At 38.5% G+C, this 121,896-nt stretch overlaps 3 protein-coding genes across 4 annotated transcripts; 2 read left to right on the plus strand and 1 right to left on the minus strand.

Moving 5' to 3' along the window:
* Positions 1–21,408: 21,408 nt before the first annotated feature.
* On the plus strand, positions 21,409–22,062 carry LOC311152679 (claudin-22-like; the record flags this gene model as incomplete). Its single annotated transcript, XM_084203979.1, has 1 exon — positions 21,409–22,062. The coding sequence occupies one exon, from the start codon at positions 21,409–21,411 to the stop codon at positions 22,060–22,062; it is 654 nt and encodes a 217-aa protein (XP_084060105.1).
* A 4,713-nt stretch (positions 22,063–26,775) lies between these two features.
* Positions 26,776–120,596, minus strand: WWC2 (WW and C2 domain containing 2). Of its 2 annotated transcripts, XM_084204650.1 has the most exons (23): positions 120,240–120,596; positions 85,312–85,421; positions 72,845–73,048; positions 71,765–71,841; positions 67,143–67,222; positions 64,327–64,456; positions 63,502–63,648; positions 62,387–62,460; positions 58,945–59,187; positions 54,279–54,368; positions 52,756–53,363; positions 49,219–49,342; positions 48,321–48,401; positions 48,151–48,237; positions 44,890–45,082; positions 43,148–43,318; positions 42,252–42,364; positions 41,069–41,267; positions 38,938–39,102; positions 36,343–36,435; positions 35,001–35,243; positions 29,393–29,520; positions 26,776–27,419 (listed from the first exon to the last, which is right to left on the minus strand). In XM_084204650.1, the coding sequence occupies exons 1-23, from the start codon at positions 120,368–120,370 to the stop codon at positions 27,353–27,355; spliced, it is 3,558 nt and encodes a 1,185-aa protein (XP_084060776.1). In that variant the 5' UTR covers positions 120,371–120,596; the 3' UTR covers positions 26,776–27,352. The 2 variants fall into 2 exon arrangements, with proteins under 2 accessions (XP_084060776.1, XP_084060777.1); XM_084204651.1 differs by lacking the exons at positions 71,765–71,841; positions 72,845–73,048; positions 85,312–85,421; positions 120,240–120,596 and adding an exon at positions 70,009–70,066.
* A 40-nt stretch (positions 120,597–120,636) lies between these two features.
* Positions 120,637–121,659, plus strand: LOC311152702 (uncharacterized protein; the record flags this gene model as incomplete). Its single annotated transcript, XM_084204006.1, has 2 exons — positions 120,637–121,252; positions 121,412–121,659. 2 exons carry the CDS (start codon positions 120,637–120,639, stop codon positions 121,486–121,488), a joined length of 693 nt encoding a protein of 230 aa, XP_084060132.1. The 3' UTR covers positions 121,489–121,659.
* Between the last annotated feature and the right edge of the window lie 237 nt (positions 121,660–121,896).

Consider the following 121,896-nt stretch of genomic DNA (forward strand, 5'->3'; position numbering starts at 1 on the left):
TTCCCAACTTCCTCCAAATCAAACAATATTCTGTGTAATTTAGATTAGGTTTAATTCAAATGAGAAAATGACAGATAACTTAGGGTTTTCTTTATTTTTCATGTTGGTTTTTCCCTTTTCAACTTGTTTCTTTAGTGTAGCTTAGTTAATTTTCCTGGTTATTCTATTTTCTTCTGCACATGCAGTATCTGGTTATCTGTCTCATGCAACAATCCATGTTTCTCTCTCACATCTTCTTGATGCTTTTTCTTTACTATCTTCCTATACCTCTATGTGATGCCTTGTTAGTTTTCCTCATTTCTCTATTTTTTTTCTCTTAATTTCTCTGCATTTCTCTTTCTTGTTTATCAAACCAACCAAAAGCATTCTCTAATGCATTTTTCTAATGTTATTTAAAACTGCAATTCCAGTGTGACGTTAACTTCTCATTTTCTATCTCAGAATCACATACTGAGTCTTCTCTCACATTATTAGGAAGCAGGTCCTTCAGTTTCCTTCCCTCTTCACTCAGCATAGCCATGATTTTAGTTTTCTAGATCAAGACTTCTGTGGGCTTTTTCCTCAGTTATTTTTCTTTCAGCTTCAACTTTGCCCCTAGGAGGAAGAACAAGATAGTAGTTTTGCCTCTTGAATAGCATTCCTCTCTATATGAGGAAGGTTATTTCTGTTCTTGGTGGTGTTTAGGCATTAACAGACAGTTTGCCTTGCAAATATTTGTCAATAATTTGGTTAAATAGTAACAAAAAGTAAACTGTATGATTGCAAATCGAAAATTCCTTCTCCTGCAGTGGTTCAAGTGGTTTAAGCCATACATAAAAGGGAACTTCAGGTTACAGAGTAAAATATTTATAAAAGGGCTTTTTAGCATGAACATGTGTATATGCTGCAAGAACAATCACAAAAAAATTATTCCTATTCGGAACTATGTATAAAAACTAGAAGATAAAAGTTACAAGTTATCTTATTAATACTTAAAATATATTAAAATAACCTGAGAGAATGCACACATTAAACTTTAGACAGTACAAAGCTTATTTTTCCCCAGAGAAAGAGAAATCATGGCCAGAGTACAAGAGTAGAGATAATTAGAGATTTGTTTCTTTTCTACCTCCCAAGGTAAAGCTTAATCCTACAGTAATCTCTTTATTGAGAGCCAAGTGTTAGTCAAGGAGCCTGCTGCACAGATTTGAAACTAGCATTTAGTTAGATGTTTTCACTATCTGGGAAGCAGCTATCCTATGAATTTATAGTCTGCATTGTTTTTTATTTTGTCCTGCACTGTAATGCACTGGCATGGATTCATTCCAGATTTGCGTGCTTATATCGTGATATAGAGTGAGACTTCCAGTCATGAGCAGTAAACCTCCAGAGACCTGCTGTCCTTTATCACAGGCAGGGAATTTGTGCTGGGCACACAATGATTGGAACACTCTGGCAATGAGCATAAACTGATTAGCTCAGAACAATTCTGCCTTTGAACATTTCAGCCTTGTGCTGCCCCATTGTCAAGCTTGCTTTAAAGAAAAATGCCAAGGAAATTTGGGATTCATTCCAGTGGGGTAGATATTAAGCAAATTCGTCTTCTGTCTTTTTGATTTCTAAACTTTGGTTTGCAGCCCTGTTGTAAATTTGTTGGCTCTTTTAATTCCCAGGTGAGATGGGAAAGAGAAACATAGCAAAAAGAGAAATATACATACTGAGGTTAAGTTTTGGGGTTTTTGTTAGAGGCCCAAAGGTTAGAGCTACCAATGGATTTGAGTGGAATTTATGTATGTGATGTTAAAATTTGCACTCAACTGAAATTTTGCACTGAAGGATCAGTAACCCAGAGGTGCTGCTTCTCTGATAATAAAGTTCCAACAGACCAGGTGCCATGCCCTTTGGTGTGTCAGACTTGGTGGTGCTGGAGATCTCTCATCTATATAGGTCCCAATGATGTTCAACAATGAGATAACTCCTTCATAACTGGAAATTAATGCTGTCACCATTCTGGACTTAATGAGCTCAGGGTTCATGTACAACACAGTAGCTCAGGAACAGTGGTACTTTTTAATGAAGGAAATATGGAGCAAGGGGTACTCTATAGGCTTGGGAGAACAGCCACAATACTTAATAAACCAGTGTGTGGGTATCTGATTCATACTTGACTGAGTAATTTTGTTACCAGTCTAGAAAGAGAAGTGGGTGGTCTAAAGACAAGTGTCTCTGGAAGGGATGGATGTTCAGAGGGTGTAGATATCCAGGTGACCCTATGTGACACAGACATATTCCTACACAGTGGTCTGAAGGATCAGGTAGAGAAAGGGTAGAAAAAATATTTTTGCTGCTTGCTGGGTTGACTTGCTTCACATATTTTTTTGTTTGTGTTTAAAATGAAGTCGACATAGAAAAATTTTATTTATTAGAGTAGCGAAAATGGAAGAGTGGCCTGTACCCTCTCCTTGTTTATCCAAGGGCTTAATGATTAGAGCATTAATGCGCACAGTAGGTGCACAAAGTCCATTTAATTTACTGCCTGCAGGAATTCCAAACGCAACACCTTAATTGTGAGACTATAAAATGTTCAAGTATTCTGCTTACTGAATTCCCTTTGCTGAAGTTTTGCATGAAATGATTAAATATGCTTTTGATCAGGAAGAGTGAGTGTGTCACTTGCTGGTGAGGGGACTCCCAAAGAAAAGGGAAGGTGAGGGAGCTTGGTTCTTCCTAATACTTGACATTGGATAGTTGCCAAAATAAGGACTGAAATTCATGTGCCCCCCCCCCCCCCCCCCCCCCGCCTTGAGCAGATCTAACCACCAGGCTGTAGAGGTTACTTTCTTTACATACAGAAATTAAGAACTGGGCCATTGAATTGTGTACTTCCATACTGGATTGAGGAGCAGCCCTTCACTGCTGTTCCTGCACTTGGTGATATGTGATGGCAAGAGTATTTTGTCTTCAGTTTTGCAGTATTTAAGACAAAAATCTTATGTTTTATTGGGGAGGGAAGTGGTTTTGTTTGCTGTTGGGAGGGCTAGTATGGTAACTCAGTTTGCACAAGAACATACCTGTTCACTGGAAACTTCTCCAGTGTAAATGGCATTCCTAGTCAAAAGTGAGTACATGTAATGTATGTAAGCATAGAGAAACAACTGGGACACTCATTTGAAATCGAAGGGACAGAGATCAAAATCAGTTTGAATAGAGTCTCTTTGATCTCAGCTGAACAGCCAAAACTATTTATTCTTCTGGAAGGAATGTGTCTATCTGATTTTATTCCTGTAGAGTTTTAAAGCATAAGGGTCCATCTCAAAGCAAAAAACCTTGTATTTCTGAAACCACTGCAAATCTTTGCAATGACAGAAAGCAGTCTGTTTCCTGCCTTCTTCCACATAAAATGTAACCTAAAAATTCTTTAATGTCTTCTGTACACAATACAGAAGTCTGCCCTCTTTTCACAATAGGAATGGGAAATTGTTGTGGGATTGGCTCACTGCAGAGGTATAACCCTTAATTAGCAGGAGGGAAGCTTAATGGAGCCTGAGGACCTAGTTAGCTCTCAGCTGTGTCTGGGGGTTGGAGGAACCTGTGGAGGGAGCTGAGAAGGTAGGAAGGAAAGACCTATGGTAGAAGAAAACTCATGAGTTGGTCATAGTGCTTGGCTGCAAGAAAATCACAGTCCATGTGAACTGAGAGGAAACAGGGAGCTGGAGGAACCAAACTGAGAGCTGGAATTTTGCAGTTTGTGCTTTGAGTAAGGAAAGGCTGGGCTCAAATGGGAGGTCTGCAGAGAACTGTGTAATGAGAGGGGCAGACCTACTTGATCTGCAGTGGTGTTTGCCACGGGATGTGAGAGTTGAGAAGTGTCTGCTCCCCTGTGAGAAGCATTGCAGCAAGGCCTTAGTGGGCACCCAGAAGGAGGCTCACTTTTTTTTTGCAATGCTTGTACTTAAATCCTGACTGAGGCTCCAGTTTGCACAGTCCAGCAGGATTTGTATGGCAGCACCGGTGTGGAAAGTTGTTGTTTGCACACAGAGATTAGATTGAACAAAGGGAAAAGTTCAGTGGTTTCTTGGAAAGAGGTTGATGCCTTTGATCATTTGCCCCACAAACAGCATTAAGCTTTTTTCCTTCCTGGAAAAAAAGATGTAGCAAGGTCTATGCATGCCTATGGTGGGGCAGTGGATGCTACATAGCTTTGGTATTCATGTTTCTAAGATAGGTTTTTTTTGCTTTTTTCTTGGCATTCATAAGCAGTGTCTTCTCTGTCCCCACACAGGTATGTGGAATGAGTGCTTATGGATTTCTTTCTAATACCTGACATAAAAGCTTTTGAGACTCTGCTTTCCAGAAGAGATACAAGAAGCAGAGTTGACAGACTGGTCAAGACCACTGGGAACTTTTGACTTGTTTGCTTCATAGGCCTAACTAAACCTGGAATTTGTGACTTGAAAGATCTGTTGATATATTCCCCAGACAGTGCAAGTAAGGGAGCTGGGTTTTTCTTTGTCCACACACTTCTAACTAGCTTCAACTCTCAAAAAGAGGCAAAAATTATGTAAGATTTTCTCTTCTCAGCTAATTAATTGCTTCTATAATAGCATTGTGAGGAAGTCTGTTGGTTACCTGGGGCCTTTCTGTAGCTGTAGAGTTTATTGCCCATGACACAGAGCATGTCTTTCATCATACTTTTGTGGTGTAAGAGCTGAACCTTTTCACAAAACTCCTCCATGGGACTGTTCTAAATTTAGGCAGTGTAGGTAATTGCAGCAGCAACTGTTTTGAGCTTACACGTTATCAGGTGGAACTTTGCCAGATTGTTCTGGTTCCATTTAGAAATAACTTAAAAAGGAGGCATTTGATTTACTTAGAGAAGATCTATTCCATTCTTGACTAGAACAATTATCTCTTTTGCAAAAACAAAATGGTCTCCCTTATAGCTAGGATTCATGTTTTGTCTTACTGTATAAGGTTATTCAGCTGCTTTTTCCCTAATAATTTATAGATGGGAATTTTCTTCTTTCTTCACTCTCAATGCTTTTAAGTGGCATATATTAGAGAATATGCTTGATTTCTCTCACGGAACATAGCTGAACAAAGAATCATTGCTGTTTGTCTTCTAACCATTTGTCTTCTACCATGGCATATACTGAAATATTAGCTTCTGCTAATTTGCAGAACTGACATATTCTAATAAGGAATCCTAATAAAACTGGCTCATTACTTCTATTCCTTTTAAACATTAAATTTAAATTACATGCTGGAAACAATTGTATTAGAAACACTTTTATAATTAAGAAGTTATTAAGAGTTCCTAAAATCCTCCTTATACTTACTTGTGTCATCTTATACTTTTATCTGTGTGTCTTAAGGCTCTAATGGCACTAGAAATAATATCTCACAATGCATCTCTCTGTAATTCCCACTGGTATGCTGAAAGATAGTATTAAGAAGATCATTAAGAGCATAGTCTCTTTATGTTCCCATAAGCTTTCCATTAATTTGCATTTAGCTGTCTAAACTACAGCAAAGTTAATATTTACAGCAAGTTAATACCTTGCTAATAGAAATGTGAAGCACACTTATTCCTCCTGGTTATTAATACTCCTGCCTGGGCACAGATGTGTTTTCATAGGATGTGTTGGGTTGCTAGATATGTGCTGATGACAAGTGCACCCAGAATCTTGCTGGGCACACTCAATTCATAAGAGCATTCTGTCCTAAAAGCTTGATTGTACACCAAGCTGTGAAGCCCTTCTATGTTTCCAAATGCCCCTGTAGAATGGTGTTGGGAGCAATAGCAAACAGGCTTTACTGCAGATAAACAAAATGTATGGATTGAAAAGCAACAGTGTTGGTTGAGCCCCTGGGATGTGTACAGCTCCATTTTGGAAGGCGTACATGTTCTGTGGGTCTAGCAGTGGGCCTGAAGTTACAACCCAGGCACAGAGAAGAGATATGTGTTTGTTAAAGCAATCAAATTAGGCTTTCTGCACGTTTGGGCATGCATTGCTGTGTTTGGTGATCAAAAACTGGAAGCACAGATTTGGATGAAATTGCAGGATTCTATAAGTTGGTACTCCAGGCATGAATCTTCTCTGCCTGTACTACCAGGCTGCTGCTTTTATTTGCTGGTAAGGAACAGAACAATGCTATAATCTTTCCAGATGTGATGAAACAAATATTTTGCTAGAACTAAACATATTTGCATCTATTTGCTACAGTCTGAAGAGATGTGTTTTCTTCCATCAGATGGCAAGGCAGTAAATTTCATTGATTCAACTTGTTTCTCACTGCCAGCAGCCTTCTGTGCCTTACAGATCTGTTTTTGCTAAGATCATTTCTAATGTTCAAAAGTTGGAAGCAGTTTTAATCTGCTTGTTTAAAAGCTGTCAAAAAGCTGACGAGAATGAATGTTTTCTTTAAGTAGCCCCAGGCTTCCCATCTGATCGTGGGCTGTGTTCCTGGTAGGGGTACCCGGCTTAAGACCAGAGAAAGTTGAGGCAAATATTGTTACTTAGCACAACCTCTACTTTTATTGTGCACTGGTTGGAGTCCTAGTGAACTTTGGCAAGAATTTTAAATGTGGCTTTTTCATCAGGCCCTCAGGGAAACACTTACAGATTTTAATCTTTTCTTTTTGATAGTCCTGAGGATCAGGCACTAACACTTTGTAGGTTGTCATAGCATGTCTCAAAGCACTGCTGCATTTGTGTGAAGGATCACTGAGCAGTCGTATCCTGAAAGGGAAAACAAACTCTCAATTGCTTTTGGTTGTGCCAACTGCACTAAGGTATTTGTTTAAATGAAAGCTTTTAGCATAAATAGCTATGCATACAGAAACTAATTCAAGTTTTGAGAGTTCTACCTAAAATTTCTGTTTGCTTCCACAACAGCTGTAAGGATGAAATAAATGGAATAGTCTGACAGGAGCCATATGCCCCTTCTCATGTTAGAGCTATAACCATCAGCTTGTGGCACACTATTGCACTAGCAGTAAAATGTTTGTAAACTACGTAATAAAGGTGTTCAAATGTTGGTCTCACATGCTGAAGAAGTCAAGCTGCATTTAATTGAAAATCTTTGAGAACACTCAGCTCAGGTCATGACATAAGAGAAATTGTAGTGTAGGAGAAGTAAGTATAGCGTTAATATCAGTTGTAACTTTCTCTGAGGCATGTAACCATTTGGTTTTGTTTATGAATACACATAAACTGTAGCTGGAAGTAACCTCCTAACTGTCACTTATTTAAATGGAGAGGAAACTTATTTGTAGGCAAACCGCCTGGAATGGTTGTTCATCACTTTACTACCGATTGATCATGGTTATGCAGAAATATGCCTTTACACTTAGCTTATTCAAATAGGTAGCAACAGAGGACATTGTGTATGTGAATGATGTTTTTTACGTGATTTGTTTAAAAGAACAAGCTCTACTTGAGAAGAAGTAAATCTGGCAAGTCAGAGCTAGTTCATGGTATAGTAAATTATTCCAGTCTTCCTGAAAATGAATATCTGGATATGAAAACAGCATTAGCATAAACCCCCAGCACTACAGTTATAATAAGCTCAAAGATGTTACCAGAACCCTTTACAACACAAACCTTCTATTTTTGAGCTTCTAACATAATTTACATAGCTGTCAGGTCTGACTTTTAGGAATTTAGGTAGTGACAGGTATAACAAATTCTAACTTCCATTGCTATATATGTAAGCAGAACAGGGTTCTACCACAGTTTTACAGAAATAAGAACAAATAGAAACTTAGCAGGAGGTGGTTTAATTTTGCTTCACTTACATCTAGTTCTTCAGGCTTATGTTTCTCATTTTATCGAGTTTCTGAGTTATGCCTGACATTGTAGCATAAAGAAGGTTTATACAATTCTCAGAGCTTGTTTCCAAGTAATCTTTTAGAGACGTGGATTTTCTTAATTGATTTTTTTTTCCACAATCCTTTTAGGATAATAAAATGAAGGCAGATATTCTTTACCTGAAGATATATCAACCTAGTGGCATTTGTCCTCAGATTAGGAATATAAAGTAGCAGGAGATTGATTAAAGCAAAATTTTGTATCCTTGCAAATGTTACCACTGTCATGTCCTAAGTTCTGGTTTATGTTGATATTGACCTTGGGTGCTTCAGTGGTACCTGAGTCAGAAAGAAAGATGGCTGTTATTACTATTAATCAACACCTACAGAGGAGCATCTGGGACCAATTATGATGTATTCTAAAGGGACAATCAGGACTATCTGGAATAGAATATATTAGCAATATTACTTTGTGGGAAGGAAGGAAGCACAGAGTGCTTAGCCTTCTATATCTAGTTGAGATGTTGCTGCTGTAAGAGGAGATCCTGAAGTTGTTATTTTTTTCTTTATTTTCCTTTTTTATCCCCTACCTGGAGGTCTTGTCTACAGAGAGTGATGTTTGATAGCAGGGTTACAGCTGAAGTTGACACCAAAAGGTGTAATTTCATTCAGAATTGCTTATTTTGGCACAAAAATAAAATAAATATAGCTAATGCAATTTTAAAAAATCTTTAGGATTCAAAGATAGGGGATAGGTAACAATGACTGATTATGGGGCTTGAGATTCATAGCTCACTTGTTATTTACTCTCTAGGATGCTAGTGGGATCCCAGAGCTATGTATTATTGGAATTTATGGGCAAATGGCTATGTAGCAACATGCTGAGTTGTTGGAAATGTACATATTTGCAGTGTTTTGATGGAAGACTCTGTGGAAATTAATTTTCTAATTTGGTTTGGATTCTTTGATGCACGCAAATTCCTTGTGAGGTTATGCAAAATAATTTTGTAGTTCCTGTTAGAAAGTACAGAATGGCTAGGTATGTTGTAATGTAAGAGTTTAGTATTTTTAATCTTCTGTATGTGAAACTAAACACAGCATGAGGGGAAAATGAGTTGTCCTTAGAGGTGTGTTCACCAGAGATTCTAGAAATCCAGTCCTATTATGCAGCATGTTCTTTTTGAGACTTAGGAGCAATAAAGCAATGCATTTTTCTACAAAATAAAGGTATATCCCCTTTTTGGATGAATCCTGTTGAATCATGTTCTTGAAATTCATGCCCAACGTAGTTTTGATTTATTAATAGGCATTGGATACCTATCTGAGCTGCCAGTGCTCGGTCAGAGATGAGTGAAAAAGATATAAAAAACAAAACACATACCCCTTGTTTTTCCTTTTTGTATTTGCCTCACCTGGAATCCTGAAAAAAAAAAAACAACTGGCATCAATAGGTGATAAAAAAAATTAGACCATTGTATGTCTGTTAAAGAAAATATTGGAGCTGCTGTGTACTTTTCATCTATTCACTCTCACAGTTACAGCAGGGGCACTGTTTAGATCCATCTTGGTTTATACCCCAGATAACTTAATTTGGTAGGGTTAAGTAGTGAATTATATGCTGCCTAAATTACTGATACTTGCTATCCTTGTGTGGGTTTGATTTTTATTCATTACTGGATTGTACTTTTGGCATGTTCTTACTCTTTCCTGATTTATAATGGATCTCTTTATTGAATTATTGAGCAAAACTTTTAAATAAAACATCAAAGAATTCTCTTCTACTATCAGTTCTCCTATAGTCATTAGATGTATCTACCCTTAGGACCACTTTCCTCACCAGAATACTGACACTGCTAGACTTATTGCCAAATGTACTGTGCACAAAAAAGGTTCATCCAATAAACCCTTTTTTTTTTTTTGAAAGTGAAACTATTTGCCTTATAAATATGCATAATTAGTTTGCTTGTTGCAGAAGTGTTTTCCACAGTAATTGTTTTGTTTTTTTTGGCCACCTTAAATGTGGAATAGTTTTTATAGGTGAAGGAAAACAAAGTACTCACAGAAAATGTAGTTAAATTGCCTCTTAAAAGTATGTCTGTTATCAGAATTAAGAAAAAGGCTGGAGTTTGTCTTCCAGCCACTGGTCATCTTCTATGTTCTGTGTGTCACATGTTGCTTTCCTTGGTCTGTAGAGCCACTGAATCCAGACTGTGAACTGTGATGATTTCTTAGTGGTCCAGTTTGTGTGGAGGTCCAAACTTAAGCTCAGGATTTCTCATTGCCAATTATATAAACTCTACTTGTTCATTTATTTATTTATATATTTACCTATATATATTTTTATATTTTTTCCCATGGATTAAGTCTGACTTGACTTTATGGTTCTGATTTCTATTATACAATAACTTTAGGCTATCTTTGAGTTTCTTGTCACTTCGACAGAAGCAGTAAGTCTCTTTTGCCTGGAGGGGGATTAGTGTTTATTTTCCACATAACAAAACAAAGAGAAGGCACAAAGCACTGTTCAAAACACCAAGAAATAGTTTGTAGTGTAAGTTATAAGCTTCAAGGATAGATGAGGCAAGTGGAAACAGCATTCAGTTTCTGAAAGTAAAGCAGATAACTGGATTCACAAAAAAAAAAAAAAAAAAGGAAATTTTGAACAGCTTTGTTTTTTTTTTTTTTGATGAAATACCAGAAGGAATATGCATGTTTACATCGAAATGTTTAATTTCTATGGGCATTATTTAAATATATATTTCTGTTATCTGGCTGGTTTTGTGAAAACTTGAATAGTCTTGCTAGGATATCTGAACTAAAAAGCCCTCCTATTGTGTCTTGTTGTCTAATATATTTTAGTCCCTCAAAGGGAAATAAGCAGAAAAACTTATTTAGGTGCTGATTTTAAAAGAGGGGGAAGAGACCATCTTTCACCATTAGCTAGCACTTCTACAGGCAAGAGTTTTTTGTAGTGTTGGCCTGAGAAGTTTTTTTGTAGTTAAACATAATTTCAGTAAGTGCTTGGACAATTGATGAGCAAGCCATTAAATGCAAAGACAGAACCTCTAGACTTAAGAAGCCCCTGACCTGCATTTGTGTGAAAGCTGGAAAAAGTATTGAGGGTACGATATAGCATTATCTCCTTACCCTGTTGTTCTGCCAGTCCCTGACAGAAATAGGATGTAGGCTAAGCAGTGCTTTGGTGTATGGCTGTAATGTGTGCTCTTAATGCTCCTTCTTGGATTTGGCCCCACCTGAGTGTGTCTGGGTAACAGAAGACTTCTCTTAATGCTTGAGGATGTCGGTATGTTTTCAGTTGAAATCTTTGAGCTCTTGGTTCTCCAACCCCACACCCTTGGCCCCCATTTAAAACCAAAGTAAAGCAAGGTAGTCAAAGGCAGTTCAAGATGTATGTAGATACAAACTGCATTATGAATCCTGTGACAACCCCCTTCCTTAACTGCTTCTCATACCAAATTCTAACACCAGTGTTTCTTTGCTTTATGATCTAAATTATTTTATTTTTTGCCTCCAGGGCCCTAGATATGTCTCTATAAATTAGGTTTTTATCTGTTTCAGATGCTCATGGCATTGCAGAGTCTGAAGTTTTCTGTATTAATTGTCTAATGCTTCATATACATAGCATTTCAAAGATGTTTTTTATGCTTTAGTTTGCAGCATTTCTGTGAGGCACATTCCCAAAGACAGTTTTGTGTCCCAGTTTGCCCAGCTGACTGTAAATCTTCCTTTACTGATGAAATGTTAGGCTGCTCTCAGCAGCCCTTAGCTTTCTATCAGTTATTGCTTCTTCCCCGAGCAGTTGGGAACTCCCAAATTATGCATTTGTCGCTTCTGTTTCATTTGCAAGAGTCATTCATTTCTGCCTTTAATTCCTGTTCCAACTGGCAGTGGGGATTGTGGCAGTCCCAGGCTGTGCTGCAGTACCTGGCACTGTCGATCCATCTACTGAAACTTGAGTACCTTCAATCACACTCAAAGATCTTTTTCTGTTACTGGTTGTTTAGGTCACTTAGCAGGCTCTATCAGTGTATTTTCAGTCCTGCTGTTCTCTGATAGAAAGCTAAATCATATGAAAGACAAAGGAGACATTTGTTTTTGTTATCTTTTTGCCATGGGAACATGAAAACTTTTCCATGGCTTGCTTCTGGTCTTGCACAAAACATGTAGCTTTGTAGTCAGCAGTGTGTCAGAAGATCCTGTTGCCTGTTACATTGGAAGTTCAGGACTGTGTCCAGCACAATTGCTGTACTCTGATAAAAGCTGTTTCCTCCTCTGACTAGTTTCATTGCAGCTGCTCTCCTCAGCCCTGTGAGGATTGCTGGCTTTGCAGCTTGGGCTGCCCCAGATCAGCTGGAGGTAAAGCCATGTTTTCTTGTACAAACCTGAGAAGTCTATTTGCTGTATTTTGTGGAACACAATGTGTTACATCAAAGGTAAATGTTCTGTGTGGTACCTGGGAGATCATTTGAGCACATTAAGATTTTGCGTGCTCTAGAAAATAATCAGAGATGTGACTGCTCTTTTATTAAGTGGGGAAAAGTGCCACAGCTACATGCTGACACATCTTTTCTTCACATATCCACTATGCCTCACATGGGCACAGTATTTAGGAACTCAACTCCAGATCTTTAATCAGATGTTCCCAGGCTATATCTTTTCCCAGCCCTTTCCTCAACCCACCTCATTCCCAGCTTTTCACAACTTGGACATAGTTTAATTCTGATTCAGAAATCTCAAAAAGGCTGGCATCTGTGGAGAGGAAATAAGAGTTCAACAGGGAGCTCAGTGAACATTTCTACAAGCAGGACCGCTTGCAGAGGTGAGAGACAAAGGCATTTCTGTCATGATGCATGTAGGGATACTAGCAGGGAGTAAAGGAAGGGTAATGATTCAGTCCCCATCTTCCATACATCTGCTAGGAGCTGGGAAAGGGCTTTGTCTTACCAACATCATCAGAGGATGCATGTGTGCTGCAAAAAATGTGAATATTAGACCAGAATTTAAAATTACAGCCAATCATAAACTGGATATGATTTAATGATGACAGCAACCAAAAAACACTACTTCCTTTAAGGGATTGCAACAAGAGGAAAGTTGTTTGTAAGAGAGCAGAGAGTGCCCATCCCTCTGATTCTAAGTGTTGCTTATTAGGGGAGGACCAACTGTGAGAACATAAACATGGGCTTAGGAAATACAATCCATAATCCAGTGCTTCATTAGAACAGGTTTATTAGTAATGCTGTGTTTATTCTGTCAGCTGAGATTTTTTTTTGAAAGTAAAGCTAAGTAACTGTCTGTTAGTTGTCATTTGCTTTGTTTTGTCTTGTAAGACAAAGATGGACCAAAGTGACTTTTACTAATTCTTTGAATTTGTATGGAAGCTAGATGTGATTTAATTTACCTTTTTGGGGAAACTCCCCTGGTTAGAAACATTTCAGCAACCTGCTGCCAGTCCTGTTCCTCTAGGTTACAGTCTGTATAACTGGACGTATGAGTCAGATAATGAAGATCACTTACACTCTTGGAGGGATATAATGCCCCATTTTTCCATTTACCACAATAGCAGAAATTCTGTGATCATTGTCCTGTGGAGAAGTGATAATTAGATAAAGAGAAGCATGATAATATGCTGTAGTATAAAGGGGTTTTAAATGAGTACAGATGTATTGCTCCTAACCACTGAACCTGTACTTTATGAAAATCATCACACACTTGATGCAAGGAGCACTTTTCTCATCTCATGCCATCTGTGCATCTGGCAGAATATTACTGGAAACTCATTTGTACATTCACTGGAGAGTGTATCCTTCTCATTAAGAAAAAAAAAAACAAACAAGTGATTTTTTAGATCATATCTTACAGTGAAAGATCCTAGATTTCAAGCAGACCATTGTTGAGATGATTCACTTTTTTCCATTTTATTTCTAGGGCTAGAGTCTTGTTGCCAAAATGTAGATGCCAAAATGCAGACTCTAAAATGCCAATATACCAACAAGATGGTGTTGTTCACAGTATTTTCAACTTCAGGGAAGATGTAAACAAAACTTCTGTCCTAAAGTTAGATTTAAATTCCAGACTCAGAGATCTTTACACTGGAGGATGGAGACAACAGCAATTTATCCTTACCATGTTTTTATATTCTTTTCCTGCTGAGCTGGATAAAGTTTTGGCTTGTCCTTGCATACTACTGCTGTTCCTGTATGAGTGAATGTAGCTTTGCAGGTGTATACCAAGCTCAGTAACATGTCTTTGTACAGTCCTTTAACTCATGCAGCTACTTCCTTTTTCTACATGCAATTTTGTACAAATAATACAAAAACTTGAGTATATTTCAAAATAGTCACTTAGTATCTCTTCCTGGGTACCATGTAAATTAAAAGTAGCCTCTTGTGATAGGCCAAAGAATCAAAAGCAATGCCTGCTCAAGTGAACACAGGTTATCATCATATTGGGGAATACCAATTTTAGTCACCTTCATAATTGTATTCCTGCAGTTGGAACCTGAGTTCCTTCATGGACTTTCATTTAGGATGGAGCGTTTTCTGTTTAAATGTTTGAGTCCCTGGATGGAAGTAGCCTTCACCTCTATGCAAACATGTTTGGAAAATGTGTGATACTTTGCAGCAGATGCTTAGTACCTTTCCAAGTCATCAGTCATCATCAGTTAGTTTAAGTAGAAATAACTGTCCCATAACCATTGCAGAGTCATGATGTTAGAAGTTTCCAGGATTTCTTTCTCTCTGGGCTGATATGAAACATGGGCAGACATTGTCTCAATCTCCCTAACAGCATTCACTGGAACTCTTGCACTCTTGCTTGTCTCAGCTATACCAAGTTTTGCAGTACATGGGGCATTACATGTGCATCACCCCTTTCACCTCTGTGTGCAGTGTTTGACTCCGAGGGTGCTGTTGGGTGGCTGCAATTGGTGAAGTAAAGGGAGAAAACTGCTGTCCTGCCTTCCCTCCTTCTATGTATCCATTATTTCCACCAGAGCAGCCATGGGCTCCTCAGCTTGACTCCCTCCTCTCTGCTCTGTTGAAGGAACCTGAAGAGATGGTGGCCTTTCAGCTTTTCTTGATGTAAAATAGGGAAGGTGGGAGGGAGTAGAGAGAAGGGGGTGAGGATGAATGTGGGACAGGAAAACACTAAAGTGTATATTTAAGCTTTAATTAATACTGAAAATGTTAGCACTTTAATTTGTTAATGACAGGATGTCATGAACTCTTTAAACAATAGGTTTGCTTAGATAGATTTCATTACTGAGGGGATACTTAAATTCTAACAAAATCCTGTGAGGGAAGAAAGGGAAGAAAAGCTGGTTTGGGGTTTTTGTGGTTTTTTTCTGAGTTTGGTTTTTTTTTTTTTGGTTGGTTATGTTTTTTGGTGTTACTTGTTTTTTGGTGTTCTTTTTAATTGAAAAGATACTGTAGTGTGAGAAAGAACAATTGCTTTCTAAGAAAGATCTTCCCTTTTTGCATTTCCAAGCTCTCCGAACCTTGACAGGTAGAGGGCAAAACCAATTTAATCCAATAGAATCTAAGGAATAATCATATTTCAAACAATCATAAATTTGTTCAGGTTCTTTCCTCCCTTTCCCTCAAATCTCAATATGGCAGAAAAGCAAAATGCCATATGTGCCCCACACTTCCTTGACTTGCAGTTTATGTTACATTCTGGCTAGATTGCTGTTAAAAGGTGTGTGCAGTCTTTTAATTTATGGTTAGCAAGTCTGTATCACCTTTGTAATCCCAACTGTCATGCAATAACAATTCCTATGTAGGTTCAACTGGCAACTATAAGTAATTTCTCATAAGTTTACTGATAATAAGGAACATATCTTAAAGAATGAGAGAAAGCTTATTATAATAATTGTCTGCAGATGTGAAATGGAAAGCATTATAGAAATATATATCTGTAACACTCTATTAAACCAGAATCTCCCTATGAGGGATGTACAGGGATAAATAAGCCCATACATTTCACAGCTCAGAAATTAGTTTCTTAGACTTCCATCATTCAAGGAAATCACATTCCAATCACTGCTCAACTCACATGAGTTTTCATACTTACAGTAATCTCCTGTATTGACAGTATATCAAAAATAATTCCCTGAAAAATAAGGCTAATTTTCTAACCCAGTCAACCCTCACTTTGAAGTCTGGATTGGGATGGTGATGGAAAAGTTTTGCAAAGGTTGAAGTACTGAGCCTTAAAGCATTCTTTATTCTTCCAGTGTAATGATGGCAAATCTACCTTCTCTCATTTCAATGTTTTGAACAAGTCCCTAAAGCAGAAATCAGCAGTTTCATGTTGCTGTGCTTGACTCTTTCAGTGCCTTTCCCTTCTAGATTTTGTGCAACTACCATTAGTTCTACATGACATCCTATTTCAAGCTTTTGATTGATCTTGCAGAAGTGAAACTGTTAGCAAGGTCTTTCACTCACAGGAGTACATTTCTTTTGCATGTGTAATAGGCTCTTGCTAAAGTTGCTTAATGAATTACAACCAGTGTTTGAAGAGGGAGGGTGTGCAAGCTTGGGAAGTCCCTACAATACTGAAAAGCAGGTAATATGCCCTTTTGAAAACAGGACAGCGATGGCTGTACCTTTTTCCCACTTGAGAGGGTTCTGCAGACCCTTCCTGGCTCTCCTGAAGGTGGTAAATCCTCACCTTTTCCTGCTGTCCTCAGACCAGCCCTGCCCAGCTATATCTGTGCTGGCCCTAGCAGTGCTGGCCCTGACCATCTGCAGGGGCTGCGCTGCTGGGGTATCCTCACTGCCTACCCTGGGAGGAGGATGGATCAGAAGAGATGTTGTGGCTTTTGTGATGATTTTCTATGTCTCTGCTGGACTGTCCCATTCTGCTCTAAATTCTCCACAAAATATTCAGTTGTTTGGGTTTATGACTTTGCTCTAGCAGTGTCCTAGCATTCACTGAGTGGCAGTGTCTTCAGATGTAATACAGAAACAAATAATGTGGTCTTATAAATCATCACCTCTAAATATTGAGTTCAGTTTTTAGTGAAAGTGTAATGACACCGTGAGCTGTGTGTGTTTAAAGTTACTCTCTTTTCCCTTTTCAAGATGGAAATTGTCATTATCTTCATAACTGGCATATCCCTCTCTATATTGCCTCTTACCTGCTTTCACAATGGCTTCTAAGTGCCCATAATTAAAGGCTGCTGTTGTGGATTGCACTAGGGTTCAAGAAGAAGTATAACAAGTGCCACTCATGCACTGGAGTGGGGAATACTAGTGGACATTGTGTTGCTTTGATTCACTGAACTTCTCACATTACTACATTTACCCTTCCAGCTCTATGTGAGGCTGTGTCTAACCTGGTACTGTAATTCCAATGAGGGAAACAGAGGAACTCAAACAGAAGAACTACCATACTAACTTCAGGAATAAATAAATAAAATTTAGATTAGTCCACATCATTAGGAGGTCAAAAGATACCTGCTGTCACACTCTTGTGAAGTTTATGACTCTCAAGATTTAGAGACGCACAGATACTCTGGGAGAAGTCGACTTCTGTACTGTGATGCTCTCTGAAACACCCTCAAACCTTAAGCTCTACCAATACAAATAATAATTTTTGTCAAATCTCACTTAAATACAGACTAGAGTAAGTCAATATGGATAGCAGTATGGGTTGTGTTATTTGCTTGATGTTTCTGTGGTTTCACTGAAGAGCACATTGGCTGTGCAAACCCAAAAGAATACTCCAGCTTCACAAAGAAATGGATTCCTAGTTGGGTAGGGAAATGTTAACTCTCATGACTTCCAGTTCAAGCAACAAGGTGAAAAGCAAAGGACTGCCAAGCTGAATCAATTAAGTCACTCACAGTAACATGCTGAACACACTACCTCGCCAGCTTCTGCTGTAACTGAGATTCTGCCATAGAAAATCTATACACTAGCTCTTATTTCCATATTTTGCACATATAAGATGGGAATCTAAAATTGAAAGACCTGTGAATGATTCATGAAAATACTTGATATTTAAATGAGCAACAACCACAAAAAGTTAGGGAACTCCAGGACTATCTTCAAATTAGCAAAACAACAGCAGTGTCTGGGCAATGGTGCTGGGGACAATCGTACTTCAGATGAACACACTTTTTGGACCACAGGAGGAGAATAAACAAGCTCACAACGTGAACATGCTTTGCAAAGGAACTGAAAGTGTAGGAAAGAGCCAGTCTCATAATTCTGCTTTTGGGGGCTTAAATTGCCTAATCAGATTACAAAGGGGTAAACTCTGTATTTCTTTTCACTTACACTGACTATTAAACATTTGGAGAATTGTGTGGGCTCCAGAGCTATGTAAAGACAACAGTTCTCTACTTCTCTTTGCAGGGGATAAAGTATCTATCCTTGGTCATGGAGGTTCTCAGAAGGATTAGTGTTACTTTTAAAGAGAATATGTATCACTTGCAGTGAGATTCAGAATCCTTGTGTTCAGCCTGAAATGGTTTTATGGGGAGTAAAAATTTAATGCAGTTAACTACATGCACACTGCATGCACATGTGATATGCACACTGACCACTCTGATTCTGCTTTAGTCTAGTCAAAATCAATTTGCAAAATGATGCTTGAATGAATGATGTGATCTCCAGTACTTGAAAAGTATTACTGAACCTGTATGAACTTGATCATGACCTGTGGTGTATTCTTCAAAGAATATTATTTTACTTGCATAGACCTCTGTAGGCTGGTATCCCTGTATGTTACATACCTCAGACTTTAAAGTCTATACAGAAAAAGGAATGGGGAATAAATGCTCTAAACCAAATCAAAACTCCCTCTAAATCTCTCCTCACCTTCCTTACCTGAAAGCACACTGGTCAGTGATAGCTGAACCTGTTCTTCCTTTTCTTGTTGACAAGCCTGTGTTGCACAAGCACAGTGCTTGCTGCAGAGGCTGACAAGGGGAGCAGGGGCAGAACTGTCCTGGAGCAGCTCTCTTGTGCATGGGCCCCTTGCCACTGGCTGCAGAAGTTCCTGGCAGGCACCTTCCCTGCCCTACTGGCCTGGGAGCCATCTTTCAGTGGCCATCTCCACTGAAACCCCCTGAGATGATCTGTTGTTTCAGGCTGTGCAGATGTTGGCAGATGTTTGTTGTCATGGCAGTATAACAGTAAATCCTGGGCTTATGTTTCCAATTGCTCTGAGCCATAGGACAGAAACTGATGGGACCCCAGTTCTAGCCCTTCTAGGCTTTGTAGTAACTCTGACGCATCTGTGTAGGAGCAAGACCTAGTGGGGAGGAAAAGTGTGAAAGAAGAACAAGGGAGATAAGACTAAGGCAGTGACTGACCTAAGAATATACATAGTCCAGCTGTGGTTTTTCGTAAAATCAGTAAGTTCCAAGTAAAGGTATTTCAGACCTTGTTACAATCCTAGTGCCCAGGCAAGTGTTGCCTTCTCCTCCTCTCCAAAAGAACAAGAATTGCATAAAATCTTATCCAGAATAGTGTAAGAAAGCTTTTCTTGCTCAAAGTTAGTGCATTGTTAATAGTAAGTTGCAGAACTAATTGGCAGATCCTACTAATGCAGCAGTTCCAGTGCTTCTGGTGACTATAATTTAAAGACTGGTGTAATGTGCTTGTATGTTGCTGCAAATGTTGTAGTCAACATTTGCAAGATGGATGGACTTCACAGACTGGATGCTGTTCTCAGACTATATTGACTGTTGGAATTAAGAGCAGAGAAGAAAATATTAAATGTTCACAGTCAAGAGAAGTGCAGGCTTCCATAATAGTCTTTCAGTAACTGTGATTTTAAAGTCAGATAAGCATGTAGCCCCTGAAGGAGCAGAATCACTCCTAAATCATGGTTGTTTATCTTAAAAATTATTTAAATGGTGTTATGGAGGTTCTTGTTGAAAGTCACAAGGATTTTCAGATCTAGCATTCCTTCTCTGAATAGAGAAAGGGGACAGAAACAACTCTGCCAAATATGAAAGTACAGTCTGGAGAATGAATGAGTGAATGAATGAATGAATACGGGATTGATCTGTCTTATTTTTATTTTGCCCTGTGGATAGCCAAAGTTACAGGCTAGCTTGCAACACTTTGTTCCCAGTGTTGTCAGTTATATCCTTGGTGATTTCTGGTCTTGTGCATAGTAATTTTTTGATCAAGTATAAGCTGTCAAACTAATGGGTTGGTACAAAAGAGAGGGAGATAGATCATCTTTCTGGGGGGTTTTTCTTGGTTCTTCACAGCTTGTGATCGGAAAAAACCAAGGGTTTGAATTTAAAGCTCTGTAAAATGAGGAAGAAGAAATCATCTCACAGTGGCAGTTCTTAATGATACCCATGATAATGATTCAGGATTTTGGAAACCTTCAAAATCAGTGTTATGTTTTCCCATCACATAACCCATTTTGAGCAACCGAGAATTAAAATATACAGATAAATTATCACATCTAGGAAATGAAATAAAGAAAGACTGGAAAATATCTCTAGGTCATACTCTTGTAGATGTGTTCATGCTGCTCAGCTTCTTCCCAGACAGGCTGTGCTGTTACATGTGGGAAGGGAAACAGCAAACAGATGTTCTCCTTCTGACCCTGCAGACAAGCTGACATGAGAGAAGGAAAAAGCAGGGTTTCCTATGGGGTAATGGCATAATGGTATCTTCCTTTGATCAGAAAGGTGTGCTAGGCATTCCTGGCCCTGGGAGCATTGAGTGCCAAATGTTGTTAGATGCTAAGTGAATACTCTGTGTGCCATCTGGGACATGGGCTTTAGGAAAGGGGACACTGAGCGGGTGTAAGCTGCTACTGTGGTCCTGCTGAAGTCCTGGGGCAGGTAGAGTTTACGCTGGCTGATGATCTGCCCGGGCTCATTATGGTGGAGGGCATGTCTAGGATTTCATTTTCTATGGTACTTTCACCATACCCGTCTCCTTTTCCCCTTAAGAGTCTGTCAAAACAAAGCCCATTTTAAAAGAAATGAATGTAGAAAATGTGAAACATAAGGATCTTTTACAAAGTGTCTTTTACAGTGCTGGGTACATAAAACAGGGCAGTGGAAGATAAGCCATTATGTATGTTGAGGAAGCCTAAGAATAAAGATTATAGGCAAACAGTCTACCTTTCTTTACAAGGCCTTGATTTACATCCCTGAAATCTCAAATTTAGCTATTACAATGAAGTCCTGTTGCACACAGAGCTGCCTTTTTATCACCACTTAAAATCTAATTAATCCGTATCGAAGCACAAAGATATCTGTTGTGTTTTAGGGTGAGGGGTCATAGAGCCCTCTTTGTTCATCCTCAGGCTTGTAATCATCAGGCATTGGGATATAATTTTACCAAGCAAATTGGAAGGTAACAGATCAAATCCTTATCGGAAAGCCTAACTCATGGTTTAGTGAAGTCCTTCGTCCTTTATGTGAAACTTTATATTCATGAAGAACAAAAACGTGTTTCAGAGCTTGCAAAGGGTTAACAGCAAGGGCTTATATTTGGGGCAGCAGAGACCTAAAATCATCACAGCTTCCACCATCACTCAAGGTAGCAGTGGATACAGAACTGCTGGGGAGACCTTTCTCCTCGAGCTTTCAGGACTTGGCTCTTACAATGGCCTTAGTCTATCAACCTGTGATGCAATTAAGTGGCATATTGGTCTCTCTGTTGGGATGGGTCCTGTCCTGTCTCACCACCTATCTACCCCAGTGGAAAAACCTTAACTTGGAACTAAATGAACTGGAGATCTGGACCATGGGACTTTGGCAAGCTTGTGTTGTCCAGGAAGAAGGCGGAATGCAATGCAAGGACTTTGATTCTTTCCTAGCTTTGCCTCCAGAGCTCAGGATTTCTAGGATTTTGATGTTTTTTTCCAATGGATCAGGGCTTTTGGGCCTTTTGCTCTCAGGATTTGGGTTGGACTGTTTGAAAATTGGTGAAAGACAACAGGAACAAAAGAAACGGTTGTTGCTGTTTGGAGGAATGCTCTTCTGGACATCGGGGATTACAGCTATTGTCCCAGTTTCCTGGGTTGCCCATGCCACAGTCCAGGAATTTTGGGATGAGAATATACCAGATATTGTTCCCAGGTGGGATTTTGGGGAAGCATTGTTTGTTGGCTGGCTTGCTGGATTTTGTCTTATATTAGGAGGATCCCTACTTAATTGCACAATCTGTTCTACTGAAGTCCATCCGTCTTCAGTTCATTATGCAGTAGCAGAACAGCAGGATCAGTGTCAATGCTTGGAAACTGAAACAAGGCCTTAAAATGGGAGGTTTTAAGCAGTACAGCAACACTGCCCTATCTTTTCCAAACCCTAGTGCAAGCCAGAAACTTGTTCCGGTAGTAATTCAAAGGACTCTTTGTTATCCAGCTGATTTCCTGAATTTATATCTGTTTTCTCCATAAACTGGTATTGGAAGGTGGTGTGTTTTCTCACTTGTGGAGCTGCTTAAAACTGTTTCACAGCAAAATGCTGAGGTGTTCACAGACTGCACAGAAAAGGTGCTTTTGCTTTCTTCACTGCAGTGTAAAATCCTGAAAATGAATATGCATGTTCTCTTACAGCTTGGATTTTAACCAAAATGTGCTTCCTTTTTTATGTAACCAGTGAAAAAAGCCCCAAAGTTTTACTCCCTGTTGCAGTTTTCCACTCGACTGATGCAGTGACATAGAAACTTAGAGATCCTAAACAGTCTGAATACCTGCATTGTGTCAAATGGTTTTTCTCTGTATTTGGGAATAGTAGGTTTCTGAAATTGTAGCAAGCTTTGCAACTGTCTTTTTGTGCTTGGGGTGTGATGGTGTGAGTGCTTAGATCCAACAAGCTGTGTTTTTCCAGTCTGCCACATTAAACTGCCCATACAAGTTATTCTAAGTGTTTCTGGCACCTGCATACTTTATGCACCAAAAATAGGCTGAGAAATGCTGCATTAAAAACCATTGTAGCTATCTTCCTCTGACACAGGTCTTGAGTCATTATGCATCCTATCCAAGGTTCCTTAAGTTCCATTCACTCGTGTTTGGAACACATTGCTGTATATTTGACAATTAAACATATGACATTTAATTGGCCACAAAGCAGACAGTATAATTTCCACTTAGAAGTGGAAGTGCATCAATGTGATATTATAACTTAAAACCAAAGTGTGAGATGCCAAAATCAGCAAAACTGCTGTAATGCTTCAGCTGATTGATGGAAAACCAAGTATATGATTTTCTTTTAAAAAAACCAAACAAAAAACTAATGAAAAGTGAGCCCAGCTGTGGCCACACCATTCAGCTACTGCTTTACCACACCATATCGCAGTCCCCCAAACACTGCACATGGAACCAGGCAACACAAAGCAGGAGGGAGGGGAGAAGAACTTCATACTTCATTGAGCATTGTTTTAACTTGTGCTTATTTATGACAGAGTATGACAAAGAACTGAGCTGAACACTGCCTGCAAAAGCCAATGGTTTTGGGCCTCTGTGATTGCCAAAAATGAACTTGGCAAGCAGGCACAGGCTACTGTTAGCTGGATTTCTGTTGTCTGTGCTAGGAAGGATTTTAACTCATACCTGTAACTACTTACCAGGCTGGAAAAACCTCAACTTAGACATAAATGCACCAGAGCTTTGGAGCATGGGACTCGGACAAATGATGTAGTAACACAGTGTAAAGATTTTTATTCTTTACTAGAATTCAAGATATCCATGATTTTTATAGCTACATAAAATGGACTAGGACTTCTGAGCCTTGTGATCTCCAGTCCTGGTTGGCCTGTCTAAAGATGGAGGATACAGTGCAGAAGATAAAAAAAGCTGCTACTGCTTGGAAGAGTACTCCAGGTGATGTCTGGAGACCATGTCCCTTGCTTACATTGTAATCCAGGAGATTTGGAATGGCAGCATCCCAGAGATTCTGCCCAGATAGGAAATAGGGGATGCACTGTTCAGTGCTCAGTTTGTGGATTTATTCTAATTCTAGGGGGATCCCTACTCCTCTCCCACAATCTGTTTATCACCTGACCATCACTTACAAGAGCAGTATCCAATGGCAGATATAGAAGATGCCCATCAGCATTTGGAAATGGAAGACTTAAAAAAGGGCAGGGTAGGTTTTCTAACATCTTGCTTGCATTACAGTAAGAGACAGAGACTTGCTGAACAGACAGGTTACTGTTTACAAGGGTGGGGGTGGGATTCTTTCTTACCGAGTAGTTCCTTCAATCACTACTTACTTCCACTTTTAATTACATGAATTGATGAGCTATGGCAATTTAAGCCACCACTGTATTTCTCCCAAGTCTGATAAATTGCATATTCTATTTTTCTGGTATGACTTGGGGAAGTGAGTATAAAAATTTAATCTCTAGGCCTGCATGGAGGCTTGACCATATTTTAAATGGTAGAACTCCTACTGGGGCTGCTTTATGTATTTTTTACAAAAGAATATTCATTGAAGTCTGAAAGAGTTTGTATCATCACCATTCACCATGCACTACAAAAACCTAATGCAGTTCAGCCTTAAATGAAATTTGCTGGGCCTGTATAATTTACAGTAAACTAAATGTTCTCAGACATTATGTAATGTAATGCAAGATTCTCCATTGTGAGAGAGAGAGAATATGACCACCTCCATCCCTGCCCAATCTCTCTCTCTAAGGAAAGCCAGTATTTCTGGGCAATAATGAGCTGTTGTCTGCAGGAGACTCAACCATGTTCATTGCAGGTGCAATTTTTACTTCATAAATGTAAAGAACTAACTTCAAGTATATGAATTAGTTTCCATATAATTTATGCTTACATCTGTCAGTGATTCATGTGAACTTTCTATAAATTGCCATGATTTTACAATGACAAAGCTGCAGCAGCCATCTGTTTCTGCAAAGACCATATAGAGAGATAGAAGAGCAATAAAAGAATTAAATAAAACACTGGTCTGGAAAAGAGCTTTGTTAAAAAATGTATTTTCCAATCACTGAAACACATGAAAAGTGCAGAGACAAGTTAATCTATGTAATGTACTTGCATACTCTTACAGACAAAATTAGAACAGAAACACATTCAGAATATAACCTGATTAAATATTTAGTTCAGTCCTGAGCATTTGATATTTAATACAGTATAAACATAGCAATAGTAAAAAGAAAAATAAAATTATTTGTGTTCTTTTACAATTTCTGCTAAACTTTGCTCATTTGGCTAAATATTCTTGTACCAGTAATATTTACTTTTTGATATATTCAACTGCACTGACATTGGTACCTGGAAATAGAACTAATCACATTCCTTATACCCTGCTGTGCAGGGTAAATTTCACTTCAAGAGTAGTATTTATCACTTTACACTGATGGGACTTTATTTGTATGTAATATTTTAGCTTATTCTATTGAGTGTTTCAAGTGTGACGTACTGAATTAGTAAAAAACCCCCAAACTCCAAACCCAGAATTGTTAGAAGTTGCCTATAAAAATGTTCAACTTTACAAACCTGGAAAATGAAAAGCATGAATATTGTCTCTCATTTTTAAAGGAGTTTTGTAAGCTGAAGCCAGCAATACTTAAGTTTTGACTACACCTTATGCTTACAAATCAGACAATAATACTTTTTATTTGGAAAATTATTCAACATTTGAGGAAAACCAGCTAACTGGGCAAGAATTTAGACACCTCTAAGTATTTTTTCACAATAGCATCCTTAATGACAAATACTTTTATAGCCAGAACTGAACTATATTAAACAGAACATAAATAAGACTGTAAATAAATAAAAGAAAAATCATAAAGTAGACCTCTAAACATCATTCTACAAACACCTTATATAATCAAATTGAGAAGCTGAAACTGTCAACCTTCATTTCACCTCTATGTTAAATAATTCCAGATTTTTTTTTTAAATTGACCTTTCAAACATGAATGTTATCTCAAACCAAAGAAACAAAAAACAAATGGGGCATTCATAAAGGATGTTCAATCAGCCATCTTGCTCAAAATAGCATGTTTGGCTTTATATTTCAGTAAACTGATGTATTTGTGCATAAGAAATCCCTTGGGTGTTACACAGACCTGTCATTACAGCATTGTCATTTTGAATCTAAGACAGCTGCTACCATGTTGTGGTTATATTTTTTCCATTTGCTCAGCAAGCAATTATAATATTTCTGAAAGATGAAGTTCATGCAATGTGGCTTGTTGCTTGGGGAAGAAAACTGTAGCCAGTGAATGAAATACATCTGAGTGCAACATACTAAGTAGAAAATGAAAAATTTCTGTTCTCTGCAATATCCACCAACTTACACAGTATCCACAGAAGATGACCCCAACTGCTTTACCAAGATAGGACTGCTTGAACATCTACATCCAATGTTCTGAACTTCTAACAGAAGGCATCCAAGTTGCCTTCTGATGAAGCAGCCTGCTAGGAAGAAGCATGTAAGACATTTGAAACAAGCCGTTCACATCTATTCATTAAACATGTGCATCCCCAACTGCATACAGGGTCAATTATATATTTTAAAACTTGTTATTTATTGTACCAAAATTTGTGCAGACTTTTAGTAAGGAGCTTTTTCAGAAAATGGTCTACCTTACCAACAGGACTTCTGTTCTCTGAGTTAGCATGTGAGAGATTTTTTTTCTGGTATAAATACTTTCATGATGCATCTTCAGATCTGCAAACCTAGCACACTCCTTCATTATTCCTAGCTGGCAATCAGACAGCCCTCTAGGACAAACAATTAACAGAGAAAAACTCTCTGTTTTAAATGCACAGTGGGTATAACTATTGCAATTTCCATGGTGGAATTATGAATTTGATTCATCCTGTTCAGAAAGCAGCTGCCCCTTTTGGTAGTCTCAAAGTTAAGTTTTTAGGGTTACTTGTCTGCCTTGCCTTTCTCACTCTCCCGCAGATACAAGAAACCTTTTAGTGCAGGTTAAAGTACTGTACATTCACAAAACTAAACTCTGAACTCTGTATCTTCCTACAAAGTATTAAAAAACAAAACCAGAAGAAATTTATTTTCAGAAACAAAATTACACCGTGGATAATGAATCTAATCAGCAGCTGTTGTGAGGCAGCCTGGATTGTTTTGGAAAGGAGCTTACGCTTGTGGTTAACTTTAAACTATAAAAGTTACACTCTTGTACAAAAGTATTGCATGGCAGAACAGCCATTTTCACAGTCTGCTCACATGAAAATAGTGAAAAGATAAACAATTGTCTGTTGAACATAATTTTTCTCAACACAGTGCAGTTCAACAGGATACATGCTTAGTACTGCCTTTGTTCCTTTGTTCCATCTTTACAAAATAAAAAACACAGATGCGATACACACAAACTGTACAAAATCAGCATCAGCATACCAAAATTAATCTACTTTGGTTTTCTGTTTGTTGGGGTTTTTTGCCATTTTTTAAGCTTACAACAATTCATTTCACTATATTTTACAAATAAACATATCAACAGTGAATGTAAAATAGAAGATCTTTGAAAGCACATCACTGGAACTACAAAGCTCATCTGAAAAGAGATGGACAAGTGGAAAAAACACTTCAATGAAAATGCATAATTATACATCATCAGCTGGAAGGGCTGGTATACTGATCTTTGCTCTTGTGAAGTATGCTATCTTCTCCCTGAAATTAGAAAAGAAAACAAGGGATTTTTTTAACCATTTGTGGCATGACTTCAATGTTATATGCTGTAGAGTTGCTAATGTAAGAGCATAGTTCTTTAAAACACAGGTTTGGAAAATACACAGAAAATTTATTTACAACAAAGGTAGCATTCTGACACAATTACATTCTTACGCAGATTTATGTAAAAAGCAGTTCCAGTTTTGAAAGAGAAAAAATACCAGTATTTCATTAATAACTGCAATGATATGACTGAAATATTGTTCCAGTCACTGAATTTCCAATGATGATATTTTCAGTAGGGGGATGAGAAGGCAAAATAAATCATTTTATCCTGACATGGGAAAAGGCCAAGCGGGGAATAGTTGTGTCTGAGCAAGACTCAGAGAAGCAGAATTGTCAGCCCATTCTCCAGTTGCTTCCCCTTTGCTGTGCTGTTACCTTTTCTGTCACCTATGAACCGAGACATTACTGAAGCATAACAAGTTTACGCAGGGTTGCCTAGCAGCAGGCAAGAAAGCGGAAGAGAAGTATTGGGGGCTTAAAAATTAAAGCTCAGAAGAGTCATTCTTCTTGAGAGCTTTAAAAATGTCTCTCTGTGATTAGTCTGAGGCCACAGCACTGTAACAAGTCCAACTAGCAGGGCATGCACAATTCAGCCTCCAGAGGTAAGTATTCATCTAGAAGACTAAACCATGTTTTCCACTGCAGAAGCTTGAGTTTCCATGAAAAACAGTAGCTCAGAGCAACATCAACCTAAACTGTCTTTCTCTTCCTAGTTGTGTGGTGACTAGAAAATAAAGGAAAATAGAGCCTTTTGATACCCTTCTTGCAGGGGAATGGGGTTTTAGGCACTATTACACATTCCTCTAGATTTAAGCTGCAGTCTGTCTGTGATGACTCTTAAATGACCAGCACTGACCAAAACCCTTTCTCAAGACATGCACAAAAAGTGAAATCTTCAGGATGCTCTGAATTTCAAGCTGAAGATAAATAACTCAGCTGCAACACATCGTAGCTGAGGAACCCCTTTTCTTTCTCTGTTGCTTTGATCCTGCATCACTTACAGCTATGGTTTGCAATACATGCTGCATCACAGGCCCCTACTTGCTTATAGATTTCTCTAACTGCTCACAAAAGAAGGTTAAAAAAAGAGAAAAAAGTCTCAGCAGCTGACTTAAATTTCCTATAAAGGAATCCAAAATTCAAGCCTGAAAAATGTGTAGTAACTGACAAAACAAACCAAATTGACTTGCAATACTGTTTCTATGTGCAAGAGCAAGCCCTGTGTTTTTTAATCAATAGATGCATATTTCTTTTTATATTTAAGTGTGGCCTCCAGGCTGCAAGCCCTGCCACTTACTGGCCAGTCTTTTAGGAATTTAGACCAGTGAGGATTAAGGTTTAAGATAGTGTTTATTCTGTCTTATGCTAAGCAAGAACACTTCATTAATTGCTTCAAGTATTTGGTTGCTTCACAACCAAAAAGAGAAGGGAAACAAAACAGAGGAAGGATTCAAGATCTTTCTTAAATACTAAGTCTTGTAGGCACAAGTGGTGGTTAATGAGTTTCCTGATGAGCTGTGTCCTGTCCTACTTCTCCTTGAGTAGCCATTTGTTTCAGGTCCTTGCCATCAATGGAAGAGCTCCCATGACTTAAAGCCCACAGTCAACCTGCTGTGGGTGAGGTGAGCTACAGCAAGAGTGACACACGTGCCTGCCTAGAGCAGATGTCACACAGGGTGTGACACTCAGCTTCCTCACCACCTCTGAACTGCCATGTGACCAGGTCACCGAGGCCTGGCCCTCTGAAACTCCAACTTAGAACCATGTTAGATATCTGTGATGTTTCTGGCAAGTGAAAGCCATGTGGATTTTTTACTAATACTACAGAGCATGTCTGATTATACCTAGAAACAGTTCATGTTACTTCACTACATTGAAAAGAGCATGAAAAGCAGAACAGGCCATACCTGAATGACTGCACCTGCAGTGGCACTTTCTGGCTCTGCTCCCGTAGCCGGCACACATCCTTAGAAGCCTTCCTCATCAATTTCTCAGCACTTAAACCTTGTTTCTGCTCTTCTTTTGACTGTTCAGCCTGTATAAAAAAAACCAAAAAAAAACAACTGCATTTTGCTGATAATGAACAACTACTCATTTCAAAGAAGTGAGAGATGCTTCTGTGTCAAGCAAAACACTTGGCAGTGTCAGGTTTACTGTTGGGCCCAATGATATTAAAGGTCTTTTCCAGCCTAAATGAATCTATGATAATCTCTATATGAAAGGTCAGCAAGATAAAAGACTGACATCACAAGCCTAAGCCATGACTGTGAAATAAACTAATGGGGCTTTTCCTAAAAAAATAAATAGAGCAAATTCCCTGCCATCAGAGGTGGCTAGTAGCTTTTGTAAATTCTGATATTAGAGCTAGATATTAGAGCTTTTGTAAATTCTGGTATTAGAGCTGTAGTTAGACAATACCTAACGTTGTAGGAACACATGTTGTCTATCCAAGCATCTTTTTAGAACTGCAAGTCACTGATTCTCTTCCCATAAAAAATACTTTTATTTCCTGACAAAAGCTCTCAGGAAAGTTGCCTATACCTACTCTAAAGTGACTGAGAGAAAAAATAGGGAAGGCGTGCTCTCACAATACATTTTCAGGTTTTGTTGACCATGTTGGAAAGGAACATGAACTTTCTGTGACTTTATTCATGACATAGTACCTATTTTGCACAAGACTCACTTCTTTCATTTGCATTGTAGAAGCATAAAAGCCAAGGCAAGTGAACAGAACACCAGTGGTAACAAGAGATCAAAGGTCTTTTGTGAGCACTACTGAGCAGCTACATACCCCACAGTAAGTAACTGGATTTCTGTACCTCAGTATTGCCAGCTCTATTACTTATGTCTTTACTAAGCATCAACAGGACAGCTACAGCTATGCCATCCACCATTTCAGTAACAAGACTGCTATTAATAGCTGTACTTTGGCTTTAAAAACTTTATCAAGGGTTTCTGAATAGCCAATAATTTGAACAGTAACTCTTTTTAGTTGGGCAGTCACCTGAAATTCTTAGATAAATGACCCTCGTTCATGCACAGGTGAGTTCTGTAACAAATACATTGTTGCCCACATCAGATGTTGGGTGCATGGTGTGGAGAGTGCTTTTCTAGACTGTAGAGGCTGGCAGACAAATGTTATTTATTGTATTTTTAATTTTGTCAGCCATCAAAATTCAATAGAAGCAGTTCACATTCTTAAACAACACTAAAGTTGTAGAGACTTTAATTTTTGATTCTTTGGAGACTTGAAAATGCTGTTCATTACCTCAAATTAAAATACATTTGCAAGGCTGAAACAGCAATCTCCAAAGCAAGTTTGTGACTTAGAAGTTCACATCCCAGTTCTGAATTCAACCCAGTAGACTCCTAAACAACAAAACCAACTAATTCAAAAGAGCTAGTCCATACTATCAGTTTCATACTGGGTAGTTATAAGAAAGCTGTTCACAGCAGGATAGTGGTACCCTCTGTCTGTTGAAACGCACTCTGGTTTCTATATGAAAGTGTTTTACATGAAAGAGAACCACCCTTTCAAAAAACTCACTCAAAATCCAGTCAGCTTGTACTGCTGGTAACTTCTTCAGTCCCTAACTCCAAAATAGCTATGATTTTAAAATGAAATTAATCTCTAAGTATTGTTTTCTTTATTAGTTAGTGAACATAAATTTGCAATCTACAACTCGTAATGTCTTAATTAATTTTACATATATCACTGGTCGTATGTTTTATCAGCTCCCCTAATTAATATTTACCATCAAAGTACTAAACATACAATATTTCAAAATTTTCTAATTTATCCTTTCCCTAACTATACATGAGATTCTTGTGATTACTGCATTTCAGGTTTAAGAGCATAGATGACTTGTTTTCATACTCTCTATTACCATGTATCCATTTTTCATTTTTGAATCCATTTATTTTTTAAGGAGCTCTATGAGAAACCTGGATTTCAGCCCAATGTCTCTAGTAATATCCATATGAGAAGGTATGTACATATATGAGAAGGTATGTATATGACCACTATATTTACATTAGGGTTTTTGAGTGCTTTATATAAAATACAGAAAATCACACTAATACAAAAGCCAGACATTCAAGAAGTTCTAAAATCTGGCCCATTTTGTGATGTAACCCCCCCCCACCCTGGCAACAGTATGATCTCAGATTCTTTAAGCAAACTAAAAACACTCATTCATGACACTTATCTACCAAATGTAAATGTCAGATAGGAATCTCTCTATCTGGGCATAGCTTAAGCTTAAGTTAGTTTAAGATGACAAAGAAGAAACACTATCAAAATTAGAGCTGAAATATTATTTCCTGTCTTGTTCTTCTGTGGGTTTTGTATAGAAAAAACTGAATCCAAAGAAAAACCAACTCTGCTAAACACCAAATCACTGGGACAAGGACATACTTATTGGTATTAGTGACATAGTTACATATTCCCTCAACATAAATGATGTTCTAAAAAGAAATAAAGAAGATATTTACAGGAATCTTTTTTGGATATAAACAGCAGCAGTACTTTAGAGGACACTAGGTGTCTGAAAACTTAATTGTATGAGGCTTTAAGACTCAGACTTTGAAACACTATGATTTCTCACAAACATCCAATCTAAACAAGAGAAAATGCTTCTAGTGCACAGAATTCTCCCTCTTTTCTGATCTGCAGGTATTAGTGGGCATTACATACTTGCTGCACTTAGGGAGGTGTGGAAGGATTGAGAGGGAAGGTATGGAGTCTGTGGATCTGGCTTCAAGCAGAGTAACTAACTGCGTGCTAGCAAGCAGACAGTGATTTTTAACATCCCCCACCTCTGCGGTTTCATTTTTCACTTGAGACTCTCTCAATTTCTCTGGCGTTTCCAGCTGCTGCATTAGTCTGTGCCATTATAATGCCTGCAGGATCTAAGAAATAATCTATGACAATGTTCTCTAGGCTGCTGTGTTTTGCTAACCCAAGGGGAAACTGACAACACAGTACAGCACTCTCAGAGTTGTTTTGCTCCACAGGGGAAGGCTGCAGTGATTTTAAGGGTAGAAATATTTCTAGAAACTTTGTAAGCACTCTTCAAAGAGGTGGAGTGACTGTGATCATTGTTCTGACTTTTACCTTGGGATGGAGGACTTAAATGCTGTGCTACTGCCCGCATATATTTTAGGAATGTGTATTATTACCCTTGTTGTTCACTAGTGTGTGTAAACTAGTCTTGATCACTGACAGCAGCCATACAAAATGTGACAAACCTACCTCCTGCCTTGGAAGAGCCAGCTGAAATAAAGCACAAATCCCAAGGATTCATAATATGAAATGTTGCAGAGACATACTCTGTTCTAGAGGGAACAGTTTTAGAATGGGAGTAGTTTCAAATTAAACACTCAGAAAATATAATTTCTGTCCTGCATCCAGTATTAGATATAAACTATCAAATTCCACATACATTTAGCTATGCTTCTTTTCTATAAGTTACTATTTTTATGAGTTAAGACTTGGATCAAATTAATACAATGAATTCACATGGTAAAAACCAATACAGTTACACTAAGTTTAAACACTGCACTATCTTCCCCCATTTTGCCCAATGTTTTTCAGAACACTCATCAATGCTCACCTCAAACTCTGCTAGTGTTTTATAGTCATTTTAGTACTCCACTAACTATAACCAACACTAGATGCCAAAAAGAGGGACCTGAAGACACAACAGGACATAAATGTAGAATTGGAAGAGCATGCTGAGGACAAGTTTTATTTCCTAAGGTATCAGTCAAGGACTTCTTGAAATATGTGGTGCAATTACATGCATTTTTCTACTATGAGTTTAGCCAATCCATAAATTAATAATTTTTTGAACCTAAGCAAACTTGCAGCACTCAATGTTTTACTGAAAACATTTTTACAGTTTCTGAATGTCATGCTATGTTTGCTTGCATTTAACCTGCCATCTGTTCAATTTTCTACTTCTTGGCGAATACAAGACCATGATTAATTGCTCTCTTCCACTTCACTCATGGTTGTATGGACTTCTGTTGTAGCTACTTAGCTGTTCCTTACACAGAAGTTGTTTCCTCTCTTGACCATCCTTGTTGACTCTCTGTAATTTTATCATCCACTTTGAAAAGGGAAACCAAAAATGAACTATGTTTATGGTACAGGCATAATAATATTTAGACCTTAAGGCAATGATATGTTTTGTTCCAAGTATTTTTCTTAGCAATTCCTGTCTTATTTACTTTTTGATATCTGCTGATCCTGTGATGTTTTTGTTTATGTTTTGTCTCTCATATGTGGAGTACCTCATTCCTAACATTTCCTAACAAAGACCTCAGCTTTGTAAATGTAAATATTAGGATCATCCTTTCCTCTTCTACACAAGGCTATTTACTGACATTTAGCTTTAAAAAAACCAAAACAACAAAACAAATAACTATTGCTTACACATGAGGAGGGCCTCTGCACCTTGTTAATACTTTACAACTCTGAATGACCTGGTGTATCAAAACACTAGTCTCTATCAACCATAAAGCGCTAAGGAGCGCAGATCTCTCCTGGCTGTCACTCACAACCTCCTCTCATTGAAAAGTGATGTACATTGACAGCCTTGGATGGGAAGGGGGCTCCAGAAGGTGTCTACTCCAACCTCTGCTCACAGTAGATGATGCCAGAGCTGAGTAGGCAGGGTCTTGACCAGTTAGATTTAGAATACCTCCAACTGTGCAGGTTGTGTCGGTTTTTTTTACTTATTTTACTTGGTTGGGTTTTTAACTCCTCCAACAACCTCTCCAGGGCCCTATTCCAGTTGATGATCTCTATAATGATTTAAAAAACCAAACAACCTCCAAAAAAACATAATAAAAGCCCCACAATATCTAACTTATTAATGTATCTTGTTAGAATTTTCCATATTCCAACTTCTCACTGTTGCATCTCATTCTTCTATCCTGCTTCTTGTCTTTTAATCATGTGGGGGCATCCTACCTTATGGCAGTGCATATATACTTGTACTGTTCAAGAGACCATCACATATAGAACAGAATTTGGCTTTCCTTTGCCAAAACTACAACAAGTATGTCCTGCATGAAGAAATAAGCCACTGCCTTTTCCCCACGCCCCTACCACTCTAAGTAGTGGTAATTGCTCCTTCTACCTGTTACAAGCATCTTTTGGCTGCAAGTTCTGTGCAGACTGCACAGCAACTGATGCTGAGGGACAGCAAGTACATGCAAGTCTGTAAAAGCATGGCTGGGATGTGAGAATTCTAAATTAAGTTTTAAGTAAATGCTATTTTACTATACCAACCATAACTCTAACTTCAAAATATAGGGGCCACAAGGAAAATGTTATCTTAAATTCTACATTTAACGTTGTAGTATTGATTACTGTAATTCAGAGATGTAATTAGTCAAATGTGAGCTTCTATAGAAACCTTTTAACATCATTGAGCAAATTCTTTAACAAATTTATATCAAAGGTAGGGGCATACTTACTCACACATATGTGAATGCTGCTCATACCTGTTTTTCAGCTTGTTTCAAGAGTTTCTGGAAACGTTCATCCTCTAGCACACACAGAGGAAGGTCTGCCTCTCCTCTGCCTTTCATTTCCTCAAGCTTTTGTTTAAGGTCCCTCAAGGCCTGGAGCTCGTCGTTCAGACGATTCTGTCTCGTGCGTGACACCTGGAGGTCCAGCTCCAAGTCCAGGGAAGTGCGCACGGGGCAGTCTTGCGCAGCTCTTCGCATTATGGGCTGGCAAATGGGCTGAGTAGTTTGGGAGACAGGACAGGAAAAATTAATACCTAGAGAGGCTGGTGGAGAGTTTGACATACTGCAGTCAGAAACAGCTCAAATATTCTGGGGAGTGGGGGGGTTTACCAGTCTTTTTTTCTGAAGTAAAACAATTCACCTATCCTGGAATTTTTCTTTAGTCACTAGCTAAAAATAAATGCTCTAACCAAATGCCCAATGATATATTTAAGGTCAAAAACAAAAAACCCATTCTGACACTGCCGGGATGACACTGCCGAGAGACACAACACTACATAGAATTTCCCGCAGATGTCAACTACATTATTTATTTTTGTAAATATTTGCTTTTTCAAGGCCTACCCAAACACATAATGTTACAAACTCTGTAAACATGCATTTATTCAGCATATTTCACATTATTTATTGTCCTTTCACAGTGACTTTTTACATAAGTAAGTCAGGCAGGAGAAGCCACCTCGGACTATTCAGTATCCCAGACTTTTCTTTCTTATGCAAAACATATTCTGCTTCCTGGTAACAAGGCTTCCAAAGGACTATTTTTCTAGTTACAATTAAGATTAAAGTGTAACTCTCTAAATTCATGTAAGAATTAATTTCGTGCAAGAGAAACTTACTCTCTTGTCCTTCAATCCTTTTGCTATTTGAATACCTTTGGTGGAGAGTCAATTCCCTTTAAAGGACATGTAAATCCTTGCAATCTTCACCAAAATTTGCTCAAGGTGTATATTGCTGGTGTTGACTTTTGTGCAGCATAGGCCACCGTGTGCCACATTCTTTAACACAGATCCCTTTGAAAGTAACTCAAGTTCAACAATAAGCTGAAGTTCAGCAAGAAATGCTATGATGCTGAGCATCAGTGTCTTGCTGCTGGGTTCAGCCACAACTAAAACAACACAGGCTTTGTTGGAGGGGAGCTGACGTTGGACTGAGACCACTATGTTGATATTTCAACATGAAACTACAGGACAGAATTGTGGTACTTGTGTTGCTTTTGCTGAAATACTTGAAATAAAGCGTATTCTTTGTGTCATTTGGTATTCCCAGTGTCCCCATAGTTCATTTTAAACCATGTCCAGGTAACAGCACATACCCGTTTAACTCTCAGGCTCCGTCGTTCTGTGGCGTTTCTCACAAAGAGAGACTTCTTGGCTAGCGTGGAGCTGTCGCTGTCGCTGCGATTCAGCTGCCAAAATGTACACAACAAACAGACATAAAGCACCAGCACCTCCATATGCAAATACACCTGCACTGGTAGAACCAGTCAGGGAACCTCAGCCTTTAACATACATGTAGGTCATATTCTTAGTGTAGTTAACAAGTTTGCAACTAAAATAAGCATCTACTCTAAAATTATAATCCTATACCAAGACAACCATTGATCTTACTGAATGAATAGTAAGACACTCAAGGAATATAAGGAAAGTAACTATGGTTATTAAGTACTGACAAATCACTGCCTGGCTGCAGATACAAACTATGGATTTTGCTTACCTGGGGCAGCCTTTTAACAAATTTTCTACAGGAAAGGTAAATGATTGTAGACATGCACCTGTCCAACAAGCATTTGTTATTAATTGCAACAAGCAAAGTTGTGCCTACAGCTTCCTTCAGAAGCACATCCTGCTTCTCAAAATTATGTACTGCAGCTTGACAGTAGCTTCTTCATAACTTTAGCATTATTTCATACACATCAGTTCAGAATGACTGTTAGGTGCATCAGCATCAATAGGTGGTCAGAATCATCCCTGTGCAGAATATGTATTTCAGTTCTTCAGGAAAGGACAGGAGAAGGAATCATTCTGCTAACATTTCAGTAAGCAAAGGCAGGCCCCTAAGTGCGCTTACACAGGGCTGACTGGGAGCTGGGGGTCAGAAATACAACCACTTGCAATACACAGTACACCTCTTGAGAGACTAATCTGTCTTTTCACCATGAGCCATTACTGGGAGCTCACTCCTTGATACAGAGAGGCGGCCATCGTCACTAATGTTCTTTAGGGACTTTTCAAGGGACATTTTCCAAAGCACCACAGGACTTTGGTTATGTCCATTAGGCCTCAAAGATCTCTGTTTTTTGTAACATCAGAAGTGCTCTCTTAAAGCCAGGCCATCTCTTCTGATTAGAGAGCAGCTGGCACTTCACCAGAGTGTATCCAACAGGCGCCTTCCTCTTGTACAGTACTATAATGCAAGGAAGGCTGGATATGCCTGTGGTACAAGCTGGAGACTGGGACTGGAGATATCCCAGCTCTTCTGCCCTCTTTGTGAACTTGGATGCAGCTACAGTGCCCACTCTGGAGCCCCCAGCGGGGGTGACAAGTGTTTCTGGCACTGCAAAACATATATCTGCAAACATGTTCTTTTTGCAGGGTACTTTGCTTCCAGGCAATAGCATACACAATGAGAAACAGAATGGTTTATTCAAGGTAAGTTTTTTTTGATTCTGGCTCTTGGCAACAGGTCTGTAGCAATGTTCAAAGCTACAAAAGCCAAGTACTTTTCCAGATACAAAAGCCTCAGAATTTTACACTAACTCAACTACTAAAACTACTAGTTTCACTTCCTGTTGAAGATCTATATAGGCAGAAGGCTAAGGTGATATTTTTTTGACAATACTACTAATTTCCATTTAGGAATTAAATTCCAACACAGGAATTAAGATGAAGGCTAGCTTCTGAATTCAGCCAATAATGTATCCAAATTGTGTAAAGATTGTTAGAAAACAATCTGCTATATTTCATTCTGGAGGGTATATGGAATAGTTATTTAAGTGTGTAGGTATTGACTGAAGATTTCTTTTTTTTTTAGGCCAATGAGAGTCACAGATAAGTAATGAACATTAATGTTCCCAAATGATTAAGGCAAATACTTCTAACTGAACAGGGGAATTAAAGCATAAGTATTACTTTTTTAAAAAAATATATACTTGTATGAATAACCTGTAGAAACTAAAGACCAAAATAAACTGCTTTTTCTAGGGTATCTGTGATTAAAATCTGTAGAGCTGGTAGTCCACACTTAAATCTTTAAACACATGATTTTCATAGTAAGTTTAGCAGCAGCAAGACTCACAATTTAAATAATTTTTTCTTTCTCCATGCTACCATAGATCTAGAGAGACTGGAGAACTTAGCTGCCAAAGCCATGTTTAAAACCCAGCCCCGAGGCAGTGCTTGCACATCTTTCAAAGATGCAATTACAGCAGGATTTGGGCTGCCTAGGTTTAAAACCAGTTGAGATACAAAGCAAGATTTAAAATTGATGACTGAGCTCTTTCCACACTGTTACCCTTAAATGGCTACATTATTAAAATATGGTAATGCAATGGCATTTTACAGTGAATTCTATTTCATGTTGTAACAAATTGTTTTGCTGCGAGAGTGCTGGAGTTGCTGATGTGCAGGGAAACACTTTTTGCAGACAACCAGCACAGGCATCTGTGTTATTTCTCTCCAATAGGATGCATTTTTGCCCTAGCAGAGGTGTTTTGCAAGAGTATGCAATTCTGCTGAAAGTCAATTCTACTATACATCAGCTCAGATAGGGAAGGACTCTAGAGAAAGCACAGGCTCTGCCTCTTGCAGGGAAAATCAGTACATGACTCGGTGTCATTAATGCTTCATTCCCAAGAAGTTAAATGACTCTTTGGTTAATAGCTCTTCATCCCAAGTGTCTTTGCTCTTACCCTGCAGATGTATTGGTTCCGCTCGCCTGGAGAGAAGGTTTGGGAGCGCACTATCATGCTGTTCCTGACAAAGGGACGCTGTCTGCAGCTCCAGCTGGCTCTGTCCTTGGGTCGGACTGCTGTGTTCTCGTCAACCAAATCCTCAGTGTTAGTCTCTTTATCAACCTATGAACAGGAATTTAATGGGTAAAACTTACTATAACTAGATACATGCCCCCATATACTTTCTGTGCCTTTAGACTTCACAAGCATTCTTATTACCTTGTGGTGGATGCAAAAAGACCAGCGGCAAAAAGCACCGTGCATTTACAGAGAAGCTGTTCTAAGTAAAGAAATACAAACTTCCCGAGAGGCTTAAGTGTGGAGAGAGGCTTTGAAAGTGCTCTTTGTAGCCAGTAAAGCCAAAGCTTTTGCAGAAAGGCCTTTGCTGCTTGGCAGATGGTTTGGTGCAAACACAGTGCAAGTAATGTTTTGCTTTGCCATTTGCAGACATTATGATTATTGCACATTTATATTTACTTTGTTTGGTATTTGCAGAAGAGCAAGGTTCTGCCATGCCAGAGATGGTGCCTGTGCACACTGAAAGTGGGCACCTGGGAAAGTTACACTCCCCAGGTCCTTCCAGACATACTGCCATACATCCCCAAGCCTCAGCAGCAGGGCTGCTCTCTAGAGCTGCAGCAGCCTTGTGAACCCAGGGAAAAGACACTGCTGGCTGCTGTCCCTCAGCATGGCCTGCTGCCTAGTAGAGTTGTCCCACACGTGCCAGAGGGAGCCTCAAGTGGCCCCAAATCTGTGCTTACTTCCATGCTGCAATCATCCTGGCTGCTGAGCTAGACCAAGCTCTGCAGCAGCTGGAACATCCAATGTTACTGATGAGCAATGGGGCTTTTTCTTCAACTTGTATAATTTAATGAGGTTCATGGCTTTCACAGTGCAGGAGATAAATACAGTGACCTAAATAGCACAACAGCCTCCCTGAGAGCATGTGGCATACAGAGATCTATGCTGTGTCTGGCTCTGCAGTGGAGACTGCTGTCTTTCACTCATTGTCTGGGTCCACCCAGCCCAGGCCTAGCAAAACACTTGTGTGCGTGTCTAACCTTCATATGTCGTCCTTGCCATCTCCCCTTGCCGAGTTAGGGCTTTGATCTATATTTACTTGCTACCCAGCAGACTGTCAGTCCTTTTAATACCACAGCCTTAGCTCATTTGGCACCTTGCCACATTAACTGGAAGTTAATTACAGTTTCCAGCAAGTCCACTGAGATGTTAAACTTTTGTATTGTCACAAAGTTGAAAGAACGAGATGTCACTCTTCGTCTCTTTACTTCAGTTATTTTATAGAACTTGTGGGTTTAAAACATGCAACAGTGTTTTTACTAAGATGCAGAAGGATTCTAAAAATTTTATTTCTGAGAGTGTTCTACCACATCAGGGATATGTTTACTAAATATTTACTAAAAGTGCTTTCAGGAAAGTGGAATAGAATTTCAAAAACAACAGTTATCAAGAACATGGAATTAGAATTTGCTTTATGCAGTGTGTGGGTACAACAGTGCCTTCAATTGTTCAAAAGTATACACAATTTTAATACACATTTTAGAATTTTCTGTTCATTAATCTTTTGTCCTTTTTTCTGCTAAGACAGTTCTTGTATTTCACACCCAAAAATTGGAGGACAAAATAAGGAAATCCCTGCATTGGCTTAAAGATCTTGGCCCTTATCATGTGTTTTTCCCTGTTGAGCAGACAAATCAAAAAAAAAAAAAAGAAAAGGAAACAATGAAACAGATGTGCAGATATATTTTAAATACGTACAAGCTGAAGCTACTGAACTACTCTTGTATTTTGAATGTCTTTCATATGCAACAACAAAAGTGAAGATAGAGAGTCCTGGTTAATTGTCCTGGACTTAGAAGTCCTGCTTAGCATGTCTGTCCAATGTCCTCTTCATAGTTCAGAAGCGACCACACCAATTTTGTTACATGTACGTACTTACAAGTGCTACAGCAAAGGTCACATCAAATTGTAAATGCCTGGATGTAGCAGACTTCTGTATTAATTGCTCAGAAATAGATTTTAGACCTAGTAAGATATTGCAGGAATGTGGTATTTTTAGGATATTCACCAGTGTTAGAATTACAGCAGCTTGCTGGCTTTCCTGGGCCTCATCACTGTTCTCTCTGTTCTTGTCCTCGTCTTCATTCGTTTCTGGTGCATCCATGAGTAACCCCATGTCATCATTACAGTCACCTTCTACTTCCAGCTTAATGCCATCTTCCTCTTCATCCACAATTTCATCAGAGGCCTCTGCGAGCATCTCTAGCCTGTATGAACAGAAGTAGGCCAGGCTTATTAAGAAACTGAAAAAGCTCACCAGAGCAAGCTACCAGAAAGCCCAGACCTGGACTAATGTGTAAGGCATGCATTTCCCCGACAGGGAAAACAACTATCATCCAAATGCTCCCACTAAGTTCATGTGAAGGCCCTTTTCATTGCTGCCTCCAGCAAAACCCAGCACTACTACAGTTCACCTTCAAGGTCATTATGACAGCACTGCACTATATTCGATAGATGTAATGTTGATAATGTTGAAGAATTTTTGTTATAAGTTCATAAAACAAAAAGCTACTCCCCTCTTCCCCCCAATAAAGCATGTATTTTCTTCTACACTGCAGCTAAGAAATTTCACAATAACAGAACTCAAATAGCAAGAAATCTGTTTCTTGGGAAAGCTTACATTTTCTTCAAAAACAAGATCATCAATGGAAGCCCACCCACACTGACTTAGACAGCAGTTCTCTTTTCAAATCTAACTGCTTGCCTGTTACAGTTAATGCAACTATTATATTTGATATTTTTCTACACTCCCAGTGGCTTGACAACCCAGGTGGTTTCACAGGAAGATGTACATGGAATGGAGGAGCATTGGCCGTAGGAGTTCATAGAGCAGCCAAGAGACTGTAAACCTAAAAGAATGTGAATAAATTGACCATACAAGAGAACAAGACTTTACTCCAATTCCAGTGGTGGTGATGCACTGGAACAGGGTGTCCAGAGAAGCTATAGATGTCCTGTCCTTGGAAATTTTCAAGGCCAGATTGGATGGGGTGTTGACCAACCTGTTCTAATGGAAGGTCTCCCTGCCCATGGCAGCAGTATTAGACTGGATGATCTTTAAAGATCCCTTCCAACCCATACCATTCTATGAATCTATGATCTCCAAATGTACAGCCCTTTTGTTTGTCTAAGAGGAAGAATGAGCTGAATCATTCAGGCATGAACAGTGAGGGGGGGAAAAGTGCCTTTACCAGTCTTCCTCAGAGGCCCTTTGCTCTTGTTCCTTCTCCTCATCTTCAGCCAGCTCTTTTTCTACTGCTTCCAGCTCAGCAGATGTCCTCTCCAGCAGAGCTGACACAGCATCCTGCTCACAAGAAAAAAGATAAACCAGAGCTGAATGATACATAACAGGTAGGAAAATGACAACTCTTGCAAGAGCTGCATTACCCTACTGCCTGATGTCAGCAGACACAATGACCCTCAGATCACGAGGATAAGGGGTTTGAATTGTCAGTATACAGCACAACGAATGATTACTTTTAAACAGAGTAAATCTCAATAAAAAACAATTGGTTTTAAAATGACATTGCAATCAAATATACTCCTGTCATCCTTCAATGTATTTTCTCATCTTCCCTCTCGTACTGTTCTTAGGTGGAAAAGGGTGCTTTTCAAAGTTACATTTTCTAGGCAGTTCTCTTAAGAAGGGATTAAAGCAGAAAAGCTTATTTAACCAGAAGAGTTAGTATGCTTTGCATAAACAGCATGTTCAATGCAATGGGTTTGAGTATGCAGATTCAAACAGTTAATGAATTGCAATTTTTAATGTATGCATATGAAAATAAATGACACACTTAAGGAAGCTCTTCAATAACATTCTCTCTAGAAAGAAACACAGCTGAAGGGTTTCAAATTGGAAGTGCAATCTTGTATCCAGTAAAAAGCATCTGCCATATCCCCTCTCCCATCTGAGACCCCATATAGGCCCTGCTCACACAAAGTCACTCTAGACAAAAGTGCCTGCAAAACAGGGCCTTGGACCTTCAGGGGATAGCAGTTCACACATTCAAATAACTACAGTGCAATGCACAATTGGAGTCTCTGACTTTTTTCTTGCTATCACAGTAATAGCCAACTCATCACTCACCAAGTCCAGTGAGTCCAATGACTGTGATTGCTTGCTTGACAGAAACACGTATTCGTCATTTTGTTCCTTGGGTTTTTTGCCAGGACTCTGCTTGCAAGGCAACAGGTTGTACCACAGAGTACAGGTCTCATCAGAAAGTGATGTATCTGCCAGGCTGATCTGAGTCCCAGCCTGTACAAAATAAGAAAAGGGAAAAAATTATTTAAATTTGTTCTGTTTCCTACAAAACATTCTACTGTACTCATCATGCAAAACAGGCAGCATAAATTTCACATGATCCTTAATTCCCTTTCTAACTGTACAGTTTTCTATTTCCCTCTACTTCCAGTTAAAATAGACAAATAGAAGTACATGGACATGTCCTTCATATTGTCCATTCTGCTCTTATTTCAGTCTGCAGAAATGTCTCCTGACACGCACACACTATACCGCAGTATTGCACACACCTGCTCTAGTGCATTCAGTAATGAAAACCTGTGCAGCAGCACCAGCTTGTGGGACAGCAAGTGTCACATGATTTTTCAGCAGTCCCACCACAAAAATCATGCATATGGCAAATAATGGATGACCTTGCTTGCTCTAACCAGGGAGAGGAGATGAAAAGGCAGTAAAAGAGATTAAGAAACCCTTTCATTTGGACAAACGCTGGCATCCACTGAGTTGGTACTTTGGGAAAACTTCTGAAGTACTCATGTTTGGGCTGTGCCTTGGAGATTAAAGTCCTTTGTTCTTTGGCAAAGCATATTATCTCCACAGCTACTGGGCTGCACACATAACTCTTGCCAAGACTCTGGTCATGCTGTCCAGGGCATTCTGCTGGGGATGGTATTCCCAACTCTTTCATTTGATCTTTGGAATAACTCTTGTCGTCGTTGGGGTTTTTTTGTTATTGTTGAGTCCTTTCTTCACCTTTGTATCCTGCCTGAGGTTGCATTTTTGTTCTGTTGACCTTCCCTTTCCTCAGGGGAAAACTCTTACATACTGAAAAAGGCTAACACGTTCCCCAGGAATTAAGTTAACTTCTACATTCTGAAAGTGAGGCTGTTTCACAGTAGTCAGAGCCAATGAACATCAGCAGATTCCAGCATCTCTTCAGTGTGTGGTAACTGCAAAAATCTCACTGTGCTACTAAAATCCCTCTCGTGGTGAAAAACTAGACTTGAGTTGTACCAGACCATGCAAAAGCAATTTGAAAGTAAATGAAGCATCACTGATTTAGTGATGACTACGATTAACAACAACATTCAAAGTGACAGCTTCCAATGGGCTGATCTATAAATGTCATGCTTTTTTATTTCAACAGATCATGAAGACCAAAAAGGGTCTAAAATAATCTAAAATAACATCCAAAATGTAACTTAGTTTGTTCTTTGTGACAAATGGTGATAATGAGGGTTTGCTCTCATTATTTTTTACTGCAGCTCTTCTTCAGTCTTTACTTTAAAACCTAGCATTGAAGTTTATAGGGGTTTTATGTATAAAATGCCAAAGATTGAATATCAATTTGTAATTAAAGGGCTAAAATAGTGTTAGAATTATCAAAACACTTTCCATCCAGGATTAGATTCTGTACCAGGAGTTTCAGAGAAAGGCAGTATTCTAGGTACTATAGCAACAACTAAGTTATGCTTCAGACTTTGTCTCCAAGTGCTGTGGAATTTTAGCAGCCTTGACCATCAAAATAAGAGGGGACACTATAAACAAATGCATTCCAAAAAAGCACCAGAAATAAAACTGCATACCAAGCATTCTTCCCGACGACTCCTACTGACAGCACAAACATCTACTCTCAGTGTCTTCTGTAGCAGTGCTACTTGAGAAATGGCTACTCTGAATATCTCGTTGAATAAAATGGTTTCCATGGCAGGATGAACTTTAGTGCGGAACAGACAGCTGATATCAGTGGAGGATGGAAGGACTGCTACTCTGATATACCTGCCAGAAATAAAACAACATCTTTACCTCTGTTTAAACTGCCACTTGCTGGTGATGCATGAGAGAAGTTCGCCCCATCAACTTAAGGACTGCATAGCAACAAAATGGAACAGTAACTTATCAGTGGAATGGAAAAGAGGTGACAAAATTGAGTGAGAAACTCCCTTGCAGAAACATTTCCCAAGAAGGAATTTTTGTCCCTGGTAAGGTAGTAGTAGCAAGAGTAGAAGCAGTTTCTGACTCTATCTAAGTTTAGTACTGTAAACCAGGAAGATCATGTCACAGGTGGCAGGAATTATGTCCTTAATGTTAATTTTAAAAAATGAGAAGAACTGGGGTGGATGTAAAAATTAAATTCTTAGAATAATGAAAGCAGCACTGAAAAGCAGCGATGCCTTCTAATCTTTTAAGGAAACAAATCAAACAAGATTCCCAAAGAAAGCAGGAAACTAAGGAAAGCAAGGAATAAAATAGCTAGGACATAGCTGCTTAAGATCAAATAACATATAAAGTGAAACTTGGAAGAATGCATCTTGCAAACCTAAATGGAAGCACAGAGAGAAACTTGAAATTGTTACAAGGCTGCATTCATTTCATACAACCAGTAGGAATGGATATTATGTGGATAAAAGTTGTACTAGCAAACTTGCAGGCGTTGCTTTAGCAGCAGCTTGACACAGTAAAAACATTTTTAATGCAATTTGTATGTGCTATTTACCTATTGCACAATTTCTTATACACACAAATGAGCATAGTAATAGTTTTACATCTTTTCTGTGCCTATCCATTACTCTGTTTCTGGCACTGGCATTAAATATAAATGGCATTCACTGGAGAACAGAATGAATGAAGCTGGCTAAAACAAGAAGAAGGAGTAGGTCAATGTAAATAATTCTTGAAAATACTTTTTCTCTGAAAATTTATAGCACTACTATTATTTTTTCTAACTTAATGCACAGTTTCATTAATTTTATTAAAAACTTAATTTTACATTAGTTAAATCAAAAGAAATTAGGTCTGTGAGAAACACGATTTTTTAACTTAAATTTGGGCATAGTCTTTATTTCCCAGTTATGCCAAACTTCTTGGAATAAAGAGCAAAATCTAAGTTGTTTGGTTCACATGTATAGGCTGGATAGCAGGTATCCAGCATTTTGCCAGTCCTGAGGTGAAGTGGTAACATATTGTAACTCCAGCAATGCTGCTGCTGTATTCATATAACTGAAGGTGAGCAACTGGCAGCCTACTGAAAACAGCCATTTTAATAGACTAAGCAATTAAAAACTTTTATAAAAGATGTAGGAATAGAAGATAAAGTATCAAAAGTATATTTAAAAGGTGGTTCATTAGAACTTTCTTTTAATAACTGTTTGCCAATTTATTGGCATCAGGCCAAATGAAGGGTAAACAAAGAAGTGAAAGAAATTGTTCTGTCACTTTGTTGTACAGGAGTGGTTACTTTCATTTTAATTAAAGAGTCAATCGATTAATCAGATTTTACTGTGACAAACCTATGACTTCTCAACTGATGAAGAAATGACCCTGACACAGTAACTCTTCAACTGTGCTCTACCTGGGCTAAAAGTGAGCAGTTTTTACAGTATCAGTAACACCTCACGTCAAATCTATTCTTCCATGTGTAAAGGTTCACTAAAGTACTCATTTATCCAACTGATGTTCTAGGAAATGCAGCTATAATGTAGCATCTTTTTCCAGACCCAATTTTTATTATTGTATGTATCTGTACAGATTATACATACAAGCACACAAGTGCAAGTGGCAGAAAAAATGCTATTTGCAAGGTCTGCCTTTACCCTGCCCCTTCTTCCTCCTTGTTTTGTGCAGCTTTAAGTTCATCAAATCTCTTTTAGCAGCAGCAGGTTAGGACTTGTTGACCATCAGTTACAACTTCACACTTAATTCCTGAAAAGATGCTTGCTCTGACCTAGCTTTATGTTAATGAACATCTTTTTGCCATTCTACATAATCTACTTTTCCTCTCACCTGTGTCAATTTATTCTTCTATAGTTTTTCTGTTTTCTTGTGCTAAATGTTAGTGGACTTGGAAGGTCAGCAGAGGAAAGACTAGTTCAAAGAAGGAAGGAAGGATAGTAGCAGAACAACCATTTGTTATTAACAAAAACAAACAGAAAAATCCAGCAAGCACCCAGGCCTCTATCCTTAATGCATCCTTTCCATATCCAGTGGCTTCCTATTTATCTGCCAATCAAATTTAAGGCAATGGGATACAAAGGGAAAAGAACCAGCAAGAAAACGAAATTTTTCAAGGATTGATTATATCCTACTCCAATCTTATTAAGCTTTTCAACAGTTTAAGGTAATCTTACAGTCTGTCAAAAAGCTTGCTCAAGTACAAGCATCCCCAAGGCAACCTGTACTTATTTATACAGATGAGAATTTTGGATTAGAAACTCAATGGTAACATATTCAGGATTTTCTGTTCATTCTCTACATATGATTTAAACTGCAATTTACTTTTAGACTTTGTTGGTCCAATTTGACTCAAGAACTAATTCTTAACAACCCCCAAGATCTAGTAGTTAAGGATGGTGTATCTCAATGTGATTGTGCTTGTCCACTTGCAATTTATTAAATTACTCCTTTCCCTTAAAAGCTCACTTAAAAGACAAATACTCCTTTAAATACCATTTTACATCAAAAAGACACATAAATGTAAAAAGACAACATTCTGAGCTGAAAGGATGCCAAAAGAAAGGTTTTAGTAACTATGGCATAGCTGTTTTACACTCACAAAGCTGGAATGTTTAGAAGCAGTAGATAAAACACCATTTTAAAATCCTTTTTTATTCCAGTTTAGTGGAATGTGCAAATTCCCTGATAACATCTTATTCTTGCAGCATTGCTGGAATATGCAAATACTAAATATTACATAAATACTACAATGCTACACACTACAACAGTTTGAAAAGTTTTGTACATATTTCAGTGCTCTTAAGCCATAAATCAATCGGTTCCTTTAGAATTTTTAGAATTTATTATTATACTCTTATATTTCAACACCAGGTCTCAGTGATTGTTTGACTTACACCTTAGAGCCAAGAGGGACAGGAAATGCTGGAAGGTTTCTAAGCCGTACTATGATTATCACGAAACTCGAACTGCTGTGGTCATATCTGTTAAAGAAAGGACAACATAAGGGAAGTTTACTATTCACACTTATGGATCAACAGAAATATTCCCGTTGCTGGTCACTCACCTGAGTCCTATTTGTACCTGAGCAGCCTCTAGAGTTATTGCATCATCTTCACTATATATAGTGTCTTCGGTTTCATTTGGTCTAGGAAAACCAGGCAAATACTCAAATTTTGGAAAATTATAGTTAGCTTTCAGCAATTATTAAGATATGCATACACAGAACATTTATCCATTCTCCTAAACATGCTTATTTAATTACAGCATGCACTTTAAATAAGAATTTCAGAGCCTACACAACAGCAGTGTTTGTTTTAGGGGCAGTTGCTGCTGGAATAGTTTGACAACTGCAGCAATGATTCAGAAAGGCCTGAGGCAGATTACTGAAGATTACAGGCAATACTATATAAACTAGTATGAAGAATCCTATAGAAGTTGTCTGGTCAAAAAATAACAGCAAATATGTTTCTTATATCCTGATGACTGCAGTGAACAGTAAGCCTCAACCTGGATAATTTTAATACTAACATTACAATGGAGTTTTTTCATGTCTTTTCTATAACCTCTTTTTAAAAATAAAAACAGTCAAAAAATTGCTATGCAATCTTAAAAATCCTTAACAAAACAAGTAGTAAAAACAGTAACTCTGAGTATTGACAATAGAGTCACAGAACCTGCATAGTTTAAATCAAGCTTTTCTCTTGGGAACGCTTCTAGCAAGGAAAAAACCCCAAGATTATAAAGAAGTATATTAATGCTATTCAACCAAGTTATACAAGCACAAAAAATAACCCTCAGATCAAACTTCATTGTTTGGCAAATATGCCTTCCTTTCCATCTGAAAATACAAATTATTTCTAAAAAAGGCAGGGCTGGTTAACAGCTTCTGCAGGTACTGTGTAACTGATCATAGATATATTTAAATTTTTGGTGGAAAGACTTGCATGATTTCTCAAACCTACTGTTTCACAGAAGCTTCATATACACCACTATCTCCAGCTACAGATTCATCAGACACAGCAGCAGATACACAAGCTGTTTTCTCCTCAAGCAGATGACCAGCTGTTCTTCTTGGTAAATCACCACCTACAAAAAGGAAAAAGAAGGAAAACTAGTCCAAGAGATTAATAGTCAGAAAGAGAGATGAGCACAGCTTAGAAAGTTGTCATGCTGAAAGCAGTGACCCTTAGCTGAGTATCACAGAGTAGTTTTGTTCCATATCATGAAACATTCTGAGACTGTACTTGCTGTTGCTACATATTCTGGCTACAGATATAACCAGACTGATGAACTTGAAAATGTACTATTACTTCTTCCCAGAGACAGACTCCTATGATCACCCTTATGCATTGAGCTAGTTATTATCCTTCATTATCAGCCCTCATTTTTCTGATCTTTAAACCAGTATTTGCCATGTTCACATTCAGCACTGTGGTAACACTGCAGCTACATGCCAAGTGCTTGCCTACTGTTTATTAAATATTCAAAAGTCAGACAGACATCCTCTCCCCAGTGATATAACTGCTAGAAATAAAATCCTCTCTGGTTTACTATCATCAAAAACTTTCTCTGCTACAGGCTTTCAATGACTACTTAGCTTTAATCTTCAACTTGCATTCATATGCGAGTGTCATGCCATGAAGCCACATTCTGCAGCACAACAAGCTGAGGGCCTATGCAGTCCTTTTATCTGCCAGGGGTGAGGATATTGGTATGCATTATCATCCCCATCTGAATCGTGACTTTACATCCTGTTAAGATGTTAAAATTTAAGGCTCTAGATTAGATGATTGATTGCTGAATTTGTGCTTTTATTTATGGCAGTAGGAATGCTTTTTCCTTGATGATGAAGTGCTCTTTCTCTTCCCCCTCACCATGTGAGGGGTGAAGGTGATGACATGATTTATTGATTACCCTTAGGAATTACCACAGCAGCCTGAATTGACTTTGACAATGACAGAGACTGACTGTGGAAGAACTACAAGATATTCCAACTTGGTTTCTGACAGCAGGGACAAGTGCAGAGGAGCAAATATCTCTATGGTTCACCTGTACAGAAAAGTCAAAGACAGCCAGAGGAGCCGGTGAACCCTGCATCTAGAGAGCCAGTGCAGATTACATGACAACAGGAGCTGTACTACCTTAGAGTCTTTGTCTATGCCCAAGTTAAGATTCACCAGTATTCAGATCTGTAGTCCTGTAAAAATCTAAGTGTGTGGGCTGAAATTTTCAATGCAGGTTTAGTGCCTCTGGCTGAGTTTGTTCAAACCTTCCCATTCAGCATCACAGCAGTTTCAAGGATGAAACTGGAGTAGAAACACTAAACAAACACCAGATCTGTGTCTCACTGTTAATTACTGAAGTCTCACCATGAGGCTCATTTTACTGTGGAAACCAGAGGTATTGAAGTATAATTAGTTAATACCTGGCTATTCAAAATTCAAATACTTGTTTTGGCAGCCTTAATACAAGTTTAAAGACAAATTGTATTATGCATATGGTGCTACATGGGGAAGTATCAGTATGAAGAATCACAGAATGAATTTACATTTTAAAACCATAACTACTTATATAGACTTAAAAGGCCAGCAGACAATATCCAGAATAAGAGGTCCTCAAAAAGTGAAAAAATGTTAGAGAACCATACTTTGCCTTTGAAAATAATGACCTATAGAAATAATTTTTTTTAAAAAATTCTGATTTCACATAGCCCAAATTGTTCCCAAAGTCCAAGCCATTTTGAATTCAGTTCTCCAACTATGTGAGCTGCAGACAGATTGCAAAGACAGACTGAAAATTGTTGTTAATTTGGAAAGGATATGCTGCTGAAATACACACAGGAAAATTAATTATTGTTTCAATCTTTTATAATATGGCTCTAAAGTAAAGTAACTACTGTGCTACACTATCCTGAAAAGACAAAGGACAAAAAGAGCCCCTCCCCCCAAATTCCCTTTCCATGTTTTTTCAACTTTGCATTTTTCAGGTTTAGACCATTAGGACATCAGTCAATTTCTTGTTTTCTTTCTGCACAGTGAAACAGAGTGGGGCCTCCCAGCTTGTACTAAGAACACCATACTTTTCTCTTCTGGTGCCACACTGCTCTGGCCAACATTGAAATTACCACAGAAATGCAGTAAGCTAATCTAATTAGACAACAGATGTTACAACAGTTCCTTGAGAGAATTAAAAAAATAAAAGCAAATTTCTCATTAAAATATATAACTGTATGAATATGACAAGGTACTTTAATTAAAAATTGAAAAACTCCAAGCATAAGGGTTCAAACTTGGTAACAAATCTGGACAATGCTCAAGAGCTAGGCCATGTTTATTCTCTAATACACCAAACTCCTTAGTTAGCTGCTTCCCTACCAGCTCAGAAATACCGTTGGAAATGCCAGGTACTGACCAGGTTTCAAATAGGGCTGCCAGTGCTCAGCACTACTGGAAATCTGTCTCACTCAGTTCTTCCTTGAGAAAACAGAGTGTAACATAAACATGAATGGTTTGCAATACACTTGAAGACATTGACACAGAATGACACTAGAGAAGAATAAATGTGCAGAGAGAGCACAACATACTGTCAGCCCGAACAAAAGGCAGCAAAGCGAGCACTCCAAGACTGAGCACGAGCCATCTTGACAGCTAGGATTTTTGAAATTCCGGCTCTGCCAAAGGTTTTGACAATATAAGATGATGAAGTATGCTGTATGGCTTTTGATAGAGACCAGAAGTGGAATTCATCACACCTAATTAACCAGTAACTAAGGATACCTTGATAACTCAGTCATTCATCCCTTCTTCCTAAAGGGAAGTATACTTTAGGACAAGATGTCTCATTCTTTTGGAAGTTACCCACAGGCTGCAAGGGAATCCTAGACTCACTTAGGAGCTCTGTTCTACTTGGATAAAAAACTAAAAGCTGTGAAATTCATGTTAAAAATGGGGAAACTCTCACTGTAACTTCCATGGCATGTAGTCACCTGTCTTTCTCAATTCAAAAATGAAATGCAGATCTTTCAGTGACAGCAGGCTCAAATAAGATACACATAATACATAATTTACAGTCCAGAAATCTCTTTTACTGAGGATGTCAGTTTGTAACTTACTCTTCAATGAGAAAGTACCAAAAAAGTACCTGATTTCAAGTTACCAAAAAACCAGCAGAGGGTATTTGCTCTATATCCATCTATCCTGATAAAACCTAGGAACACCATGCATCCTCCATGCTTTCAAAATCCAGCTTCAGGTTTTTGTGCTATTGTTTTTGTGACAAACTGCAATACATGAACTTACTTTCTAAAACAGCTATTGAAAAATATGGACAGAATCAGGGTGATTCTGCAGCCAAAACTAGAACTTAGGTAACATCCCTCAGAACATGCAAGTGCGTGCTGATTAACATACTCCTCAGTTACACAAGGTACCTCATTTCAAGAGCCAGCTGTTAATTTTCATGTTGCACATACATTTGGCATTAAATTTTTTTTTAATTACCTGAACTTCCTTCGTGTAGAGAAGGCAGAGGCTGCCTAACGTTTAGACCTTTATCATCTGTAGGAGTCCGAGATCCTGCTCTGGCTTCAGAGTCCAATAATATTTGGTTCTCGCAGAAGCTAATGCCTGCAAAATCACCTGAAAGGTCAGAGTCTTCAAAGTCCGTAGTGAGGTGATGCAGAGGGGAATTTTGAGCTGACACTGAAAATGCAGCTTCTAAAACCAAAGGGGAGCCTGGGGGGGACAAGGAGGAGAGTGAGGATCTGGAAGACAGTGATGTCACAGATTTGGGAGGTTCAGTCAATTTGGGATGGTCTGCAGCTGAAGGAGAGTCACTATAACTGAGTCTCCCATGGGAACTGACCACTTCATTTTCATGAATAGTAGTGATAGGCCCCGAAGGAATGTAACCAGTTTTTTCTTGCAATATGAAATCAAGTTTGTACTGATAGTCCAAATCTGTAATTTGATCGCCTTGGTTATAGTAGAGATCCGTGGAGCTGAGCGAGTTTAGCGAGCCTCTACTTGATGTGTTCAGAGATCCTCGGCTGGATGCCAGGGATCCCAAACTGCTCCCTGAAGACACAGATAACGTACTAGCTGAGAGGCTGCAAAGAAAGCACAAACATGCTGATATTACTAAACTAAAATTAAACAAGTACAAAACAGAACAAAAAGAGGGAAGCTTGACTGAATCTGCCTTGTAACAGATTACAACCAAAAGCTGCTTGGGGCATTATGTTTTTTAAGCACCTATACCTGGCTTAGCTCAGTGTGCCCAACCTGCACATTACCAGGGCAATTTACCCAGCCTTTGGCCACCTGCCTAAACCCCTTTTCTTCTGGAGAAGGCTGCAGATTTGACAACCTAGTCTGGCAGTAACAGCAGCCTTCTCAGCTGTTATATCCCACTGGAAACCTGCTCCACTCTGATGTGGGTGCTCATGTGGTCAATGTGACAGCACAGGGATCCCCAAGATGGAGCTTATGACAGCAGAGGAGTGTTGCCACCTCTAGAGCAATTTGTGCAGCCCACCCTATGCCCAAGCACCTGGGAAAGATGCCAGATAGATAACTTATAGCAGAACTGCTTCCCATCTGTAAGACAACACACACTCCACATGCACAGTAAATCCAACTATGTAAATTATGGCAAAGGCTGTAACATGCAATCTTGTCCTGTTAATAAAAGGAGATAGGGAGTCCTGCTGGGCCAGAGAAACTGAGTGTCACTGCCTTGGTTCTGGATTACTGCTGGGAAAAAATGTCAGGAAAAATAATTCAAGCAGGCCCTTTTAAACACTTAAAATATATTTACTGAAAGATAACAGAACTATCAACTTAGAAAATTTGCTGAAATTATAAAAGTACACCACGTTTGCATGGTGACAAATGCTTGAAGCTATTACATTTGCATTTTCTTACTTTAATACATTTTGCTGAGCTTCCAGCTAAGAGATAAACCTAAGAATGAAGTGGAGACATCCAGGTCTACTACAAAACATCATGCAGTACAGTCTCACCTCCTAAGCTGTGAATGCAAATAGGTAGTTAACTTTGTAGTTTCTTCAAGTTTCTGTACCAACTCTTTTCTTCTCTCCTCCAATTTTAATCTGCAAAAATATGTACATATTAGTTCAGGAAAGCATTACAGAATAGGCTAGAGCATTTTATAGATAAAAAAGAAACAAAGTGAAGATCCCTCATTTTTTTTATCAGGTTGCCAGTGACTAAAATCCAAAATAGTGTGTTAGCTCTCGGTCTGATCATAAAACCCCAACTGCTTCAGCAGAGTGACTTTACCTGCAGAATACCAAGCACTATAACAAACCTGCTGAGTGTACAAGCGAGCACAGGGTTGGGACATTCACACTGTACCAAGGGGAACATGCACCCAATAAAAGAGTAACAAATGAGCACTGGGAAAATAGCTGCAACTTCAGGATAATAAGATCTGCACTCATGCAGTTTTTAAAAGCCATACTGCAGACTTCCTCCTCACTTAAAATAGTTCTAGGAAAAAAAAAACCTAACAACAAAACCAGGAAAACAAAAAGAACACCAATACCAGTAATACCAGTATTAGTTTTGATAATTTGAAGTTTAAAATCAAAGCATTCCCTTTAATTTCAGAATCTTTATATAGAGATAAAGCACAGCAAATCAAAGCAGCATTCAGTGAAAGGTTCTGAGATTACAGACCATATTTAGGAGTCCTTGGTAAAGATTTCTACATTCCCAACAGCTTTGTCAGCACCTCAGAGCCACAAAGCATTGTAATGCTCATCATCAAGTTCACCTTTATGAGAAAGCAGGATTTATTGCCTCCTGCTTTGTTATCTAGAACAGCTGTAAAGCTACAAAATGGGGAACTCTCCTATTCCTCTTGGCTAGGAGAAATGATTCACTAACCTTTAGAGTGATTTTCCCCCCTCTTTTAATTCCCTTTTATCACTCCATTTACACTAAATAAATTGCTTGCTTTCAGTGGATTCAGCTAAAATCCTCCTGTAGTTGTGGATTACTGTATTCTCCTCTAGGCCTTGCTCAGTCAACTGATACATCCATCGCAAGCTCTCCAGCAACTAATCTGAGAAACAAGAAACATCAACCATTGCTTTCTATCACAAAGTGAATTAACTGAATTAGATACTCCAGAGTGCTCAGAATTCACTCCCTTTGAACATCAGATACCAGCAAAGTACATTAAGTCCCTGATTCAGCAAAGCATGAAAAGCACTTGCTTACACCCATGCTTATTCAGCGAGCAAATCTGGGTTATGCAAAGGTGAATAAGTTACCCCAAGGTCAGCCAGGGTGTGACTTCCACTCCACTGCCCACGCCACAGTGCTCTCACACTGCAGTGATGTGTTCATCTGCCAATACCTGCTAAGGCTGTTGAAAGCACAGTACTTCATTCATTTCTTCGCTCAGGAAGACATACACACAGGTTTCCACACCAGGAATTATGTTCATCTATAGTATCAGACACTCTTTCCAATAATTTTATTATTTATCGAAGCATTCTGTCTTATTGTAAAGCCTAATCTATCCTGCTTTTCCCAAGCAAGAGTGCTCTTCACTAGTTCTTTGGTGGCTTTTCAGCAGTGAACTGTGATTTTTTTTCTCAAGGAAAAGGCACAGAAATAGCTCTGTGTTCAACTACTAATGGTAGAAGACAGGGGAAAAAAAAAAAAAAAGCTTAGGAATTGCTCTGACTGAAGTCCTACAGCCACCTTGAGAGAGACATTATAGTAACTGAATTTGTACTACCGAACTAAAGGGTTTCATTGGTTTTTGTCTCAAAAGCACAATTAAGTTTGTTTTCTTTTACTGTCTTAAGGAGGTTGATAAACATAATTTATCTCTTATAATTTAACACCTGAAAAAAAATTTTTTCCTGGAAGTAATTTCATCTACTAGTAATTAAATACAATTGTTAATACCTGCAGGCTAATGTCAGAAAAATGCTAGTCACAAATCACAAACACAAATCAAGTGATGAATCACTTGTGGAAGTTTGAGGAAATGCAGGAAGTAATTTTATTTTCTCACAACAAATTGAGATTCAGGGAAAGTTTTTTCATTCTACATCCGGCCACCTCCAAAACTTTCAGACAATGAACCTTCCCTCTTTATAGCACAAGCAGGAACTATAATATCCACAAACCACTGTGTAAACACCTAAAGAACCATTGCATTTTCTGTTCTGACACAGGCCTCTCTCAGTCTCTCCTGTTTGCACCACTTCTATTTAAATGAACCTATTCCTCTTTGCAGGAGGGACTTCAGTATTAATGAGACATCTTTCTCTTTTGATCTTAGATTGTAACATTGTTGAGAGGGGCAGAGAATCTTTAAAGAAAATACCTAAAAAAGTTAAAGTGCACATACCTAACCTTTCAATGCAGACTTAGGTGGACATGTTTGTGACAGGCACAAGAGCAGGTGCCCGTTTTGCAGGCAGCAGCACAATCAAGTACTTAAATCATGGACCTGTTCAAATGGCTGTGTTTACTTGAGAGATACTGCCAAGGACTAAAGCAATAATAGAACTCAGAGGCAAGAAAGTAGCAAGTAGTTCTCAACAGTTCCACAATCCAGTTATTTCTACACAGTTGCTTTAAGGCTTCTTAAAGCAGCCAGAGTATGCCCCGTCTCTGCCTTTTTGAAGTTGATATGTTATGATCTACACCCTCCTGCTGTAAATTGAATCCACGTACATCTACTAGTGGCAATTTCAGCATCCTGCACCAAAATAACCCAGGGCTATGCTGTAATGTTTTTGTTTTAAGTCGGACCATGTCTCTTGTTTCTTTTCCTTTAGAAATAAAAAAAACCCTGAACCACTAAACCAAATTAAAGAACCCTCACTGCATTAAGCTCTGGCACAATCCACAGCTTCTTACCCTACTGCTTCATTATTATTACCTGTGAAAACACTGCAAACTGAAGGTATTCATGAAACCTCATAGAAGAAACTGGTAATGCAACAATAGCACAATATTTTGAAGATGGCATGGCTCCTCCACTGAAAATGGAGAGGAGAATCTCCCTCATCTCCAAGAAACAAAATCCTGCTGATTGATCTGGTACAATTAAATGTATTCTTTTAAATTTAACATTTCAGAAAAAGCTTCATCATCTGAATCCTTCTGGAAAAGAAGATTTACTTTATGCTTATAGTAGACAAACCAGAAATAATCCTCAAAATAGCCTCGTGTGAAAGAATTTATGTGCTCTGAAGTCACCAAAGGAGACAGTTTTAATATAAACAGTTGAAGCTAGAAATTCACTGGAGATTCACTGGAATAACAAAAAAGCAACCCAGAAGCCACTGTAAGTGCTACTTCAACCAGCAGTATACAACATACTGTACATTAACTTCACGAAATAAAGCCCAAACACTCCATATTTTCAGGATTAAAAATCAAAGGAAAAAAGTTTGAGGAAAAATTTGAGAAAAAGGAAGCTCTAACAACTCATTCTGTCACTACACATGGAAAATTCATTTCTTCTTGACAATGGGGGATAATTTTACTTGCCCTTGGTACTCCAAGTTTGGCACCTGACATGTATGTATGGGAAAACAGTCAGGTGCAGAAATTACTCTGCAGTAAAGTAAATCCCAAGCACAAAGTTCAGACAGCTAGCTATACAACCGCATATTATCAAAATCTTAGATTTAATTTACCTTAGACAGGTAGCTTCTCCTGTGAAAATATAGTTCCCCTCTTCTAAAACATATTTGGATTATTAATATAGTGCAGTTTAAACTATTATAAAGTGTAAAAATGTTTTAAAAAATCTTACATAATACACACATTTGTACTTTGTAAGCAAAAACCTTCCGTGTTACTCAGCTACAATTTAGGACTCAGCTTCTAATCCTATAACAGGGATTTGGCCATGCAGCACACTGGAGCAACAGCAGGTGTTTCCTAGTAGAGGGAAGTAAGAAAGCCACACAATGCTGATTGTATTACTTCAGTAAGGCATACTGCACTGATACGCACAATGACATTTTGTGTTTATTGCATTTTATGTGGACTAGAGATGCCCCTAAATTTATTTCCACTTAGAGCTGATGAAAAGTCCATCTGTGACAGTCAGCTTTGATTTTCTCAAACTCTTAATACAGCTAAAAAACAATTTATTGTGAGAGTAGCTTCCCTTACTAGTTAAATAGCAGCAAGTTAGGAAAGTTTTGCAGCAATTATCCTTCTCATCTGAACTTTTTAGGGTTTTCCCCCTTTTGGTTGCATTTTTGTGCGTAGTAAAACTCACAATGAAAGGCTTCAGATGTTGCAACAATCAAGATAATCTTTGTAACCTGAGTTCAAACAGTTTACAGCTATTATCAGAAACGAGTGAATGATGTATTGCCTTCCCGCTGGTGTGTTGACATTCCTCAGTTATTTAACATCTGTCACAGGCATTTTCATGCTGGTAACAAATGCAGAGCAACTGATACTGCAGAGCAGATACAGGGTGTTCACATTCTCTCACAGTACTGAGGACTTCTTTGTTTTTCTGCCCATTGGGCTAATAACAAATTTAATTAAGACCTACATAGAACAGTCACTGAAGGAGAACAGCCCATCAAGGCATAGTTCAGGGTCTGCAATGAGTACAAAGGTTAGACTGCAGAAAGCAGCATTTAATATTAGCAAAAAGCAACCACTTACCTTTCAGCAAGTGCTTGACTGGGTGTGCTTTTCACAGACACCAGCTCTTCCTCAAGCCTCTTCCTTTCTGCTTCTAGCTGCTCTAGCTCATCTTGAGTCCGTTTGCGTGGCGTAATAAACTGAAGCTCCTTTAAAAGCTCTTCTTTTTCATTGATTAACATCAGTTTTTCCTTTTCCACATCCAGTGCTCCAGGCCAGGCTTCACTATCTAGCTTAGAGAGTTCAATCTTCAAATTAGCCATGCTAAAATAAAACAAAGCAAATTTACTTGAGTCCAGCACAGCACACAAAGCCCAGGAAAGAGAGAAGCGATACAATACTATGAAACATATCAGGATATAACAACATTTTATACTTAAGGCCCTACTTTTAGTTTTGTTTTACAAGAACGCAGACTATGTCAGAGAATCAGGCCACATATCGAGGCCAGCAGCAACATGCATATGCATTAAAAATTAGTTGCTCCTATTCCAGTTCAAGTAGAAGTCACAATGTTATTAAAAGCTTCATTGAAAGCAATCTGTCTGGTAACATAGCAGTGGAACTATGCTTTACTCATTCACGAATATGATGGATTTCTCCTATGCTGTGGGAGGCTGATGGCTTCTCAGAAACAGACACGGCCATAGTGAAAGAATGTGCGCCACAGCAAGGTGCTCACTTCAGCAAAAAAGCATTGCTCTTCTATGCAATTAAAGAAAAAGGCAATACAACAGTAGCTACCTAAAGAGAAAAGACATGAACTCAACAGTTTGAGTTCGTGCCGCTGCTGTTCCCATTGCAGTAAGAGGGGAATCAAGACCACCAAAGCTCCTGAAGCCCTCAATCCATTTCCAGAAAGGTCTGGAAGAACAGATTGCTCATGATAGCTAATTTGCATAGAACGTGAGAAAATGTAACTCCAGGGCAAGGAAAGCCTAGCTATAAACAGGTACCCCCAGAGGCACCCCAGGACCTTGGGCACCCCATCAGATGGATTGATGCTGGGACCAGGGCTGGTGATGTTTGTTTGTTTCCTTGCTCTCTTTCTTCTTTTCTCTCCCTTTCCAATTTCATATTTCATCCTACCCCCTACTCAAAATCCATCATCATTTGTTTATACTAGGAGGTCAGGGACTGACATCCCAATTTCTAGGCTGTGTGTATAATTTACTGACACAAGCTCATAAGTTTTTGCTGACTCTTTGACTTTCGTCATTCCTGTTTGACCATGGGCATCTATGAATCTTGGGTGCTCTTTCCCTCTTAAGGGTGGGATGCCACAGCAGGCCAAAAAGGAGTATTAGCCAGATTTTCATTACATCAGGCTAGGATTGTCAGCAGGCTGTGTCAGATCCTTTTGAATAACAATTGCAACTGAATTCAGCATAGTTATGAACACTCCACTCTTCAAGACATTCTGCTGGCTAAGCAATGTCAAATCTGCAATGTACAAAATTATCTGATAATTTGCAAGTAGAGATGTTCACTTACAAGATCCTCTTTACAAGATCCTCTCTTCATCTTAGCTATTTTACCACAAAATAATTGAGAATTTGCAAATTTAGTATTTCAGGGAAGATGGTCAACACTTATTAAATTACAGTGATGGTTACATTGGCCTCAATACTTGGGAGAGGGGTATAATTAGGTACTGAACTTCATGTGCAAACTGGTATGTATCTTCATTATTCCAAGTTACATACACTGAAGTTCCAACACATGTTCTTGGGTTCTTACCCAAGTAATTTGTGAGAAAGAAAGATCCTGTGCTGCAGTACTCCAATACTAACTACTCCAGTACCACAATACTCTGTGCACTGTACTGTTTCTCCTTTTTTCTCTTTTCCCCACACCCCAAGATAGAAGTGGCAAACTGCCTTACTTCAAGTAAGGTTTTTGCTCCTACAAAAGAAAGATGAAATGCAATGCTGGGACTTCTTGATATCAAGACACAGCCAAACACAGGGTGATCAGGTTTTCGATCAATTCTGCCTGAGAAACAATGCCACCTATCTCCATCTAAGTGACCACCTTACAATTAATGTTATGAACATGATGATTCTGAGCCAAAATCATACATGTTCAATATTGAACAAACACAATAGCCTTGGTGTTCTCTGATGAATGCGTTGATTATACAATGAGGTTTTATGATCCGTGATGAGCAGATAAAGGATTACTGTTGTTACTGGTAAGGATGGTAGCTACTACCCTGTAGGAGGAAGTATACATTTGAAATTAGGCAAAAAACCAGTCATGCAGACTCCTGCCTTTAAAACTTAAAAACAACTAAGCTGTTACTTGGTACTTCTAAGTTACAGATTTATATTTGTAGTTTTTTAATGATCATGCCACAGTTTTCCAACTGAAATAATATTTAAATCTCAGATTGAATGGCATTCTAAGCACAGTTTTCATCTGGGGAAGAATGCTGTTTTTTTATTTTGTTGCTTTGCTTAGTTCTTCAGTTTGAAAAAACCCAAAAGTTTGGGTTTGGAATAGTGCTTAGATTTCTATTTCCCTTACATTACAAAGAAGCTCCACAACAAAAGCAATACGACTTCTGAATATCTGACAAATAATTTGCCAACAAGTATTTGAAAATAATACCACACAAGATTACTATCCTAATGGTAAATCTTGGCCCAGTATTATGCAGCACTTCTGGTGCACCAGAAGATGTCATTCGAACCCTGAATGTTCTGCTTTCTGATGCCCATTTTTCAGTGCTGTGGCAATTCATCAAGATGGCACCACTTTCACAGGCAAGCACCACAGAACTTTATTTGAAAGGCATTCCACATTCACCAGCGGAGCAGTTCCTGGCTTCTTTTCTCCTCAAATTAAACTAATGAAAAAAAAAAAAGCCAACCCATAGTGATAACAAGTTTTTAAATTATCTAAAGTCCCAAGGGGAAAAAAGAAATAATTAAGCCTACTAAATCTGCATTGGAAGTCTGAAGTAACTCTAAAACTGATGAGCCTTCAGTGGTATAGTAAAGTGAAATTACGATCCTGAAGAAGGATATAATGGACATAAATAACCTGGCGACTGCTTTCCTCAGAAAGCCAGCTCACTCTATTCCCTTAATCCTGGAACAGCCAGTAATTTGTCAGTGTTTTAATTTTGTTTCACAACACATCCAGTTTAGCGCTAAGGAACAGCCGCAGCGTTCCGAGCGCTGCAGTCCCCGGCAGGGCGCGCGGCGGTGCCGCCCGCTGGATGTCGCTGCGAGCCCAGCCTTGAAGCCGCGGGTACCGGCAGCTTCCCGGGCAGCAGGAGCTGCCCTGCCCGCGGGTACCGGCAGCTTCCCGGGCAGCAGGAGCTGCCCTGCCCGCGGGTACCGGCAGCTTCCCGGGCAGCAGGAGCTCCCCTGCCCCGCGGACATCGGCAGCTTCCCGGGCACCGGGTGCCTCTCGGCCCGGTGCTGCAGCCGCACGCTCCCACCGACCCCGTTACCTTCGCTTGGCCTCTTCGTACTGTAGACTGAGTCTGACCTTCTCTGCTAAATTCGACCTGCTTCTTGCTCCGATCTGTTGAGGGAACAGAACCAACCAAACAAAAAAAGTAGCCTCGTTAATGTGCAAAGCTTTTAAACGAACCAAGAAAACCCAGGCAGAGGCCAGAAAAATTACAAGTTAAAGAAAAATAAAACGACCACCCTTGTCCCTGCAGCCAGCCCCACACTTGCTGTTAAATGCCTAGTTCTCATCTACTCAGCTGTACAAAACAGTGCTGTTTTCTTCTGAGCCACTTTATACATTTTTAGCTACTGTACTATCAAGTGCTGATATTCCATCACAGTAAAGCCAGAACTTTTACTTTTCAAAGAATTTACTTTTTTACTTTTCAAAGAATTCTTGCAGTGACTGCACTGAAAATTCTGATCTGCTATGAATTCGGTTGCACTCAGAATTTAGAGCTATGTCAGTGCATTTCCAAGTTAGACTTTAATAAATTTGTTACAAAACATACACAAACTCTTTGTCTAGAAAACCTTGCACACTCTCTTTCTTACAACCTTAGCTTGCAGAACTTCAAAGAAGGCATCAAAATTAAACAGCCTTCTGTGTATATACAATATAATACCAGTGAAACAAGGTTTTACTAAATCACTAAACACTAATCACTAAGTAGCTCCATGAACAGTTTTTCAGCTGTGTGAAATGAAATTGTGCATTTAAATTCTGAGATATTTTTTCCTGAACATTAAAAAAAAAAAAAATCAACTTCATATTTAATAGGTCTGTAAAGTGAAACATACCCTACAGACAGATCAAAAAGAATACTGTCCACTTCTCCTGATCTTCATTGTACTGGAACTATTTGACTAAATCAGATTTTCATAAATTCTTTGTGACAGATGTATAAAGTTCATCTGGATCTTGATTTAAAACTCAAGGGCAAAAAATCAGAAAAGTAATTCTAGTGTTATTGATTCTAAGTAATGCTGTGAAACAAGTATACATATATATGCAATCTGCAACAGTGAACAGCCATTTGATTCCAATTCCATTAACAGTAGCATTCTTCTTCAATTTCTCTTTACACTGAACAAAATGAAAAAAGCTCACCTCACCAGAAATGTCAGTCTGAGACCCTGTGTCCAGAGTTTGTCTAGGAAAACACAGCTGTGAGTTTACAGAGCTGGAACTCAAGTCTGGTTCAGATGTTTCAGTGGTTTGGTCAACATTGAATTTTTCCCTCAGCTTTGCAAGACTCTGTCCAGGAATTAGAGAAAGAAAGTGGCAATGAAGTTCCTTTGCACCTTACCATGTTTATACCAGTTTATCTCCAAAAGATATTTACATAAAAGACTCCACAATAAAAATTCTGGGTTTATTTCAAATTAAGCAACCCATCCTTTTAATCAAGGCATTCATAGGTGACACTAAGGTTGACCAACACCTGTGAAAATGTAAAAGCTACTCCTTTGGGTTTGTGTCTGTTTTGGGACTTTGTGTTTTTTAATTGGTCAACCAATTATGAGTTTTGCTGAAAAGAAAAAAAAACCAACTAAACAGAAAATCTGCTTTCAAATATGGAAATAGGACAATTTATTTTAGGACAACTTTCATTGATTTACAAAATGGTCAGGCATCTCAGAATATATCAATTTTGTCTGCTTAATATTGTAAATTGTACTTTAGAGGTAATAGATGCATTGTAGCTTAATTCAAGTTCCAAAATAAAAACTATATTCTCTGACACAGAGCAGTTTTTGAACTAGGAATGTCACAGGCTTCAGTTTCTGCATCTGAAACTTAATTTTAACACTAGTTTGGCCCAAAGAGTTTTGAGAATCCCTTCAAAGTATAAAATGTGAAGTATTTATCATTAGGGAAGTGAGTGATGTTAAAACAAATCCACACAAAACTTCCATTAACCAACCAAAATACCTTCATTAAATCTTGTTTTTCTCTCTCGCCTGAAGTGATCGCCTTTCTGATGGACTTCAGCTCCTTCAGGATGGCTTTGGCCTCACACAGCTCATACCCACTCTGGCCTCCAGACATTTTTTGGTCAATTCTGTGGAAAGACAGAATATTTACAGCAGATAGAGAAAATCATACTAATGTCTCTGCTGTTCTACTTCAGGCAGAAGCAGTTAGAGAACAGAAGGGAAGAAGGTGAGATACTGTTTCTTTCAACAGGCATGGAAAGAAAAAATGACATTGAAATCTCCATTCAAATACAATTTAATCCTTGGCAAAAATGTCAAGGAGCACAGAGTTATTGCTGACAATACTGTCAAAATTCCCATTCCCACCATAACTCTCTGCAGCATAAAGCAGCTTTTGAACACACCTTTCATACTAATAATTGTTTGTGCTCCTTACAGAAGCAGAATTTATTTCAAGCAGTATCCTTCCACCCAAACCCACAATGGGACACAGGCAGATAGGCTGGCTTCTTGGTACTAATCAGCCTTTCTAAGCAGAAACATAACCAGCACCATTCTTGTCTCAGCTTCCCTCTAGTTCACTCTAATCCTGGGCATTAACTGTCTGGAACAGCTGTTCTGCTTAGCCAGTCACCAGGCTCTCTTTATTCACAAAATCTCTGGATAATTAATACCATATGTCATAGATTGGACAATTCCTGAACCTAAATTCCTGAACTACCAATGATTTTAGAAACTGAAACCTGAAAGTAATAAAGGCTACCCTAAACTTAGAGATAAAAAGATGATTCATTTTAGTATTTCCATATTTCCTTCAAGAACTACAGTTTGTAAACACATTTCTCTGGTCTCTAGTTTAACAGAGTGTTTCATAGCATCATGAAAATGACTGCAGCTGTGCTTCAAAAATTAAAACCAACCAACAGCCGTCTTGATAAAAATCAAGCATTTAGTAGAGAATAAATTCTTGTATAATACAATTGGTTTTCTGTTTTTTATCATCATCCATCATCTTTGCTGGAAGTTAACAACCTTGTCAGTGAGGAGTGAATAAACCAGAAGTGATCATGAGCATCCCCAGCATGAACAGCAACTTGCAGAAAACACCTGTAACTGTATTCTATTTTTCTTAAAGTTTTAGTCACAAAAATATCAAATTTCTAAAGTAGTCTGTAAAGCTGTGAGCATATCTGTTCTCCTTTCCTACATTCCAGTTTTTGTGGAAAACTAAACTGCATTTGTGTAAGGAAATTACCTCTGTGACTTGGCAATCATTCCTATTCAAAGACATATTTATTTTAGCTTGAAAGTTCCTCAAACTCTTTCATAGGCAGGCACTTACTGTCTGACAACTCTCAATTTTTGGTAACTTACCAGGTTGCTAAGGTCAGATAGATACAGGATACACCAACAATTGGGATCATGAATGAACAGTTGGGTAATACACCACATGCTGTCTAGTAATATGACATGCCACATTCAAATTGCTACTGCTTTATTCTGTATATAATTAAGATAGACAAGAAGGATCTCTGATATATAAGATATTCCATCATCCTGTTTTAAATTAATGGGATTAGTACTGTTTGAAAGTGGCTGACTGAATTTTAAAAACAAACGTCCATTGTGTTTCTGTGGAATGCTGTTGACAGTTTCTGAAACATGCTTTGGATTCCTATCAAAATGGCTTGTGAGCAAGCTGCTTTAAAACAATACTTCATTGTTGAATTAATATAATAAAACCAGCATGATTGGCTAACCTTTAATCCTGGGACAGCAGCATGAGTTTTTATTACCTTAAGCTTTAGAATCAATATGTCTTTCTTCTTTTAAATTTTACAATAAATGAGATCTGATTCATGGTTAAATTAAATCAACTATCCTTGCTGGTCTGTATGTATTTAAGTAACAGACAAATCTTACATTTCTGTTTTAGTCAAAATTAAGGAGAATAGAGACTTAACCGGCATCTTCCTAATGTGCTGAGGATTGCTTCTGCTACTGGAACTAGTGTACTAAGGGCAAGCAGCTCAGCATTTTACTGTGGAAATGTATCCTTAATGTATGGGTACATACCACAGTGTGGAAAACAGCTAGCATTAATAAATTCCTCTTCACTTTACTCAAGAAAACACACTTGTTAGCAAGGTTTCCTGTGCAGCAAGTTCTTTATGGTGACAGTTCCAGTAATGTTTAGTATTTTAGGGCCTAATGTTGTAAGGCAGGAGCAGCAGGGAGTTCTTAGACTGAAAAAAAATTAATTCCCTAGTAATCTATCTGGTTAAATACCCAGAAAGCTCACCCGGTTCAGCATCAGCCCTTTGGACGCCAGGCATCCCAGCAACTGGAACGCAGAAAGGCGGGTCTCTAATCCTCAAATTGTGACTAATTTCCAACCCTGCAGAGTTGTGTACCATTTGTACCTCCAAGAGCAGCACCTTTCTCTTTCTTTTGAGTTCATAGGTGGGAAAAGAGGAAAGAAAGACCTAAGTACCTTTTCAAAAAATTAAAAAAAAAATTTAAGCGGACAGAAAGCAGCTAATTTTGTTCTTGGGTCCCCTGACCACTGCCCTTTTTTCCTGCCTCTTTGCAACACAAGCTACCCCATGAAAAAAAAAAAAAGAGGTGAGACAATTTTCTTATGTTAACACTTGCACAAAATTCCACAGATTTTCCATTTCCTAACAGAGTTATTAGATTCTAATTTTTCTCCACAATAATTCTCTCAGATAAAACAGATTCAATTCCATGCCAAAGAAAAGAAATGGGGTGACTGAATTAAGTCAGTTTCTACTATTTTCATTTACTCACTGTTGCAGTGTTTCAAAGCCCTGCTCCTTGTACAGCAGCTCTTGCTTCATCTGAGAGAGTTCTCTCTTCAGCTTCTTAACCTTGTGTGTTAAATCAAAGCAAGAGTTAGAAAATTCCTCTTGTTAAACGATGTAACACATGGCTTTAAACAATTAAAGTATGCACTACATCAGATGAGAGAAGAAGAGTAAATTGCTCTACTGACACACATTAAAAAAAAAGGATCTTATCTCTTCCTGATGTCTATGGGCAACATGCTTTAGTATTAAAGGGACACAAGCAGATTAAATCACATTCCTTATTTGTATTGATACCACACTGTGTTATTAAACCTGAGAGAACTTTAACAAGTAATTTACTTCTCACTTGTTAAGCATGCATTCCAACTGTCCTACAGGGACATGTCTGTTTACTTTTAGTTTTATTATATTTTCACTTTATAATTCCTGGAAGCTGTTCAGTCATTTGCACAATAAAAGAAAAATGGACTTTTTTTTCCCTAGGAACTATCCATTCTTTTAAAGCTTTACAGACACTGGATCCCTAAATATATAATTCACACTTATTTAATCCAAAGACAACAATTACTAAAGACATACGAATTACAAATATAGGTGTCTATTTAATAAAAATGTCTTTGGAAAAATTTTCCCTTCTCTTCCTAAATCTGCACGGTCAATTGCTTCTTAACATTAATATTGCTATGAGATGTCAGCAGAAATGAATACACTACAAAATATTTATGAATCAAGATTAAATTAAAAAATCCTCCATTAATTTTCAATGTTGTATTTCCCAAATGTATGAAACAAAGTTTTAGGAGCCATCTAAAAATGAATTAATAAACACAAATTAATCATCAATATACCCATAGAGACAAATGCCTCCTTCAAGTGTGGAGTCCAAGATTTTGGCATTTATACATGCACAGGTGCCTAGTTTGCTCTCTACATAATAGCCAGATATTGTTAGGCTTTCTAATTTTCCAGTCATTAAGGTGAAAAAAGGAAAAGCTAAAAGTCCACTTCTGTCACCTATCTCTGTTAAAGTCTTGCTTGTTTGAATAAGCTCCTCAGATATTCAACTCTTCAAAAATTTATTATGCTAATATCATGAACTAAGACCATTTTAACTGAAATTAATTTCAGAATATGTCTCCAAGATATTTTGTATCCTTATCCCCTTAGACTTCCTACTTGCTGATATTCTTCAAATAAAAATAATTTAAAAGAATTTTAAAAAGTATGATTCCCAGCATGCCAGGTAACTAAAAGTGCTCAGCATCAGCAGCTGCTGCAGCTCTCCAAAAGACTTAAAATGCTTTACATTTCTAAAATATCTAATGATTTACTCAGTCTTTGTAGGGGGTTGTGAATGATACGTAGACATTCCAGCTTGCAGTTTCTGGCTAATGTATTTTCTGTGACAGAAATAAAATGCTTTTAATCTCCATTTTCTTCAAAGCAAAATCTGTTCTCTGGATGAGTGGTTATGTTCAGGCTTTTGGAAACTATCATACTATCATCACTAGTTGCTTTACTTGACAGAAAACTGTTTTTATTTTGACCATATTGAATAGTTAGCATGACAAATAGACAATTTTTCCATGTATACATTCAGTGCTCCTCAGCTATTTTCTCCTTGACTAGTATGAAAACTCCAAGAATAATTTCTCAAATGTTCTGATCAAGGTTAAGGAAAATGAACAGATATCACCTCTGTGTTCCAGCTAAAGTGATGTGTAAAATATGAAACAAGTCTGAATTTTTCTGAAAAATACAGAATAGCTAAACCTTTCCCTTTCAAAATCAGAAACATGTATTTATATTAATAACAGAAGGCATACTTGATTTCAACTCAGAGGATTGCATCTCTGATAAACTCTTACATTTTTCCTCAAGATCATCTTCTGAGTGTCCTCTGCTGTACTTCATCATCTTTTCATTATCAAGAAATGTGAGTTGGGTGCATTATCCTAGAAGGATGTGACCTACATCGTAATATAGCCTCTGTGTTTACTGCATCATCCCTGCATTAAACTGTTCTTAGGCTCCTTGTCTTCTCCTTCAAAACTTTAATGTAATTCCTGCTTTTTCACAACTCTTCACTTGTTCTAACACTCACCCCTTCCTACTGCTTCTGCACATCATCTTCAGTCACCTGACAGATCTCTCTTTCCTGCTCCTAACCACAACTTCAAGCAGGCTCCTTTTCTATTCCCAGCACTCAAGTCCTACTGGAACAACATGGCCACCCTCCCCAGCCCTTCCACCCCTTGTTATTTATAAAGGTGCATTTCTTACTAACTTGCTGCATGTGCATAAACTTACTGTGATCACATATGCTTTGTGCTGTTTGAGTTACTTGCTGATTGCTAATTAAGACCCCAAATGGCCCCACTCAAAAAGTCTACTGCAGGATGTGATCCCTCAGTTTTTGTCTGGTGAGAAAAATATTTCTTCTCCTTCTTATTTCATTTAACAGGTGTCTGATTTTTCTCATATTTTCTCCATGACCTACTGCACAACAGGCAGTTCACGTATCCAGAAGGCTCCACACATGTCTGTTACACACAGCTAGCAAGGAAAAGGCCAAAGGCCAATTCAGACCTTCCTCAAATGCTGTTTCCCCCTCCAGCCACCGTTAACCTGATGATCCCAGTAAGCCTCAGATAGTCAGACAAAGAAATATGTTTAGTACAACTGATCTAAAAAAGTGCAAAATCTAAGTAGCTGGCTGGCAGCTTACTAATGACTTTGTTTCTCATTAAGTCCATGCATGCATATACTGCAAAATGCCCAAAGCTGGAGTATTAGCAAGCATCTTCCAACATTCACATAAGGGTAAACTGTGGTAGCAGCCATACCTCTCTTGCCATCTTCCATGACAACCACTTTCCAGCCCTAGCATCACAGGATTCCACTTTTTCTTATCTCAATTTTCATATCCAGTGGCTTTGGATGACCACACACTTTATGCTGACACAGATACTCTTGGACTGCACCCTTCTAAACTCTGCAGACAAGATTCAGGTCACCTATTTTAGGCACATATGCAGGACTATGTCATGCCAATATATCAGGAACCAGCAGGATATTAGGCTCCTTGACTCCAAGAAAGGATGAAGAGAGGAAAGCACCTCCAAAAAGTGATAAACATATCTGAGACTCACCTTGGTGAGCAATTTATAAATCTGCAGTCAATGCTAATGGGAAAAAGGGAGCAGAGGACCATGCCTGAATTTTCCCCTTTTGACAAGTAGATGACTATATTTAAATTTCATCATGTTTAGTTCTTCAACAACACTGTCCATTTCCTAAATATACTGGTGCTTGCCTTGGCAAAGGAAAGATCTGTAACAGCTCCACTCATTTTAGAAAGAAACTATTGCCTTGTTTCTTCTTTCTTGTTCCTCCTAAGGTCCTTGCTGCCTTTGATTCCCCCTACTAAGCTTACAAAATTTTTCTTCCGACCTCCAGCATTTGAATAACTTACTGATCACCATCCCTTTGCCTTAATGGATAAGGGACTACAAATTGAGATTGGTAAGCATAAACAGGTGTAGTCAGGAGGGCAACATCCAGACAGGAGTTTTAGAGTGCACTCCATCACACATCATTTATACTGGGTTTTAAAAGTTTAATGAGCTATTCCACAGTTCCTTTCAGACATAAATTGTTTAGATTCCTAATCACATCTCTTACTGCGGGTGAAGGAGGATGTTACTCTCTGAGGCTTCTATGAGTGCTGCTCTGTGCACAAACCAGGAGAGGGCAAAGGAAGAGCTGAGTAAATGCTGTCACTTGTGCTGCTTCTGCTCCCGTGGAGTCTGTATTTCAGCCCACAAGGAAGGACTGTGCTGTGAGGTGCTATCTTTTTAACATGCAGACTTTGATGTATTTTTTTCATTACTAACTACAGAAAGTTTAGGCTATCCATAAAGCATTATATGCTGAAATAAATTAAATCCCTATAGATATTTAAAATGTCTTGCACACCATTTCTTCCCTATCCAAGATAAATTCACTAGGGACTAACGTGTGAATGAAAGTTCTTTCTGTGGAGTTTGTTACTGACCGTACTGAATACAGCTGACCAAATCATGGATTTGTGTTCATTAACAATTTCAAAATCCAAACACAGACTTTCATCCTTGATCTGAACTGCTCCATTTTAACATAACAGAGGGGTTTCGCACCATTATTGAAAAGTATTTTTCAAACCAACAGAAACTTCTGAGGCAGTTCAAGCAGCTAATAATGCATTTCTCACAGAAGAAAGATTGTATAAAAAGTCATCTAGCTGCAGCTCATCTTAGCCTACTACTTTTTCATTTTTACTTTTCCTTTAGAAAACAAAGGCATACAATTGAAAAAAAATCATATTTATTTAAACCTATGTCTACTTAGAATATCTGTCAAAGTTTCCTAAAAAGGTGTTATCTGGAAGCACCAGAGACAGCTTTAAAAATTAATTTTAATCCTCTGAATGGTTTCTAATTAGACTGTTAGGAGGTTTCAGTACCAGGGTACAAGATACATCTGCTAGTTCAAGCTATGCTTATTCTATAATCATAAACTTGGTAGACAGAATCCAAATGAACATGAGTTAAGGACTCTCACCCTTAATCTTGTAGTGGAGATTTCAGCCTTCAGAATGTCAGGGTCATACTTTGTGCTTGATGAAGAGCCTGAAAACACTTTTTTAAAAGAGACAAAAAAGACAAATATTTAAGTACTTTTAGATCACTAATTAGTCCCTTAGCTGATCAATCCAGATTTATTAGAACCCTACAATGTGCTCAAAAACATATAATGCTTTGGAAGTTAGCCTTTTATAGAGCAGTCATCATTGCAGCATGGCAATAACTACTGAATAATCAAAATTTTCCCCTTTTCCCCCTCCACCACTATATGGTATCTCTCCTCCTTTACTTATCCCAGCATCCTTAAGTAGAACCTCATTCTCCCTGACTTCCTATTTCTTGGTCCCTCTTCCTGTTCTTCTAGCTGAGCCATCTTGCAATCACTTTCTTCCTGAAAGTTGTAATTTCTAAGGAGATCTCAGGAAAGCAGAAGATTTATTCAGAAGTCTCAGAGATCTGGCACTCGGTTCTTCCACAGATGTGCATGCTCCTTTCATACACTACTGCTAACAGAGGTGTTTATCCAGTAGCAGGCCTCTGACAGTGCTTTTCCAGATGCTGATTCCCTGCCCAGGACAGCAACCTGTATCTATATTCCACCCCTGGTCACAGCACACAGGCTACAAAATTATTGTCTGCTCTTCCTATAAATCAGCAACACATTCCCTTCTTGGTCGACTGCAGACACCTGTCAACACTGAAGGGTCATTTCAGCAGGCAGCCAGGAAGGCAGGAGATCCTCCTTACCCTGAATGTAGATTTGGCAAAATTTTGTCTCAACAAACTGCATGACAAAATACATTTCAGAGCCAACTGCTCTAAATCATGGCTCAAAGAATTTAAATTGTATCAGAGAGAAGAGGATTCTCTCCGGCAGAATAGCTTTATAATAAATAAATAAAAAATAAAATAAAATAAAATAGTAGGGATGCTAACTCTAAAAAGGCCAGAGTACAATGTGGCCCTAGCAAACCTTGAAAACTTCTCCTAAAGAGAAACAGGATCCCCTGCAAGGCAGAGATCAAAGAAGTTACATTGTATTCTCTACTGTACTTACAGCTTGTACGAGAGCTTGATTTTTCTTTGTAGGCACCATTCAACCGTACATACTCATCCAGTGCAAGTGCTAGTCTCTGTTCCTTCACCTGGTACAGTTCCTTCTGGGTACTGAGAGCATCCTGGGCTATTGTAAGGTAATCTTTTAACATTCTCTCTTGTTCTTGCCGCCATTGTTTCCTGGGATCTTCTATTTGTGTTGTTTCTTTAGAGGAGAAAAATAAATTATTTAAAGAGACCTCTGCTGAAACCCATTGACAACTAAAATTGCTTCTTTGTCTGTAACTCACAGTTAGAGCAGTCTAAATCATAGTTTGCCTTTGGTTACTAGGCAGATGCTTCACTTCCTCTGCCACCACAGTGTGTGTAAGAAACAGAATTCAAGGGATCAGTTGCGAAATTAGAAATTAGAGTAAAATAAGCAAATGCTTATGCAGATCGTTCCCATGTTGTCAACCTTGAATTAGCAACATCCTAAAACTCAAAAAGAAAATATCTTTTGCATCAGAGTATTTGGAAATAATAGAATCAACAAAGTCTTTCAACATCTTAAACAATGCATTTCTGAACAAAAATTAAAGGCAATCTTGGCTATTACATTTTTTCAACTCCCTTCCTCCCCACTTCATTATTTTTTACAGCCATATGTTATTCATGTTTTTAGTGGTTATCTCTCTCCTTTTGCTCTATAAAAACAATTTTATCTTTCCCCCTGTAACTGAATAATAGATCATTAACTCTCCAGCTCACCTCACCTAACTCCATCCGTGTGCCTGCTAGACATCTGATCCCAAACACAACTGTCTTTTAGGGCTGCCCTCAGAGGGCACTTCTGTCTCTCAAAGACAGGTGTCCAAGAGATGTGGGACCAAACTGCTTTTTTGAGGTGCCTCCTTCTTTCACTGACTACTCAGGTAATAAAAATGAGTAGGCTGGAATAGGCCTTTAATTTACAAAGGGCTTCAGGTAACATTTTAAGTCCAGCAGCCACACACAATACAGACTTGCATAGGATACATAGACAAGAGGATCAGACATAACAGAGATGTGACATAAGATCGATCTAATTGAAGATTTTAAGATTTTATTTCTAATGCAAACATACAAAGAAGATTATATATGGTTGAATGTTCAAACTTATCAATATTTCCTGGCTTAGGTCAGCACTTTTTGAAGCTGTACAATGAATATTCTTCCACTAAAGCTGTACTAAGTATAAAAATATTCCCATAAGACATAGCCATGAAAAGTTTGAAATCGAAATGCAGATGTGCACCACTCTTCCTAAATTGCATACTGTAAATCTGCATAGATTACAGAGATAAAAAGTAACATTCAGTACCAAAATATTTAAGTGCAAAGTATTCACTTCAGAATTTTTCTGCAAAAGCAGGAGGCATATTTATTCTCTGGGTTAGATTTCTGTCACTTTAGTCCCCTGAATTGCTTTACTGTGGGAATCAATGCAGGGGGGAAAAAATGGGAACAAGTGGCTGAAGATGTGGAGAGAAAAAAGAACTGCGGCCAAACCAAGGTGATTGCTCTAAACTGTAGCTGAAGTGCACTCTTGGGAGAAGGCACTCTTTCAACTCCATGTAAGAAAACATATTTTGTAACAGCAAAAGCTGATAAGGACAGGATCTGGTTAATAACAATTTCTAATAGCAACTAACTACCAGTTTTTCAAAAGCATTTTCTCTTGTTAATATCACAATAACAGAAAGACAAATAAAGAAAAAGCAGCATCCCATAAAACAAACCCTGCAGAATCCTAAACTGACAATCTCTATGGAACTACTGATGCATTTAAAAACAATTAAATATATAAACACCCTCCCTCACCATTTACAAATGTGACATTTCTACTTGGGAAAGGCATTTCTTGGATGTGCACAGTGAATGCATAGAGGGAATAACCCACATAAACCCAAGTGTGGTGCATAAAAGATTAAAGCAGAAAAGCTTTATACACAGTTGGTTTTCCAATAACACCAACAGGAACACTCTCTCAAAAAAAACTAACTATAGCTACAGACACACATACACCTACATCCGTGTTTATAGCCACCTGCTCTTTTACACAAAGATATTGGGCACACAAAGAAGCAAATCAATACCTTTTCTCTCTTAAATGGCCAACACATGTTCCTATCTGTGCCCACTTATTGCTGTTGTGCTTTAACACACTGCACATTCACAGTTATTTACACAAGATAAGAAGTGCTGGTTTCCAGAGTTGTCCTTTTTTATGAAGCAGGTTGAAGAGCATGAAGCAGAATTCTCATGGGTCAATGATCAAATACGATAAATGCAGTTATGGTGGTTTTTTAGATGAATGTAATGATGTGATTGTGTTTTAAGAGTGCAACCAGCAGACACCAAATAATCTTACAAGATTGGAAGGTCTCATCTTCGAGCATGTTGTAGGTAATTGCTTTGTAGGTTTTAAGTGAGGATTGCTCAACATGCAGCCCAAAGACCAAATGTAGCCCGCAGAGTTCTAAAACGTGGCCTACAGATGCCCTGTCCTTGTGACTGCAAGAGAAGGACAAAGCTGATCAACAGCAGATTATTTTCTATTGCTGACAAATACAATCAAACATTTCCTTTTTGCTTCTCCGAGCTGAAAGTACAAAACAAAACTGTGATTATATGAGCTAGCATCTTTTATACTGATAGTCATAAATGAGTTAAAGGTGACCCTGCATTTAAAAAAACTGCAAACTAACTTCAGCAAACCAACGTTTGAGTATTTGCATGTGTCGCTACATTGGCTGGTCAAATTACTCTCAGTCACTTCTAACTGCATGTATTTATTCTGGAACAAATACTCAGTTGTGAAAATACATTACCATGGAAAAAAACAATGCAGTATGGAATGACTATCCTAGAATTGTTATCCAACTTTTACCAAACAGAGAAAAGACTCTGGAGAATTTTACTATGTACTTTTCTTAAATAGTATGAATTAAAAAAAACCCGAAAATGCATAAGTTGTTCATATATATATATATATATATATATATATATATATATATATATATATGTATGTATACATATTTCTAAAAACATGTGCCTGTATAACAGCACCATATGTTTGTTATCTATACTTTTCAGTTATCTCTATTTTCATCAGTAGGCTTTCCTCCACAGAGGAAAAAAACCCAAAGACAGAACTATGGATAATATTTTTGTTTCTGTAGCGCTACCTTTTGAAATGTAGCACTGAAAAGTATGTTCATTTGAGCACATATACCTTCCAAGAGCCGACAATTTTCTTTAAAGCAGTGTTCTTTCAAAAACAAATATTTATACTTCTCAGAATAAAGCCTCAGAAAAGATAAGGATTTTTTTCCTTGGACAAGAATTTTTCAAGCACCTGCTGCTAAGGTCAAACTTGTACACACAAGAATATTATTGGGATAGTTACATGCAAGTAAGTGAAGGAAAAGTTTCCTGAACATTTGCAAATGAGTTGTGAAGCCTTTCATGCTTAAACCAGAGTGAGATTTAAGCCACAAAGAACATCCAAACTTTTTCCTCCCCTTATTATTCAACAGCTAATGTAAAATAAAGTAGGGAGATCTCATTTCTTTTCTAAGGCAGATAAATGTTCCCACTGGGGACTGCAACAGGATGCCCTATACCCCTGTCTGCAGCAGATAGGAATAATGCAGCAGATTGCTAGCTGGGCAGATGGGGAGATGTTATTTCTGCTCCTTAGGTGAGGAGTAAGTGTTGGTAATGAACGCTAGACAGAGCTGTAGAGCTGCATCTGAAAATGTTCTAGAAAATGCAAACTGGACTTCAATAATCAACAGTGGAAAATAAACAAATCACCTCCTCTTGGCAGGGCCTCTCCAACATTTTCTGCATAAACTTAGGTATGAACTAAAGGAATCTACTTCAAATGGATCTTTAAACAAGTAGGCTTCATCAGGCTCTATGAAGACCACAACTTAGATTAAAAATCAATTGTATATATCAACTTCCTCAGTCCAATCACATGCAAAAATAATGATCCATAGTAACAGAATGAAGAGGATGGCAGTGTGAGTAATACTCAGGTTACTTATTCCTAATTTGACCTGGATTTAGCATCACGTAAGCAAAGGTTCTCGCAAAGCAAAATTATTCAATTCCATTAAGATAATTTAAAACAAATTAATGAAACTTGAAACAAATTACTGCAAGTGCATAGTTAATAAATGTATTAAAAAACCCCAATAAACAAGCAGTTTATTTCCTCCTATTTTTACAGATCTGAGTGACTACCCACACTGGGGGGAAATTCTGTGGTCTCACCCAGCGGAACCACACAAATGGCAGGATGGCATGCTCCACCCAAGGACGTTCCTGTCACTGAAATGATCACAGCCCTGTAACATAGAAGAGGAAGCTAGGCTGGCTTTAATCACACTGCTATTCATGAAATGCACTCTGCCTGGCTCACTGCCAGCGAAGTTTGATACACTTAAACTCAGCAAAAAAAAAAAAAAAATCTGGCCAGAACAATAATTCAAAATCAAAATGTCAGGACTGACTTTATGTCTTGGAAGTTTTGTTTATTCTTTTGGCAAGAGCATGATTCAAGGGCAGCAATGTTATGCATGTCTTTGTAATTTTTCATAGGATATATATTATACACTGGATACAGGTGAGAGTCAGGCATGCCAAATTTTTTAAAATTAGGTATTTTCACATGTTACGTTCCTGTCTGCTAGCAAGAAGTTCTGCCAAATTTTTACAGTCTACTTAAGCAGAAGGAAACTATTACTTTATCAGCAGTAAATCTTATTTCCCTAAAATAAATGGAATTACAATCCCACTAGAAATTCCCACTGGGAAAGGAATGGCTCCCTGACGCCCCACTGCTAGACAGAAGAGAATTGGACATTTTACTACAGGATTAACAATATGTGGAAGCAATAGTTTTCCAACATCTCCCCTTGCCAAACAAAATAATAGCGTTGACTGGCTCTAGAACAACCCAGTGTAAGTTGTGTTCAGTCAGAGAGTGTTGCATTCAGGCAACACAGTTAGAGAACAAATACTCTCAAGTGGTCCCTCTAATAAAACAAGCCAGATATGCCAGATTGCTACTTGAGGAGGACACATACACACCAAGAGGAGACAAAACAATTACATACTTTTCATTCTGAAGAGAGAAGTCTCATCTGTTTAAACACATGCCCATATTATTTTAATTTGTACCTTTTGCAGAATCACCATCTCAGAAGAGAGGCTATCCCAAGGGAAATTAGCTGACCTGGCAAGAAATGAGGACCAGAGACATAAGATCTGTAGGAAGGAGAACAGGGGAGAGTTGCATGCCACAGCTGGAGCTGTGTAATAGCTCTCTTTTTTGCCAGTGATGATTTCTAACATGTCACCTCAAACCCACAGACATTCACATGTTCTCTCTACACAGTCTGGTATTTACTCAATCCAGGACAGTCTGTGTGATGTACTGAGCCCACCCAAACACTACCTGACTCTAGAAGATGACATGAAGGGAGACACACCATGTACTAGCAGGTTAGGTGAGTTGTGGCATGGTCCAGTGAGCCAGTACAAAGTAGGAAGAACAACCCAGCTGGGGAAAAATCTTTTTTCTGGCAACAGTAAGCCTACTTACAGATCTAGTAATCCATTGCATTCTTATATATGGATCTACTCATTAATACTGTGTACCTTCTCCCTCATACAGTAACTTACAGAATATTCCCAAGCCTGGAAACCTGGACTACCAGACAGGAGGCAACAGAACTGCAGTGGCTGAGCCCTGAAAAGGGTAGCTGTGACTGCTGCAGAACTACTGCTCCATGTCATGGTTGAGCTCGATAGTCTGTGTCAAGGTGGCAATTTCTCTGCCTGAAACAATAAGTGATGAAAAGATAACTCCACTACACCTGACATCTCTGGTTATCTTGCATAATAATTGCAGGACTACCCCTTCCAGCCAAACGAACCCCACCTTCAAGGGAGTTGTGCAGACCTCAAAGCCCTAAACCCAACCCCTGAATACATTCAGGATCCCTCACCACTGGAACTGCTCCTGAACCTAGCTGCTGAAGAAAGTGTACAAGCTAAATACAGATTGGTTTCTCAACAGTCCTCAACAACTTTGCTTTGGCAGGATTACATCCTACTCCATGGAGGTGGTCTGAGAAGGAGATACCTTCAAAGCATCCTACTGCATGCTGAGGGCAAGCTCTTGGTTAAGGTAACCAAACTAGGGCCAGGCACAGCAAAGGAGAATCAACATTTTAATGGCAACTTGCCCAAAAATGTCTCAAGATGGCACAACAAAACCAACAACCCTCTGACATATAATATCAGAAGAGGAAAAATGTTGTTGGATACCAGCTACCATAGGATAGTACAAGTTAGCTAAGTGGTGGTTGATTAAAGCAATTTTATCAACATTATGCAATCACTATGGATATGTTTATTCTACAAGTATATCCCACATTACTTGATAAACAAACCAGCTTTCAATCCTTCAGTACTTTTGCTAGTTTCAGGGAGAATAACCAAGTGTTACTAGACTTTCTTAAGAAATGTACTTTATTGTTTACATGGCAAATGCTTTCTGAATTTTTTTTCCTTATTCCTTTCTTTTTCCCCTGCTTTTTAAAATACTTGCAATTCAAACTCAAACAACAATAAAAGCAATTTGTACTCAAAAATTTGTGGATGGTTTCACAAGTAAACATTTCGTCATTTCATACTGACATTTTTGTTCAATAGGTACATAAAAATAAAGAATTGCACATTACAGAGACAGCAATTTCAGTAAGACCATGCAAGCCAAAAAGATGACATATTAAAAATGATCTAACACATTGCTGGATACTCAAAGAAAATCACATTCTATCACATAATTAAATGGAATATGGGTTCTAAAGAGAGACATGGATGAAAACTAGATTATTTAGAGTATCTTCAAAACTGACCTCTCTACAGCTTGTTTCTTGCCATCAAACTTTCACAAAAAAAGTGACCCCTCTCTTCCAGACACTTTCTTCACTTTTCCATTAAATAATTTTGTGCTTGAATTTGGGTAATGAGATAAAATGAGAACTTTTTCCAGCTACACTCTCCAAGTATGAGCAGATTTCCAAAAAAGATTAATTCAAAGATTTTTACTATTATTTTCCTCTAGATATGGGGCAGAATATGCTTATATATTTCAGAGTGAAATGCAGTAGAAACTCTGAGGATTTTATTCAACATTATCAAGCAAGCAGGTAATGTTCTGCTGCTAAGGCTAGCAGAACAAAGACATAAGAAAAAGATGCAAGTATGATCTTTACATAAATGCCAGCAGGTGAAACCATCTTTTATCCAGAGCCTTCACTACTTGAGCCCTCCTTCTGTAGCCAGCATGCACCAGATTACTCTAATCTGTTCCTACAGCCAGAATGCAGAGAAAATACCTGCAAAAAAGATTCAGGGTAAAACATATCGCACTTGGGTTTCTGCCATGTGTGTCTGCTGACAGCAGAGTCCTCACAATTGATTGCATGCCACCGCTTGCTTAGAAGATGGTGGCAGCTCATGGGAACAAACAGGGCACATTTGTGATGGTATGCATTTGACTCCCTCAAGCTACCGGTAATTACAGACTCATGATGGGATTTTCAGATTCCTCCTTTTCCAAAAATCAATCCAGCCTACTTTCATAGATGCAGATTTACTAGACTCCCAGGCTGGAGCAGTCTGCCCACAAAAGTCCCTGTCTTAGATAAACCAGTTGCACAAGCATAAACTAGCATGAAAACTTTTAAGATTACAACCACAAATAGAACTCTTATAGTTAAAATATTGTGCTGCAAGTGTGAAAGAGTGTAAACAGCTAGGCTTTTCTCTTCACTTTTTTTTTTTTTTTTAGCATCACTGACTCAATTTTCCTTTCCTTTGTGGATGAAACAGTGATAGAAGGATGTTTCTGGGAAAGATACATTTATGCTTCCAAGAGGGAGAGTTAAAATTAAGTAGGGAGGAGCTACAGAAGCAGAGAAGGTAGTAGTCCAACTCCATTTTGAAGAAAAGTGCTGGATGGAGTTCAGGGAGAAGAACCATCATATTGAATACAAAGTACAGACTGGCAAAAAGAAAGTGATGGTCTGAAATTGCACAGGGCTAGGAAAAACTACTTTTTCCTATCATTATCTTTTAAACGCTGTCACTCATTGCCATTCTGCTACCTTTGCCACTAAACATTACTAACAGCAGAGTATTTGTTTTATGAATTCACTAGATCAAGGCAATGAAGAAAACAACCATTTGCCTTGTTATTCCTGAGACTTATCTGAGAAGATAAGAATTGAAAGTAAATGGGGTAAGTTATTTAGGAACAGATAGGGTGCTGAAGGCAAGGCAGAACTTGTCGCAGTACGGGATCCCCTAAGACCATGCTCGTCAAACCAGAAGTTTCCATTTCTTTCTGCCATTACCTGCACAACTGCTCATCTAAACATACCACAGATTGATCCAGATCAAAACACCTGAGCAGCTGGGGAAAGGGAGAGGCGGTGGAAAACAATTCACACCTCAGGAACCAGAGGACTTCCCTGCTGTCCATGTTTACTGCATATCCTCATGTGGGCACAATGTGGGGACAGGAACTGGATCAATGGCTGCTACTTCAGCTGCCATCACCACCTGAGAAGTGCACCTGGAAGTCACAGCCTCAGAGTTAAAACTTTTCTGGCACGGATTCAAGGGTGTTATTTCAAAATGCCTTTAACCACTGCTACTGTGAAAAGTATCTATCCTCCATCTCTTCTACCTGACTGCTCATTCATATCCCCAGGTCACCTTCCTTTTCTTGCTTGCATAAATAGAGGTGTGGAAAGGAGAACAAATAGCAACTTTTTTTTTTTTTCCCCCCCATACCAGATTAGTTTCAACTTGAATCAGCTCCCTGATCTGATTCACTGTCTGGCCATGCAAATGTTCATGGCATTACAAGCAAAAACACTGCAGAGACAGAACAAAAGGCCAGAGGTAGCAATAGAGCAGGAACAATACTTTCAAAGATTATATCAGCTTACAGGTGTTTGCAAATCCAAGCTCTAAGAACATAAATGTTTACATCTCAGACACTTAATGCTTGATGTGGAAAACGCTACAGAAGAATTGGAAAAAATTTGAAAGTGATGACTTCACCTGCAGATATATGAAATAAAGTGGAATAATATGTTATGTGTTATTTTTAGTATGGCCTTGAGTTCCTAACCATGTTGTTTAGCAAAATTAGTAAATGTTAGCAAATTAGCCGAAGTAGATGAACACATGAGAACAGGTATGCAATAATGACTACAGGAGTCAACAGCATAAGTCATAAAAGCTTTGGGCTCTCCCAAACCACGGTAATAAGGATCTTGCACAAAACAAACTCTTCAGGCCCTGCCCACCAAACAATATCCTTTCAGTCATCCTCTAACAAAGGGTGCTACTGAAGCACAGGGTAAGCATTTAAGTTCTTACAGTATTAGCTACCCAGATCATATGCATGTTCTGCCTTGCCAGATGGCCTGTAATCTGGTCTCCCTTGAAGCTGAAAGCATCACATTAAAACTCCTAATTGGGGTAATATATTCATAAAGTAATGACCGCAGTCGGTGCTTCTCAAAGTAGGTTACATCATCCAAAAGGATCATGAGAAAGCTCTAAGGCTATTGAAAAATCCAAACTGTATTTGGGGGCAAAAAAAAATTAAATATAGAAAATATTGAAAATGCGAGATTATAACAAAACTAAATTATCCTTAAACATATTGACACCAAAAGAATCTGAAGGATTGTTCTACATCTGCAGACTGCTTATAGACAACTCTTAACCTTCTGCAGAAGGGTTTATGTGAGAGAAGGGAAGGAAAAAGATCAAGACAAATAATTGCACATATGAGGAAAATATTTTGAAAAAAATAATATGCATATTGATTGACATAATTTTTGAAAAAAAAAACTTTATAAAAATTCAGTAGAAGTTTTAGAACTTTGCAAGGTGCAATTTCTTTCTCTAAATTATTGGGGAGTTTTGTCAATATCCACTGCAGCAAGTACCTATCTGATTATTAATGGAAACTCCACCCTTAACATTTTCAACCTCACATTTTTACAGAAAAGGAGGGAACAAGCATGAGTAACAACCTACTCCTCCACAGCTCAGTGGGCTGGTTTGAGAAATATAATAAAATTGGAGTCATCATAGTAAAACTGATCCAAGACCTGTGGACAACCTGAAACTTCACAGTTGGATCAAATGTAGCTTTGTAGAGAGGCACACGGTAGGAACAACACTAGAAAAACAAATGAGAAAAAGGACAGATAAGAGAGAAGTTAATCAGAATAATTAATTATGGGATGCAAAAGGAGAGACTCAGTGGGCCTTCCCTCAAACATTTTGCTGAAATAAATCCAGCCAGACGGCAGTGAACATGAAGCATCATTAGTCACCTCTCCCTACCTAACACATGGGAGTAGATTTCTTCCCAAGGTGCTATCCCTCAAGCTGCTATTTATGAGTCCTGAAATTCTACTTTATCCAACCTGTTTTTCAGGCATCTATCTATTTATTCTTCCTCCTAGCAGTAGGTACAGTTTTTCTCCCTCATTTGGCTTCTTTGTCCAGTAGCAGAGAGAATTAACACTTATTACAGAATTAACACTTAATACACTTTCAAAAGAGTAAAAGAGTCTTCCTTGTTCTAACATAGCCACTGTCCTGACAGGGAATTCTAACAGTTCAAATCCAAAAAGCATACTCAGCACATCTGACTTGTTGCAAAACTAATAAAGCACTAAGCAGACACAAAACCTGGTTTCTAGAAAGGCTTATCTCCACTCATTTCAAGTGACCTCCATACCAGAGATTTCAACAGCATCAAAACATTGCACGTGCCCTAGTCAGATGAAGCAGAATTTATCTCCATATCTGGCGCATCAAACAAATCACCTACTTGTAAGATTCTTAGGCAGTTTACCACCCAGCAACTGAAGAGTACTCTCACCAAAACACTGTGCAAAATAGAGTGTACAAAACTGAAATACGCCACTTTTCAAAATAAGTTTCGCTGAACTTGCTACAAAGGAATATATTAATATAAGAGGAATCAAGGGCCCTACTGAACAAAGAAGGGATGGTAACTACCTTTAAGTATATCAAAATTTCAAACCATGAATAGTTCCTAATATTCAGGAATTCACTTTCAATGCACAGGAATAACATTTAAGAGTAAAGAAAGCAGTTAAATTATTTCTTAATAAAACAGGCAACAAAGCTGCAAGAGGTTTTTAGAACTGATTAAAAAATTTGAACATGCATGAAATAAAAAGAGCACAATCAGAGCACAGTGATCTGAAAGCACTCCCAAAACACCTAGAAATGCAACTTGGCTCCCAAATTTTTACTGGTGTATGCCCTATAATTTTCGCCAAAGCAGAAGTCAGAGACATTTATGCAGATAATCATATTTAGATTCAGAAGAAAACCCTTTCCTTTCTTCACCTTTTGAATTCAATCAAGGATGCTTGTATGTTTAAAAGTTCATGAGTGTCTAACAGTATATGTAAGATCAGAGGACTCTCATTGCAAAGCAAGGCCTTGTGATTAAGAGCACACATGAGGTTACTGGGTGGGATACAGTTCAATATTAGGTGTCTATCTGCAGGTGCTTAACAAGCACAGCTGATATCTCATGTCCCATTCTAGTTATCAGAGTTCTAGTCCAACCCAACCAAAGGAGGTTAAATCATCCCATCTGCAAAGCAGACAGCCAACCAGTCAGCTACATCACATTTTACATTACACCAACTGTACTGACTGGAGATCTTGTGACTGCAAAATGGCTTAGACAAAGCAGGGTGGATTCACTTGCCTGTACATTTGAGATGCCATTCAGAAGGCCACTGGTCTCTTACTGTCCATGCCACATCTACTGACCCTGTGCAGTTGTCTCTGCTAACTTCAAGCATCTGAAATGGCTGTAGATACCTGCTAATTTTTAGGTAAGTATAGGTTCTGCTAGCACAGATGGACATACCTAGATTCAGGTGTTGATCTCAAATAGAACCTTTGCTATTGTGCTGTTAAAGACTATTTCTAGGAAAATAAAAAAACATATCAATATGGAGTAATAAATATATAAAGAGAAAATAGAAATGCTTTCAGGAATATATTCATTTCAGCAGACCTAAATAGCATTGTATTTCACATTTTGCTAGTTTTACATGGTTTAGACATATTTACCATGCAACTAGAAATATACATAGAAACAGATGTTGCCATTTTGTACCAGCAGATTTTCTTGTAAGCTTTTCTCCTTGTATTTAAAAGCCAATGATGTTATACCAAAGGACAAATTTTCCCCAGCATTTTGATTCTAATAAAGGATTCTGAGTCTAATGAAGATGAGCTGTCCTTTATAAGCGACGTGGCAAACCAAAAAGTACTTACGGTTTATGTGGTCAATGTAGTACACACCAATCTGAGGATCGTACGCGGCTTCCCATCCCCATGGCAATTCATCCCCAACACAATCCGCAAACGACAGGGGCTTTGTTAACCTACAACAAGGAAACAATTCCATGATATCGCTTTTCTCCCTTCCACAGATCTGTTACTCATATTAATTCCTAATTCTATTATGACAGAAGCTAAAGAAACATAGCAGGGAGAAAGGAGAGCAGGAGTTGGGTTTTTTTCCTCTTAAAGTAGAACATATTATTGCAAACATTTTTCAGCACAGGAACTCAAGTGAGAAATCCACTGCAACACCCTTCACGTTCGGCAGTCTAAAATTAAACAACAACCAACAGCTTTAAAAAGCATAAATTATCTACATTCCTATTTGTCCCCAGGAAAACTGGACCCTTCAACCTCAAGTCAGTGAAGAGAGCACAAGATTTCAAGATCACTGTTTCTAATGACCACAGAAAGTCAGAAAAGAGAATACAGCCACCTAGGACACAGTTAGCAGCACTTATCAATCCCTGCACTTGAATAAAACAAGCAGCAGCGTGCACAGAGTAGACAGACATTTTACAAGTAACATTTAATGGGCCTTAGATGTTCACATGTTGCTTTTGCAGGAAGACAGACTATTAAAGTTTTTCACTTTAATAGCAGAGCACCTATTTGTTATAAGAACTAGAGTGATAAATATAATACATGGGCTCTTTTCCAACTGAGGCTGAGCAAAGCTTTATGTGATCATCTTTTGGTCCTTTTTAAAAAAAAAATAGTATTGAGTTTCCTATTGATAAATCCACAGATAAATGCCATCTCTAACACAGTGATATATTTAATAGAAAGAACGAGAGATTTAAGGTTTTATTGTTGCCATAGTGATGATAAGATTAAGTAGTGTTTCAAAAAAAAAATCCACAGAGTATCATGATGAAGAGAAATTTGTGGGACACACAAGCAGCACTCCTTTGCTCACTGCTGATTAAGTTTCATCACCTAAGACTTTTTTTTCATTTCACCATTAAAATTCTATACAAATAAAAAGCTAATTCATATGTTTCAGGATTTTTTCTTTATTAATTCCTGACCAAAAGAAACAGGTTTATTGACACTTTCGTGAGAAAATAAAAAGGAAAGAATAGTACATTTTACCTTTAAAAAATTGAATTGTTTGTGTACAAAACACCAGATAGAAAGTAGTTTACAAAAATATTTATTTCTTTATGCAGCTGTAAAAGACAAATTTAAGCACAAATTTGATTCAGAAATCATTGCCCCACTATTATTTTTATTATTATCATCATCATCAATGGATATGACCTACCAATTCTTGAACAGTATTCCTCCAAGCTAAGGGCACAGAAATCACAAAGAATAAGGCTCTCAGGATTCAAAATGTTTTGAATACTGATTCTTTTTTAATTTATGCTTTTTAAATTGCAAGCCTGAATCCACTTCCTCATAATTCTCCAAAGTTTACATCACAATTCTGTGAAGGTTACTAACACTTTATTTGAGGTTCTGAACAAATTTGCAAGTATAACACAAATTTGCTGATTTATTGCCCCTTAAAAACTGCTATGTTAACCACTAATCACACCAAAAACTATTATAAAATACAGATGAAATTACCAATGTGGAATTGCATTTGGATCACCAGGATACAAAAATACAGATTTATAAGCAGCACAAGTAGGCTGTCAACTTGGCAGTGATTTCCAGGGCCAGGAGGTCTATAGCAAGCCACGCCTATGTATTGTACCCTCTCACACTGCTGACCTGCATCTTTAAATCCAGACACTGGTACAGCTCTGTGCAGGGCTGCTCCAAGGACTGTCCAGAAACCCCAGCTCTGACCTGCCACCTTGCTCCTCCTCTCTGGGAAGCAGAAGAAGTGCTGCCATGGCCAGGATCCAGCTGTGCAGCTCAGCAGAGCAACAGCTGGCCTAGAGCTCCCATATCAAGCACACCTGTCCAAATTCTGCCTACTTATAATTACCAGCACCACTTCAAAGATCACTGTTCTGTTGTAAATAGTAATTGCTAGAGAGAAAGGGATGGCTCTTAGGAAAGCAGAAGAAGCCTTTCAAATCCAGGATACACACAAGCACAGTTTCAGGCAGGCAGCATGCAGCAGGCTGAACACAGGGCGTCCATGTCAAAGATTTCCTCTAATGCTCAGAGGAAGCATCAATCACATAAAAGCAACAGTGCTTTGGTGAGTCTGGTTAGTCATGTGAACAAGATGTGCCAACCTCAAGGGCACATCTCCCTGTGAAGAAATCCTGTCTCAAATTTGATTACAAGTGTAGACATTTGTGAAACAAACTGAATAACAAAGTTCAGCGTCATCCTTGCCTCAACATTGTAACATTAGCTCAAAACTCCGTTCATGTAGTTCTAGTAGGAAATATATTTGAAATGCCATATAGCAACATAGAAATCACAGTATGGACTCTCAAACTCCTATGAACACAGCCAGATGGTTTTCAATAAAGAGTCAATACATTCACCAAAGTTACACACCAGAGCTAGCAACAGTCATGACATGATTTTTAGATCACCTCTACAGCAGGGACATAAACCCAGTACATCCCTGACTTTTCATCTGCACTCTACACCAATTTTATTTTTAATCAAATACTCACTTCTTGCTATAAATAGCACATTCTCTAGGTTAGACTGCAGTTGACTCTGATCATGCAAATGTTCTGTCCAGGTGTTCTCACCTGTCCAAAACCCGATAGGATAGGAATGAATAGCAGCCATTCTCTCATCCCAGACACTCCATAAATTAAAGATACACTAAAACACTGTGGAAAACTACTTGAATGACCCACACTGGACCTTAAACAAAATGAGAAAAGGGAGACATAGGTCCAAAAAGACAGGCAGTACAGGACAATTTGTTTTATGAATCCTGCTCTGCTGGATCATGCTTGGACATTGCATCCTTAAGTTCTGAACTATGTCAGAACTGTTCCAGAGTCGATTTTTAAAACATGAGAAGGTTTGTACATAATAAGATCACAATTACCTGAGAGGGTAACATTCCCACGACTCCCTTTTTTGTTCCTGAGTCTTTTAATAGCACACAATTTTTGAGCCTGATGCATCATTTTACAACTGAACAGCAATCAGCACAAGCTGATTGATACCTGATTGCTTACAGCCTTCAGAACTCAACATAACCACTATTTACTTTCAAAATACGTATGAAAAATGGATGAAATTAACACAACATGAAGCAAGGGAAAATTTGCAAGACAAAGTTGAAAGCAGAGAGTTACGAGATATAATTGGACAGGAAATAATATCTAGGAACAAGGACTGAAGGAATCTTGTCTGTGTGAAGATCATTATCTGTGACATATAGTAATCTATGACAGATGGACTGCCATTACAGTCATTAAATGTCATCCAAGAAAAATGAGGTTTATTGCACCATAATAGAGGATTAAATGCTGCATGTCTCAGGCCCTGATCTTCTAAGGGTAGTTATTAATACTTAGCCATACATTTAGATGTTCTTAAAAGAATGTCAATACTCTAAAAATTACTTCAAAGTCCACATTTAGTATCCAATGAAGTTCAATTAGTTAATAAAAGGCTTGGATTTCTTTAATGCATATCATTAAGCTTAAGTATTAAGTATTCTCACCTAGGGATGCTTTTTTTTTTTTTAACCTTAGTGAACAAGCAGCAGGTGTGCATAAGGAGAAGTGGCTATTTTAAGGAAAACCAGGAAGTATTCTGCAATCCCATTATGTAAACAATGCATGAGTATGTTCATCACTTTAGAGATGCTTGGGGAGACTTAGGAGACAAATACAGTTTACAAATTGAAGACCTCTATTATCATATCAAATCCACATTTTTCTTTAAAGTTTTCAAAATACAGAGTTAGCTAGCTAAGCTCTTAAAATGCAGATTCTGCAATGATATATGTGTTGTCATTAGCAGATGTTCTTGCTTCTACAGCCATATAAGAATAAGAGTAAGTAAGAATAAGTCTGTATATGCAGCTAAAGTTAATAATGAATCACAGAACCACAACATATTCTGAGCTGGAAGGGACTCAACAAGGATCATTTCTTCAACTCTTAAGGGAATGGCCCACAGGGGGATGGAACCCACAACCTTGGTGTTACAAGCACCATGCTCTAAAAAAAATGAGGGTGAAGACACCTGAAAATGAAAACATAACTGCAGACTGATGGACTGTCAGTGCAGAAATACTGATTCATTTGGACAACTTTCTTATTTGATGTAAATCACATTTTGAAGTCCCCAGAACTCAGAAATACATAAAGACAGGCTTCTTTCCAAGACTGAGGTCCACAAAAATGAGGCATTTATTACATATAGCAATAAAACTGTCTTTCTGTCAAGACACAGACAGCCCATGATATTTCCCATTTCTGTGACCTGAGAATATCAAGAGGCATGTTCTTTAAGAAGTGTGTGCACGCGCGCGCACACACACACACACACACACACACTCTACTTTGAACAAACTGTTCTATGCAAGAGAAATGCTGAATTCTGCTGCATTCCTTATCTGCCTTCTTTTTACACCAAAATCCATTCAGGATTAAATACACTGTAATAATGAAACATAAGTTATACATATTATGATTAGTATTCTATCAATAGAAAAAAGAAGGTTACAGTAGGCAGATCTTAGAAAATGGCAGTGGGGGTCAGGTGGAAGGAGACACATACATGAAAAATAACCCCACCCTGCTCAAACCTGAAATTACCTCAGTCAGAAAGGAAGAAAACACAGGTTTGTAAGAGGTACACAAATACCGAGAATTATTAACAGGTTCATTTTAATGCCTTTCAAAATTACTTCCAAGAACATCTCCTTTGCTGTGTGGTACTTGGCCTACAGTCAAGATTTGTAATTTGGAATTCAGTTGTCACTAGAGTCAATATTCACCTTCTACAGCAACTTCAATGTGCATTTGAGAACCTTCTCCAAATACCCAAAATGAACTTGTGTGCTTTGTTGTGTAGCAAGATCCCGTGTGACACTTATATGAAACATTGTATGGATTAAATTTCATTCATTTCTCATATGTAATGATGTATATTACACATTAATTCTTTTACAGTGCAGTACTTGTTAGCACTTTTTCTTGACAGAAATTTTTCTGAAAAATACACCTCTTCTCCAAACTCCAAGAAAATGAGAAGACAAAACATAAGCTACTATTCAGATGTGCAGGAATGGGCAATCTATTGAAATGTAAGAGAAGAAATCCAGTGATGGAAGAATTGCATGCACAGTTATCTGGAATCCATACACCATTACAGAAGGGTGTACAGATGGTTTATCCACAGTAATACCCACCAATACAACAGTTTACAAAAAGTTTCCTTAAAGCACTTTCAGTTAGCACAATTACACAGAACAGTAACATAAAATCAGCATCAACCATTTTTTTTTGCAAAAGAATAAATGAAAGTATTTAATTCTTATTTTGATCCACAGATTGAGAGAAGCAAATGTAAAATTTTAATCAATGAAAGGAATGTACAAACAGAAGAAGAAAAATGTTCTCAATTCTTCACCAAATCCCCTGAATTTAGTGCTCAAGTTGGATCTCAAAATCAGTTCAATTCTTACCCAAGTTTCTAATGCTATAGGCATTATTACTTTGAAGGGTGTATAAACATGCATCCTAATACCATACTAAATATGCTTACAAACATGGATTTTACTCATTTCAGGCATTCAAGAGAAATCTCTCATATAAAACTCGGGGGTGAAATTAATCCCATTAACTTCAAAATGCCAGTTACTAAACCTGAATTACTCCTTTAGGTTCCCTAGAGAGGCAGAATCAGCACATCTATTTAATACCTGAAGGTTTCCCTCTTTCCCTAGTGAGTACAGGATTCTGAATGCAAGAATCCTTACCGTGTGCAAGGGTAACTAAATTTAAGTGGGATGAATTCTGTAGCAGGCAGCAGAGTACACACAGAATGGCAAAAGAGACCCAGCTGCTGCTCCACGCTGCAGGTCAGAGTTAAAGAGAGGCATTGCTGCTCCCTATGGCCAAGGTCACCAACAGCGTGAAAACTACATTGCATAGGGAACACAATTTTCTCTTCTACAACAGTGGCTGAAGCTGTAACAAAATGCATTTACTTTGTATTAATTATATTGTTGTGTCTTTCCTAACTTTAAAAAGTGGTAACCTGGCTGTTTACCTGTCAAAAGGGGCAGAAGTGGCCCACAAAGCAGCCTTTTGCCATATTCTTTGTTCATTCAATTCTGTAAGTTATGAACTAGCAAATCCCCCACAAAATCTCTCTCTTGAAAAAGCTCATTCATGAGTCTGTCCACAGGATTTCTGCTGCTAAACACCATGTTCTTAATGCAGTAGTGCCTCCCATTCAGATATCAGGCCAAGACATTATGTACAAACTTTGAATTGTTTAGGGACATTCTCTTTTAATAAGGGTACTATTAAGATATACTGCCACTTTATTACAGGTATTACTTTGAAAGAGTAACTAAGTGGACATCAATACCAGAGTAGAACAGGTCAAACAAGAAGCAGCATGGTTGCAATCCCAGCTTGAAATAGTGGTGTAAAATAAACAAATATGGTAAGGTCATGCATGTTTACCTTGTTCACAAGATGTGTGCAACCAAATGTCAACAAATGCCTGCGCTCAAAAGACAGCAAACATGCATGTTACCTTTTCTATGCCAAAACAGAATCACTAATAGCTCAAACTAAATGTACCCCCTTCCTCAAGGATGAGATGTTCTCAATAACATTAAATTAAACTTCTTAATAGCACTAAATGTATGCCTGTAGAAACTAGCATGTGCACCACTAATGTCTTTGCTTTGTATTACACACACGTGCACACAACAGTATGGGTTTATAGTCAAAAGTTCACAGCTACACTCCTGGCTAGAATGGATATGCAACAGTCAACAGTACTGCACCTTCACCTTTTTGCACCACTGGATACTCAAAAACTAATTGCAGAGACTGACCTCACAGCAGTTATACACTTTCTGGAGACAAAGATTTATTAACTCCTGCAGCAAGTATTTCCTGGACACATTGCATGAATTTTCACTTTTTTTCCAGATTTCAGATTGTTTTGCTCCTGGTAACACAAAAAGAGGTAAAACATTCATATTTGTATAAGAATGGAAACTTGAAATAAACACTGACTCTAGTTTTCTAAAAAAAATACACAGGTATAGTACCACTTTTAATAGCTCGTAATTTCAATCCTGTGATTCTTTCAAGTCCTTGAATATTTACAACAGACAACAGGCCTTAAAAAAATATATTTTTTGGTTTTACAGAGTTTCCTTGGTAAAGAAAAATGTACAAACATGCAGATGGAGAATTAGACTAAGAGACATACATTATTTCTCTACCTCACAGCAACCCAGAATGGAGGGACATTATTTGAGTACGTACAACTCAGATAACAGGCTCTCACAACTATTTAACAAGCTCAAAAACTTGGTTTCCAGCACTGAACTCATACTGACAGTGATGTATTATAACTCCCATTTATAAGTGAGCTGTGGGTTCACGCAGATATACCACATTCAATGATGTTTCAGAGAATACCTAAGACTTTGAAAAATGCACTTTCCATTAAAAGGCTCTTGTCTAGCTAGCCAGCAACCCAGGTAAACACAAAATTATATTCAGGAAGCACACAAGGATCAAGTAGAAACTAAAATCTAATCTTTTTCTGTCCTCATAAGGTTTGGGATTTTAAAAAACCTTTTTAGAGTACTGAATAAGTGGTTCCTTCTCTGTAAATTAGGCAGAGTACTCAAGGTGTTTTTGAAATGCTTTGCTGAAAAGGGCAGTGTGCTGAAGAGTGTCTCAGTTTCCAGTCAGCCTTCCAGAGAGACAGCTGCACTACCACCATGTGAAGTGGCAATATCAGCCCATCATCAGTTCTGATTGCTGCCTTCCTGCAGACCAACTCAGTCTCCTATGCTCTAGCACAGCATGAACTGTTCAACATATTCAGCAAGTCCTGCTTAGAAATAACAAGTCAGCACCTCACCAATGATGGGGTTTGGAGACAAGCACGAACTACAGTAGCAAACTGTACTCCATTCCTCAAATGTTTTCCAGCTCTTCTTGATTTAGTTAAACATTAAACTGCCAGGACAAGGATGAAAACAAACCAACAAACCTTACTGCAACCACACTTTAACAAAAAGTCTTAAATTCACTATATTTATACATAACTCACTAAACTTGTACAACATAGAAAAACCCAGGAATCTTGACAAAAGACCTTAGTTTCCAGTATCTATTACAAACATAACCAGTATAAGCCAATACAGCTACAATTTTTACTACAAAAATTGTGTTGTACATAGAGAGCAAGTTCTTTGAAACAAAACTATAACTGCAAAGTTTTTGAGTCCACTTATTTTAACAGCAATACGAGTATTCAAAAGTAAAACCCAATAGCAAAAATAGCTGAACAACAGAATGACTGCTATAGCTTTAGACAAGTAAAGGACATACTCAAAGTGAAAGAATTTTTTACTGTGAGGGTTTGAGGCATTGGAATGGACTGCTCAGGGAAATAGTGGATGCCTCATGCCTTGAAGTGTTCAAGGCCAGGCTGAACAGAGATCTGAGCAATCTGGTTTAATGAAAGATGTCTCAGTCCATGGCAGGGGAGCTGGAACTGGACAACCTTTAAGGTCTCTAAGGTCTGTTTTCCAAAAAACACCTTCCTACTTCATTTAGCAGTCTTGCAAGTGTAGTGCAAAAACATCAGAAATTAAGTGCTTGCAATATATTAACAAAAATTAATAACCTTTTAATTTCTTTATTTTAAAAGACTTGTTCTCAATGTTCAAAAGTTCTACACATCCCCAAACTTCACAGGCTTTATGCAATACAGAAAAGCTAAGGATGAAAATCTTCAGGTCATCCAAAGACCTTGCCTGCTTCCTCCACAGAAAAAAACCCACACAAAATGGGCAACTGATGTTCCTTCTCACACACACACACTCAAAAGGAAGGAAGCAGAGAACACACAAGTTAAGCTTTCAGTCCAGCAGGCAGCAGACAGGGGGAGGTGAGTGCAGAGGGAGTGCTCTGCCTCCCAGGTCGCCATGAGATGCTGTGTGCATGTTAATGACTGCCATAAAAATGTGCTACCAGCAAGCAAGCCGAGCATAACTGCCTCCTCCCAGTTACAAAGAGGTGGCATTAGCTCAATGTCAGCTCACTCTGTCCCCTCACAGGTGCTTCTGTGAAAAGGCACATGAACTGAATAGCTGGGATCCAGAAAGGGAAGAATGCATTTGGGAAGGAAGGGACCCACACCCACTGGTTGCAGGACCAGGTCAAACTGCCTGCTGGCTTGGTTTTTTGTTTCCTTTTCCTTTTGATTATGATAAACTGTTTTGGCTTTCCACTTCACAATTGCCATCAATGAAGAAAAAGCCCCACGCTGAACTCAGCTACACATTTTACCACATCATTTCAGCACTGAAGGTAATAAAAGTGAAAAGGAGAACCAATATTTTTCCAGCTCAGCATATCAGCTATTTGTTTCTGTAGGTCAAAGCCTCCAACCAAATCACTATTTGTAATTCATCTATCTGTTTAACGTTGCCAAGTTCAATGCAAAGATGACATTTTGAAAGGTTAGGGGGAAAAGGGGACCACAGAGCAATGGAAATGGGTAATACCAGGAATGTTTTCTGCAGCGTTTTTCTTTGACGCAGCAGTTGGTCCTGCACTGGCATGTAAGCACTATAATATTAGACACCTGGAATGTGAGGAATGTCTGATAACCATACCCTAGCACACGGATAATTCCACAGCCATAAACCAATGATACGACCTTTGCCATTCCCCTGGAAAGCTCAAATGCAGTGACATTATGGAAAGGCTATTATATGCAGTGCTGCTATAGGTTATTTATATATACATGACTGTACACTGTTGTTAGAGGGAAAATGTTATCATCAATTGACAGCACTGTTAAGAAACTTAGCTATTAGTTTTAATTTAATTAATAAATAAATGCCATGTTGTTTTCTGAGAATTTTAAGTGTTCCTGATCCTCCAATTTCTGGGTGCAAACTTGACTTTGAAATGTTTTCCTTTACTGTCTTGTATCACTCTGCTCTTCATTTGACCTATTTACTAGCAAATATTCTTCCTACAATAGGAAGATGTACTCTTAAGAATACTCAAGGTAAGAAAAGAAAAAAAAAAAAAAAACCAAAACCAAACAAACCACAACAAATCCAGTCAAGAATTGGCTCATGAAATTGAAGAAACGGCACAAACTCTGCAGGAATTTCCACATACAAATAGAAGCTACCAGTCCGTACCCAAAAGTTTGATAGAAGTATGATAGGACAAACTACAGATAGAAAATGTCTATAGACTAGAATACTTCATTAGGAATCAAAACAGATAGCCTTATGATAGAAGATCAAAACATTCTGTTAATTTTAATGATTTGTCATCTTGGCTTTTAGGCACAAAGTACAAAAACAGTTTTCATGGCATATTGTTAGGGTTAAATTCAGGACATTATTGTATTGTGATAATGAAATATGAGAAATATAAATGTATTTCAAAGAAAAAACAGGGAAAACCCAGAAAATTATCATATTGAATATCAGCATTAAAAGATCTTCCCAATCTCTAACTTTTCCCCTTCCTCCTTTCTGTAATTTCATACATACACTAGTCCGAGTCACCGTACTACTCACCTCATCAGCTACAGAAAATTGTTTTGAAAAAAATTTTATTCTGTAAACTCCACTTCTCTTGTAAACAAACTTGCATTGTAAGTGACCTTTGGATTTATAGAGAGGATATTTAAAGACTCTCCTCACCTAACTGTACTCCCACTGAAGTCTGCAGGAGCGTTACCAATTCTAGTAGGAGGAAATCTAAATCTAATACTTTCAAAAAGTATTATCCATCTGAACTTCTCAGATAACCTCACAGACATTTGACTACCGTGCTGTGAAGCCCTTCAGCCAAGTATACCAAGCATTCCAAGAGCGGGAAAGGGGAACTTAAGTTAATATGTCCAATGTCTCTGCAATTTGGTTACAGACCCAAAACTGCACCCAACAGGAGAGAGCACCCCACTCTGTTATTCTCAATACTGAGTTCTTCATATCTTGATTCCAGCTTATCATCCAACCACTTGTAACAATTTTCAATGCATACTTCATTAAACATTCTGTGCTTTGCAGTACAATACAGCTCTTGTTGCAAAAAGACTGAGCTAGATCAGAGCTCAAATGGCACACAATCACTTGGCAGATCTCTAGTCTCTGGTAAACTGTTTCCAGATGCTATAGGAGAAATTTTTAAAAATGTGTCAACAATTTTTTACATGGAAAATGAACAAACACAGCACAGTTTTATAAAACTGCAAGCAATGTAATACTAAAGACAAAAAGGACAATATATTTTTATTTTAATATTAGTAAGAGATCATTAAAAAGTCTGCCAACCCTTGGTGCAAATGGTTCAAAAATATCCCTCAATCTCAGCTGTTTTCACAGATGAGAGACTCTAGAAAAATCATTCTTGAGAGCAGAGTGATGGAAGTCAGGGGCTAACATGTATTAGTAAAACTGCATAAAACTGAACTAACTAGCAAGGGCTGTAGCAAATGTTTGCCTCATATAAATCTAATGCTGAACTTAAAAGTGCAAGATAATGAAGTCCGGGTACTGTAAGATTACAACAATATAAAATTGTAATTATAAGACGATTTCAGATATATGTTCTAGCCTACATTTAATCCCTCCCACTAATAATTTTAATACAAAGAACTCTAGCTCATAATGCTTTTTTTAAACTGCCTTTCTTTGTATACTCCGAGATACCCAGAAAACAGTGTAGCATTAAACAAAATCAATGCAGAGCTCCTTCAGCTGTTTTTACAGTTCTTTATTCACAATAATAATTGACTTTAAGATTTAGATCGAATTTATTTGCAGTGGCAGCAGGGTTTGAGGAATGGGAAATATGTAACAATTATCCAACAGGAAACGCCTAAGTTTGCTGTGACTTCCTTCGCACACACCCACTCCCAGAAACTGCTTGAAAAAAAAACACCCCAAAACCTTTAATGGAGGCAGCAAATTTTCTAGCAGTTCCTAGCAGAAACACAGCACAAATGCAGTTTACTGAAGCACGGCCTTCTATTGGAAGGAAAGGAAAAAAAAAAAAATCAGCTTCTGCTTCTCACATCAAATGGACTTATACCCCTTTCAGGTCAGCTGTCCTTTTGGTTCCCTTTCCCTGAACACTTACAAGCCTTTCCTCTACCCCCAGAATATCATTGCTTGTCAAACATCCCTCTTTACTTAAGTGTGGCTGGCACAAAGTTGTTTAGGGCAGGGGAAATACTTCCAAGGCAGTAATTGCAAAGATTGCTGAGGAATTAACTGAGACACTGTAAAAGGGAACCTGGAGTTTCCAGATGAGTTAATACTCTACTTACTGACTCGAATAGAGCTGCCTACCTTTCCCAAACATGAAAATGCCCTCCCTTCAGCTTTATTAGCAGTTTGCATTACTGATTTAAAAAGATTATTCTAAACCAGGTTAAATTATTACTTCCGAGAATACAGTACATATTAAAAAATTAGCAACATTGTGGTTGCTAATAGCACAGAGTAAATTGCCATTTCTTCAAATAAGCATACAAACATCAAAACAATATTCAAACAATGTCTATGAGTAGGTAACAGCCATGTTTTATGAGTCCTCTCTTTCAAGGTAAAAGCATATGTGAGAAGAGGAAAGAAGATGAGAATAACACAATTAGGCTATTCTGCACATTTTCAAATTCAACTTCTTAAACTAACACTTAAAATTAAAAAAGGAGTAGGTTTTTATACAAAAATCTGCTAGGAGACTTTGTACCACTGTACTAGACAAAAATACATAAATTATTTTTGCCAACACCACTGAGGAAGTTATTCAACTCCTCGTGGATGGCTCTTTGAATCAGCTGAACATTTAGCAGAAGTCAAAATACCAAACAGCTTACTTACAAGTTATGAGGAAACAAATATAAAACAAACAAGAAAACATTGCCACACAATTTATATAAAACTGTTGTGTGATTACCTTTAAATACTGCATTCAGCTCTGCACTTCTGCCCCTGCACTTCTGCACCATGACAACATGCTAAAGGAAAACTACAGAACAACACACAGAGGAAAGCGGGCAGTGGCAATCCGGATATAGAATGTAACATAACTGAACAGGTTAATATTATTCATCTTGGTGGTTGCTTACAAAGTGCAAATACTAAGCACATGAAAGGCACAGGCAGCATTTACTCTGTTTCTCATGCTACAAGAAACACATGCAGAAAGTACAGAAGAATAGGTTCAAAACAAAGTTCTAAACAATATACAATCAGAGCTGGACCTCACTGTCACTGCATTTTGTTGAGTTCAAAATCAAAACTCCTTTCAAAAACAGATTTGACAAAAATTACAAAGAACAGATTCACAGTGACAGTAAATATGATATTCCAGATATAACCATTTTCCTACTGGAGTTTGGTCTTGTGCTTCAAGACAGACTTCAAACTGGACCTTATTAGAAAGTATTCTTAAAACTGTCTCACTATAGAGAATATTGTGAGCATTGTACCTCATAAGCAAAAATATCCTTGAAGTCTCTTCAGTGTATTCTTATTTAACAACCATTTGGTTATTGGACCCATTTATAACGAATCACTAGAGTTTTGCCTTTTTTTTTTTTTTTTTTGCTTGTGTTGAATTATAGTCACAAAGGATTTTTTTTAGAAGTATTTCTTCAAGCTGACATTTCTTAGACTTACATGAATCCCATTTCTGGCAAATAATACATGGTCAAAATTGAATTTTGCTAACAATGGAAAGCTAACTTAGTCAAGAGACTAACAAGTTTGAGTTACACCTTGAGTAAGAAAGAAGTCATAGCGAGTCTCAACTTTTGATTAAAAACACAGTCCCAATTCTCCTCATCTGTCCTAGCTGGGCAACAGCTGCCTGCACATCATGATTGACTTTCTTCAGACTGGTGGTCAACAGACTGCATTCTATCTGCAAGCCAGTAAAAAGTGGATCATTGGAGGGACCTGTCCTGTTTAACACCAGTACTAATGATTTGGAAAAGGCATCAAACTTGCATATGACACCATGCTGGGTAGGAACAATCAACATAGTCAAGACATGAACATCATTCAGATGGAGTGGGACTACAGAATGGCCCAACAGGAACCTTCAGAGACTCAGAATGAACAAATGCAAAGTCCTGCATCCAGGAAGCAAACGCCCCTTACAGCAGTAGAGGCTGGGACTGTCTGGGGAGCAACTCTGGGCCCTGGTGAGCAGTGAACTGTCAGTGAACCAGTGCCCCGGATGCAGAGAAGGCCAGCATCCTACCCTATCAGCAAGAGTGTGGCCAGTAGATCAAGGAAAGAGATTATCTCCTCTATTTTGCACTCACTAGATTGTATCTCAATTACTGCACCTAGTTCTGATCTTCTAAGGCAATAAAAACATCAACAAACCTAACTGGTGCAGTCCAAGGGAAAGCCACCAGGATGCTTGGGAGATGAAGCACCCAAGCACTAAGCTGAAGTGAAGAGACTGAGAGACTGAGGGGTACTCAGCCTGGAAAAGAGGCAGCTTCAGAGGGAGGCAGCAGCAGGCTGCCCCTACCTACAAGGAAGTTTTTGAGATGACTGTCAGGCTCTTTGCAAGGGTTAACGTGGTATAAGGATGAGAGAAAACAGACATGAGTTGAAACAAGTTTAAGTTGAATATAATGAAAAAAAATTCACCATGAGGATAGGCATGTGGTAGGACAAACTACATGGAGTAGTTGTATGAGAGCAACTCTGATCTCACAGCTGACCATGAGTTTTGCATATAATTTTAAAATCTTTGCTATTGTCATGCTTCCAAACCGTATGCACACATCTAAAGAGTTGGTGCTCACTCCTGCCTTGCTTTTGTTTCTTGGAGCTTAAAACTTCATCATTGTGTAACGTGAGTAGAGAAAAATTATTTTTGCACCATCCTAATGCCACACCAAATACTGCAGTTCCATAACAATTTAAGTTGGCCTAACCTGGCTGTCAGAGTTCTGCTTTTCCTCCCTGCTGCTGTTCATACCTCTCCTCTGGCATTCTTACGACTCCACAGTACGTCAGTTCAAAGACAAAAAACTAGGAGGAAAAATTAAATTTTTAATTTTTTAAACCAGTTTAGCTGCCTAACCTAACAGTTCCCTACCAGTAAAAATGCCAATACAAGAAAAAGGGTGGAACCATTTGCAATCCAAATTCAGATTGGTGTGAATTGGTCATGAAACAAGAGAGTTCCTAAAAGACACTGAAACCCTGATTCTTGATGAGATCAAAGACAGTGCTGCAACATACATGATTCCACCGCCTCCTCCTCATGATTTACCTATTAGAACAAGACAGACAGGACTAAGCAAGCAAAATTGAAAAGTGCTTACCCGCTTTGTAAAGTAGTAATGAGGGGAAAGTTAGGAAGCTGATTTTGGCAGGTTGAGGGTTTTTTTGACTAATAATGAATCTTTACTGGTTACTGTTGGATTATGAAATGCAAATGTTTGGGCAGTTAGGAAAATTTCTATTTATTCTAATAGCTTGATCTACTGGTCACTTGAATTTCAAATTAGAATAATGTAAATCAGTTAATCGCCCAGTCCTTCAAAAGGTACAAAACTTCAGAGAAGAAACGAAGGAAATATCTACATTGAAGTCAAAGGCAGCCTTGCCTTGGACAAGGCTAAAAACAAACTTTGTATGTGATCAATACTTATGTCATGCTTGCCAAAAAACCCCCCCCCCCAAAAATTTCATCCATCTCTGAAAGCCTTTACCTTGGCATTTTGACCTTTTTTTAAAGTTAATGAGGTGCTCATAAGGAGAGAGTTAAAAAATAATTGCCACTGACACAAAAAACTACAATGCTGTCTCAAATATTGAGCAGAGGCACTTTCATAGAAAAACAACACCTAAGCATAAACAATTGATTTAACGGTAATCTCCCACACTGTATGCATCTTTTGTATTGTAAGAGGCAAGCTGCCATATAAGCAATGCTTCAATAAATTCAGCTGAACCAGGAAGCTGCAATTTTACAGACTTCTGGAATTTCTTAGACACAGTATTTTTAAATGAATACTTGATAAAAATCACTTTCAGTATTTTCTTAGATGTAAAGTTTTTATACAGTTTGAGTAATGAAAAAACCTCAGCATTAGCTCATACAGTGGAAATATGGTCACTCCTTGCCAAGATAACCATTACATCTCCATTTTCCATTTATTATTCTTTTAAACTGAATAGAGAAGATTACTCTTAAGAGATAGTCCAGATACAAATCTCTACTATCCAATTACTTATGTACTCTTTCAATTTCTCAGTGGAAGGCTCTTACTGTCTCTCATAAATCAACCTACATCAGTTGCTTTTGTGAAAAATTTTTAACATAAATATTAATGCTTTGAGCTACTATTTTTCCTGCAATTCTACATAATATCCTCAGGTTCCTTTAGGAAATTACTTCATGTATCATTCAAGCTTTTAAAATAAAATGTATCTTCTTGGAGACTAGGCTTCTGACTCTCATCCTATAAACATCAGTCATTTAAAACAATTTCCAGAAGTACTGGAAAGTTTAAAATTTGGCACACTGTAATTACGTAGGAGTCAAACTTCTCATCTGTTGAAAATACCACTGGGTGTCTGCATGCATTTTAATGCTTTTCAATATGCTATGTACAGAAAACAAATACAAGGAAAATTAACATTCAGTCAGAATGTGTATGAGCATGGAGTTTGCCTAACAAGAGGACAGATTTCCAAGCTCGTGACAGTCCATGCAATTCTTTTTTAGTTTATCTGCAGGCACTCAGCATGGCTAAAGTTCTAATTTAGAAAGTATGTGGTGAGGGAAGGTTAGGGAAGAAAGAGAGGACCGTGATTATTCACAGCCCAGCAAAAATCTGTTTTCTGAGTTTTAGACTCCAGGAATTCCCCAGTAAATTTAAGAGGAGAAGTTGGAATTTCCTGATCTGGCAGATATTGCCTAGGGTAGGGAAGTATAATTCTCAAAAGAGCTTTCAAAGGTTGACTTGGAATTTTGCTGGACAGAATAACGATGGATTTAAATCAGCCATAAAAAGAGAGATCTGATCTTCTGTCAAGTTCTTGAAAAGGTAGAAGTTAATCATCAGCACTACATGCTTGCTTAAAGAAAACCCCATTCTTTTAAATTTGGTTCTAAATATTTTTAACCCACTTGCAAGGTGATCAAATATGCTTTGATTTGTCAGTATAACAAGCACCTCTTTCTGTGCCATACTATGAAGAACCAAATTTTTGTAGGTAAAAACAATCAGGAAGCAAGGCAGGGTTTGTAATAAAATAAAGCATTTGCATTCCTTCTTAAATACAATCTGCATAGCTCTTCACTGACGTTTTCAGTACATGGCAATTCATTCTCTCCCAACCTAACTTCTGTGTTTCATCAGTTTTTTTACCCTGAAGAAACAGTGGGAAAACTCTGCTCTTTACTAAAAATCCAAGTGAAAGAGTCAAAGTCCTGTCTTTTTTGCTGACTTCGCTGCTTCATGCCACAGATACAAAAAGGATTTCATTTTGCCAATCACATTTTCTCGCCTTCACCATACTGCTTTCTCTATAATAAACTCATTGTACTTCTATCATCTGCATATGCAATAAACAGATTGTAACAAGGTCTCTGGTTTGGTTTACATAAACTTACATAAATAGCAACAAGAACTAGAGACATCTACCAAATGGTACCAGAGCAGTCTCCAGGTACCAGGGGAAAAACAGCACTGATCATTTTTTAACATTACAGTATTTCAGTAATTATTAGCATTTCTGCATCTACACATACAAGACATTATGCCTCGGAGAGATTGCTGTTTTCAATAATCCATTCATACCGCAGACATCTTTTATTTGGAATCCTAATAAATACAAAAAAAAGCCCACCCAAACCTAAACACCACCATATGTAACTTCTGATAATGAAACCAATATTCTTGGACAAGAATCTGCAGAAGAAATGTATGGCCTTGTGCAACAGAGACAAATAGAAATTGCAAAGTAACTAGCCTTATCTCCTTGTTTTTCCATGCCTGGATTATTCTTCCTGTTGACCCTCTAAAGCCAGCTGCTGGGAGATACACAAGGAAGCAGCAGTGCTTGGTGACCCTCACTGGCAGCCAAAGAATTAGTTTGGTTGATAGAGCATGGCAATCCACTGTGCCAGCTGAAAAAAGCTGGCTCTGGCATTTTTTGATTCTTTCACTGGGCTTTGGGAAGACAAAATCTCTTCCTTTCACAGACCTGACTAGGAAGCTTAATTGATGTCCAAAGGGACTTTACTGTAAGCATTTCCTATGCCTAAGCTATAAGCAAACTGCTTTATAAATGGCCCAAATACTTTTGAATGGCTGAGTGTGCTGCAGAATGGAAAACTGCAGGGACAGGAGGGACACAGGCAAGAAGATGCATGTGGTGTGCTGCTCCTATGATACACACACCAGGCAGAAGGGCTGCTGAGTCCATCTCTCAGAAGAGCAAAGTGGCACAGAGCATTTTTTGCAGAGCATGATTTGCAGTCACTAGGGGCAGAATGAGGTAGAGAGGGGTCAGGGAAATCCCTCAGCTGAGGTTAGGGGACATGTTTGTAGCCTGCAAACTCCCCACTAAGACAATACAAACACCCAAGCCCTGACCTTTTTATCTTTGTTTCCTTCTTTTTTGCTGTCGTGGTCCAAAACGCAGAACTAACTAGAACCACACAGCACAAACCACGCTCCTTCTGCCAGTCACTACCAATCTTAGTAGTGTTGTTAAGCTGCCAACAAGCTAAAATGTCCAGTGGATTTCAGAGCATTGAACAACATTGCATTCTCCAGCTGCCATCACCCTAACCTCCCTTTTATTTATTCCGTACTATTCACACAGACCGAGTCATATATTCAAACAGGCTAAGACCTGTTTCATCACACTCCTATCTGCTGCTTATTCACTCCAGCTATTTTCTGAATGTAAAGAGAAAAAATCAAGTATTAGGAACAGAGGGCACTCAGGATGTGGCAGCTGAAGCTGGGAACTGCAGCTGATAAAAATCTGAGAAATTTACATAGATCACAGACAGTCCTCGATTGGCTAAATGCTTCTAGTGAGAGGCACACCTCTCAATGCTATCTAGGGGACAATGATTACATTCCACAGGAATTTCAACAGCATTGTTTCTTTGTATTTATTTGTCTGCTTTTCCCCCCTCAAGTTTTTCAAAGGGATCCATTTTCGGAACTGGAAACTGGATTTTCCTGTTGCCTTGGGTTATGGCAGCTCAGGAAACAGAGCTGGGATGCTGAGGTACCTCTCCCATTTCATTCATTCAGGGAAGCTGTCTTTCCAATAGCACCAAGCCATTCAGAGTCAATAAAGGGTTTGGAGTCTGACTTTTTCGCAGTCCTGACCACTACACTGGCTAACAAGCAATAAAATATTCCCAGTTTTTACACTCCCAAAAAAGCCGCTGACACAAATTTTTCATCAAAAATTAAGAAATGGAACATTTTATACAGACTTATCAACACTGTAATTTCTGGGGGGAAAAAAAAGAATGTTTATTTAAATATTTTAACCAACTTCAACTGTCAGTTTGTCTTCAGACATTAATTTTTTTCTTTTTCTCCTGCCTGGTTTATTAGTGACAGTTCAATGGAATATCCATATAGCACACTACTGCCTTATTGATACTCTCAACAGACTAATAAAGCAGTTTTGCTTTTGTACACCACTGTTATGGATATCACTTGGAGCTATCCCTATAACAAATATATCTCCTATAAATTAAACAGCTGCAAGTCCATCATCAGCTAATAGTATAATAATTTATTATATAATTTATTACTTCCATTGAAAGAATGACGCAATATAAGAAGCAGCTATCATCTGCTAAGGAAGATTTTCTGTACATCTTATCTTGAAATTACTTTTTTTTAAAACAAAAAATAAATTAAAGACAAAATTACTATTCTTCCTAAAATTGCAAGATTTTAAGAAACAAAGCATACAGTGTAGTACAAAAAAGATTAGAAAATGCTAGGATCATCAAGAACCCCATGTAATTTAAAGGCAACTTCAAGATAGCCCTCAATCAAACCAAATATGTAGCCAGCAGACCAATTCTTTCAAGTATTCATCCACAGGTAGTAATTTAAAAAACAATCACAGTGGTGAATAAAAGCTGTTATGATCTATGAAGTACAGCAAGGTGCCATTCAGGAGAGTTGTTTTCAATCATCCGTCTCTCAAAGTGCCTTCTGGAACAAACTTTAAAAGGCTGTCTCTTCCAAAGTCATATTTGAAGGAACAAGGAAAAAAAAAATATAACAAGGTGTTTCTAGTACATTTAGTAGTAAACTTTAAAATTACCCTGCAAATGATGTAGCCCACACAGAGGTATCTTTAACAAGCCAGTCATTAGATGCAATATATATTTTCCTCACTGAATTCCAAAATTCAAATTATTACAAGTACACAGTAACTCCAGGGTGTTAGAGATCTACATTGAAATCAAACAGTTGGTTTTTAAAGTGACAAAGAAATTTAATTTCTATATTTTTGCTTTTAGAATTGATAGCTATAGCAAATTGAAGTTTTAAATCTTCTTAGACACTACTGAAGTGAACAGTGGTTGAGTTACCTCCATTACACTGCTAAACAGCACTTAAACCTCCAACCACCCTCCTAATTCCCATTCCAGTACAGCACATTTTAGCCTCCTTGTCCCACAGCTACTTGATCATGTAGTTTGTCCTTTAAAGGCACATTTGCGATTAAGGACTTCATGTTGGGGAGGGTGAGAAGTACTTTGCTTGCATTTAAACAGATTACATCAACACTTCACCTTGCTAAAACTAGTATCTTTTCCCAAAATATGATGTCTAGTTAATCAAATGATCTAACACTAATAAAGCCGCATTTCCCCACTTATGCTTGGTAATGAAGGGAAGGCACATCTGGAGGTTATCAGGTCCAAGATACTGCCCAACGCAGGACAATTCTGAAACCAGACCAGGGTGCTCTGAGTCCCCCCCACAAGCATTCCGAGCAACCTACTCTAGTGTTCGCCCACAAATCCCAGGCTACACTGCCAGGTTTTTTTTCTGATGAGGTAAATAATTGCAATTCCATTTCCAAAATTTTTTAAAGCTCTTCTGGGATGCAGATTAGATTATATATTGGCCCACCAGTTTCAATACAATGAACAGTATTAATTCTATTTGCATGTTAACACAGTGGTTTTTATGGAAAAAAAAATTCATCAGTTGCTTGATGTTTCTTGAACATTTGTATGGAAGACCAAAGTCAGTACTCATGTGGTACACATTCTAGACCTAATTTATTCTTAGTCTCCACAACATGCAGAGATTGTTTTCAGGTGATCAAACTTTTCAAAACAATAATAACCTAATAAGGTAAATTGGCATTTCACCGATGCAGAAGTACTATAAGCTTTTGTTGTGAGATGATCTTTAATGGGATCTTTTTCATCTTTGTTCTTGCTGCTTTTAAACCCTTCTACTCTGATGCACAACAAATTTCCACACAGATCTGTAGTATGACTGAAACTGGGCGTCAAAGAGAACCAACACATAGAAAGGGAAATGCCTTCAGCCTTTACTAACACAAAATTTTATTCACAAACTCAAAACTTCAGAGTCTGCTAGCCTCAGTTCTCTCTTTCGTGAATTCATCAGACCACCCAACCTGACAGCTGTCAGCTAAATACTGCCCCATGAACCATTTTATTGTCTGAAAGAAATGTATAAATATTTTCACATGAAAATTAAATGTATCTCAAACAAACAGGTAGAACTGAAATGGTAATGCACAAATGTGTTTCTTTGAAATAAAACAGTAAACATGGATTTTGTAAAATTTTGTGCTTGCTTCTTTTTAATTATTTAAAAAAATAATTAAAAATAAAGACTGTTCATCATACAGACTACCACTTTCCTGCCTTCCAACTTAATATCTGATTTCTATTACTGGGTATATTCTTAGGCTAGTTCTACAGCAGATCCTAAGGTCTTAACATTAGAGGAAAAATTTGTCCCTAAATTGCCTCACTTGGAGCTCGATGAGTTTGTACACAGCAGTAAGAAAATTATTTATGCTCCTTGATTAGTCAGAATTCTATGGCTTCAGTGTAAATATTCTTGAAGACAAAACATCGCACAGTATAGGAATGGGCACTTTGAAAGATTTTACCATCCCAATATTCCTTTTTCCCTTCATCATAAAGTGATGTCAGGCTGATTCACAGCCAAAGGAGATAGTCCAAGGACAAAAAAGGAGGTAAGGCACTTTGGGCACATCTCAACTGGGAAAAGTGGGGTTTCAGAGTGCTTCCAGCCTCCTGGGCTGCTGGACACTATAATGAGGTAAAACTTGCTGAAGTACTGCTCCTAGCTCCCAAGGCTGACTTCTAGATCAGCTGGTCCAAAAGAGATCTATGACCTGTTATGGTCAGAACTACAGTTCAGGTGACCATGGGACTAGATTTCCAGGGTATGTGCTCATACTTCTGTGTTTAGATGCAACCATTCTTAAATTGAGACCCTTTAAGCTACTTGAACATCAAAATTTTTTACAAGTATCCAATGAACTCATGAAGTTAAGTACTAAGTTACTATGTAATCAAAATCTCCATCAGGACATCACCACCATCAAGGCCACATGAGACCTTCCATGGTATCTGAATGTTACTGTGTTCAGCATCACTGCAACATCAGCTTTAAACATTTCTACAAGTCTTAAACAGATGAGTACTTACTGCACATAATTAAAAAGAGGGCATTTGGACAAAGTTCTAATACTGGCCATTTAAAAAAATTCAAATACAGTACTACAACATAGATATTTATGAGAGTTTATTCTCATGTTTATTCTCTGTTAGAAACCTATTACCCTAATAAGCAATGACCTACTACCTCTCAATAAGTTCTGCCACAAGAAGGGTTCTTTAAATACTGTCATCCCTTGACATCAGACACCTGCAGTGAAAGTGTTTCAAGAATTTCAGGCAGCTGGATGAAGCTGTTTAACTAACTAGGACACCAGCCAAATTCAGAATAAAATAAAAAATAATTAAATTGATTAAATGATTAATCGTAAGTGTTGATTATGGGAACATTACTTCAGGGCATTTTTTGAGTTTGTTTTATTGCATTTGCTGTTTCTTTTTAAAAATATCTTCACACATTTTTTAAAATACTAGGCACCACAACTTTGGCCAGAAAGAGGTTACATTACAATTTTTCATCAAGACCTGGCTAAAGAAGGAAAGGGGAAAAAAAAAAAAAACAGAGGAAAAAAAAACCAAAAAAGCCACAAAAGCTCAAAAAACCCAAAAACCAAACCAACAAACAAAAAACTACAAAAAACCAAAAAACCTCACCAAACCCATGAAATATCAAATCTAGGAGGTTCTAAGGATTTTGCATTAACAACCCCTAACTGTTCTACATTTGTCCTTCAAGCTCATTTTCTTGGCAAAATCTTGCCTGGAAAAATAAAGTTTTGATGTCTTTCATGTATGAGCCAACAGGCCAGCCAGGTTCTGAATGCAAATCAGCAACCTGCTACAGCACAGAAGCCTGTAGCTCATTTTACATCATTCTAAGTCATGCTAGCAAGTGAGCCAGAACAACAACCACATAAGCAAACAAGAACAAAAGCAAGAACAAAAAACCAAAATCCATACCACCGTAATAATTTCTTTTACTATCAGCAGTTTATTCATCTTCTAGAGCACAGCATCATTAATTTAGCTAACAGCTGCTTAACCAACACCCCCCTTGGCAAACTTCCAACTTCAGTTCACTAACTTTCTCTCCAAGAGTAGAGAGAGATATAAAATGAGAGCCTAGGGATGATCAATAACAGAGACAAAAAAAAACTCCAAAAGTCAGAGTTCAGAAACTTTAACAGAATATCTGTTTGCTGTGTACTAAATAATCCTGCATAGTCAGCCTTACTTGCTGCAGTAGTAAACCACTGACCAGGCTAGCCTGACTAAAAGGCTTATGGTATTTGTATACTTTCCTGCATCCCATAATATCTCTAGTCATTTAAACACTATTTCAGGAATGTCCTGCAGAGGCTTCAGATGATCATTCACATCCATAGCATTCCACTACCCATTAGAATGACTGTAAATGTGTTAGCAGTTCATTTCAAACATTGCAACATGACAGAAAGAGGTCATGTCACTTCCCTGTCAGATTGCTGCTTTGAATTGCATTCTCTTATGTATGCCCATTTACTCCTCAGTGCTTAAGCCAAATATATTTCAACTATTTCATACTTCCATTCTAAATGAGCCTTCCTCATGCTGTAGCCCATTAAACCAACACCTCAGCCTGCCTCTTCTGCATAAAACATAGCTGCAAACTGCAAAATAATGTGGGAAATATGAAAAACTTTGACAAAACTCATACTAGCCAGCATCATTAAGACATGAAAATATAGAAAAGAAGACATTGATTTCTGGGGTTTGTCCACATGTCTACATTTCAAACCAATTAATTAACTAATCCATAAATTAAAGGGAACACTGTAACTTACTTCAGAAGGGTGAAACTGGTGAAATTTAAGTCAGAGATCATGTAATCTGAGGACAATCCCATTTTCTTAATCTTACTCCAACCCTACGGACATTCCAATGCCAGTTTTGTCAGTCTGTCAATGTTCATTCTTGAATGCAATACTAAATAGTTTTGTGCCTTAAACTCATACCATAATTTATTTTGTAAATCTTTCTGAAAGAAGTCCACAGCATTCCAAACTAGAACTCATTTCCACTGTACAATTCCATCCAAACTAAAAAGGGGGGCTACATGCAAGTCTTTGCACTTCACACTTGAAGTCTCAAGCAACAAAAGACCCAAAACACCATTTGAGTCAGATCCTGCACACAATAAAATTTTCTGTTACTGGGAATGTAGCTAAAATAAACCTCAGAAAAAATAGTCACAAATAACATTTTCAGGGTCATATAATAGAATTTATTACAAATTACTGTACAAGATGAGGACACATCAAGACAGCACTAACAGAATGAGACCTGCTTTTCTTTTCTGTAACATGTGACTACACTAAATATACATTGTATACGTCTTGGGAATAGGGGCATCAGATTTAGATGGACAGTGAGTTTAGGTACACATGGGAGTACATTCCCAAGAGTACACAAAACCATTATCAAGTCTCATAGAGCCCTTAGGCAGACCCTGACTTTTGTCACAGTTTTAACAATAAATTATGAACTCAAATAATGTGTTAATACATTTCTACTGAGAAAATGCTTCCTATATAAAATCTGAGCGCTTACAACTCCTGAAGCCTCCTGAGTTTCTCAGGAAAGAGTATTTTTGCCATCTCTCTTCAAAAATAATTAAAAAATAAAAGTAGATTATTTCATGCTCTACCAAGAAATAATGAAAAATACCTCAAGCTGGGTATTCACAGTGCAAACCAGGACAGACAAAATGCCTTAAAATTTAAATCATGTCACAAGTAACAACACACATATGACAACAGAAGTACACTTGAGTGGTGGATAATCCATGAAACAAAAATGTCTCTTATCTCACAAGGAAACTTGGTATCACTAGCATCTCTTACAAACCCACCACAGACTAAATCTAAGTCAAAGAAGCTTCATAAGCAGTAATGACCACAGTCTATTTCATAGAAGCAGTCAATTAGATATCACTAGATGTCCTACTTTTCCCATTGCCTTCCCGAAATGAAGAATAACATCCAAATATGCCCTGTGTAGTTCATCTCCCAGCTGTTTCAGCCTTCCTGCACTATAAATCTTTCTCCACTGACAACTGGCCTCTGCTGCGTACTTTGCGGAACAGAAGCCAAAACCAGAAACCCCTTGGTCAGGCTCTGCAAGAGTCAGGCAACAGTCAGAATGGTTCAGGAACATGAATCAAACCACAGGATGACACTGTAATCACTTGCTAAATAACAGCATTTAAAAAATACAGTTATTTGGCTAATAACAGCATTTCAGAAATCTACCACATAAATCTGAATCACATCTTGGATGCAAACTGGTTTTTAACTGGTTTTCTAAGAGGAACTAAGAGTTTTCACAGAGACATTTTGTTAACACTGGTGAAGAGGCAAAAAGTTTACGTAGACTTTTTTTGCATAATCAAAAAAATGTGCATTAAGAATGAAGGGACTAGGTTTTGAATAAGAGTACTCATTATAGATCAGATCATCATGGCCTCTCACGAGACAGACATTTCTGGGCTACACTGCAGTTTAACCATTGACAGTACTAGACAAAGGAAAAAAACTCGTCCCATTGTTTCTCTATCAAGAATAAATAAATGTCTTTCCCTGACAATTTTCTGCAGTCCATCACAGACAGTGAGTAAAGATGCCCACATTTTTAGCCAAAGTGGGTCATATCTCTTCTTTTGGAAGCACTACAGGAACGATACAGCAATACCCTGCCCAGAAGTGTCCTAGTGAGTGACAGGCAGAAGAGACCAGAATTGTTCCTCCACAGTGTGAACCCAATAAAAACACTGCCATGCAGCTATACGACAGGGGACACCTGTGCTTTGGTCAAACCCATCTTGACAAGATGCTACTAAGACATACGCCTGCCACTTAGCTAAAAGGCAGGCGACATTCATCATGCATTGGGCATATTTTCTGCCATATGGCATGATGTGCTTGTACACAATTTGCAGACTAGCAAAAGTTCATCTGCCATATGATTAAAACCAGCCCCATTCCCAGGCACACATTCCTAGCTCTATGAAGGAGGTAAGCTCTTATGGTCGAAGGGCCAGGCATTGAATCAGAGTAAGAATTCTTCACCAGTCAGATCTGTAAGCCTTAAAATAAGCTTATCTGGACAAGAACACAGTTCAGCACTTAAAAGTATTTTAAAAAGAAACAATAGGTGTGTAAAGTACTATTCCTTCATTAACAAGGAGAAAGGTGCTTATATAAAAAGTGCGCCTTTACAGAGTTTATTTAAAATACAGATTCTCCTAGATCTTTCCCCCTGTACCAAAAGTTAAAAAATACTATTATTTCTAGACACTGAAAGCATGATTACCAAATCAATCAGCATATTATGGAAGGCATTCCAGTAGGTTGTTCTTTTTGCTTTTCAAGTAAAGATTGAAATTTTATTTCATGAATTGAGAAAAACAGCACAGACATCAAAGCCGGTCCAACTTGAAATATTTTGTATTGCACACAGCAAGAGTATACAGAAGTTCAAGTTTGCTGTCCCAAGATAATGTGTCTTTACATACCCACACAATTACCTTGAATACAATCTGTATTCAGAGTTGATGAGATAAAGTTGCCTTTCTTCAAGTACAAACAGTATGAAAGTTCAAAGGACAGCATCTCATCTTGTTCTATAGGATGCAAATGATTGCTTCAGTCAACAGAATAAACTGACAGACTGCCTCTAGCCCTCAAGTCCTAAACAACAAAAAAAATCTAAAAGCAAATTAGCTTTTAAAAAGTACAGTTAAACAAAGGAGGGAAGGAATCTCTTCCCCCAAGAAGCTCTTTTAAAAACAAGAGTCAGAAATTGACTTCATCAGGTAGGAATTTCACCATCATTAATGGTTTTGTACAGGAAAAGTCACTGGGAAGAGCAACAGTCTTCATCATTACTCAATATGGGCTGTTTAAAAGACCCAAAACCTACATGCACAATGCAAATCCCTTCAAATTACTGAAGAAACACAAAAGGAATACCACAACCAATGTATAACTCCCCTTTTCAGCCACTAGCTGCTCCTTGGAAATGAAGGACAAGTCAAGCTGTCCATACAGATGATGACCTCAAATGCGTGAAGACAAATGGCTCCACTTTTCTTCACACAATAGCACATTAAAAATCTTGAATTACACCATCATTCTTGTGAAACACTTTGCACCAAAGCATGAAACACATTTTATGAATACTTAGGAACAAAATGCATCAAAGTCAAAGAATTTCTTATCTCTTTCATAAACAGTAGAAATTAGCTATTCATAAACATATTGTAAACAGCAGCAGATTCCCAAAAAACAGCTTCCAATTCTGCAACCACACAGTGACAAAATTTCTCTTCAACGCAAGCTTCACAGCAACAAACTTTAAAAGGTCAGTAAAAAATTCTGCAACATCATAAAGGTTTCTCAGCAACAGAAAATATATTTAGAATCAGGACATCCATGACAGTTTTACTACAGACCTACCCAGCAAAGATGAACGCAAAGAAATGCACAAGAAAACAATGGTGACACCCCACAACAGAAATGGACACCTAAGACAATAGTTCCATGAGCAACTAGGAATGATCTTCATCTTGATTTCTACAGCACCATTCTCCACTTTTGCTCCCAGCTCTGGACTTGCCTCCTGGCTCACACTAGCATTAGTACCCAGTCAGCGATACAACACGCTGATTCTGCAGGAAAACAACCCTAAAAAACAACTGGGTTCATTTTAGCCAAATTGTCTCCTGGGCTCAGTTTTGGTGGCAGAAGGAGGACATGTAAGCAGAACCATGCCAGTTTGGACTCAGCAGGCTGCATTATCCTCCTGGAATACTTTTCTTCTCTCCTTCCAGGTAGCTTAAATCCATAAGAACTTAAACACTACAGCATAACAGTTGTGGAATCTTAGCATCATTTCTATTCATGCCTTTCTGAAACTGTACCACCACGGAAATACTACTGCATGTAAATTTTTGTTTGTCCATTTTCAATCTTCTCATTACTTCCAGGAGTACTAGTTCAGTTTTCAGTCATCTGTGTGATGTATAAATTGTTAAATCAAAGATATCTATAACACTTTTTTAGGCTAAAAAGAAGAAGGTAGCAAAAAACCAAAATAAAACACTTTTCACAAAATTCTACTTATCTACTGGTGTTACAAACATTAGTAAGTGGAAGTAGAGAAATCCTCTTATTAGAATAACCTTAGTATCACATTCAAAGCACAGAATTTTAGCCAAACAGTTAATGACTGGTTATTTAACAGGAAAAAAATCAAGAACTCCTAATGCAATCTGTACAGCTCTCTAAAGTTATAAATAATTTTTCATATTTGATCTACATATTGACTCTCACTATTTTCCTTCATGTGTACAACTTCTCATTAAGTCTTATGTTGTGCATGACAATTATTGTAACACTATTTTGCAAGTCAAGGTAGGTTTTAATTGAAATAGTTCTAGCAGGCACAGGTCTGGATAAACCACAGCCTATAGCACTTGTCCCACTTCACATTCCAGGTCACAGTTCTTGGCTGTGACCAGCAGTACATACTTTGCACACATAAGTAAATAGTCCACAGCATTTCCTGACTTGTTAACTTCACATGCCCCGAGATGAAAGACACAGTGCAGCTCTATCACTTCCAGAGAAATAAAGAATAAAAGCCTTATCTCGGAGTTACCATAGCCATTTTCACTAATGCTAAAATCAACAACACACAGCCCCATGCAAATGACAGACTGGTTAAAAAACTCACATACACAATCACTTTGTATTTTAACACTGTGTGATGCTACCACAGTTATAGCAGCACTGCAATATAAGAATTCTGCTTTACACTGGATAAACAAATGAAGATGTCAGAACTTCAGACACAGCTAGTCTCTCATTGCATGTTCAGTACTTGCATCATGGGTTTTATATTGGATAAATATAGATCAATTAAGTAAAAGCAGTCCTCAACCTGTCATTGAAATCAGAATGAGATACTAGACAGTTTCACAGAAAGCATACACATTCCTGAGCAGACAAGGAGGCAGGAATAAATTAGGTGGAATTGGGATAAAAACCAGCAAATGATACCACAGGATGAAACAGGGAAGAAAAAGATATTTGGGGGAAAAAACTGTTGCCCTATCTCACTACAGGATTATTTAATACTGTATATCTTGGAGTGCCATCAAAGGATTCTCTATTAATTTTTCAAAAGAGCAAGTTGACCATTGCTTATTAAGGCTCAAATGTCATTAAGTATGTTGAAACAATCATTTAGCAGCTCCACACCATCAAAAACATGAAAGACTCATTCCCTCCTCAGTTACTGGAAAACAAGGGAAGGGAAGACAGAAAGGAAATGAGAAATTATGTGAGAAACCAGTGATGGTTAAATTCGGTCATAGCAAGCAGCAGTCTAAATAAAGGCCATTATCAGGTAGTTGCTGCAGTGGTAAATAATCAACGTTGAGGTGAGCACTTAAAAGAGAATTAAGATCAATTCCTTTCAAGCTGTAATAACTAACACATTATTTTATTCATCTGTCACAGCACAGCTTTCTTACATGCATGAAAGAATCAATCCAAATGTATTTTTAAGTCTCTGATGATGCCTCTCACCATGTTATTTCATTTCTACTTGCCTTTTATTTGCTACCTTTAGTGAGCACAGTGTCTTATATGACTCCTATTTCTGCTGTGACTGAAGGTCTTTTACCATGCACCCCTGAGCTACAGCAATGTCCAGGAAAGAGACAGGATGAAAGTCCCCCTGTTCAAATAACTTCAGCTTCAGTATCTTCAGTCCTCACAGTCTCTGCTGTCCACAAGACAGGAAAGCAAGTTCCAGTGAAAAGATAAGGAATAAACTGCCCTTCTTTTCTATGGAAAATGAGCAAATTACATTTAATTGCTGAAACCTAGTAAATTTTCTAATTCAGACAAATCTAGCACAAGTTACAAAATCCCATGCTAAAATTTGCAGTGTTTTCCCCTCCTCAAAAGATGAGAGCAGCAATGGAAACTGTTTTCCCTACTCACAAAGCAAACTCTTTCACAATCTCTTAACTTGTGAAGTTCTCTGGTTTTCTGACATCCAATGCTTCTCAAACACTTTCTTAGCTATACAGTTAGCAAGTACTCTCAAAACATTTTAGCAGAAGTATACTATAAACTATTTCAAATGTACAAATGTATTTTTAAAAGGTTTTAGACCTCAGTGGAAAGTGAAGTGAGAACAGAAAGGATAATTTTGTTTTCATAGCATCTCATTCCTTACCACTGACAGGAGTGGGACAGGAGTGCAGATAAAGATTTAAATGAAGATCACTCGCAGCTTCAGAATTTGTGATGCAGAACTCATTATAGGCAAGCTATAAAAAAGCCATCTGTTTTGAGTCAGTGGTGATCAGCAGTGTGCATGGGACTATTTATTATGTAGAAACCAAGATATGAGAATCCCTGAATTCATAGTGAGAAAACCAAGCATCACCCAACTGCTGAAAAATTCAGATTACTGAGATTCCTATCTGCCATTTCATTCCTCCTTGGTGCGTTACTCTGTTGGTTCCACTAAGGAATATAACAAACATGAGGCCTACTTAAAATGTGTTGAATGATGGAAAAAAAGAAGAATTTTCCTTTTCAAATTCCTGTCCCACCCAAGCCCCTATTACTTAACAGAAAAAAAAAAAAACCCAAAGCAATACTTTACAATTACTCAGTAGTCTAAGAACTTGAAAGAGTTTCAAGGGAACTTCAAAAAACAGTATGCATTCCTCTAACCCTTTCTCCCCTTTTCATCTGCTTCAGCCTCTTCAGTCCATAGCTATCTTTTCATATTTTCATCAAGTAGTAGGAGGATAAAATTTATACTTGGTCCACTTCCCTGCTTACAATAAGCCAGTTCCAGAAGAACTGTCATGACCAGCAAGTTCTCAGCTCGCTGTAGCTTGAGGGAGTCATGAACAGAGAAATCACATCTATATATTTTGTGACTGAAAATGTTGCTGCAACTCTCACATTCTTGCCTTTCTGTCTCTCTGTCTATCTGAATTATAGATCTTAAAGTTCAAGCGGCCCTTTCTTTTGGGACACTGGCCTTTAAAACAAATTAGCACAGAACAGTAAGTGTATGGAGAGAAAAATCACTGGTGAACATTGCAAAACATTAAAAACCCCTGAGCTTCCACAACACTCCCAAAACACAAGCTAAGTCACTATTGCCTTTGAAAGTGTGAGATTCTCTAACATCAGTGGGATTATTCAATACATAAAGTGGGCAAAACTGAAAACTGAGTCCCAAGCTTGAAGCTGATGTTTTTTCCCACAGTTGTACCCAAGGCTATAATTGTATTAACAGACCTGCACCACCAAAGCAGTAACAAATACATGTTCTAGAAAAGAACACGAGAAAAAATATTAAAAAACAAAACAACCACAAACACCATTTTCCAAGAAGCTTTCAAATATGGCATTTCAACTTCCCTCTTATTTCTAGATGTGAATATTTTAAACCAGTAACAAAGTTCCTAACTGTGCTCAAATACACCTGCCAATTTACAAACATATGGCTAATGTCTCATAGCACTAGTCTTCAGTATTTGTATCTTCTAAATCAAAGAGTATAAAAATTATTTTAGAACATCAAACATGACTTTTCTATGTAACCATCGAGCGAATGAAGTGTAACAACAGCAGAAGGAATATTGTCAGTAAAAACTTATCTATTTTACACTTGCTTTACCAATGAAGCATTTTAGAAGCCTGTGTACTATAATATTCCACAGGTACATCATGAAAACTTAATGATCTCTATGAGAGAAAATAGTTGGGGAAAAAAAAAAGTCCTAAAGCATCACCAGACAATGCAACATGTTTTCAGTCATTCTTTATAATCCATTACCTTCATTTTGACTATTTAAGTTTTAGAAACAACATTAATACAGATTTTATTGTATTGACAAACTTGGAAAAGCACTTTTCAACTTTTCTGACAGCAAGCCCAAATAATGTTCTGTATGGTTTCCAAAATGTATATTCTCTAGATACATGGAAGATAAAACTGAATCTAAAGCAAACCATCACAAGACTTTCACAAATTTCTTATCAGTTTCTCCAAAACAAATCACCAATATAAGTACAGACTGCAAACAGAGATATTGCAAATACAAATACTACAAGCTGCACATCAAATGGGCTTGTCAGTCTCTCTTCTGTGCAGGCAATTCAGCTTCATAGCTGAGCCATGTACACTAAAGCATGGATTCTCTTAAGTACCTAGGGCAAAATCCCTTTTTGTTTGTTTTGCATGACTGACGCAGGTTAACAATTATTTCAAACACTACTCTTCTGAAAAGGTCTTTATAATCTGTAATGAGAACTGAGGGAGTAAGGTCTCAGGATTTAGTTTCCCTTTCACCTGTAAGGCATTAATGAAACAATATTTATCCTATCTCTATAGGATGGCAAACACACAAGTGTTATGTCACTGTTTACTCTGTTAATAAAAGTGAAGTCTCAAATTTTACCATCAAATATGAATAGCCTTGAACTTTTCAGGACTACAGAATGTATTAAATTAAATAAGTAGTATACTCATTGAGGCATTATAGAACAAGTACGTTACATATCACATTTTGCTTTGCCTCAATCATACTATCTTCTATTCTGCTTTGAAAACACACATTTAAGGTCTAAAACTGAACAAAACTTTATATCCACTGTTTCTAGAGACAGTAAAGATAGAAACTTTATACTGCCTGCATTAAAAAAAAAAATTACCCAAGAATGCCAGGTGTAATAAATAATATAGTCCTGTATACCATATCACCCCACTAATATTTACAAGGTAATTAACATGTTGTGAAGTACGGAGGAATTTAAGCATGAAGTTTGCCACTACTGGAATTTGCTGTTATAGCAAGTAAGACTGAGCACCAGGCTTTACACAGCACATGATGCTCGTCAAAACTTCCCTCTGCAACTTGCAGCCAGCAAGCTTTGTCACAACCACCTTTTCTAAGTTCACCTGAGAAATATAAACCAAGGCCTTCATTTATAATTCAGTGCTGCTTGTTTCATAAATTTATAGTGTCTTTTAGAAGTCGGTTTGTTTTTTTAAAAAATAAGACTGCACTGTTTTCAACTGTATTTCATAATATGCACAAAGTTTTGGGGTTTAATTACTTCTCAGCACCACTTCGGACAAAAGATAAGTTTTGCACCAGGTATCTTGCGCGCCTGTGATCCAGCTATTAAAAACAGTCATTGAAGCCGACGCACAGAGCCAGCATCCGTGTCCAGCCGGCAGAGCTGCCCGGGCACTCCGGGACGAGCAGCCTTGGCGCAGGGTGCTTCGCTCGCTGAAGCACTTCCACAGGAGTTTTACAGAGCTCAGCCCCGGGAGAGGCAGCAAACACGGCGTGCTCCGGCTGGCGGGGGCTGAGCGGATTTGGGCTCGCTGAGGCCTAGCGAGCACACGAGGCCTCCGGCAGCCCCGGCTCCTGCCCCGGCAGCCCCGCACACGGCTCCGGGCGGGCCGGGGGAGCGGGGGCACACGGGAGGGCCCCGCGCCCGGGATGCTCCGCCGGCCAGGAGGGGGGAAGTGGTCCCGCTCCGCAGCGCCCGGGGAGAGGGAGGGCGAGGAGCCAGCGCCTCCGGTTTGGGAAGGACCCGCAAACTTTGGTACCTGTCGGGAACTCCTCAAATACCAGCAACCCCCGGCCGCTCCCAGAGGAACTCAACAGGCTTCTCCCTCCCCGCCCCAACACCAACTCAAGCCACAGGCTTAGAAACAAGCCTGTACCCATGCCTGTGGGAAGGAGGACACGGTGTGCCCGGCTGCAAGCAGGTCTTCTCCTGCCCCCCCGCTCCCCGTCCCGAGAGGGGACCCTCCGGCGCGCCCCCCGCCCGTCCCTCCCGGCGGGGCCGCTCCGAGCCCACCGCCCGCCCGGGCCTCGCCGACTCCCTGCCCGTGCTCCACCTGTCCCGGGGGTCGATCCAGCTGGTCTGCTTGGTGTTGTGGTCGATGTAGAAGATTTTGCCGTCGTAATCCCTCGCCTCCTCCCAGCCATCGGGTAAGGGAAGCTGCCCATTCCCCGCTTTCCTAGGCATGGTCGGTCGGCGGGGGTAACTGCTCCATAGGGACAGAAAGAAAGACGGGAAGCGGGAAAAGCCCCGACCCGGGCCGGGGAAGGGGCCGGGAGCGGGGGCTCGAGGGAGCCTAGGGAAGTCCTCTGCCGGGTCTCAGTCCACCATGCCCGGGCTGCCGCCTCGCCCGCGCCGCGGCGGCGGGTCAGGGCTGCCGGCGGAGCCCAGCTGCCGTCTGGGCGCGGGGAGCCCGGCTGAGCCCCGGGCGGCCGCGGCCGCCGCTCATTAGCATGAGATTAGCATCCATCTCATCTGCATGCACATTCCTCCCGCCGCATTCCTCAGGGTTAACCCTGGCCGCGCTGCCCGCCGGGCTGGGCCGGGCAGGCCTCGGCCGCGGATCCGGCGCGGAAGCGGCCGGCGGGGCAGCGCGTAGGGCCGGGCGGCGGGCAGGAGCGGGGGAAAGGCTGCCAGAGGGGCCCGCCTGCTTCCATCGAGCTTTGCCCGGGGGCTCGGCCGGCGTGGGGGCAGGAGACAGCACCCTGCGGGGGACGGGCGGTCCCGGGCGCTACGGCCGCGTCCCCCAGCCTGGCGGGGCAGCTGGCGGGGCCGGGAACCCCGCGGTCACCGCCGCCCCGCGGGGGACAGCGGCGCCCCGCATGACAGACACCGCGCGTCCCGTTCTTTGTCTGCGAACTTGCTGCGGCCCGGCTTCGGGTGGCGCAGGAGACTTTGTTGCGGGGCATGTCCTGGCCCTTGGAGCGCGGGGAACGTGCCCCGGGAAAAGGCAGCTTTGCCCCTGCCCCTCTCCATGCCCTGAGTCGGGGCGGTGTCGAGTTCCCTCTCCCAGCCGTTCAGGTCCCGCCAACCTCCCTTCACATCCCTGTGAACTCTCGCTGAAGTCCAGTAAGGTTCCAGGGTTTCTAAAAAGGACATTGTTATTTAAAATACTTGAGTTCTAAATTTAAATACAAATGGGAACCCCTCTTTAACCACGGAAGTACCTAAACTTAGTGTCTTTAGTTTTGTTTTTGTGCGTTTGTTGATTTGGGTTTTTTTTAACAGAACCATCAGTGAAGACTGTACGCCGTGGTTGCCCCGGATTGTTGTGGCCTGTAAAGCAAGCAGCTAAATCGCATTAAGTACAGACACCAGGTGTGAGTTACTGAGTGTTTATCTCTCATTTGCCATAGGAGAAGAGTACCCCAGGCTGGTTACCATGGTTCAGCTGATAGAAGGTAACTTAATGAGCTCTATTAATTTGCATGTGTATCTGATTCCCAAGATCTGGCACCAGAAGTAGAGCATCAATGGGGGAATATGACTCTTTAGTTTAGCAGCTAGAACTCCTAGGTAACTCAAGTCCCTGTTTCCTAGAATGTTTCATTTCTTTTCATTTAAAGTTACTGGTTTTAAGTTACAAGATTTTCCTGGGAGAGGAAGTCTCAAACCCAGAGCTGGTTTTGTGGTGGTTTTGTTGTTGTTGTTGTTGGGGTTTCTTTTGTTTGTGTTTTGGTTTTTTTTTGGGGGAGGGGGGGTGGTTTTGGTTT

This window comes from Fringilla coelebs (genome assembly GCF_963513975.1).
Source record: "Fringilla coelebs genome assembly, chromosome: 4".
NCBI lineage: Eukaryota > Metazoa > Chordata > Aves > Passeriformes > Fringillidae > Fringilla > Fringilla coelebs.

Coding starts and splice junctions, on each gene's coding strand:
- WWC2 (XM_084204650.1), bottom strand. CDS start 120,370: ATGCCTAGGAAAGCGGGGAATGGGCAGCTTCCCTTACCCGATGGCTGG. Junction 67,223..71,764: donor TCTCCACTACAAGATTAAGG/GTGAGAGTCCTT, acceptor TTAACACACAAG/GTTAAGAAGCTGAAGAGAGA. Junction 35,244..36,342: donor GGAGCCTGAGAGTTAAACGG/GTATGTGCTGTT, acceptor CAAACTACTCAG/CCCATTTGCCAGCCCATAAT.